This window comes from Rosa chinensis, chromosome 7 (assembly GCF_002994745.2).
Source record: "Rosa chinensis cultivar Old Blush chromosome 7, RchiOBHm-V2, whole genome shotgun sequence".
Taxonomy (NCBI): domain Eukaryota; kingdom Viridiplantae; phylum Streptophyta; class Magnoliopsida; order Rosales; family Rosaceae; genus Rosa; species Rosa chinensis.
In genome coordinates this window covers 13,114,641-13,241,885 of record NC_037094.1, presented here as the reverse complement: position 1 = coordinate 13,241,885, position 127,245 = coordinate 13,114,641, and the positions used below count along the sequence as shown (strand labels likewise).

General features: G+C 39.2%; 15 protein-coding genes, 1 long non-coding RNA gene and 1 other non-coding gene across 18 annotated transcripts; 15 read left to right on the top strand and 2 right to left on the bottom strand.

The window, feature by feature from the left end:
* Positions 1-724: 724 nt before the first annotated feature.
* LOC112179366 (protein trichome birefringence-like 23) lies at positions 725-4,174 on the top strand. Its single transcript, XM_024317766.2, has 3 exons — positions 725-1,293; positions 1,657-1,931; positions 2,874-4,174. Exons 1-3 carry the CDS (start codon positions 1,011-1,013, stop codon positions 3,645-3,647), a joined length of 1,332 nt encoding a protein of 443 aa, XP_024173534.1. The 5' UTR covers positions 725-1,010; the 3' UTR covers positions 3,648-4,174.
* A 7,459-nt stretch (positions 4,175-11,633) lies between these two features.
* On the top strand, positions 11,634-14,212 carry LOC112176352 (high mobility group B protein 6). Its single transcript, XM_024314226.2, has 9 exons — positions 11,634-12,167; positions 12,413-12,520; positions 12,616-12,887; positions 12,962-13,070; positions 13,163-13,228; positions 13,322-13,492; positions 13,586-13,680; positions 13,771-13,855; positions 13,947-14,212. Exons 1-9 carry the CDS (start codon positions 11,694-11,696, stop codon positions 14,061-14,063), a joined length of 1,497 nt encoding a protein of 498 aa, XP_024169994.1. The 5' UTR covers positions 11,634-11,693; the 3' UTR covers positions 14,064-14,212.
* Positions 14,213-14,820: 608 nt separating this feature from the next.
* LOC112176353 (probable GABA transporter 2) lies at positions 14,821-19,482 on the top strand. Its single transcript, XM_024314227.2, has 7 exons — positions 14,821-15,236; positions 15,342-15,572; positions 16,525-16,622; positions 17,565-17,751; positions 18,193-18,323; positions 18,558-18,794; positions 18,875-19,482. The coding sequence occupies exons 1-7, from the start codon at positions 15,134-15,136 to the stop codon at positions 19,262-19,264; spliced, it is 1,377 nt and encodes a 458-aa protein (XP_024169995.1). The 5' UTR covers positions 14,821-15,133; the 3' UTR covers positions 19,265-19,482.
* A 1,352-nt stretch (positions 19,483-20,834) lies between these two features.
* Positions 20,835-22,210, top strand: LOC112176354. The gene has a single exon (XM_024314228.2). The coding sequence runs from the start codon at positions 21,078-21,080 to the stop codon at positions 21,909-21,911; it is 834 nt and encodes a 277-aa protein (XP_024169996.1). The 5' UTR covers positions 20,835-21,077; the 3' UTR covers positions 21,912-22,210.
* A 16,614-nt stretch (positions 22,211-38,824) lies between these two features.
* Positions 38,825-39,978, top strand: LOC121050603. Its single transcript, XM_040511334.1, has 5 exons — positions 38,825-38,880; positions 39,348-39,476; positions 39,624-39,666; positions 39,747-39,825; positions 39,880-39,978. The coding sequence occupies exons 1-5, from the start codon at positions 38,850-38,852 to the stop codon at positions 39,976-39,978; spliced, it is 381 nt and encodes a 126-aa protein (XP_040367268.1). The 5' UTR covers positions 38,825-38,849.
* Positions 39,979-42,039: 2,061 nt separating this feature from the next.
* On the top strand, positions 42,040-61,541 carry LOC112175972 (hydroquinone glucosyltransferase-like). Its single transcript, XM_040512049.1, has 2 exons — positions 42,040-43,475; positions 61,242-61,541. Exons 1-2 carry the CDS (start codon positions 42,210-42,212, stop codon positions 61,383-61,385), a joined length of 1,410 nt encoding a protein of 469 aa, XP_040367983.1. The 5' UTR covers positions 42,040-42,209; the 3' UTR covers positions 61,386-61,541.
* A 1,494-nt stretch (positions 61,542-63,035) lies between these two features.
* On the top strand, positions 63,036-64,839 carry LOC112180592 (hydroquinone glucosyltransferase). Its single transcript, XM_024319147.2, has one exon. The coding sequence runs from the start codon at positions 63,264-63,266 to the stop codon at positions 64,704-64,706; it is 1,443 nt and encodes a 480-aa protein (XP_024174915.1). The 5' UTR covers positions 63,036-63,263; the 3' UTR covers positions 64,707-64,839.
* Positions 64,840-75,227: 10,388 nt separating this feature from the next.
* LOC112177431 lies at positions 75,228-76,091 on the top strand. Its single transcript, XM_024315720.2, has one exon. The coding sequence runs from the start codon at positions 75,546-75,548 to the stop codon at positions 76,089-76,091; it is 546 nt and encodes a 181-aa protein (XP_024171488.1). The 5' UTR covers positions 75,228-75,545.
* Positions 76,092-77,783: 1,692 nt separating this feature from the next.
* On the top strand, positions 77,784-78,246 carry LOC112180931. The gene is made up of 2 exons (XR_002928565.2): positions 77,784-77,869; positions 77,991-78,246. It is a non-coding gene; the product is annotated as an uncharacterized LOC112180931 (long non-coding RNA).
* Positions 78,247-85,067: 6,821 nt separating this feature from the next.
* On the top strand, positions 85,068-86,865 carry LOC112177430 (hydroquinone glucosyltransferase). Its single transcript, XM_024315719.2, has one exon. The coding sequence runs from the start codon at positions 85,153-85,155 to the stop codon at positions 86,587-86,589; it is 1,437 nt and encodes a 478-aa protein (XP_024171487.1). The 5' UTR covers positions 85,068-85,152; the 3' UTR covers positions 86,590-86,865.
* A 346-nt stretch (positions 86,866-87,211) lies between these two features.
* LOC112179646 (protein SEH1) lies at positions 87,212-91,358 on the top strand. The gene is made up of 8 exons (XM_024318100.2): positions 87,212-87,435; positions 87,549-87,663; positions 87,758-87,858; positions 88,070-88,147; positions 89,340-89,495; positions 90,208-90,320; positions 90,476-90,602; positions 90,838-91,358. Exons 1-8 carry the CDS (start codon positions 87,277-87,279, stop codon positions 90,967-90,969), a joined length of 981 nt encoding a protein of 326 aa, XP_024173868.1. The 5' UTR covers positions 87,212-87,276; the 3' UTR covers positions 90,970-91,358.
* A 227-nt stretch (positions 91,359-91,585) lies between these two features.
* On the top strand, positions 91,586-93,724 carry LOC112179645 (anthocyanidin reductase ((2S)-flavan-3-ol-forming)). The gene is made up of 5 exons (XM_024318099.2): positions 91,586-91,760; positions 91,888-92,057; positions 92,653-92,865; positions 92,958-93,337; positions 93,426-93,724. The coding sequence occupies exons 1-5, from the start codon at positions 91,640-91,642 to the stop codon at positions 93,577-93,579; spliced, it is 1,038 nt and encodes a 345-aa protein (XP_024173867.1). The 5' UTR covers positions 91,586-91,639; the 3' UTR covers positions 93,580-93,724.
* A 259-nt stretch (positions 93,725-93,983) lies between these two features.
* On the top strand, positions 93,984-111,198 carry LOC112176455 (putative anthocyanidin reductase). Of its 2 annotated transcripts, none has more exons than XM_040510798.1 (3): positions 93,984-94,221; positions 94,331-94,500; positions 110,876-111,198. In XM_040510798.1, the coding sequence occupies exons 1-3, from the start codon at positions 94,095-94,097 to the stop codon at positions 110,909-110,911; spliced, it is 333 nt and encodes a 110-aa protein (XP_040366732.1). In that variant the 5' UTR covers positions 93,984-94,094; the 3' UTR covers positions 110,912-111,198. The 2 variants fall into 2 exon arrangements, with proteins under 2 accessions (XP_040366732.1, XP_040366733.1); XM_040510799.1 differs by lacking the exon at positions 110,876-111,198 and adding an exon at positions 94,693-94,900 and having other exon boundaries at positions 94,043-94,221.
* An 810-nt stretch (positions 111,199-112,008) lies between these two features.
* On the bottom strand, positions 112,009-114,494 carry LOC112180263 (putative receptor protein kinase ZmPK1). The gene has a single exon (XM_024318788.2). It carries the CDS (start codon positions 114,443-114,445, stop codon positions 112,028-112,030), a length of 2,418 nt encoding a protein of 805 aa, XP_024174556.1. The 5' UTR covers positions 114,446-114,494; the 3' UTR covers positions 112,009-112,027.
* A 1,828-nt stretch (positions 114,495-116,322) lies between these two features.
* On the top strand, positions 116,323-116,404 carry TRNAS-GCU. Its single transcript has one exon. It is a non-coding gene; the product is annotated as a tRNA-Ser (tRNA).
* A 53-nt stretch (positions 116,405-116,457) lies between these two features.
* LOC112176984 lies at positions 116,458-118,066 on the top strand. The gene is made up of 3 exons (XM_024315129.2): positions 116,458-116,921; positions 117,564-117,581; positions 117,674-118,066. The coding sequence occupies exons 1-3, from the start codon at positions 116,531-116,533 to the stop codon at positions 117,859-117,861; spliced, it is 597 nt and encodes a 198-aa protein (XP_024170897.1). The 5' UTR covers positions 116,458-116,530; the 3' UTR covers positions 117,862-118,066.
* A 152-nt stretch (positions 118,067-118,218) lies between these two features.
* Positions 118,219-120,267, bottom strand: LOC112176983 (probable WRKY transcription factor 53). The gene is made up of 3 exons (XM_024315128.2): positions 119,594-120,267; positions 119,372-119,503; positions 118,219-119,033 (listed from the first exon to the last, which is right to left on the bottom strand). The coding sequence occupies exons 1-3, from the start codon at positions 119,923-119,925 to the stop codon at positions 118,418-118,420; spliced, it is 1,080 nt and encodes a 359-aa protein (XP_024170896.1). The 5' UTR covers positions 119,926-120,267; the 3' UTR covers positions 118,219-118,417.
* Positions 120,268-127,245: the final 6,978 nt, after the last annotated feature.

Sequence of the window (127,245 nt, the reverse complement as noted above, 5' to 3'; positions counted from 1 at the left end):
TAAAGTGGGTAATTCTTGCAGAATTTATTTATCCATTTGCCAAAGAAGAAGAGTTTATTTCTCTTTAGACCGAAGTGAATTGTGGTAATGTTGCAATGCATACTTTGGCTCGTGCGACGGTACTGCTACAGGCTACTGCAACCATTTTTTTGGAAGTTGAATTTTGTGGGGTGATGTATCAGTATCAGGTGTGGTATTCTTTTTTCCTTCACTTAATTGGTAAATTGGACAAGGTTGCTCGAGGGTATCTCTTTAGTTTCGGTACAAATAAATTAGATGCTAATCGAACATCTAGTTTTCATATAAGATTTTGCGCCATTTACACAGCAAGATCACCCAAACTCAGATCAAATAAAAGATAAATGTTTTCCTCAAATAAGAAATTTTGTAGTGTTTGTGTTTGCACACCATTTGGCTTTTTAATTATTATTATTATTTTTGTCTTTAAAGAATGTAAAACTTCTCTTTCATTTCAAAAAAAAAAAAAACTTCTCTTTTAATTAAAAAAGAAGAAGAAAAGAATGTAAAACTTGTCATTTTGCCCAAGGAAGAAGGCGAGATCCATGGACTCGAAGCAACATTTCCATAATTACTAGCCTTACCCTACATCACTTTATAACTACATTAAAACAATTAATTACTTATTCTAATCACGTTTACCAGTTCTCTACCAAAGTACCAATTAATATATTCTACACTGATACTAGATTAGTGGAGTATGATTAACCAGTGACCCAAGTAGCTCAAAGGCCTTAAACCACAAACAACACACCTACACAAAAGAACCCTTCTGAGGCTCAAAATCCCAATCTCACATCTCAAATCTCTTTACTTTTAATCCCAACATAAAAAAATTATTGGTCTTTGAGTGATAATCTGGGTTTTGAGTGAGACCCACATTGAGTCATCAGCTAAAGTGATAGCAGCAAATAGCTTCAAAGATCTGAACTTTACTCTTTATCTCTGAGTCTCTCTGTCCGTGTGAGTGAGCTAAGAAAGTGAGGAAGACAATGGTGATGAACTACAAGCACAAGCGGTGGATAGTCAAGTCTGCAATTGCAATCTTGTTAATGGGTCTTGTCTTTTGTCTCTTTCTCTCTGATTCCACAGAGTATGAACCTGGATTACAACAACAACCCCATTTTCCTGAGAAGAGTCTGGATTCAGGGCAACCAATCTCAGTTCCTGAAGATGAAGATCAGGATGAGATTCCTTTACCCAAGAAAGCTGTGTCTTCAGAGCCACCAATTTCTGGGGAAGAAGATCGGGATCGGATTAAGCCTCCCAATAAAGGTAGTTGCTTGGATAATCTGTGCTGGGTTCTTGTTGTTTTTATGTTTCTTTCTGGTTTTGTATTGTATGCATGAGAATTGTGAAAAGCCCAGATGGGAGTATATTGCTGTTGTTGGAAAGTATGGTTGTTTCAATTGACATTTAGGTGGAGTTGAGATCTGAACAGGGGAAATGGTGTTTTGGTTCAATGTGTAGAAAATCTTAATGGGTTTGTTATTGTTGTTTTTGGTGTTATGATTTGACTAAATAGTTGGATTAATCTATTGCTATCTACTTGGGTTTCGGATAGTGTTAGATTCATTTGAAAATGTATTAATTCGTATGTGTTTAAATGAAGTAAACTTTGATTATACTCTTTTGCAGGAAAATGTAATCTTTTCGTTGGGGATTGGATTCCAAATACTTCTGGTCCAATTTACAATGAGAGCTGCCCCTCAATTGAAAGTCCCCAGAATTGTATGAAGAATGGGCGGCCTGATACAGGGTTTCTGTACTGGAAGTGGAGTCCACGAGATTGTTCAATACCAAAGTTTGAGCCAGAGAAGTTTATTGAAATGATGAGGAATAAGCATTGGGCATTGATTGGTGATTCCATTACTCGTAACCATGTTCAGTCGTTGCTATGCATGCTCTCCACGGTATTTGTTAGAATTGTTATGTCTCATATAAATGTTGACTTTAAATAAATGAGCAGAAGCTTGGTGCTAACATGAAATATTCTTTAACATCCAAGCTACTTAAGTCTCCCATTTTCCTGGAAGCATCAAGAGTTTGGGGGTAGATAATGTGCATATAAAACACTTTGAATATGCTTATATAACACTTAGATCCGATCCCTTGCTACCTTCCCATTTTCTATTACAAATTTGCATTCTGCCTTTCCAACTATACTCGTATCAGTTAGCATTTGTGAATTGTAGGAACAAGTTAATCTATCTAGAATAAAGTCATCGACTCTGATGATAATTTTCTTGATTTTAGTTAGTGTAAATGGGATTCCTTGAGAGTTTGAGAACCTTTTTGTCTAGTTCTAAGAGAGTTTCACTAAACTGTGAGACTTTCTTGCAGCATTCTAACTAGTGTTCCCTGATGTTTGTTGTTCTGGAATTTGTTTTTGCACTGCCTATGAATTTTCCTGACCCGCTTCCACTCCATAGCCTGACAATCATCGTGCATTTCATTTTATTGCTTCGAGGCATATAAAGTTACATATAATGCATATTTATGTACGGCATTGTCCAGTTGTTGCTGCCTATAGTTGTTGGCAGATCTCTGTCTGTATATGTCCATGCACAGAAATATGTGTGAATTTGTGATGAACAGTTACCATAATAACTGTGACATGAATAAATGTAGGCTTGGCTTGTGTCCTACAATTTAAATCATATATGCTTAATCCATTTACAACATGGACATGCCATCATTTTGATTTTGAGATTCTAGGTTGATTGATTGATGATTAGGTTGAGAGTTGTTGCCAGCTAATTTTCTGTAGATCAAGATTTATTTACTCTGTTTATGCAACTTCAGAATTTTTTTAAAGAGGTTCTGCTAAATTTGATCGGAAAATATCCCTTCAGGTTGAACGACCCATTCAAGTATACCATGACAAGGAGTATAGGTCCAGAAGATGGCACTTCCCCTCTTACAAGTTTACCACCTCAGTTATTTGGTCCCCTTTCCTTGTAAAAGCCGCTATCTATGAAGACCAGAATGGTGTTTCAACACATGAAGTTGAGCTTCATCTTGACAAGCTTGATGATAAATGGATAGATCAATTCCAAAATTTCGATTACATGATCATTTCAACTGGGAAATGGTTTCTCAAATCTGCAATCTACTATGAGAACAATGAAGCGTTGGGATGCCATTACTGTTCTCAAAGGAATCTGACAGAGTTGGGATTTGATTTTGCTTATCGCAAAACCCTGAGATATGTGATGAACACTTTAGTTGCATCTAATCACAAGGGGATGATCTTTTTCAGAACATCCACACCTGATCACTTTGAGAATGGGGAGTGGAATACTGGGGGAACTTGCAAGAAAACAGTCCCAGTTAAAGAAGGTGAGATGGAATTGAAGGAGGTACAAAAGATTCTGCGTGAGATTGAATTAGAGGAGTTTGAGAAGGCAGCTACAAAAGCTTCTAGAAACGGGGTGAATCTCAAACTCCTTGACATGGTCTCACTTTCTTTGATGAGGCCTGATGGTCATCCTGGCCCATACAGACAGTATCATCCATTCGAACATAGCAAATACGCTAAGGTTCAGACTGATTGTTTGCATTGGTGCTTACCAGGACCTATAGACTCTTGGAATGATATACTAATGGAAATGGTGGTAAATGGCTAAACCCAGGCAAGTTCTATGCCTGCATTCGTTATTTCCCTTTTACATCATGGAAGCCTATGCTGGGATTCTGGTAATGTTTCTTGCAGAAGTTTGTGATAGTCATAAATTCCATACTCCCTTGTGTATACAACAATTATTCACTCTCCACCAGACAAACAGGTAATCTTTCCCGGCTGCATCTTTACCGGTGTGAACTGGCCTGTCATTGAGTTTCATATCTAGGCACAAAGAATAGTATACTGCAAAAAGATTCATGATGTTGTATTAACTGTAATCTCAATTGTGAGAGCTCACAGTTCTAGTGCCGAAGCACTTACCTGAACACCAATGAAGAATTTTTCAACTCTTGTACTCCCTCTTCTCCAGGTTTTATTAGGCCTGTTTTGAAAACCGGAAAAGTGTAATCTCTGTCATTCTTATATATGATGTAGACTTTGAATTGTTGTATTCCTTAATCAGTTCCTCTGCATTTCAGTTACCTATAAAAGTTGAAGGGCGGAGATACCGGCCATCCAATTTTAGCATTCTATCTAGTGAGTGCAGATAAAATTATAAAATGTGGGCCAGAGGCTCAATTTGGAGTGTAATGTGAGCATGTTTTTGCCTGTAAGTAGTCAGTTTCCTTCATTTGCCAAAGAGAGAGAAGAAAAGGAAAAAAAAAACGAGCTAATTTCCTTCCCCTGTAAATTTCTTTATCATTGAGCATTGATTTAAGTTGCCGTTGCTAAACTCTCTTTTTGGTTCCAAACAAATGAGTTCCTGTATGTTTTATAATGTGTAGTTTTATGAGGATTCTATTTCCAGAACTAGATTAAGTTTGCCAGAATCTTGACTGGAGTCGGCGCAAGAAACTCGCTAGTACAAAACATATCAATTTTACTAAATCTACAAATAAGATGAGTTGAAAACAGGAAACAAAACTAGAAAGCAAGAGTTTTCGTGGCGAAGATGGTGGTAGATATTGGTGCTAGCTTCTCTATCTGTATCAGTATCACCACAAGTAACCATGCTTCCCATCAGGATGACCATCGAGGAGAAGACGAATGTTTCCCTCACAAACATGAACACCTGAACCTGGGAGAGTACAGCACCCATCAATCTTTGTCATCTCTCCTGTCTTTAAAGTGAACCACTCAAGCCGTGCACCACCATTACTCAGCTCAACTTTCAAGAGAACCCTCCCCCGATCACCATCAAACAATAGAGGCTGGGCAGAACTGAAGAGCAAAGAGTGAAGCTTAGTCCAAGAATATTCTTCCTTCATAATCCAAACCCAGTTTTCATACCAAATGGATAACAGGCCTCCCAACACCACCAATTCTCCGCGCACAAAATTTTTAAATGGTCAGGGAAGAGGAAAGCCATGAAACTCCTTCCTCACTAGGTCAAAAGTTACAATGGAGTGACGACCTGCCTCATAATCAGATGCTACCTTTTTCATCGCCCAAGCTACACGAGAATTGTTCATCAATACCACAGGTGTTCTAAAAAGTAGCAAATTATGATATGGAAGTTCTAGTTTTATGGTTTCGCATGTGCCAGATGCGAGACTGTAAACTTTTAATTCGGTACTCAAATCGGACAGTTGCTCAAGAGTAAAGACCTTCAAGTCGTCTGCATCAGATTCATACCCTACTCCGAAAACCCTATGGAATCGTTTTTGTTTCTCAAACTCATAGGGGATCCTTCTATGCTTGGCAATCGTCGGATTCCATACAACAAGGCAGTACTTCTTCCGGAGGAGAACTTGAACTTGAAGTAAGATCAGTCCATTGTACTTGGCAACCACACGAGATCTAAGACCAAGTCTATTCCTTTCTTTAGCGGAATATAATGGATGAGGCTTGATTTGCTTTTGTTGGCCGAACGCATAAACTTGAAATATTGAAATATTGACAAAGTAGATGAGCAATCTGAAATTATTTAAATATTTAAACATAATTACAAGCTAAGAATTCAGAGCCTCATTCTTATGTAAACAACTAAAAGTTGTTTAGTTATCCATGAGTATGATTACAGTATTTACTTGAAATGAAAGCACACCACACTAGATCTTACAGGAAGGAAAGAGTGTGCTACTACTATGACTTTCTTCCTTCTTGAGAGAAAATTATTCATACCAAAAGCACATCAAAATTCTAGCGGCATATTAACATTTAAACAACACAATCTCACACTTGGCAACATTTTCATAAACAAATAGCCACATTTCATACATCTAGGGTCAGGACTAGGATTTGAAAAGATAACTTTGAAATTCCTTGAAAAATTATTTAGTTTGTCTCTTTGTGGTGCTTTAAAGTGTTCTTCAAATTTTAATTTGCCAATACCACCATGATGGCAACCGACCACAAATGCTCGAGAGGTAGTAAGTAAGAATATTAGATATGATCTACTCATCGATATGAGCATTTCAATATACAACACTTAATTTTTGGATATCATATGAGCATGTTAGAGTGTTAGTGTTTTCGATTTGATTGATTTTCAATCCGTGAGGATCCGGCCGTTCAATCGACTTGTGGTTTTGATATATTGATCGTGTATATATATAACACCATGATTTCAAGCAATACAAATACTAGTTCAGTTCTATAGATCATAAGAAAGAAGTTCAAATTTGTTGTTGTGAACTTGGGGGTGGTAGCGGAAATGTTGGGCGTTCCATGGATGTGGGAGGGTGATACCATATGCTCCCCTCAAGTAGAATGTAGCGGGTCCAACGACCTCTATGATTTCATACGGCCCTTCCCATGTGGTCTTGAGCCCTGTTGGGGTTGGCATCTTCTCCTTCATCACCCAGTCCCCGATGGAGAGGAGGCGGGGCATGACCCTGACATTGTAGTAGTGAGCGATATGCTGCTTATTGTTGATGTTCCGCAGATGGGCTCGCTCGCGGCTCTTTTCCAAAAGGTCTGAGTCAAGGTTCAACCCCTTCGAGTTTCTCTTATAACTTGATTGGATTTAATTGCTTGAATAGTGACATAGAGTCCACTAGAGAGACATATAAACTTCTCTAAGATGCGCATTTGTTCGCAATCAATAGAGGTATTGCAAAAGAACTCATTTCCGTTCTCTACATGCATTTTCACATGAAATCCGTTGGCTATTCATAGGTGCATCCGAGACTACCCAATGTCTCCAGAATACTTCTATGATCGATATGTCAAAACCACAAGTCGATCGAACGCTCAAATCCTCACGGATAGAATCATTGAACGGTCAGAAACCGTAAAAATCATAACATATTCATACAATCTCCAAAAATTACGTATTATATATCAAAATGCTCGTATCGACGTTCTGAGGGTCTAGAATGATGTTTGGGGATGGTTTAGGTGTTTGGCAGAGAGTTGAGGTTTTCGGGTTTGCTAGATGGACGAATCTGAGTTTTGAGTGTACATGCATTGTGTTCTTGTTTTGGTATTTTTTAGGTTTTCTGGGTATGGTTGTTTTTGATGTTCTTGATTGAAAACTGCCATATGGGAATTTTCTGAAATTAATAAAGTGTTCGTCAGTAGCATTTCGTGGTTCGAGGGTAGAGCGAAAATGTTTCGAATGAATAATTACTCGAAACGTTGTATTTTTGAGGGGTCAAAGGATTGACGTTTTAGTCATTGAGTTTCTCTGAAAACTTCCTTTACAAAAGTCGTAGAGCGCATCGATACGAATTCGTGGACATGTGTAGAACGCGAAAATCGGAGTTCGTATGAAAAAGTTATGGTCATCGGAAAAAGTTTCCATTTTGGATCATGCTTAACCATTTTCAGAACTAGCACGAACTCATAAATTAAGCATAAAAGATTGAAAACTACCTCGCAAGCCATGAATTACTGTTCAATCCGAGTTGAACCAAGTTTCACGTGATATCATCTCATGAATCTACTCTTCAAGGCCCATTAAATATTCTTCTGGTTGTAACATCTCAAGACCAAGCCTTTACTTTTAGTTGATCCATATGCCACCAAGGAATTTCAAATAATTAGACTGTTCTCTCATCGGATATCTTACAAGAAATATATTGTATCAGGACTCATTCACATACTCAGGGAAGAATGAAAAAGACAAAAGAAAATGTTGCTCAAAATATCAAGTTAAATTTACGAGCTTTCACAAGTTTACTGGGTTTGTTGGGTGGCAACCAGGTGCACTATTTAATGGTGTAGGGGTTAATCCTGCAGGTCAGGATAATCGTGGCTGAAGCTGAGGTAGCGTCTTTGTAGCTTCACGGTAGGAAGTCATTTTTGTGACTTTACCGTTGATAAAAACTTCTGTTGTGTAGTAAGCTCTAAGGAGCATTGCTTAAATGCGATCACAATGAAATGGCTAAATGAAATACGATCAAGGCAAAATGCCTCAATGAAAAGTGAGCAACACGAAATGCCTAAATGAAAGCGATAAAGGTGAAATGCCTAATGAAAGGCAATTGAGGCGAAATGACTAAAAGCGATCAAGCCAAAAAGGGCTAAATGCGATCAAGTGCAATGGCTAAATGTGACCAAGCTGAAATGGCTAAGAATTAGAATTACAAATTTGCTCAAACTAAAATTAAAAAACAAATTCCAAAACTTATAAGTTTTGATGGTTTTTAACCTAATAGAATAGTCATAGGAAAATCATCAAAAGATATAAAATGATAAATAATGTATAAAGAGAAAAACTCATTTATATTCATTCTCCTCGCCGTTATTGCCACCAAATATCACAAACCCGACTGAGATTGAGATTTTGGTGCCAGGGCAGAATTCTTCCGCCGTCTCTGCTTCAGCTTGGAGGGGAAAAACCAAGCAACATATTTCTTATTCGATGAGCTCAACACGGCTCCTTTAGACAACGGCATGTCGTCTCCCCCAGTATTTGTCGAACTTCTTCTTCATTGAATTCCCAATGCTCACAAGCAATAGATCATCCCCTTGTAAAAACAAAAATCGTGCATGGAGGTCTTGTGTTTCGGGTAGTTAATGTAAACCTTTTGGTAAGGATTTCCGCTTGACTTCCCAATGGTGGCGATCGTGAAGAAACGCTGCTCAGAGAGCGAGGAGAGCAAAACCCTAGGGTCGGCGGCAGTTTTAGACAGAAAGATTGCTCTCGTCTGGCACCTGGAAAGTTGACTTATGTTCTCTAAGCATAAGCACTTAGATATTAGTGGATATACTAATGCAAACTTGGCTAGAAGTATCATGATTGGAGAGCAACTAGAAAACCACTAAAACCTGTTTCAGAAACTCACTTCTGTTTAAACCAAACTGATTTATTCTTTTATCATGACTTTTAACCCACCAAGATGTGGCTGAATGATCGAGTGACTTCATTCTTGGCCCTAACTTAATCTCAGCCAAAATTCTCTCTCATCCAATAGCGAGAGCTTAGTAGGTTGACGTGCAAAAAATAGGAGCAAACAAATTCATTGCAAGAGATTAGAGGATCTCTGAAACGCTATTTGAAGCAAATTTGGTGATTGCAACATCACTCGAGGCGCCATCACCTTGATGAACGCCATCCATGGCGTTATGGATAGGGACTATGTCAGCCCTAAGCTGGTGGTGGACGACGGCGGTCACACTTAGTCCAGGAATCAACTTTTGATTCATGCTTCATTTCGCTCGAGAGAAAGGATGATGTTAAAGGGAGAGAAAGAAGTAGATTACCAATTCGAGTGTTGCTTCCGGCAGCAGTGAATCAGATTGAATGGAATTCCAGGCCACGGCGGCGACGTGTCATTGGAGAAGGCTGCTGAGTAGAATTCGTCCTTATTAGTTGAATGTATGAGGGTGCAATTATGTATGGAATTCATGGTAGAGTGTTCATGATGCTCTTTGATGAAGCCTGTGCTGCGGACGACGTGGTTCCATACTTTAGAAATGTAGGAGAATCAGATTATATCCTTGATCGGAAGCCATATGATGTTGTTGTAGATTAGCTCCCTAGGGAAGTCTGGCAGGATGGTGGAACACATGGTTGTTTCTCGAATAGACTTGTGGGAGTCTAGGATTTTGTTCTGAGATCTATATATGAGAGCCACCTGGTTTACCATTCTTCTTCATTTTTTTTTTGGTGAAAGAATAAAGAAAAAACTCTTATAGTCTTATAAATATTGCTCCGAGAAACCAGCAAAGAATTCTAGGGTTGGAAATCGCAGCAGAAAGGTCGCAGCTTATCCGGCGGCTCCCCAGCGTCGATTGTGGTTCCTTGCTGCATTGACGAGCGGCGGGTGTTGCCGGATAGGTTATTGGGGTCTCTGGCCTCTATGTCTTGCTTTTTGTTAGACGATCTGGGCTGTGGACAACTATTCTCTCTTCCCAGGTAGCAACGCTGGAGTGGATGATGGGCATAGGGCGAACGATGGCGGCATAGCGGTGGGGCAGGCGGTCAGTGGCCGGATCATGGTAGAGGCACTCCATGGATCGTACGACGCTGGGTGCTTCTCTACTGTGGGATGCTAGGCGAAGATTGCAGCGGTGGTCTCGGGTTCTTAAGCTGAAGGACGCAGACTCTTGGAGTTTTCTCTCTCCGAGGCGGCAGGCCACAGTGTTCTGGCTTGCTGTGTGGTTTGGGTTTCTCCGGCCAGGTGAGCTCGAAAGGGGTAACCTTGTGGTGGTGGTGGTCTTCCGGCGAGGCTCCTGGGGAGAAGGATGAGAATTGTGGCAGCTGTATTTTATTTTTGTTTTTGGTTAGGTTTTCTTGGTCATTAGTATGTCCCTACTCAGTTGAGCTAGGGTTGGGTCAATTTGAGGTGCCATGGATGTGGTGTTATTCCTGGGGATGAATTGGTTTACTTTCGGTGTTATCTTATGGTTAGTGTGTTGACGAGCGATCTTTGCACGTGGTCTGATATCTGTGGGATACGGTGTGAAAGAGGGCGTTGGTTTTTTTGGCGATTGTCCATGAGGTGGTATCAAGATACTCGGGATTCCTTGTAGCCTGAGAGGTTGGGTGATATAGGTGGTTAGAGGTTGTGCCATTTCGGCTCATGGAGGTCATTCATGACGGACCAGTAACTGGTTTAGGTTTTAGGGAGGAGAGTGGGGAGTTCATGTCTACCACCGGTCATTCCTGTATGATGTAATTTGGATTATTATCAATAAAGGTTTCTTATTCTCAAAAAAAAAAAATAAAGAATAAAGAACAATAAGATATGACCTCAACTACCGCTGTAGCGATTGAAGTCTTTTTTGAGGAAAATTATTCTGTGGTCCCGGAAAACCATGTGGTGGTGACACAATCTGGAGGATTTTCAAAACGATGGCTAGATCCAAGATGTCCAAAATCAATCGAACTAGCCTATATACCATATCCAAACCCACCCGTTTAGGCCGAGTAGGCATATAGTTTTATGTTGCAGAGACTTAAGTTCTGATGTATGTTTTGTTACGATATTGGCTCAGTGAAGCCGTATGAATATATAAGTATTCTTTTTTCTAAAAAAAAAAATCCAAACTCAATGAGGAATGAACTGTAAAAGTGGGTTCTAAGCTCGTAATTGACTGTGTCATTGGAAAACTACTACTAGTCCTTCGAGATTGTTGAAGATAGTGTGTGATACAACACATTGCGAAGTCTTTTCAATCTATTTCGTTCAATTAAGTGTGTTTTTAGATAAGTAAACTTTATTGTGCATTTATTAGATTACCATTTGAGACTTCTAGACATTTCTATTCAACGATTAAGGTCGAATTACTCTAAAGGCTTCTGTATTTAATCTCTGCCCCACCCCAGCCCACAGCTAATGATCAACAACGAGAAAGGAAAACAAGTTTATATGGAAGGAAATCATCAAAAATTAAAATTCAAAACCTTTATATAGAAAGGAAAACAAATTCATTTCCTCTCTTCCATAGGATGATGAATGATCCTGTTACCAACGGTCAGTAAAAGTAAAAGCCCGGGGCTCCGGACTTGAACCAACAATCCAATCTCTAAAATTTATTTGAATTTCAAAAATTTTAACCGTTGCCTGGACCTCAATATAAACACCCCTTTTCCACTACAGAAACCACTCAAATTCAAAATCCCCAAATCTCCGAAACCCTAAATTTCCTCTCTGCCATGGCTGACACTGCAGTTTCCGAGATGCCCAACAACACCAGGAAGCCCAGGACCACCCGAAAGGCCCTGAAGGCCAAGACCCCATCGACAAACGAAGCCAACATCCTGGCCGGAACGGTCTCCGAGGCCGCTCCGAGCCCGATCCCGACCGGACCCGGGTCCGACCCGGCGAAGGAGAACCACGAGAGCCTCTCTCAGCCTCGCACGTCGCCCAAGAAAGCAGCCAAGGCTTCGAGGAAACAGTCGAAAGCGGCGAAGGAGACGCAGTCGAGTTTCGAGAAGGACCTGCAGGAAATGGAGGAGAAGCTTCAGGCTCTGAGGCTCGAGAAGGAGAAGACGGAGGAGATGTTGAAGGAGAAGGAAGAGATCTTGAAGCTTAAGGAGGAGGAGCTCGAATTCAAGGGTCGGGAGCAAGATAAGCTTCACATGGAGCTCAAGAAGTTGCAGAAATTGAAGGAGTTCAAGCCCACCATGGTTCGTTTTCTTAAAACCCCGCTTCAATTTCTTTCAGATCTTATAACTGTTTGGTTGCGGAGAAGATTAGTCTGATTCACGGTTTGAAATTTGAAATTTGGCTCAAAATGGGGTTGATATAATGGTTCAATCAAATTGATAATGGGTTTAGTATAACTGTTCGTTATCTTTAGGCACTACCTTTGCTTGGTTATTAGGGTTTAGGGGTTTTATCAAATTGATAATTGTTGTTTATATTTCTTCAGGCATTCCCAATTATACCATCACAGAAAGACAAGAAAAAGAAGGGTGGCCCTGAAATGAAAAGGCCATCGCCTCCTTATGTCCTATGGTGCAAAGATCAGTGGAATCAGGTAAGATATAAGAGAATTTGAATACTGTGGATGGTTATGAGATTTGAATGTGGTGAAACAAATTTCTAAATTCTCTATTGGGGGTTTTGATGTAGGTCAAGCAAGAGAACCCTGAGGCAGAGTTTAAGGACATATCAACCATTTTGGGGGCCAAGTGGAAGAATGTCACCGCAGAAGAGAAAAAGCCGTATGAAGACAAGTACCAGGCGGAGAAGGAAGCCTATTTGCAAGTGATGGCGAAAGAGAAGCGTGAGAGTGAAGCAATGCACCTGTTTGAGGAGGAGCACAAGCAGAAGACAGCTATGGAGTTGCTTGAACAATACATGCAATTCAAACAAGAAGCAGAAAAGGATAACAAGAAGAACAAGTAATGCTCATCTCTCACTGGTTGAATACAGAATTGGTGATATGAAAATCTTACTGATATAAATGTATTTGCAGGAAAGAAAAGGATCCATTGAAACCCAAGCAGCCAATGTCTGCGTTTTTCCTGTTCACAAATGAGAGGCGAGCAGCCTTGAATGCACAGAACATCAAATCTGCTCTAGAGGTAATTGATTACATCTCTATATTAAAAAGCCTATGCATATTTACTGATTTGGTCTCGTTGTTAATATGTGAAATTTGGGGATAATTTGATAGGTTGCAAAAATCACCGGTGAAGAATGGAAGAACATGACAGAGGAGCAAAAGGGTCCATATGAAGAGGTTTGTTGTATAATATTTCGAATTCCATCTTTGTGGTTTGATTTTCCTGGCCCAATTACCATGCTTAAGCTCTATGGTCTTTGAAAATCGCAGATGGCAAAGAAGAACAAGGAGAGGTATATGCAAGAAATGGAGGTCTATAAGCAACAGAAGGAAGAGGAAGCTGCCATCTGCAGAAAGGAAGAGGAAGAGATGATGAAACTTCAAAAGCATGAAGCCTTTCAACTGCTCAAGAAGAAGGAGAAGACAGAGAACATAATCAAGGTTTGCTGTTACTAATCAAGATGTTCATTTACTGTAAACTATGTTTCTATTGCATACTTTTTTGTTGCTAATCATAGTGCATGCAATTGACAGAAAACAAAAGAGATTGAGAAGAAGAAGAAGGAAGAAAAGAAGCTTGCTGATCCCAACAAGCCCAAGAGGCCTGCATCCTCATACATTCTGTTCAGGTAAAACTCGGTGAATGTTACTGTCCTGTTTTAACCATTCATTATAATCAAGTGATGGGTCTGATTTACTGTTTCGTTTGAACAATGTAGCAAGGAAGCAAGAAAGAATCTGTTGGAGGAGAGACCAGGAATCAATAACTCCACTATTACTGCTCTCATTTCAGTTAAATGGAAGGTACACCCTTTGTTTCAGTTGAATTTCTCGGGTTAATGTTTTCGTTCATGGACCGAACTAGAGACTAATATCATTTGGTTGTTGGGTATAGGAATTGAGTGAAGAAGAAAGAAAGGTGTGGAACGACCAGGCTGCTGAAGCAATGGAGGCTTATAAGAAGGAGTTGGAGGAATACAACAAGTCTGTTGCTGCATCCATCCAAGACTGAAGAAAATGTTCTAGTGCTAGTGGACATTTAGTGTAGTGAAAGCCCATCATTTTGATGGCATAATTCTATCGGTAGTGTAATTTTCGTTTTCATTTTGATGTTAACATTCTACCCTATTAATCAGTCTAAACTTTGAACTACATTCATCATTTTGGTGTCTACTATTAATGAGTTTGAACTTTGAACCACTTTCATCATTTTGGTGTCTACCCTACAATATACTTGGATTTTGAGGTAGACAGAGACAGAGTAAAATTTTCCAACTAATTACATTTTACCCTAATCTCCATTAATAACTTCTATCCCTATTGATGACATAAGCTGAATTATATAGTGTAATTTTCGTTTTCAATTTGATGTCAACTTTCTACCCTATGAGTTTGAACTACTTTCACCACATTGGTGTCTACCCTATAAATTTCGTTGATGCCAGCAATTTAGGACATTTGGAAATTGAGATAGAGAGAGTAAAATTCTCCAACATTTTACCCTGAACTCTATTAATACTTCTGTTTTACCCTATTCGTGTCTACCCTACAATTTTCATTCATACCAACAGTTTCATTCATGTTATCATGTATGAATGAGGACAACCTTTTTGCTTGGCCAAAAAAAAACAAATATCCTTTTCATTATTAATGAGAACATTTTTCAATTTTATGCCAACAAAAATGGAGGCAGAAACGGACCACAACCAACAAAATTCAATTTTATGTAAATGAATTTCTCCGTCCGCTCTATCCCCTAGTCGAAAGCACCAAAACACCCTTTCCAGTTTCCAAAACAAAACAATACAGACCAAAGTACCTGCTGAGAAGGATGATTTCGTAATTTAGCTTCTTTTTTTTCCTACTTGTATGGAAAGTCTCCTTCTCACTGTAGCCAACTCATTGTGGGAATCCAACAAACCCAGGCAAAGTTGGTTTTTATCGGGCGGCAAGTGCTCTCCCCGGCGCACTTTAGCATAGTAGTCTCCTCCAAGCAGCAAACTTCCAACTCCCCCCACTAACCTACGCCTCAAAAACTCCCCTTAACCTGTCCACCTCTAGCTCCACACCCTCCCTCCTCTCATGATGCCTGAGCCTCCGAACCCGCAACCGTTCCTCGACGACGAAGGCCCCGAGCCTGCCCGCGACACCGACGCCGGCGCCGTCTTCGTCCTCCAATCCAAAGGTTCCACGTCACCACCACCACCGCTTAAATTTTCCTTTTTTTTTTTTTTTTACTCATCATCATCATCATCAAAATCTGATTTGTACGTGTTGATTAATTAATTAGGGCAGTGGTGGCACGCCGGGTTCCATCTGACGACGGCGATAGTGGGGCCGACGATTCTGACGCTGCCGTACGCGTTTCGAGGGCTGGGATGGCCGGTGGGGTTCCTCTGCTTGACCGCCATGGGAATCGTCACGTTCTACTCCTACTACCTCATGTCCAAGGTCCTCGACTACTGCGAGAAGGCCGGCCGCCGCCACATCAGATTCCGGGAGCTCGCCGCCGACGTGTTAGGTGAGAAGTCGCTCAAACTAAAACCACCGTACATTTTTGCTTCCCTGCTACCTCTGCTCTTAAAAAAAAAAAAAAAAAAACGTTTCTTTCATCTTACCAAAAAAAAACGTTTCGTTTTTGCACGCCCTTTTCATGGCGCGCTGTATTCTGCGACTTTTAGGGAAGCCACCGGAGTCGCACGATCGTTTTTCGTGATTCGGGAATAGTATTCGTTATTGTTGTGGTCAATGCTTGTTGTTGAGCTTTGACTTTCGGACCATGAAGGTCTCGCACGTGTGTGTGTGTGTGGGGGTCGGGTTACTCGGTATCGGTAACTGTGTAATGTACGACGGCCGTGCCAAGTGGTGGGTGGGTAGAGCCGGACGACGGAACGGTGGCAAGGGGGATTGGTTTGGGTGTTTTGAGGACTTGTGCATACAAATATAGGGGTATTTCTGGTAAAAGATTATATCAGTTGGTCAAATTTTTTTTTATTGCGCAAGTGGCACCGGCTGCCCCACCGCAGATTCACCATCATTGTAGAGGCTGGTCGTGAAACTTCATCGTTCAAACTAAGTTAGGCTACTAAAGAAAAACTGGTTGCTAGAAAAGTGGTTGAAAGCTTGAAACCCACTAATGAAAGTGATCATGTATTTGCCCTGCTACTGTTTGTTTACTTCTTTTCTTTTTTTTTAATTTTTTTTTTAATTTTTTTTTTTAGTTTAGTTTAATGGGAAAGCAGCAGGGAATTGATGCAGTTAGTTTTAGTCTAAAATCTGAAAGCTGCAAAGTGGCATTTGATTTGTACAATGCTTTTGAGTCATGTGATGCTTGCTTTTGGGACAAAAAAAAAACGCTTCTTTGTTTATTAGGGGGTCCTCTGTTTCTGACATTCTGTTCTGCTCACTAAGAGTTGTGGAATCTTGATCATAGACAATGTGTTGCCTTTCTTTGGTTTGTACTTTGTTTACAGGGTCAGGATGGATGTTCTACTTTGTGATATTCATTCAGACAGCCATAAACACTGGGGTTGGAATTGGAGCAATTTTGCTTGCTGGAGAATGCATTAAGGTATCGTATCTACAATAATGTGAAAGCTTCAGCTTCTAATACTTTAATAGTATTGTCTATTAATAGTTTTATACAAAAAGGGAGAACTAGTTTTCAATAAATCGCTATGGTGGCTTTTTTGGGTTAGTGGGGAATATTAGCATTCAGCAGCCAGTAGGCACTAGGCACTTCTATATAGTAACAGTGATATATATTTGCCCTTTTGCCATAAATAAATTACTCAACTTAGTTATTTGATTCCGTGTGCTATTGGGTCTAATTGGTGAATAGAAATTCGAATCCCACATGGATTTGCTTCTTGTGGTGTACAAAGGATTATGGTCATTGCTTAAAAACCACGATATTAATTATAAATTTATAAGCAACAAACTAATCTTCTTGAATCAATTACACAAATGAGCAATCAATTGTTGAATCATAAACCTGTAAAGAGCTGGGATGTATTTCAATTACTGAAGTCTCTGATTAATTAGTGCAGATCTGGCACTTGTTTGTTGATGTCTCAATCTAGTCGTCTATAATCCCAAGCAAGTTGATCACTTTGATGGATAGCATAGTTATCACTTGATTGTTGACACCTTAATCCACAAATAAAAGTCACCCAGATTGGTCTATCTGCCTTCATTTTCAACTGATTGCATGTTGAGCTCGTCAATATAAGCAACCTTGTTAAAGGACCTTTTATATTAAACTCTCATGAAAACATTCTTAGCAATCTATTACTAGTTGCATAATTTCACAGCAAGTGCTAGTAGAAGATTTTAACCAAGATTATGTTAGAAATTCATCCTATGCAGGACAGCCTTGAATGACAATGTAGTAAAGTAGTATGGGATCATTGGTCGGTCTTTTTTCTTTGTCATTTTTTGGCATTAGAGTACAGTAGTTAGATCCTATTCATCTTTGATTATCTTGACTGGGGTTTTGTTTATTTTTGGTAAGATTATGTATACAGAACTTTCTCCAAATGGATCCCTGAAATTGTACCACTTCATAGCCATGGTTACCGTGGTAATGATAGTCATCTCTCAACTACCATCTTTCCACTCCCTCAGACATATCAACCTTGGTTCGCTGCTTCTCAGCTTGGGCTACTCCTTCTTGGTGGTTGTTGCGTGTGTTTATGCAGGTATTGATTCCTCATCAAACACGTCTATCTTCTGTGCATTGAGTTATTGACAGCTCTCACTCTTTCTAATATGACTGCTGAATAGGAATATCAAATTGCATCCTGCATTCCTGCATGTTAAATGGGATGTTATTTGTTAAAAAGTAGATCAACAGTTCCTCTGTAAAGCAGTTTGACTTCAAGCTTTCAATTAATTGATCAACTGCATAACAGTTTATTATCAATAAAGGCAACACTGAACCCATCAAGTTATAAGGACTTCTAACCTGGGTAATTTCAATGCTGTTTTAAGATTGTTCTTGTTACTACATTTCAAAATCAAATAACGTCAAAATTGTTTGATTCCTTGTGGTTGGGGGATATAATTCTATTTGTGAACTAGAGTAGTTTAAAACCTTAACCTCTTGAGATTACATTAGCAACTTCTCTTTTTTCCTACAGGAACCTCTAAGAATGCCCCTCAAAGGGACTACTCGCTAGATTCTTCGGCATCAATAAGGGTCTTCAATGCCTTCACTTCCATCTCCATAATAGCTGCTATCTTTGGGAATGGCATACTACCTGAAATACAAGTAATTACTCTTTATATTTGGAACTGTTATAGCTATATATCCCAAACCTTTCTAGTTGGTGCAGCCTTAAGATGATCTCGTTGATTTAATTAGACTGTTTAGAGACGCATGTAGAAAGTACGGTTATTCCCTCATAGTTTTGTGTGAAAATCACGACTGTCAGAGAATAATGTTGAATGATCACTTGCTTAGCATAAGCTTCTTGATTTGATTTTATACATGGGATCAGTGCAGGCAACATTGGCGCCACCAGCTACTGGAAAGATGGTGAAAGGTCTTGTAATGTGTTACACAGTAATTTTCATTACATTCTACGCCACTGCAGTGTCTGGTTACTGGGTGTTTGGGAATAAGTCTAGTTCAAACATTCTAGAGAGCCTAATGCCAGATGAAGGGCCTTCTTTGGCTCCAACATGGGTCCTTGGTCTTGCTGTGGTATTTGTTCTCCTTCAGCTTCTTGCCATTGGCCTGGTAAGTTCTTGTTAATGTAGCTTTAAAAGCATTACTGTTCTAATGTTATAATGATATAATGCTTCTCCAATATGATGCAGGTTTATTCTCAAGTTGCTTATGAGATCATGGAAAAGAATTCAGCTGATGTCAATCAAGGAATGTTTTCAAAAAGGAATCTCATTCCTCGGATAATTCTTCGGTCTGTGTACATGATTCTGTGCGGATTTTTCGCAGCGATGCTCCCATTTTTCGGAGACATAAGCGGTGTGGTTGGAGCTGTTGGGTTTATCCCTTTAGATTTTGTCCTCCCAATGCTTCTCTACAACAAGACCCATAAGCCAACAAAATCGACCTTCACTTACTGGCTCAACATGTCTATAATGGTTGTGTTCACCGGAGTAGGATTGATGGGCACGTTTTCTTCTGTAAGGAAATTGGTTCTTGATGCCAAAGAGTTTAAGCTGTTTAGTGATGATGTGATTGACTAAGCTTGTACATAAAGAGCAGCCTAGCCTTCCCCTTTTGTCATGGAGAAGCTGTGCCATTTGTGGCCCCTTGTAATACCAAAATTTCAAACTTGACAACTACTTAATGTGTTAGTTAGTTAGTTCTTTATCAAAAGTCTTAGCTAGATCGATCTGTATTGTAGACATTATGAGCGTCAAGCACCAAATCTGAGAAATTCTACCAAATCTTAAATTGCAAATTCTATTGTGGTTGCAAAATGAACGTGTTGTATTTGTGGGATATTTTTATGCAACGTACTTAAACAAGTTGCACTGTTCTGATCATCTAGTATGGATGTTCTAATTAAAAATCGAAAATCCTGGTTGGCCAAGAACTGATCCTTTCATATTATACGTGTTTCTTTTGGAAGAGAGTCAAGAGACCATGCGACTATAATTAAGCTGTTATATGTCCCTTAAATCTTAATTTAGGTAGACCCTAAGGCAGATTCCACATTGATAAATTAAGACTTCATTGATCAACTAGATGGAAAATATCTATACTCTGATATACTAAAGGGGACTCGGTAGCGTACATTCATGTATATGTATTTTGTAAGCTTTATTAATTTAGAAACTAAGATGCAATTCAAGGAATTGAAACCCTACAGAACTTATGGCTTTGTCCGGGGTTACCGACTAGCTCTAGATTGTGGATATGTTGATGTGGAAGTTCAATGTCATGCTTTTGGATAGGTGAAGCGAGCTCATGTATGTGGAGGGTGTCTTTGGCCGGCGGAAGTAGTTACGTGGCTCTCGATTCAGTTTCACTCTTTTTCTGTTCATTGTAGACCTCGAAATTGTAATGATGCGGCACATAAGATTTGCGCAACGTGGTTTAAGCACTAATCAAGTACTAGTTGACCGGGATGGGCCAAAATGGCTCAACATGGCTTGTACAAATCCATTCTGCCAGATAAAGGAAAGACAATAATGGAGAAGATCAAGGCATGACGGAGAGAATCAATCGTTGATGGAGAGAATTGGGGCTAATAAATATGATAAGGCATAATGACAATTAAATGTATAGGAGATGGATACATATGTAAATTAATTTTCATTAGAAACTTCAGCAAAATTCGATTTAGAATCAACAATTAAAATGATACAGAATATCTTGTGCTAGCAGCCGGTTCATTTTCAACACCAAATCTACATAATATATGTATATAGTGTGCTCGATCACATGTTACGTATCTACCTGCTTCTTTTCCAACCTCTTTGCTGATTGGTATGAACACACAAAGATGATGGATAAATTAATCACCAGTCGCTTGCATTACCTCTGCATTATGTATTTCCTAACAATTATTTATTAGATGAAAATCATTTTGACGCATTTGTTAGGGTGAGAAGGAAAAATATTAAAATGAAATTAATTGGTAATGCAGAGAAGGTTTTAATAATTATTAAAGACTACTGAAACACGGGAAAGAAAAGTCTAAGCCCCAAACTCATCACTTTCTTTCTCTTTCAAGATTTCAATGTTCCCCTTCCTAAATGGAAAGCTTGGACACGCCACAATGAAAATAAAAAAGGAAATCGAGTAAATGGTCCATATATGCAGGCCGTGAACATTGCAGATACCCAAGAAGCTAAATTAGCTACCTGTACCTTCTTTCAGTTTCATGTCATAACTCCTTGTGATTTTGTGAACCAACGCGTTTGATCCTTCACCAAACGTTTTCAAAGCCAATAGAAATTGCTGCCATCTACATATATAACCCCCATATCCACCACAGCTTCTTCATCAATCCCCTATTTTGATCTCTTTCTCTTTCGAGCCGAGAAACCAATGGAGGTAGCAGCAGCGGTTTCTGGCGATAAAAAGCACTTATCCTCGCACTCACGACAAGAGTTTGATTCTCGTCCTCCCCGTCCTCTCTTGAATCAAAGGAAATCGATGGAGTTAGGAGTTTCCAGGGGTAAAGAGCCCCTACCCTCGCGTTCACGACAAGAGTTTGACTCTCGCTCACCTCGCGCTCTCATGGATCAAAAGAAAGCTGTAGAGGTAAGAGCCTCCGGTGGTGGTAAACAGAATTTACCCTCACACCCGCGACAAGAGTTCGATTCTCGTCTTCGCCCAAAATCAATGGAGTTAAGATCTTCGGACCGTAAAGAGCATTTGCCTGCACAACCACAGAGAGAGCTCGAATCTAGTGAGGCCAAGTCGTCGAGGCGTGTATGGGATTGTGGCAGCTCGCTGTACGACTCGTTCGAGCTCAACTTGTTCAAACGTGAACTCGACTCGGCCATATCATGCAGAACCATGTCAATGCCTCACCTCTCCGATCGCCGAGCTCCGCTGCCCCAGCAGCCGCCACCCGCGGTAGTCGCCAAGAAACCCTCAAAACTCTCTAGATCACTTAATAAGCTCCTCCGCTCAGTTTTCAAGCCAAAGACAAGTTCAGGTCCCGTTTTTAGAGTGCAAGAGCAGTCCAACAAAACTAAGGATGGGTTTTACGTAGTTTACGACAAGTCCGGTGCACTTACGACCATTCCTGAAGTAGTTCCTCATGAATTTAGTGGTTTCTCGCCGGAGATTGGGTCCTTGGTGAGGAGGACAGGGTCGGAAAGGTTCACAAGTACTACTGCTTCCATAAGTTCTATTGGTATTTCCTGTGCCTAATTAGTAGGGATTAGGTGTAATTATAATTAATATTAAACTTTTGCATTTATAAATATGTAATTAAAAAGGTAATCACTATGTCTATAGAGTATTATTTGGTTTATTTGTTCATATCATCATATGTCAAGGAGTAATTAGTATATCGATGCCATTAGTTAATATTTATCATTGTAATATTCTTAGGGTTTCCAGAACTTTGACAATTTCATTCGTGTACTGTGCCTTGTATCATAGAGTGATCTGGTCAATTTCTTGGTCCGGGGATTAAGGACTGAATAGATATTTATCAGTACTTATTTATAGGTTTCGTTTCTGATCATTTTCTCATTTTCTGTGATTTGTTATTTGAACACCAACTATCATATTCAGATTAATGTTTTTTTTTTTTTTTCCTTTCTCGGGTCGAAATATCAAGATTAATTTTAAATTTCAACCTCTTCCTTTAACTAGAAGAAGGTGGCTTTTCAACCCAGTAGTTTAGTCCCAACATGGCTGCAAACTTGCAATGTGAAGCTGATTGTACGTATACCGGCAGGATACATACTGTGGGACCCTATTATTTGGTCAAATAAGTGTCTACATCACTATTATGGTTTAAAATAAGGTTAAATGAGGACGAGGAGACGACTGCAATATGACACCATCCAATGCATGGATTATAACGAAAGAAACAAAATTTCCAACTACATCAGGAAACAAAAAGGTAGATCGAGTCGTTGAATAATGAGCGTAAGATAGAAAAGTGGAATATAACAAACAAGGAAACGGATTCTATGTATCGGCGGTGTACTTACACTGATGAATATTATAATACTAAGAAACAATCTCAGCCATTAAAATGTATGGTAGATGAATCTAAGTCATCCGTGTATGCTAACTTTTTATTAACAGTCAGCGTCTATTTTAAAGAGATTGAACCAAAAAAATAAACTAGTCAAGGAAGTAAAATTTATTTGGGTTAATTACATATAAGTGCATATTTGAATGTTCTTTTAGTCATAAGGCCACAAACTATTTTTTTCCCTCATAAGGCCACTAGAATAAAAAAGGTGTTCAATTTTGGATGTAAAAATTAATATATTTACATAAATGTTACTAGAGTAAAAAGTTAACAATCATCATCTCTCCTCTCCGGTGAGATCTCAGGCCAACTCCTGCGGGTCTCCGACCGACCTCCGGCCAACTTCCGACGACCACAAAAACTACCGTCACTAACACCAAAAGCTACTGTCGCAAGCAACAAACACTACTCTGATGAGATTTCCGGTAACCTCCGGCGAAGTCACAAAAACAACGGTTACCAGCAACAAAAGCTACTGTCATTAGCAACAAAAGCTACTGTCACTAGCAACAAAAGCTACTCTGGTGAGAATTCCGAAAACCTCCGGCGATGTGACAAAAGCTACTATTACTAGCAACAAAAGTTACTCCTAACCAAAAAAACCTATGATCTCCAAAACCAAATGCTACTATCCCTACCAACAAAAGCTACTGTCACCAATACTAAAAGCTACTCTCACCAACACCAAAAGCTACTCTCACCAGCAACAGAAAACTACTTTCACCAACACCAAAAACTGCTCTCACCAACAACAAAAATTACTCGCACCAACACCAGCGAGCTACTCTCACTAACACTAGAGAGCTACTCCAGTATCAAAAGCTACTCTCACCATCAATAAAAGTTACTCTCACCGACGCAAAAAGTTACTATCACCATCGCAAAAAACTATTTTCACCACCAACAAAAGCTACTCTCACCAATGTCAAAAACTACTATCACCACCGCAAAAGGCTAGAATCATCACCACCAAAAGTTACTCTCACCAACAATAAAAGATACTCTCATCAACATCAAAAACTCTTCTCACCAACAACAAAACGCTACTTTCACCAAAACCGATAGCTACTCTCACGAACTTCGAAAGCTAATCTCACCAACATTGAAAACCGCTTCACTTGCTCTGTTTTTGAAATGATGCAAGTGCAAGACAAATATTTCCAGAATTCAACAACAAAAACAAACACAAACCAGAATAAAACACCATCATAAACATAGATATATACCATAACATCAAAATTGCACAATGAGGCGTAAAATTAAGATCCAATTTCATTAACCACATCTATCTATTAAGTGCAAAGGTTAATCAATTCTAACATGTCAAAATGCAATTAGTACTAATTCACATGCCCTCATCACTTTTGTGCTGTTAAACAAAGCTACAGCTATAACCAACATCCCTGCTCAAACGAAAACTAAAACAATTAGGAACAGAACAAGTTGGGCAGTCCAATTTGCCCCACAGTCAATGACCCAAACAAGTTCCCAAGCAATGCAGCATCAGGCATAACCAACCCATTTACAAGCCCAACTACAAACTCACAGAGAAAACTATCTCCGACACCGGTTGGATCAATCTGGCTAGTCGAAAATGACCTAAATTCTACTTCCCCATCTCTCCAACACACTACACCCACACTTCCCATTCATCACCACAACACAATAGTGAGGTAGCTCTGATCCAAATGAGAATCTGCCTGACTCGCACGAAATCTCGCCCCCGAAGTATGAGCACGAGGTCGAGTTCACAGAGAAACCAGAGGCCTCACTGCAAGCATTTGGTTTCTGAGACGAGTAGAGAATCGGAGATATCTAAGTTGGACTCTAGTGAGGTAGCTTCGATCGGAGCTTTGTCGACGTCTTTAGGCGTGGCGACCCCGTTTTGAGGTTTTGCAAGCTTGGATCGATTGGAATCTCACCAGATCAGACGCGGTGGTCGCCGGAATCTGAGGCTGAGACCATAGACATGAAAAACCTGTGGTCGAGGAGAGAGAGAGAGAGAGAGAGAGAGAGAGAGAGAGAAACCTGTGGTCGAGGAGAGGGAGAGAGACTATGATCGGAGATCTGAGAAAGAGAGAGGTATGGGTGTAACTGTGTAAGGCTGATGGAATTAATTGGGTTTCTTAAGTGGGAGGGTAAAATTGTTAGGAATGAATTAATTTGTGGAAGCAGGTGGCCTTATGTGTACAAGAAAAATTAAGTGGCCTCATCACTAATTAAAGTTTCAAAAAATCACTTGTGTGTAATTTTCTAAATTATTAAAAGGGTACCGGTAAACCAGAGTAAGAACAGGAATTAAACTAACATGAGGGATTTAGTCTCAGCTGGAGACCTTGTCTGGATCGTGCCGGATCGAGGAGGAATTCCTGGGCATGATGACTCGATACGAATCCGATGACGAGGGGTTCTGAGGATCTTGTCGTCTACGGTGAACTAGTCAGGTAAGAGAGGCGAGAGGGTCTGAGATCTGAAACCTCCGACTGAATTTTTGTTTTTTTTTTTTAATTACGGTATTTCCATGGTTTTTATATAAGAGTGGGTGATATCTGATTGCCCCAGCTAATCAAGCATGGGACAGTGGCTAAGGCATACTACTGCCATCGTTACTACGTGGGATCGAGCTACCTAGAGTTTCTGAATATTTTTTTTTAATTTAATGTTTTTAAGTTTTTGCTTTGATAAACTACTACTTAAACAAAACTTGTTGGGCTATTTTTTTTATAACCTACATTGCTTATATGAAATTGATAATAAATAAAAGATGCATGTTAATTATTATTTTCAATTTTATACGTTTTAATAAGTTGTTATTTTGATTTTGATTGACCAAGTGGATTAAAATTAAAACTACAACGAAATTGACTGAATGTTTTACAACATGCATAAAATATTATAATTCTCTTATCAAATGGTCGGTTTCCCCTATCTCGTACGTCTCGATGGGATTGCCTTTTGAGGAGTTTGATATATAATTATAGGGTTATGAAAGTAACTATAGTTGACCAAGTAGATCGAAGTTGAAACGAATACAATATTGGCTGAATTTTTACAATAACCATGAAAAATTATAATCTTCCCATCCAACGGTCAGTTTCTCTAAATTCATTTTCCACCTTGTTATCGCTTTGGAAAAGTCTACTTAACTTCATATGCAATATACAAGTTACACAAAATTAGTAAACACGATGTTATTTCTTATTGCCACAAAATCGGAATTGAAAAATTTATTTTCAACCATTCACAAGTATCCATGGAGTAGTTATATACGTCGTGTGAAAAATTTGGCACAGTTCGTAGTCGTTATGTCATCGGTCAATCAAGAGGTTATATATGTCATTTCGGGTTGACTACGTGGATCAAAATTAAAACTATGACAAAATTAGCTAAAATTTTTGTAACATGCATATAATATTCCAATCATTTTATCTAATGGTTGATTTCTCTAATTTCTTATGTATTGATTGATGGGGTTGCTCATTGAAAAATCTAATTAAAAAAAAAATATGGTTATAAAGGTGATTTTAGTTGACCAAATTGAAATGAATTTGAAACAAGAATGTCAAATTTAATGATTTTCAATTTCACATTAATTGAAAAAATAAAATTGAAAATTAAAAAATTTAAAGAAAAGGTAAATACACGGGGTTGTGTCAAATTTATCGATTCAATTTTTTTTTTCTAGATTACGCAAAATCTGAAAAAAATATATATACCTACTTTTTTCTTTGTGATTTCATCCGAAAAATTAATTCATTGCAATTTTGTTTCTCATATGAATATATTATGGAAAAGATGAGTTTTCATGATTTTTTTTTTCTAAAGGATCCATCTCCACTATTGAAATTAATATGCATGCATTTTTTTTAATAAAAAATATTATAATGTTAAGTAATGTGTAGTTTTGATAAAATTAAAAAAAAAAATTCAAATAACATTGGCAAAATTTCAAGCGGCGTTCTCCCCTAGGGTTTTGTCGAGCACAGAGAGGAGTTCCGCCCACATCTCGGCTCTCTGCTAGCCTAGGCCCAGTGCTCTGCACTAGTGGTCGGTCGGTATTTGTGGTATTCAGATCCAGGTAGAGTTTGGGGTGTTTGATGACGGGAGGTCTTCCTGTTTTCGACTAGGCATAGTAGATCGGGGTCTGGGTATCGACGCTGCACAGATTCCACCCCGACGAGGCACGGGAGGGGTAGCAGCTGTCAAGAAGGCAGAGATCTTTTCCAAAAGGGCCTCTGTGGGATTGTGGACTGTTCAAGGAGGCATCGCACGGAGATTGGATTTTCCAGCTGAGGGCCTGACTGATGAGGCAATGAAAGATAGGTTGGCCGCCGGAGGGCTAAACGGCGGCGGAGGAGGCATAGCAGTAGTGGCCTACGGGTTCTGTCCCATCGGCTCTAGTTAGGGGTTGGGCCCTTGGGCCTAGGATCAAGCGTTGTTGGGCTCCAATGTGGGTTCAGTTAGGTGGGCTAGGTTCCACCTTGGGCTGATAAGGAAAGAAAGCCTTGTGGTTGCTGTTGTCTTTGCTCTGGTATGGACTTGGGCTTTTGGGCCTGGGCCTAAATTTGAGTTGATGGGCTCTTCTCCATCTTCTCGAATTTGGGCTTGGTTTCCTGAGGCTGGGTCAAGCTCAAGCTTGGATTGGTTGAGTTTGTTGCAGTTGCTTCAGATAAAAAGAGCAAGACCAACCTGTTGTCGAGGTTGTTGGCTCCTGAAGAGGTTGTAGAGGGTGTTGGCTCTAACCCTAAGGGGAATGAGCTACCATTTTTCTAGGCCTTTGCTATTAGACATCTGGTTGCAAGCCTTCTAAAGTTGGAGTAATCTCTATGAGCTTTTTTCTAGGATGTTTCTAGTTGTATTTGTACCACAATTGCGTGTTGGCAGATTAGACTAGATGAATGATTTTTCCTTAGAATAGCAATGTTGTTCTTGCTTGCTTTCCAACGAGCGTCCCTTCAATTCCAACGAGCGTCCCTTTAAACTTTAATGAGTTTAGTATTGACTTAGATAGGTTTCTCCGGTTTCACCGGATTCTTATGTAAGTGCATGTTAGACTTTGGCCTGTTTTTCATGGCTTTGATATCTAATAACATCAAATCCTTTCAAAAAAAAGAAAAGTAATGTGTAGTTTACTATAATCTTTTTACAAAATCTTTAAAAAAAAAAAAAAAAAAAGCAGTTAAACCAAAATAAGGGCCTGGAAGCTCCTTCGTTGGGAAAATGGTTGTTGGGCCAAGCTCTTGGAGTTGGGCCCTTGCTGGTTGTGTGTTGGTTTTAGTTTTTCACTAGTTGTTTTGGTATTTTGTCATTTCGCAAATAAGTCCCTCTTCCTCCGAGGTAGGGTGGTTAGTGTCATGGATTCTGGCGATTGGTTTAAGTTGGATGACTGGTTTTAGGTTAACAGGACCCAGTCTTTTGCCGGCTTTTGGCCGTGCATTTTATTATTAGCATGTGATGAGGTTTCCGGGAGATCCTGGGATGGCCCGCCCAATAGTTATCTATTGTGGTTTGACCCCATCCCAGTCAATGCTACCTATTTTGGCCTTGCTAACTCGATCAGTCATCCAATTCAACCTTCGTTTTTGGATTCATTGATAGTTTAGTGTAGTGTCTTTAGAGTAAGTATGCATGGTGACAGTCAGTTGTTGCTTTACTCGATTGTAAACCCGAATTTGGGTGCTGTAATTGCGGCTTTGTTGTAATTGCAGTTTTAATGAATGATAATTCACTTGATCAAAAAGAAAAAGAAAAAAAGTATGTGGTTGTAACCAGTTCCATAACAACTGTGTGGCCTCACCACTACGTCAACGCCTAGGGTTGATATAAATTTAATTCATTGAATTATAATTATTGTCATAATCCATCAACTGGTATCATAATTAGAAGTCGGAAAAACCATATCCGATTAAACCAGAAAAACTTCCTAGGACTCCTACATCCTCCACAGCCCTCGTATGTAGCTCTCAAATCTCACAATGGAATCTATACAATGAAGCATGACTTGGAGGTGAAAGTGATGGGTCGAACTGGATCCAGAGGTTAGGTGACCCAAGTCCGGAGTCAGGTTGCAGTTTCTATAATGAACAGGTCGGGTTTGAAGTCGGAGGTCAGTTTGGGTGAAGTGACAGGAGCGAGTTTCAACATGTTGAAATTTGGAGGAGAGACAGTAGTCATTCTTTTGGAAGTAAAAAATCTATTTTGGAGTTTGACTAACGTCTGACTTGGAAACACTAACTGCCACGTCACTCAATCTGTGATAATGACCATGCACTGATGGTAATATGCATGTGTGATTGTGTGAGGGGGGTGAGAGGTTGTGAACAGAGCTGATCTTATTCATATTCGAGGGCGGTGAGCAATGACGGACCTAGAATTTTAATTTTGTAGGGGCAAGGTTTTTGTTTAATGAGAGATGTGAAAACAGTCAAAACGCCAAACTAAAATATATGTATGTGAATAAATATAGAACAAAAGCAGAGTTATCTAATAGTAATTATGTATTGCACCAGACGAGTACAATAAAATTTAAGAAATATATAATTAATATATAATTAATATATAAAAGCTATAATTATGTTCTAAATTTCATTTTAAATGAGGGATGCTCTTCATTTTTATTAAATTTTTTCATAGCATATATTTGTAAGTATATTAATTAACATAAAGTATGCAAAGTTTTAAGTGATGGCCCTAAAATATAAAAAAATAATAATAATAATAATAAAAAGAGGTTTTAAGTGACGGGCCATAGCCTTCATTTGGGCATGAGGTGGGTCCGCCCATGGGGCCTGAGGTCATGGTTAAATTGATTTTTTACTTGGTTTTACTTTTTTTGTCTTATGACTTCTAATCCCTTTAGGACTAATAGAACCTCACTTTTTAACAGCCACGTGACTATCACATGGTGTAGTTGCGCATAGGTGCATGGAATACACTCCCTCACTTGTAAGTTTTGTCTTCTACCCAATCCCAATATGTTGTTCTCTCTCTACCCATTTTTCCTTTCTTCTTTCTTTCTCATTCTTTGCCTATCTATCATGTTGACCTATTTCTAGAGCCCTATGACCCATTTCTTTCTCATTCTTCTCTAGAATCAAGTGCGGTTGTAATAAAGAGATATATAGTAGTTTTTTTGGTAGTGTTATTGGTTTTGGTACTTGGGTTTGCTTTGATTTTGAGAAAGATGAACGATAAGTGGGGGTTCAATCGGTTTAGAGACCCTTTGGGGGTTATGGGTTTGGTGGTTGTGCAGTTTCTATTTCAGAATCTGAGCTTGTATTGATCTTTGAATGATGAAGGTAATGGAATTTGAGTTACTGGGTTTTTAGTGTGTTGGGTTTGTTGCTTTGGTTCTTGGGAAAGTGAAGGAAAATGCTTAAAGTTTATGTCTTTGTTTTGGACCAAATTTGTGCCTTTCTTGATTTTCCTTCCACACCAGTTCTACTTCGGTTCAAAATTATTTGGTCTTTGTTAAGTTCTTGACTCATCCTTCTGAGATATATTGAAAATTTCTAGGTTTAATTTCTTTCTTGGTTTTACTACCATTTTATGAATCTTCCTTTGCGGTTTGTTCTCTACTATTGATTGACAATATTATAGATCGAGATGAACCGGACTGGAAACGGACGGGCGGTAAAAGGAAAACTAAACAAATCATTACCTAGCTATTGCATAAGATGAGAAATCAGAGGTGAAATAAAGCAAGATTAGAACTGATATTAAAGTCTGAGAAATACCCAGCTTGGGTTATGAGAGTGGAGACCGGAAAGAAAAGAACAAAAGATGGAGAGAAGAAAGAACGTGGGGGAAAAGAAGGGAAACAAAAAGAGAAATTGTAAACTGTTAGATGTAATAATTGACACGTGTCATCATCTAATAAAAAGCTCAGGCAGCTCAGGTAAATAAAATGCTCAAGAAAGGATCCTCTCCCAACAAAGAATGCCTAAGGTAACTTTAAAAGGAGATTATTTTGGGATTAGTCTACTACTAACCTCTTTGCATGGTATGATAAAAATGGTCGAAATACTTCTCATCTTGACCATCGTATATACGCTCATTGGCACAAATTGTCGGAATTATGGAGTTAGATCACTTAATCCTTTGGTAAGTAGCTTTTTGAGTTGCTTTAGGCATACTTTATAAACCCCTGAATCCTTGAACCCTAATTTCAGAGAAGAAAAACACAAAAAAGAGAATGAATGTTTGGCCGGGGTGGTTTCTTGTTATCTATTCTATTTAATAGATAAATATTACATGGAGATAACCAAGAGTTTATGATGTAATTAACTGACCCAATTAACGGAATCTAGTTAGTCTAGTAATTTTTTTTTTTTTTTTCACAATAATAAGTAAAATCTCAATTGTTCAACCTCACTTGTGATGATTTACAACTAGGAAAAAACCCTAGAGAGAGAAAAAGTGAGCATTCTCGTCCCTGTCCGGCAGCGAGCCCTGCGCCGTCGTCGAACGGGCTTTGGGCTTTGTTGACTATGTGTGAGTCTGGTGTGTTCAAGGTGGCTATTTGGAAGAGGAAGGCCGAGTTGGGTGTCGGATTTTGATTCTGGACTTGCGGTACTTGTCGACGGCGTGGATCGGCGGGGGATTGTTGGCTTAGTTCAATGGGGATTGGATCGATGAGGAGTGGATTGGACCGAGTTAGATCGGCGCGATATCGGAGATTGACTGGCAGCCTCGAATCCGTGGCGGCGCGGGGTAGTTCGGATCGAATCTGGTTCTTCATGGATCAGAGGCAGTTTCATCCTCCTTCAGTGGTGCCCAATCTGGGGTGGTCGGTGGTGCGATCCGTGTTTGGTCTCTGGATCCAATCTGGGGAGAGATCTGATCTGAGCAGGGTTGGGCGCTTTCTGGATTGGATTTGCTGTGGTCATGGTGGCATGAACGGGTATGGTCGTCATGGGTGGCGGATCTGGCAGGGCAAGGAAGTTGGTGGTCCGTCGGCAATGGAGGGTTTGAGCCAAGCTCGGCCTGCAGGTGGAGCTTCTCCTGCTTGGGCCTCGGCCTACGGTGTTTGGGCAGGAGCTTGTTGCTGGGCTAGAAGGAGTTTGGGCCTGGGTATGTGCTTGGGTTCAGGTCCCAAACTGTGTTAATTTTATGTTATTTGCATGTTAAAGTTAGGATTTGGTTTCTTTTGTTTTGTTTTTCAGCAATAAGTTACTATCAAGGTTTTGTTTTAAGGTTAGATGTTGGGTCGGGTGTACTACAATTTTGGCATAGACAATCTTCTATTCGGTGGTCTAGCGGTCGTTCCTGTTCTGGAGTTAGGTCAGCAGTGGTGGCGAAAATGTCTGGCGGTGGCATACTGGCATAGACAATCATTCTTGGCCTTCTAGTGGGATTGTTCCTGTCTGATCTCGAGTCGGAGGTGATGGCGATTTGGAGCATTTGTGGATTGACGGTGTTGACATTAAGGTGGCCATGGTCCTGGGTTTAATTTAGTCTCAGGTCTGATGGTCCAGCATTTATTTTTTGTTCGATTCGAAGTCACGACTAGTGTAGACTTTGTGAATCAAAGGCAGGTCAGGAGGACTCCGGGTGGGGAGTTAGTGTTGACAAAGTTGTGTATCAAGAATTCACTGCGCCTGTGCATCTTGTCTTTGCCTTTTAATTGTAGTGCAATTTAAGTCTATAGCTGAGTCAGGGCCTTGTTGGCTCCGTTAGTTAGTCATTTTGGAGTTCCAGTATGAAGTCCAGTGGTTATTTCTGTATATGAGATGATGCCAAATAACTCATTGTATCCAGTTCATTATTAATGAAGTTTCTTCTTGATCAAAAAAAAAAAAGTTCAACCTCACTCTCATATGGCAAAGGCATAATTAATAACTGATTATGTGATTACCGGAGGCAAGTCTCTGGAAAAAATTAGAGTGCATGGTAACAGGTTTAGACTTTAGACCCTTATTCACTGGGAATTCCTTGATCAACCGTTATTGTCACGAATCTAAAATCTAAGTATCTAGACCACTATTTCAAGAAGTTAATGATTTGCTCCGTAGCTTGGATCGAGCTGTAGTACTAGTTTATGGGATCCCGACCTGATCCCCATATTTCATGATCGACTGGCTAGTACGTACAATCAATTCTATCAACCCTTGTTTTAAAAGGTCCTTTCATACACAGGGCCGGCCCTGAGGGCTGCTACCTGAGGCAACCGGTCTCCTGCGGGCTTCCGCCAATTTTTTTTTTAATTTTACATATATATGTTGTATAATTATAAATTTTACTTTTGCCCATATCAAGCAATGGGTATGCGCTAGTGCAGCGGTGATAGAGTTTTGCTGCTGTTTGCAGCACGCCAGCACCCAGGTTCGAGTCATAGCAGCCTCTTTTTTTTTTTTTTTTTTTCCTTAATTAATTTCTTTGTAATTAAATGTTTTTTGTTCATTCTTTTTCCAGCTTCTATGAAAAGAATATTTTGAAATTGAATACTAATGTATTTGCCTTTTATTTTTCATTGGTTTCTTTTGTAATATTTAAATATATTTTGTTCTTTTTTATTTTTTCAACTTCTAAGAGAAAAATTATTTTAGAATTGACCACCTTATTATTTTTTTATTTTTATTTTTTGCAATACTATTAATGTAGGGATTCAATTTATATATATATATATATATATATATAAGTTTGTTCGATTATATAATTTTTTTATATGAGGTCACATTTTAATTATTCGCCTCAGACCTCCAAAATGTCAGGACCGGCACTGTTCATACAGATTTAGTGGCTTCAAATTAATTTGAAAGTTTTGCAAACATATAAGGACCTAATATCAGGTTAGTATCACCCATTACTGATTGAAGTTAAAATGCAGATCATACTGAATTAAAGATAATGGAATTGACTACTGAAACTAGATTAGACGTTATTGAACTTACACTTGTATATATGTACGACCAGTGGCGGAACCACGTTGGAGGCTGTTTGGGCTATAGCCCAACCCAAATTTATTCCTATGTTTTATATTTTATATGTGGTTCCCTCTACATGGAGCTGCAGTTGGTTCAGTTGGCTTAGTTACTGTATATTTCACTTTCCTAAGGCAAGTTCAATCCCCCGCTTGCCCAATTTTTTGTATTCTCTGCCTCTTTTCTGGTTTTTTTTTTTCTCACCCATTTTCTTCTCCATTTCTTCTTTGCTTACAATACCTTCTTCTCTTGTTTCTATTGTTCTTTCCCCTTTTTTTTTCTCCCTTCCTTCTTCTTGGTTACTATTTTCTTTCATTCTTTTGTAAATTTTCTATAAGTGTTTCTTTATAGAATTTTTGTAAATTCCTTGTTTAATTCTTAGTGTCTTAAAATTTTTAGAAACATTATTGACTAAAAAAAAGGAAAAATCTTATAAGCAACCTTAGATTAGCCCACCCCACTTTTATATCCTGGTTCCGCCACTGTGTACGACGTCGGTTTACATGTTTGGTAAGATGATGTCGCAGCGTCGCTGGAATGGAAATTAGTCCCCAGTTTCTGTACCAGGCCATTTGTGACATCACCGAGGGAGGGTGCATGAGCATCCTTATGCATAAATATGAATCAAATGCTCTGGACCTGTCAGTTTCCTTCTCATATCTTAGAGGTATCAAATTCATGACAGTGAGTAAATGAACTGCAATAGACAGTGAGTAAATGAACTGCAATTGATTGAGCCAAGTACCTCATTTCAAATTTCAAAGTCTCAAAAATAAAGATTTCTTTTGCTTTCCCAACAAATTTGATGGCGAGAGAGACATTTGAAACATTTCGCATATAATGTTAATTTTTTATCAATTCTTAAAGAATTGAAATAATATATGCATTCTTAAAGCCTAGAATTCATTTGCGTTTCATTTTTTGTTACAGGTTGATTAAAAACAAAGGGAGATTTTTCTTGTAATCGATGAAAGAAAACTGGAAAAGTTCATATCAATGTGTGAAAATCGAACAGCGTGCATGGTAAAGTATTATCACTAATTATCAGAGTTTCACCGCGTCTTTTGGGCCTTTTTATTATGTTTAGAGCAGCCCAATTCTAGTGACTTCAGCTAGAATTGAAGCCCAACAACTATTGCAACTTTGAGCCCCTTGGCTGTAAGTAGTGAAAAAAAAAAAAAAAACCAAGTCGAGAGAGACTAACGTTCTTCCCAACTAGAGGTCCTGTATTCAATCTCTGTTTTCAATATTTGCTCATACTTCTTCGCCAAGACTTTTATAGCGATCAATATATGGGGCTACTGGCTACATTTCTAAAAAGGTCATCGGGGGCAAGTGTGTGGAGGAGAGGCTAATCAAGTACTAGAGCAAGCTTATAGTGGAGGTGTGTCGACAGTGAGAAGAAAACCACGTCCACATGTAGTTACTACATGCATACCACAAAACGAAAGCCACCAATAAATAGCATCACCCACTGATCACAACTCACTTCTCAGCCTCCATAGTTTTCGTTCGTTATATACTAAGATTCATATTACTACCATGGAAGAGTCTGCTTACATTACCATGAAAACTTGAATCTTAGTTTTCATCTGCTTACATTACCATGGAAGAGTCTTAACCCCCACCCCACATCGCCATTGTCCCAACTCCGGGACTAGGCCACGTGATTCCCCTCGTCGAGCTGGCCAAACGACTGGTCGTCCACCAGAACTTCACCGTCACCTTCTGCATCCCTAACCACGGTTCGAATCTGACTCCGCAAAAGAAAGTCCTGGAAGATTTGCCCGAAACCATATGCTCCACATTCCTCCCTCCCCTGAACTTGGACGACCTCCCTCACGATGCCTTCAATCTTCATGGAAACCAAAATCGCTCTCACCTTGACTCGCTCACTCCCGGTTCTGCGTGACTCGGTTAAGGTGCTCACCGAGTCCACTCGGCTAGTGGCTATTGTTGTTGATATCTTTGGCACAGAGGCCTTTGATGTGGCTAAGGAATGCAATGTGCTTCCCTACATTTTCTTCCTTTCTACGGCGATGGGTTTGAGTTGCCAAAGCTAGACGAAGCCACTACTTGTGACTATAGGGATTTGCCTGAACCGGTCCGGCTTCCGGGTTGTGTGCGACTCTATGGGAGAGATTTTGGAGACGTACGTTTTTCAAGATAGGACCAGTGAGGGATATGAATCATTGCTCCGCATTGGCAAGAGGTACAAGTCGGCTGCTGGGATCATGGTGAATAGCTTTGCGGATTTGGAACTGGGTGCTCTCAAGGCTTTCAAGGAACAAGGGCCAGGTCTTGGTCTTCCACCGGTTTACCCTATCGGACCTGTGATTAAGACCGGTTCAACGGACGTGTTTAGTGGAAATGACTGCTTGAGCTGATTAGATGGTCAGCCAGTTGGGTCAGTGTTGTTTGTTTCATTTGGTAGTGGTGGAACTCTTTCAAGTAAGCAGATGAATGAGTTGGCATTAGGGATTGAAATCAGCGGTGTGAGATTTCTTTGGGTTACTAGGAGTCCAAGTGAGACATCAACATATGCAATCTATTTTGGTGCTCAAGGTTCCAAATCGAATAATCCATTACAGTGACCGATCGTTTACTACACTACAACAGAAAGTCTTTTTAGCGACTAAGTTTTTTGCGAGGAATTTATTTTCCTCAATAAATGACACATTTTACGAGGAATATTTCAGTTCCTCACTAAATGCTATTAAGTTTTCTACGAGGAATATATTTTCCTCACTATATATCACTTTCTACGATGAATATTTCAGTTCATCACTAAAGGTGACCATAAGTTGGTCTCCCAAAACGTCATGTTATTAGCGAGGAAATATGAGACTTAGGTGACGAATTGTTTCATCGTGAAAACGGCATTCAGCGAGGAAATAACGATTTGTCGTTATTGTTTTGGCAGAAAACTGTGTAAGACCCGCCAAATTCAAGGGCGACAAAACTAGTTTTCCTCATTAAAAGTTTGTGTTCTACGAGGAATCATTTCCTAGTCAAATGCAGCAATTAGCAAGGAAATAACGCTTTCCTCATTATTAGTTTGGCGGAAAATTGTATAAAACCCGCTAAATTCAATGGCGAAAAAACTATAGTTTCCTCGCAAAAAGTCTATATTCTACGAGGAACCATTTCCTCGTCAAAAGAAACAATTAGTGAGGAAATAATGATTTCGTCGTTATTAATTTGGCGGAAAATTGTGTAAGACCCGCCAAATTTAACAGCGACAAAACTATAGTTTTCTCGCAAAAAGTCTATGTTCTACGAGAAACCATTTCCTTGTCAAAAGAAACAATTAACGAGGAAATAATGATTTCATGGTTATTAGTTTTGGCGGAAAATTTAGTAAGACCCACCAAATTTAATGACTACGAATTTGAGCAGTTTAATGACTACGAATTTGAGCAGTCGTCGCTAACAGTATCATTTAAGCGATGAATGATTTCCTCACCCCTTATACATTTAGCGAGGATCTATTTATTTAGTCATTCTAGGTTTTGCAGGGGAAAAATTTGTGGTATTAAAAACGAAAAGAGTGGGCATATCTTTTTTTAAACTTCCCTTGCACACAATACTCAAATAGAAAATGTAAGTTTCAATTAAAGAAAAAGGATGCAAAAAAAATGAATAAAAAAAACGAAAAAAAGGCTTGGTTAATTCACAAAAGGGACTCGAACCCTAGATAGCCACAGGTCCACAACAATACCCAATTGCTTAACCAACTCCCCTGAAATTTTTATGTTGCATTAGTAAGACCTTTTTTTTATTTTAGATGAGTACTTGACTAATTACAGGAACAGAGACTTGTTGCTACTACGTTACCCGAACCACCTCAAGGACCCTGCTAATAATAAATAGGAAAATTTGAGATGAAGAAATAGATTGACCTGCGATAAATAAATATTTAAATAATATTATACTGCAAGTAAGTTTAATAATGAACCACATGTGCTACGTGTTCGTATTTGTTGTAATAAGTTTTTTTTTCCTTTTTAAGTGTGAAACGTGCTATATGATATATTTGATTTCACACTCATTATTCACATATATGAGCATTATTCATATTTTTGCTTTTAAAAATATGATTCAATATCATGAACTTCTCTAAAATCATAAGGCGTGTCTGTAGGAATGATTTCATAGTTATTAAACAAGTTAATAAACATCGATGGTCCTTCAGGATACTAATTTGGCACGTTAGTTTGCAAACATTAATATGAATGACTTATTTTCACTCTCCAGTTTTCTACAATTGCATGAGCTTCACTCTACTTTGTTTCTCTCCTACATAAGAATCACTACATTCCACATAGACAATAATACGACAATAACTCATTACATGACCTATATTGTATGTATGTGGATAAATTGTTGTTCAATAATGGAATTATGGAAGTCTTCCTTTTTGCAATTTTAGGGACCACACATGGAACTCACTATAAAATAGAATTCTGACGATGTAACCACTAATTTAAGAGATTATACATTGGACATATTATGCAATACATACTTGACGATGCAAATTATGTTTAATTTAAGTATTTAGTTATAAATTATAAAAAGAAACATTTGAATCATTAAGCTATATGTTTGTGAATAGACACTTTATACCCTAAACCCTAAACCCCAAACCCCAAACCTTAATTCTGTCTTTTTTTATTTTTTTATAAACGGCATAATTGAGGATTAGAGAAAATAAAAAGAACTTCTTTAAGCGGGATATTTGGGTTTTAATTGATCAAAGGCGGGGAGAAAAGAAAAGGAACTGATCCAAAGGAAAAATAAACGAAGATAAAAAACCTAATCTTTAGATAGAGTTCTATCTTTTTCACACTATTCCATCTCTGACGGCATTCTCCTGTTGAAGCTCCGTCTCTGGCTCCCTCTCTGAATCTACCATATTTGAAGCTCTCATATTTGTAAGTAGGATTAGATTCATCTGTCTTCCTCCCTGAATCTCATTCTTGTATAGCTTGATTAATCAAGGTCTTTTTATTTTTTGCTAAATCTAAATGTGAGATGTCGTGGTTTATATATTTGGTTTTATTTCAATTAAATGCACCCCAATTGAAGATCAATAGTTTCACAGATTGAAGGGCAACTATTCAAGATCAATAGTTCACAGATAGGTATGCCTTCGCCTCTTAATACAGACTTGCCATGAATGAGAAGAAGACAAGAAGCGTGAGAGGTATAGTTTCTTATTGTTACCGTCCGTGGTTGCATTAAATAGAATGGTCCAAGGTTGTTCCCCTTTAGTTACTGGGCTATCTCATCGTTGTGTGCTACAGAAAAATGTATTAATCTGATCACATCAATTACTTGAGAGTATATTGTGGTGACCTTAATTGTAAGACTGCAAACAGTTATCTTGACCGGAGAATCCAAATCCTTTTCTAGTTCATCAGATGGGCTATGCAATGAATGGTTCTAAATTGTTTGCAGCTAGAAGATTTCTGTTCAATAATACGTTGTGGCACTGTGGATACGTTTTATGAAAGGGCAACGTTTTAGAGGCCTAAAAAAGCTTTCTATCTCCCCCATGTTTCTGTCCAATATTATTATCCATGTTAAAATTGCATAGTGTTTGAGAGAAAACAGTAGTTACATACTAGTGTTAAATTAACAAAGATTGTTTTGGTTTTCTTATGAGTCCAGGTCAAGGAGTTGTTGATTCAAGCTTTTCTCTGGCTGCACCACCAATTGCTCTGTTATTCTGGGTTTCAATTGGGTCTGTGCTACCATATTTTAGTTCCATGATTCAAGTTGGGTCTCAACTTTCACAAGGTCAGTTCGTATTCTCACTCTCTAATCTGGTGCCTGCATTTTTGGATTTCTGATTTTGGTGTCGTTTGGGTGATTTGGTATTTTGGTGGGTTAATTCTCAGTGACTAATGATAATTGGGCTATGGTATTCTTCTTCATGAATGACAAAGATTGTGCAAAGGGAAATGCAGGACAATTTTCCTCAGATATGGTAAGTCCAATGCTTATTCTCATATTGACTATTTTGTTATCTTTCTTTAGCATCATATCGTGTCCTTTTTAACATGTCAGGAGGTCTCTTTTCTCCTTTTCAATACCTAAGCAGTGGAAACTCTGTTGCCTACCTTCAAATCTGCTAAATATGGATAGTGTATGAAGTGAGTTATATTTGAACCCTGAACCTCCTTATTTATCAAATTTACAGATAAAGTATTTGTTAAGAGTCTATGAGACAAGGATGGAACTTTTGAGAGCTGTAATTGTTGGAGCTGGGTACTATTTTGTCATCGCTAGCTGTTGCTAGTGTTTTTTGCTTTTTGTTTTTTACTTCTTGTTTTCAGAAGTTTAAGTTGCCTCTTTGTATAATGAAGTTGCTTAAAGTATATTTTGTTGCATTCTCCTTAACATTAAATCATATTTCTTTATCTTTTTCATTTGCAGAGTGGTGCTGGGTGGTAAAAATTCAGAAGTGCAGCACTGTAGCATCTCTCAAATAGTTAGGGTTCTTCACATATGGTTTCTTTTAGTGCTATCTCTGTTAGCTAGGTGTTCTTTTGAAGATTATTCATTACAAATGTTCAAGTGTAATGGAGACCAAAATTAAAAGGCTTGGAAAGCCTATTTGTTTTTTTTATTCGCAGATTTATATTTTCTTTTCGATGTTCAATGTGTTAGCTGTCTGTCAACATTTTCACTAATATATGCATGTCAATGAGGTATAGTGACCAAAAACCTGAGAGCTATTTATAACGACGAAAATATTTTTGTCCCAAAAACTGTAGTCCATACACCGACGAAAAACACATTCCTCATTGTTGAGTATCTTTATCGAGAAAACCTTTTCTCATAGAAAAGATACATTTTACGAAGAAACAAAATTTCCTCGCTAAAAACAATTTATAGCGACGAAAAACTTGGTCGCCCAAAGCTATTTATAACGACGAAAATATTTTCGTCCCAAAAACTGTAGTTCCAATGTCGATGGAAAACATATTCCTCGTTGTTAAGTATCTTTAACGAGAAAACTTTTTCTCGCTGAAAGAATACATGGTACAATGAAACAAAATATCCTCGCTAAAAAACGTTTACAGCGAGAAAAAGCTTCCTCACCCAAAGCTTATAACGACGAAAATTCGTCGCGGAAAAAGTAGTTTAAATATTTTATTTATTTACATTTTTTAATTTTAGTTATCATTGGCGAGGAAATAATTAATTTCGCGATGAAATCTAGTATGTCGGAAAATATATTTAACGACTATTTTCTAATCGTTGAACTTTTTTAACAAGAAAAAAGTATGGGTTTGAGTGAGGAAAGAAATTGTCGCTATAGAATAACAGCGAGACAAATAGATTTCATCACGGAAAGGGTTTGACGAGGACATTGTTTTTTCGTCGCTAAACCTTTTCTTGACGAGCATTCTCCGACGAATTGAAGACGAAAAGAATTTCCTCGCGGAAGTACTTCCGCGACGAAATGTCTGTTTTTGGCGAGGAATTTGTTTCTCGCAAATGAGGTTTTTTGTTGTAGTGCTATGTCTCCATTAGCTACAAGCCTACAAGTTGAAGTTTGTTGAGAATGAGATAGACGCCTAGTTGGGGGTGATGGGTCTACATTTCAGAAAAAGAATCACATTTTTTCATTACTTTTCAGTTTTCATGTGCCTCTTATCACTTTCTTCCTTTCAGTGACTAAAAAGTTTCACACACTTCACAGAAAATTATTAACAATCACTCTTGTGATGACTCTTTCAGCTGAGCAAAACACTATCCATCCGCTGTAGTCTTTTTTTTTTTTCGGTCTGATCCATTCGAACCTTATTTTATTTTTTATGGAATGATCCATTCGATCCTTGTAATCTTTATAAATCGATCTTTTCTTTCCTAACAGATAATGCTATTAAGCACGAAGATAGACAATTACTAACAGATATTTTATAAAAATAATGACATTAACAATACAGAATCACAATTGGGAGTAAGGAGTCTACGTTATAATATATTCTGTATAATTCTAATTGTTGATTCGAAATCGAATTTTGCTGAAGTTTTGATATACAGATTGTTAATGTCTTTGTATGAGAAGAATAAGTTTTTTTTTTTTTTTTAATGGAGTACGAGAAGAATAAGTTTCTGAGTGAGAATTTTATGTTCTGAAATATTAAAGTTTTGAAGTCGTGAACTGTTAAGTCGCTGAGAGCAGCCGACTAGGATTCCCTGCATATGCATGATTAGGTCATTGGGTGGTGCTTGCTTACCTGCATGTGAGGTCAGTGGTGGCGTCATGTCACCAGCGAAAAGAAAACTACAACCACACACTCGTCAAATACATGAATGGCAGGATAAGAAGAAAGGGCTAAAAGCCTAAAAACCACGGCAACCTTTCCAAATCAAAAGAAAATAATAGGAAAAACAGAAGCACTAGTAGCTAGACGTCTCTGTCTTAAAAATTAAGTTCGTTTAATACGAATCGATTGCCATTAATTCTTCACTGAACTAGTGAACTCTAGCTAGCTTCATTACACCGCACTAGCTACCATGGAACCAGCCGGCCACGTCGCCATTATCCCAACTCCAGGTTTAGGCCACCTGATACCCCTGCTCGAGCTGGCCAAACGACTTGTCGTCCAGCACAACTTCACCATCACCGTCCTCATCCCCAACGACGGCACGAACCTGACACCGCAAAAGAAAGTCCTGGAAGCTTTGTCGGAGACCATATCCTCCACCTTCCTCCCTCCCGTCAACTTCGACGACCTCCCACCAGAATCGGCGATGGAAACCAAGATCGCTCTCACCTTGGCTCGGTCACTCTCCGCTATCCGCGACTCAGTTAAGGCCCTAGCGGAGTCGACTCGGCTGGTGGCGCTTGTTGTTGATCTCTTTGGTCTTGAAGCCTTTGACGTGGCCAATGAGTTTAATGTGCTGCCCTACCTTTTCTTTCCTACTACTGCAATGCTTTTGTGGTTTGTGTTTGAGTTGCCAAAGCTTGACGAGACAACTACATGTGAGTACAGGGATTTGCCTGAACCGGTCCAGCTTCCGGGTTGTGTGCCGCTCCATGGTAGAGACTTCACAGAGCCGGTTCAAGATCGCAGCAATGAGGCTTATAAGGCGATAGTCCGCATCTGCAAGATGTATAAGTCGGCTGGTGGGATCATGGTGAATAGCTTTGCGGATTTGGAACCGGGTGCTTTCAAGGCTTTCAAGGAGCAAGGACCAAGTCTTGGTCTTCCACCGGTTTACCCGGTCGGACCGAAAATAAAGACCGGTTCGGCGAATGAGATGGGTGAGAATGAGTGCCTGAGCTGGTTGGATGGTCAGCCAAAAGGGTCAGTGTTGTTTGTTTCATTTGGAAGTGGTGGAACCCTCACCGCTGAGCAAATGAATGAGTTGGCTTTAGGGCTTGAAATGAGTAGGGTCAGGTTTCTTTGGGTTGCTAGGAGTCCAAATGAGAAACAAAATGCTACATATTTTGGTGCTCAAGGTTCTAACGATCCTTCAACTTTTCTACCCGAAGGGTTTTTAGAGAGAACCAAAGATGTTGGTCTAGTGGTAACTTCTTGGGTTCCTCAGGTCCAAATTTTGAGTCACACATCGACGGGCGGTTTTTTGACCCATTGCGGGTGGAACTCAACCCTAGAGAGCATTGTACATGGCGTGCCTTTAATTGCTTGGCCGCTCTATGCCGAGCAAAAAATGAACGTTGTTTTGCTTGCTGAAGATCTAAAGGTAGCATGGAGGGTTGAGGTGAATGAAAAGGGCATAGTGCAGTGTGAGGAGATTTCCAAGTATGCAAAGGGACGAAGGAAGAGTGCTAAAAAAGAAGATGATGGAATTGAAAGAGGCATCTCAACTGGCTTTGAGCCAAGATGGGTCATCTACAAAATCACTCTCAGAGGTAGCCAATATATGGAAGGAACACAAGAACTAGTCAATATATTGTGTCAACGAATGTTTGTTTTGATTACAAATTGAATAAGGTATGAGGTTTCTTTATCTTGTGTTGATAGTTATCTTGTTTGTCTCAGGATTGGAATGTTTATCATCAAGAATTTTTCTATTGGAACCTCTAAATTGACTCACTTGACCTCCTATCAAATTTTCAAATACTAAATTTACTCATTAAACCTCATTTAAGCTTCTGAAATAACCTCACTTATATATCATGGACTGAGTCAAAACGAAAAGACTCCCTAAAGAAAACTCTCTCTCAGAACCCTAGACAGGTCGGCGGCGGCCTCAACCGAGAAGAGTGTTCTCGTCCGGCGGCAGCTATGGTATTAGGGAGGGCACTTTGCCTCACCAATGACGCGTGATCTGCTGCCGGAGGGGACTCGATGCTAGCGTGCTGGAGGCTCTAGTATGGGTGTTTGCTCGAAAGTTTTGCAGGTGATTTTTCGGCTCTGGATCGACGGATTTCTCTGGGGCGTGGTGGTGCAGTCTGGTGGGTCTCGTAGGCAGATCGACGGGGTTGCAGATTGAGGGCGCTGGGTTGGGGCAGTTTCGATTTCGGGGCAGCTTGGATCGTGGAGCGTCGTGTTGTGGAGTCGAGGCGGTTTCGACTTGGGTGGCGGAATCATGGAGCGCTAGGTCGTGGTAGGGTCTGTGGCAGTGTCGCGTCGTGCCGGTGGGTACCTTGCCGGAGCGGGCATGGGTATGGTGGCGGCTGAGGTCTGCTGGGCTTGCTGCACGGATTTGGAGATGGCAGTTGGTCTGGGCCAATCTTGGCCTGTTGGGCTTGGGGTGGGCAAGTTTTTGGAGCCTCTTGGGACAGTTTTTTGATGGGCTAGGGATTCGTTCTCAGCCCATCTCTATGGTTTTTTAGTTTGTCTTTTTGTTTCAATAATCCCCTTATTGGGTGCTATAGGCCTTGGCCTTGTATACCTTATTTCTCTAGGACGTTATAATGTGCCCAAGGATCAGTACTGATGTACACCATTAGGGTCTTAGGCGGATGTACTGATTTTTGGTGTTGTAGCTTCTTGGTGTTCAAGGCGCAGTAGTCTCGGCTAGTAGTCATTTCTTTGTGCATTCAGTGCACTACTTGAGCAATGATTGTAATATGAGGGGTGTTTGTACCCTTCATGATTGACCGAGTGAGGTCGTATGATTTTATATCAATGGATCAGTCTTCCGTTCCCCTCAAAAAAAAAAAAATAATAACCTCACTTATATAATTTGCAAACAAACTATGAATTACATATTTATTCCTAAACCAGATTACATAAATCTTTTATCCAATAAAAAAAGAAACTCAACCACAAGGTATTGGGCTTTAAAAATTAATTTCTAATAAAAAAGAATGGTTTTTTTTTTAACTTTTTTTTTCTCTTGTAGATGTGCACAAAAAAAAATGAAGAGTAATTTTTCTTAATGTTTAATTATTTTCTCTATTTCCTGTACCTCATGATTAATTATCTAATAGTTTTTTTTACTGCTAGTTTTTTTTTTTTTTTTGCAAATATAATGGATAGACTGTGATTTAGGTCATAATATGATGATAGGAATTTTTAACATTATATAATTTTAGAAGTTCAGGGACTGAATTGATTTTGGACCCAAACCACAGGGTAGTATTCAATATTTAGCCCAAAAATTAATATGTACAAGGATCCCTAGGAATGTGTTAATAGCTATGCATTTATGTTATACCATTCCTTTTTCCATCCATAGCCTACATGGATCCCTCCTACTCTCACAATCCGTGACTAGGTCACTCATTCAAAAATGTCGCACACTTTAGTTCTAGTTATACTAGTTTTAGAAATCCTGAAACATTTAGCCTTCCATCTTATCTGTTTATCATTTTAAGAAATGTGATAATATGCAAAACTTGAGTAGATTTTCCTAAAATTGTAAATGACATTTGAAATAAGATTGTCAAATTACTGTGTTAACAGTCTATGAATACCTCCACACGTACTTTCTCAGCAGCATGGTCAACTTAGAAAATTCACCAAACATTCATTGCAAATCGAAATGACAAGGAATCAGTTTTGAAACAAGCATTGGGATGTCTAGTTCAATATACAGAAAAACCAGAACTTAAATGATTCAAGTAGAAGTTCAAATCTCAACAGAAAATCAGAGGAACATTTAAAATTCTGGAACTTTCTCTATTACAGACCAAACTTGGAAAATTCACAGAACATTCAGTTTATGTCGAAATGCGATGAAACTTTCCAGATCCTTTGCTAACTAACAGAAGTAAAATATATCAAAAATTTAGGTCAATAAGTCAGGAAAAAGAAATATCAAAGAAGGTTGTACTGCAGGACAGTTTCTGCAGATTTCTTTCAAAATACCATAGTTCTTGGTATCGTAATCCTTAAACTGATGGAAGGAAAATGATTATAATTTCACAATGAGACCTATAGCATATCAAAGCAAAACAAAAATTTCATGATTGCAATCAGGCGACAATGTGTAGCCAGCAATAGAATATTAACTCTTTCTACACATCTAATACATTAGAATTGCAATTAAGCTAACTGCTAAACATGCTCACTGTAATTGCCAATCTGCTATTGAAATTAGCTCTCAATTAAAAAACTTTAGAGAGCATACAAAGAGACTAACCTTGTTTCCGAAGTAGCCTCTCCCTAGTAAGCACAACAACACCAGGCAGCCTCTCATTCCCACTCACTCTCGGTCCAACCTGATTACCCGTACCTGATTGCTCCGTGCCAATTCCAGCTCCACGTTCCTGAAACCAACAACCAAAAATTCAACACCACGAAAAAACCCAAAACAAGACAACCCATGTCTAAGCAGCAGGAATATAGGATACTACCAAAGAGAATATAATATTAAGACTTCTATGTTTGAGCACATGAAGATGGAATAGGTCACTAGATGATGTACGACACACAACTAGTAGAGAAGCAAACGAAGAGATAGAATACAAACACAAAGCCAATTCGTTCTCATTGGACTTCCACAGAGCCTTGACTGAATTGAATTTCTAAGATCTGGAAATCGAATAAATCCACAGGTTCCAAATTTTCTCCAAGATGATCTCGATTTCTCAAATAGAAAACCCTAAAAATATCACAATTGAAGATAACCAAGATTAAACAATAGAAGCTCAAATTAAACCTGAACCTCAGATCTCACCATGTGGCATGATTTACCTAAGTGAATGAGGCTGAATGAATTAACAAAGGAGGAAGAGAGCGCTAAACTGTTAGGTCGACAAATGTATAAGAACCAACGAGCTCGGTGATTGCGACGACGGCAATGGTGGTGGTTTTTGATTGTTCGTCTTCTTCCTCATCTTCATCCATGTACTTGGATTGGAGGTTGGCCATTACTTCCCATTCCTCCGCTCCCGAAGGAAGTGTACCCGCTGCTACATAGAAAATTGAGAGAGATATAAAGATTCAAATTTTAGGGTTTGAGAATCTCGATTTGGGGATGTTGGGGCTTCTTTGATTGGATTTATCCGAATTGAATCAAATAGGAAACTAATGAAAGCCAAGCTAGCTGGGGGAGATGAATCGATGGAGCTGATAGCTAGCTCTTGCTACGCCAGGTTGGGAGAGACCGATGGAAAGAAAGGTAAGCTTTTGAAAATTTTAGCTTAGTGTGGGAAAAACACAGGGTCTTAGGGCAAAAGGGGTGAACAGATTTTGTGGTGTCAAAAACCTATTTTTGGCCAAATTTGGGTATATTTTTTCTCCATTTGCTCAGACAACATATAAATGTCGTCCCAATTTTCAACATTTTAATGAGAAATCCTCAGTATTTTAAGACGACAGTTATCTGTTATCCTAATTTTCTAACTTACAAAAAAGATGAAAAAACCAAAATAGTATGAATTCTCATGTTATTCAGACAATATAATTAATTTATATGTTGTCTGAAGAAGTTTAAAAACTTCAGACAACAGAAAACAAAACTTTTGTAGTCTGAAGGCATTATTGGCATAGTATAAGATCATGCCACTTGTTGTTCATGACCAAGGACGCCAAATGAAGACCTTCCAATCTGTTATTGTCCGGATACTCCTATGTACTTATACGAGTGCCTCCATTTTACAATAATATATTCTTTCAATACAAAGTTAAATGGGGCATGCATGGGTTTCTTTGGCCTTATATCTTAATCTTTATCTTTGTTTCTATCTCATTGTTTGAACAAATAACAGCAACTAATCTATCATCAGGTCAAGACTACTCCTATTCGATGTAACAAAAAGCTTGTCGCTGGTGATCTATTATTCTTTATCTTTTCTTTTGACATTTCTAATTTAAAAGGAAAAATAATTAAACTACGTTCTACTGTTTTCTCAAAAAAAAAAAAAAAAAAAACTACGTTCTATTGTTGTCTATTGTAATTGAACTCATAAACCAAAATGACAAAATCTTTTGTTTTTAAGACAACTATAAGCAAACTTTTTTGTTTCTTATTCTTAAGAGTATCTTTAATAATATTAGCTATCTTTTAGTTAAATTTTAGCTAAAGTAGTTAAAAAATCAATCTAACTAGCCACTAAAAGTTACGTCTATATCATTTATCTTTATTTTAACTAGTTTTGAATTTATATTATTTATTGAATGAAGAAAATAATAATTTGAAAGTATTTATAAATTACATAAATGACTTAAAATGAATGTTTCAAATTTACAAAAATAATAGAGAGTCATCTCGTTCCCTATATTTAGGAGTGAGATAGTTAAAAGTTAAAATGCAGAATCACTTAAAAGTCTGGTACAACTGCTGTTAAGTCACAATTTACTTATGTAATTGTGCCCCAAAACTATGAAAATTGACTTGTCTTACATACTACTTTGTCATCTTTAATCCATTTTCTTTTGTTTGTAGGAGAGGAAAACACCCAATTTATGGCTTGAGATTGTAAAAAATCAAAGTTAGGAGGAGAAGGCATGGGATTGAAGCGAAAAAAATACTAAGCAAATTCCGGCTAACTTTTCTGGTGAGCCGCAACTCATGAAAGACCTCTAATCCAGCCAAGGAGGACCATGGTGGTGAAAATTTTTTACCATGTGAAATGCAAATATCTTCCCACACCTTGTCATTTTGGAGCTTAATTTGCATGCATTTTGGGACCATGGTGTAAGAGCATCTCTTCCATCTTTTTTTTTTTCCTAATATAACTGATTTTTAATACCAAAGACACCTTATCTTCATCATCTCTTGAACCATTTATCCATTCCCACTTCACTTTAACTCCATCTTTTCTCTACAACTCCACCTCCCTTAAATCCAAACACCAAACTCCATCTCCACTACTTCCACCACCCATCAATTCCACAACCACCTTAACACTACAAACCATCACTAGCTACTCAAGGATTCATCATCTCTACACCATTAAGGAGCTTGAGGAGCAATGAGGAGCACTACTACAAATTTCCCCATTAGCACCCTTTTTTTAGCCACCAAAAAATCTTCAGTCCCAAAATGAATAGTATTACAGTGATATAAAAGATTGGTGGGTTTTTTTTCCCTCTCACTGATCATTAGTGTGTATTATGAACAGTATACAGAACATATTAATTGTTTAATCTCAATGACACTGTTAACAGTGTCAACAGAAATGGAATAGTTTTGTTTTGTGATTTTGGGAGCAACCAATCAAAAGATCAGTGTGAATTTGTTTCATCACACTGATGATCAGTGCCCAGGGATAATTGAGGTTGGGCCAATAGAGTGTATCAGTGGGCAGGGTTAACTAGTGTCCATCAACTTGGGGGTTTCTCTATTTTTGATATTCAGTGGTAACCGTTGGATCAGTGGAGGTCTTAACCAACGGGAGATACAAAAATCCCACTCTTTCCCGATCAGATCTCTTTCAAAAGTTCTTCTAGATCTAGATCTGTCTCTCGTACTTTCAGTTTAACCTTATATCTCTCACTCTCTCATGTTCGTCTAGATCCAGCTCTCACACTTCTTACTAACTCTCTCTCTCTCTCTCTCTCTCTCTCCCCAACACGGAGAACCCACACATAGACAGTGCGGTCTTAACATTGTCGATCACTTTACCAAAATTTATAATTACTTTGCTCTCTCAAAACGAGATTGAAGGCTGAATCTTCTCAGAGACGTCGTGCATGTTTGGCCTTTGTAACCTCGCTCACCATGGATTGCTTCATCTTCTCCTCTATATCTATATGCAGCCTTCAAGGAGGAGATCAAGGAATTCGAGATCCGATACGGTGTGTTTCTTCGGTTTGCACGAAGAGATAGAGGGATCGAAGGGAAATTGTGGTCAGTTGGTGTAATCGCGTAATCAACTGCACCCGTCTCTTACTTTCTGAAATTTCACCCTCACCTTTGTTTGGTTTTAATTTGATTCAGTGCGGTTTGTTTTTATATCGGTTTTGCAGGAATAATTTGAGGATCTTAGAGTCAAGGGTTGGGAACTTCTAGCCCGTGTGTTAATTTGTGAAATTTCGCTCCCGCCTTCGTTTGGTTTCTGATTCAGTTGTTTTTTCTTATATCGCTTTTGCAGGAAGCATTTGCGGATCTTCCAGCCCAGGGTTGCGAGCTTTTGGGTATGGTTTTCTGAATTTGATTGATGTTTTTGTTGTTTCTTCTTTTTGCACTGATATTCATATGAAGGTTTCTGATTTCTAGGACAAAGTTAGAAATTTATGGTTGTTATAAAGTAGAGAGAATATGAAGAGAGAATAGTAGGGAGGAAGTAGAAGTGTTCTCATTCAGTCTCATTATCCTCCTTTAAATAGAGGTAGGGTTTACATCAAAGTACACAACTAATGAGTATTTTTACGTGGACAGCCATATAGATAATAATATTTACAACACTCCCCCTTTGATGCCCACTAATGAATGATAGTATTGGACGCACTTATTGTTGCCTCGTTAAAAATCTTGCCAGGTAACAAAAACCCAATGGGACAAAAATAACCCTGGTCGAATGACAAAAAGAGCACAACGTGCATATTTCCTAGGTAGCATACTTCCGGATGCTCCCCCTGATGAAAATCTCCCCTTAATTGTTGCAAGACTTAATTATGTATGCGATAAGCTACATGTATCATATATAGTGGTTTGATGTGTCTATCACTGAAGTGAGACCATGTGTGCTTTGCATATAGGGGCTCATCATAAATTTTCATACCTGCAAAGTTAAAGCAATACTAACAAAGCTAGACAATATAAAGAAATTGATACATTAATTATCTTTGTATAGTTTAAAACATTGAAAAATCATCATGGCATACCTAGCCATACACATCAATATCTTTGTGTATTGATATGTCTCATAAGCTCTTCAAGAGCTCAAAATAATTCATAACTTTGCGAAAATTAGAATATGTTGCAACATTATAATCATAATTCGAATTCGATAGTAGTCTCGTCATAGTACTCATTAAGGAAATTTAGATCTCGTTGACTAGAACGAAATGAGTACATATGAGCTAGTTTTAGACTCTTTGATTCCATGAGTGAGCTTCATGCTCTTCCAACCTTTCATGGATTTGCATTTGAATCATTCATGTATTTGAATCCCTTGAGGATTTGATAAGAAATACACTTATTATGACACTTTGCTTTTGAGATTTTGCTTTTAGCAATGTGTCTTCATAATATACAATGACAAAGTGCCATAAATCTCTCGTCAATATAACAGCTATATGTTAACACTGTACTTATAGAAAATTGTCATTCATATAAGGGAAGATATTCATAATCTCATGTCTCTATAAATAGACATTGTGTCATAGTGATTTATCTTCACTTTTGATAAATACCCTTTTGTACCATGTAGGGTTAAAGGTCCAAGTATTTCATCACGTTTCAAATATTCAATTTCATTGGAATTGCATCTTTCCAATTTGGCCAATAATATACTTTGTCGACATTCATGGTGAAACGTGGTATAGCATTCATACAGCCCTTAAACATTTTTGGTAGCTACCAAATGTAAATTATCATCGATGATTAACAATCATAGATCCCACACATTCTTATATGCATGCATTAACTATAATAAGCTTATTGATATTTGGTACCCATGCCACTTCTGGGGCATACATTGTCGCTTCTAGGACAATCATCTCTCATAGATGAATTATTTAGCGAATGTGGATCTTTTTACTTATAATCTCATATAGAGCACTATAGGGCTTGTATAATCTTCCCTGTTTTGGGAGTTTGAAACTTTAGACCTGGTGGATACAATCCACACAAATTCAAGCCGTTATTCAAATGACAGTAGTCTTTCCTCCCCCTAACGGCGGGAAGACTGTCTCATTATGACCATGCTCAAAAGATGCATTCAAAAATCTCTCACTTTTTTTGGAGTGAAGGTGTTCATTGGCTGGTGGCGAACCCAAACCAAGTTTTAGGTCAAAAACATTTTGTCCATTAGCATCAACCATATTGATTTATTATTGTATCACTAAGACATCATTTCATAATGGCGTACTTACACCCTTTATATGTGTAGCCATATTAGGAGTTGTGATATTGTTAATGACATTTTCTTCATGAGAACCATGTCAATTGGATACACTTGCATACCACAAATCAAATGGAGTCTACATTGTTTGTATTAATACGGTCGGTCTCAAGGACTTTAACCCAAGCAGATGCCTTTGCATTTAGCATATAATTTTGTCACTTTCTTTTATCAATTCACTAGTTTTGATATTTCTCAAAGTCAAAATGAGACGGTGGATAAATATCTCACACCAATTCATATCGTTCTTCAGGAACAATATTTCTCCCCCTCATTGCAGGAGGATTGTCTCATTAAAGTGACAACTCGCAAATATGTAAATAAACAATTTGCTTGTGAGTAAGATTAGCAATCATTAAACTTGTAAGTGATTCCATGCAACATGGTAGACAAAAGATTATGTAACCGGTCATGCCAAAATAGTGTATTTGGTTCCAGGAACTTCAGGTTCATGACATCATATGTCTGAATTTACTGCAGAAAATTCGATACAGTATATATCCAATGGCATAAAGTCTTCTCCAACCATATATTAAGCAATTAATGCAACAGTATTTCAAAAATTCGGTAACATGATAGTAGCTCATTTGGAGCCATAGATCAAGATCTACAACTCTTGATATGGTTGCTACCTTAGTTTCAGTAAACATTAATTGTGGAATACTGACAATTGGAATGGACCAACTTCATTTTGAACTGCTGGCCAAAATGATATACTCGAAAATTTCTAGTTAAAGACTACAATCCATAAGAACAAGTAACTTTATCATGTGAAGAACCTCAAGTTCTGTGTCACATATAAATGAGTAGTCATAAAGAGGAGGGACTTCAGGCCCTCATATAATTGGAGATCCAAGAAACTTGAGGTTTCATTTTTTTTCAATTTATAACAACCTCTTAAGGAACATCAGGTTGATGTTCCTAGATAATTGGATTAAGAAACATTTAGTTTCAATGGGAACTCAAGAGGATACAATAAATCTATGGAGTAGCACAATAGTGCTTTCAAGTTGCTTATTGTAAGTAATAGACATCAGGGATGTGTGATGATCTCAATGTTGTTACTAGTCAATGCAATTTAATTTGACCAGTGCCCTTTCGAAAGTGGCTTGATAATCATCCACCATATAGTGTACCATAGGCGATACACACCCAATTTACAATTTCCTCACATATGTGGATGTTAGGACAGTAATTTACATTAACTCCTTATTTTTCTCTTGCCATGATCCACTTCTGGTGGCATTTCATGGTATAGCCATGTCAATCGGCTTTCTTACTATATAATGAGATCTATGAGACGGGGAGATTATACATCTCTAGTAATATTGGAAGCACAGAATGCAAAGGGACAATAATGTGTGCTCTTCTGGAGCCATCAATCAGATATGTAAGATCTGAGATGATTGTTATATTAGCCTCATAAGCATAAGCTTTAATAATATTTTCTGGACACCATGCATAAAATTGCATTGCCTGAAAATCACTCAAAACATAAGTTTGAAGATGATACAAATCAAATTTGTAAGAATTGATCGGTAGATCTCATACGATATACACGAAGCTTCTGGTCCATGTTATACAGTTAAAACATGACGTTCAATTATTGTATTGTTGTTTGATGTAGATTAACATCAAATGCATTTTGAACTTCTGGCCAAAATAATATACTCGAAATATCGAGTTTAAACTTTATAACCATAACTTATGAGTGAAGGACTTTAGATGATCATCTAGTTAGTTTGATCATTGAGGAACTTCAAGTCCTCATGTAATTAAGGATCAAGAAACTACAGGTTCTAATCTCTTTTAATTACAAAATCTACGATCACAAATTTTGGGTATACTCATACTCATTCGTCATAGACCAACGGTTAAATATCTGCTTACTTTTAAATTGGTGTCAAAATAATCCCCTCAAAGCTTCAGGTTTGAGGTTGACCCAGATTAAAACTTTTTGATAAATTGTCCATATATCCACTCGAAACTTAAAGCTCGAGTCTGCACAATTAGAACTCCTTGTTCTAAGGTGGAATGCTTTAAGCAGACATAAAGAAGAATGTATCAATCGACATATCAAAATTACTCGAAACTTCTAGTTCGAGTTGACATAAAGTCAAATAAACTGTGAATGAATTATATGTGTAATCAAAGCTTCAGGTTCGAATATTTTTTCTATGAACTGCAAGTTCTAAGATTTCGTAATTTGAATCTTCGGGTTCAAATAAATGTGGTGCTCGAAATTTCAGGCTCAAGGTGGCTAAAGTGAATCTTCAAGTTCACTTTTATATTTTATACTCAAAGCTTCGGGTTTAAGTTTTACTGTTAGAACTTCAAGTTCTGCTATGAAATTTTGAACTTCTGGTTCAAAAATATTACATTCGAAATTCATATGTTCGAGGTATAGGACTGCTGGTCTGTATGAGTAACAAAAAAAAATTAATAGACAAGTACTGTAACGAAAGTACATAACAAAATAGGAAAATTTCAGGGAAGAAAAATAAATAGATAAACCATGCAATAAAATTAACCGTGGAAACTTCTGGTTCCATTAATGAAGAAATTACACAGAACTTCTAGTCTGCTTAACTTCACAAAATGATCATCTTTTTTCTCTCCTCTAATCACACAAGTACATTATTTTATCTTGTGGAGAACGTACGTAGCTTCTAGCTTTAACCAAGTGTTCAAATTGAACTTCAAATTCACATTGTCGTACGGAACAGAGAACCCCAATACTAAAATAATTTGAGGAACTTCCGGCCCTCTTATAATTATTGGGGATTAAAAATATGTGAGTTCATATACCCAATTATATAACTCTAAGGATCTTCTGGCCCTCGTAATTGTATAAATTTATGAGACTTCATATCGCAATTTTTCCACTACACAATCTTTGAGGAATAAGTTCAAACCCTCATGTAATCATATAAAGAAAATATTTTGATCGCATTGAATTTACAATGGTCATTGAAATCCGTCTATGAGCAATAAAATCATATCATACGTCCTTACCTTTTGAGCATACTTATGCACATAATCGTAGGATTGTATAACCTGGATATCAAAAAAATATTGATCCAGCTTTGGGAGTTACGGATCCTGCCATAAATTGAATCAACATAGATAGTGGTCATCACTCTCATCACATCAAGATTGCTTCTCATATTAACAATTCATAAATACATGTGCAAATGACAACATAAGGCATATATTAATACTTGTAATCATGAAATATATAACGAATTAGGATTGATGCCTAACGACAATTGAGGGAAACACAAAAAAAAAATCTTATGAGTGTATACTGACAAAAAAAAACCCAGAAAATGCTATTAAATAGACAAGTAAAAACTAATGCCTCCATTGCACCTTATGGGATAATACGTTGGGTTTTGGTTGCAAAACCAAAAATAAAGGAGAGAGGCATGATTATTGACAAAAAAAAAAATTGAGATTGTCAGAAAGGAAAACGGGTATGATTCTATTTGCGTGATCAACCAAAACTTTCAGCAATTATACTCATATATGAGAAAAAGAACATATGTATATCAGTATATAAAGCAGGAATCGATGGCACCGTAATGATTATATATAAGATTAAAGCATAGATCATAGATCATGAAATAAACTCATGAAATAAAGCAGGAATCGATGGCACCTTAAGAAATAAACTGATATGCATAAATGACATAGATCATGAATAAACTCATAGATCATAAGTTATAGTTAATAGCAACAACGTTGCACCATAAACTCGTAGATCATTATAGAGTTATCAAAAAATAATAGCAGAGCGTGCTGATAACGTGTTATAAAGTAGAGAGAATATGAAGAGAGAATAGTAGTGAGGAAGTAGAAGTGTTCTCATTCAGTCTCATTAGCCTCCTTTAAATAGAGGTAGGGTTTACATCAAAGTACACAACTAATGAGTATTTTTACGTGGACAACCATATAGATAATAATATTTACAACAATGGTTAGTTTTTTCTCTATTTGTGGTTTTTTTCCCCTGTTTTTATGGTTAGTTAGCTATCAATCACTATCTTTTACTCTCTTTTTCTTCAGTCAAATTGCATATCCAATCCATTGTCAATCCCTTATTTCAATTGAATTCAACTGAGTACCGCTTTAACTCGAAGAACTCATGTTTTGAATGACAAAGAAGAGTTTCAATTTGGTTTATCAATTGAAATTTTCTATAATGATATTGTTTGCTTTCGAAACCAATGATTTATATTCATGAAAAAGATCTTCAATTTCTTACTCAACTACATCATGTTTTCGAACCCACTGTTTCTTGCTTTCATACTTTGAACTTCCTTCTTGCTCAAGTACATCATTATCATATTCATGTGTTCTGCTATTCCCTTGTCAATTTGATCATCAAAGAATTCTGATATTTACATTTGTTGACACTGTATAGAAAACTAATGCTATTATCAAAATTTCTACTCACATAATGCAGCTAATTTCATTTTCAAAATTACTTTGTGCAGCATCAGCTTTGTTTCACAACTAGAAATCACTGAGCAAGAGGAAAAAATCAAACAATAGCTTCATCTGTTCATTGTCAAAGATAAATGAAGCTACAGGTAAAGACTTTTATTCATGAATTTATAACATTTCTATTTGTTTGTACTCTACAACATATTAATCGTATCAATAGTGTTAATCAATGATAGTTTGAGGTTTAGGCAATAGATTTCATCCTCAGCAATGAATGTTGACATGAATTAGTCACTTGATTTTTGACCTTCTGTGACATTTGAATCGTAAAGGACTCATGAGTTGCCTTAACAAGAAATTCTGACCAACCTTTAGCTCAGAATGTTTTAGCTTTCATTTCAGTAATGTTTTTTGTTTAAATGTTTTTTGTTTTAATATGTATAGTTACTTATGTAGACATTTTCAGTACAATCAGTTACATTAATTTAGTAATCTTGGTTTCTACATCATTTTTTTTTCTTTTTCTTTTTGTGGTTCCTATTTCATTTTATACTTTGAATGCAGAAATATATATATATATATATATATATATGTATTTACAAGGAAGTTCAAGCTGACTTATGACCCTATGTTAAAATTTGAGAGTGAAATTTCTTTACTTTACAAATTGAATGAAAAGTTTCATAATTTTACCATTGTAACATTTTTTTTTTACAACAAATGTTGGTTGGATTAGAGTTACCGCAGCAAATAAACAAACCTGTGGCATTGTGCGGGATGCTCTACTAGTGTCTTATTAAACTGCCCTTCTGTTTCAATGTGCATAGGCATGCAGCTGGGGTCAAGTTACATCGTATGATGCTTGAAGATTTGCCGAATGGTATTATGGATGAGGTATTTTTCTACACATTATTTTTTAAATGTCATGTTTGGATTTCTTACAGAATTGAATGCATAGGTTGCTACTTGCTAGATAATACTTCACAGTGCAAAATTTAATTCTTCTTTTCAAGAACTTCAGGTACTGTGAGCACGTTGCCATTTGCTTTGAAAGAGTTTGTCCATATCAAAGAAGGATTGCAGTTGTGGTTTTGTTGTCTCTGGATGTAATGAATTATTTTAGTTCGCGAATTTGTTGTATGATGCATTTTTTAATATAGTATATGGTACATGAAATGTAGAGGTACCAAATACTAGTATTTGCTAGTATTTGGCACCTATTTTTTTATTCCAGTTTAATGATTTTGCCACTGATATCAGTGGAATTCCGAAGCCACTGATATTTGGATCAGTTGCTTTGGCACTGATTTGGATGCAATTTTGCTTTGGTTAAAGGCATCACACTGATAATTTAACAGTGTGATTAGTCCCATTAGCACCTGCAATAGAGGGGACTGATTTCCCATTAGTGGCTAATGCCATCAGCCACCCTTATCAGTATGCTTTGTCCCAATAAGGACTAATTCAAATCAATGGGGTTTGGGGAAATTTGTAGTAGTGGATGAGACAAGCACCACAACACCACACGATGATATGAGAGAACCATCTCCACAACCATCAATAGTCACTTCTCATTCTGTCTCTCTTTAGTTACTTGATGTATTATATTATATTTACGAGTAAATAGTGAACTTGTCGGGGCTATGGTTGAAATCGCTAGCCAACCTTGCTTGTAATTGATGTTTTATTTATGATTTGATGAATTCATGTTGTCACTTTCACATGTTAAATCAAAAGTTGAATGAATTTACTTAGACTTACTCAATTTGAGTCAAGTGTTTGCTATGACATGAAGTTTTTGCCAAGAGATTGATTACCATGTGAGGCTAGTGAGCTAAAATCACCTAGAACTAGGATTCGTTTGCTTGCTTGGTTATTTAAACTCTAATCTTTATGCAATTAGAAGCAATGAATTAAGACTTAACCGGTAATATAATTTGTTCTTAACTAGATAATTCTAGACTTAACCGGTTAGAATTGACAAAATAAAAAGAGTTTAGACCTTAGTAGTCTTAACCGGATGCTAAGAGGGTAATTGGACAATATGTTTAACATCATTCATATTCAATTTCATTGTTGCATCAAGGGAGGTTAGTGGTAGATAATTCAAACCCTAACTCCCATCCATTTTATAAAAACTTCAACTTAGTCTAGTCTTGTTTATTTTCATTGCGATCAGTGTAATATTTCAACCAAAAATTCACTATCCCTTTGTGCATATCATCTTTCACATGCCATATCTTGTAATGAGTTTTAGCTTAATGAATTTGTAACTCGATCTACAATGTGCTCTATATGAAAGATTATTGAGTTTTCGCTTCTAATAATGTACTCTGTCCGAAAGTTTTATAGCAGGTGATTCAAAAACGTCGAATATTTTTTATTATATATTAGTCCCATTTCTAGTTCATCAGTGCCTTATCTTGCAGAGTCAACTCAACGAGTGACACTTGTTGTGGATCTTTTTGGTACATTTTTGTCCACAAACTCTTTAAGTAGTGTTCATTTTGTTGTTTTTATTTTTTATTTTTTTATTTATCAACTAATGCAAGTTCATTCTTTTTTATTTTGTGTAAAAAAAAAAAGGTAAAATGAATTTTGTTGATAATAATAATAATTAACAATTAAAATAAATAATTTAGGCCTTAAGATGAAACTGACTATCAAGATGAACTTCACAACTGACATCCAACAGGTACGAAAACATTCAGAATTTCCTAACTCCTAAACCCAAAAAAGTGATTGATTTTTCACTTGAAGAAGTTTAGAGGAAGCTACTGGCCTAGTTGGGTTACCACCCACATTCACATGATCTTATTGGTATGTCAATTATGAGACGAAAGAAAAACATCAAAACATAGATCTCAACGTTCTACACATTAAAAAAAAAAAACGTTCTACACGTTTTGATTCTTACATAATTGATAATTATTGCTCAAACATCTTTCATTCTTTCTTTGGCGATGGGGCTACATTTCATGAAAATCCACTACTTTTACATGTGCGCTTGTCTCACACTCTCACTTTCTCCCACTTGATAACTTAAAAGGGATCTCTCAAACTTGACAGTACTATATTTTTACAACTAAGCAAAATAGTATCCGGCCAGGCGGCCAGACGTATGTTGAAGAATCTATCCGTGTTACAGATATTTCTTTGAAATTACATTAACAATAATGGAGAATCACAAATGGTGAAATAGGAGTGAGGAGAGTGCGAGCATTCAAGCTTTCACTGCATGATTGGGAGTGACGACAGTGACATCATGCATGCATATGACGTAGTGGTGATGTCGTGTCAAGTAATATAGGTGCATGTCAGGAGAGGAAACACAGAAGCCAACTTTCTAACTCCAACCTTGGTTATCGCCGTTCTTCACTACACCCGCCACACTAGCTACCATGGCAGCCGGCCACGTCGCCATTGTCCCAAGTCCAGGTTTAGGCCACCTCATTCCGCTCACCGAGCTGGCCAAACGACTCTTCGTCCACCACAACTTCACCGTCACCTTCTTCATCCCCAACGACGGCACGAACCTGACTCTGCAAAAGAAACTCCTGGAAGCTTTGCCGGAGACCATATCCTCCACCTTCCTCCCTCCCATCAACTTAGACGACGTCCCACCAGAATCGATGATGGAAACCAAGATCGCTCTCACCTTGACTCGGTCACTCTCCGCTATCCGCGACTCAGTTAAGGCCTTAGCGGAGTCGACTCGGCTGGTGGCGCTTGTTGTTGATGTCTTTGGTCTTGAGGCCTTTGATGTGGCGAATGAGCTCAATTTGCTGCCCTATCTTTTCTTTCCTTCTACGGCGATGGGTTTGTGGCTTGTGTTTGAGTTGCCAAAGCTTGACGAGACTACTACTTGTGAATACAGGGATCTGCCTGAACCTGTCCGGCTTCCGGGTTGTGTGCCGCTACATGGCAAAGATTTTGTAGAAATTCTGAAAGATAGGAGCAATGTGGCGTATAAAGCTTTTCTTCGCATCGGCAAGAGGTACAAGTCCGCAGCTGGGATCATGATCAATAGCTTTGCGGATGTGGAACCGGGCGCTTTCAAGGCTTTCAAGGAACACAGACAAAGTCATGGTCTTCCACCGGTTTACCCCATCGGACCGGTGATAAAAACCGGTTCGGCTTCCGGATTGGGTGAGAATGAGTGCTTGAGCTGGTTGGATGATCAGCCAATTGGGTCGGTGTTGTTTGTTTCATTTGGAACCGGGGGAACCCTCACAAGCGAGCAGATGAATGAGTTGGCTTTAGGGCTTGAAATGAGTGGTGTGAGATTTCTTTGGGTTACTAGGAGTCCAAATGAGACATCAAAAGATGCAGCTTTCTTTGGTGTTCAAAGTTCGACCGATCCTTTAAGGTTTCTACCCCAAGGTTTTTGGGAGAGAACCAAAGAGGTAGGTTTAGTTGTTACTTCTTGGGCTCCACAGGTCCAAATTCTAAGCCATGGGTCGACGGGCGGGTTTTTGACCCATTGCGGGTGGAACTCAACCGTAGAGAGCATTGTGCATGGTGTGCCTTTGATTGCTTGGCCACTCTATGCCGAACAGAAGATGAATTCTGTGTTACTTGCTGAAGATTTGAAGGTCGCATGGAGGGTCAAGGTGAACGATAAGGGTATAGTGGAGCGTGAAGAAATTGCTAAGTACGCAAAGGGTCTAATTGAAGGAGACGAAGGGAAATTGCTCAAGAAGAAGATGATAGAGCTGAAAGAGGCATCCCAAGTGGCTTTGAGCCAAGATGGTTCGTCTACAAAATCACTTGCAGAGGTTGCTCAGATATGGAAAGGCCACAAGAACTAACATATGTGGGCTTTTTGGTTATTTTATAAATAAAAAAAATTTTTGTTGCTTAGTACCATTTGGTTAAGTGATATAACTATTTACATGTGAAAAGTCCCCAGTCCGACTCACGTATTAGTGATTATATAAATTACTTTTTTTATAATGTTTTTACTCAATAATATAGTTGTAATATTATCAGTTGTTTATTAAAAAAAAATATATATATATATATATATATACTAGAAAATGTCCACACACCCGATGGGTGTGAGAGTATATAGTGGGGAGTTATAATTCTGAGAGTGGAGAGTTTGAAATAGTTATTTTCTTTTATTTTGTTTTTTTATTGTTTTATTTTGCTTTTTACATTTTTATCCCTGATGTTAAAATGTAATCCATGATATTTTAATATTTGAGGGTTATAAAGGTAAAAAAAATCAGTTTTGGCTAACAACACCGTTTCTCTTAATAATAGTATAGATATATATATTCTTACTTTCCTACTTACGGTTCCCGGATATGATGCTAGTAGTGATATCATGAAATGAGACTTGCAAAAAGCTTCATGGTATAGAGTTGTTAAACGTAGGGGTGGACGTTTTAAAATCGAAAATCAATATTTCGCACCAAATCAAATTTAACCTTAAAAAATTAACCGACACCCAACCGAACGGACACTAGTGGTGCAGTTTTCAGTTGGTGTTTATAATAAACTGATAAAAACCGAATTGAACCGATTCATTTATATTTGTACTATATGAGGTTAATTCCTATCAAAGAGTGCTTTCTATTGTCGCCTCTCAAGCACTAAATCATTGTTACTCTAACTATACTTTAATTCATACTTGTGTTTAATTTCTTATTGCTACTTTTAATTTCTTTGAGTTGTAGCTCAATTTTAATTGTAGTTAATTTCATTTGCTTATTTATTTTTAGATTTCTTATATGTTTAACTTATAGAGTAACCTATAATATGTTTAATTCTATTGTCTTGTTGTCTTTTGATGTGTACTATTCAGTTCATACTATATATTGTGGATATTGATGTTGTTTAGATAATTACTAATTATTTACAATTACAATTGAAAAAAAAATCATTAAAATTAAGTATGGATCAAACTATTAAATTCAACGCGGTTAAAATTAACCAAAACCGATTAACCGAAATAATTGATTAACTTAATTTTTGATGCGGGGTTAGTATACTTTTGAAAGGGTAAATTCGAATAACCCCACCATATCCATATTGTCTTGCTAGCAAATGAGAATTGATTTGTAACCACTTAGAACTCTCATATCATAAACAAAACTACAATTTGACTATCATCTCAATGACTCTTTAGACACATCACTTATGAAGTTATATAATATTCTTTTATACTTCCACCTATATAAAAGTATGATATATCTAAAATAAATGATTATGGTCGTTTTCGGCGACATATTCGATCGAATATCAGCTCTATATTTGTATATAATTAAAATAAATAATAAGCTTTTACCGATAAGTTATACGTGGGAAAAGGATAATATTCAATGACCAAGGCTTTTGCGAAAGAAAAAGTTCGTCCCTATCACCGATGCATGTTACATTATACAGTGATATCAACCATAGAATATTTTGAGGAAAATCATTGGTGGAGAGCTCAAGCAAAGCGAATTTGTAAATGCAAACATTACTCCGAGAATATTAAGCTAGTACTGATGTCACCAAAGGCAAGCAAAGCTCCGAAATTAAGAGGTAAAAACAATACAGAAATACACAGACAGGCAAAGCCTATGACTTCTAAGTTCTAACTCCAGACTCGGTCTCCTTAATATACGTTAAATACTCCATTATCCAATCTTCATCTCTTACTCTAAACCAAAGTTCAATTACTACCACAGTACCACACCATGGAAGCCAAGTCCTCCACCCACCAAAAACTGAAACCACCACACGTCGTCATTGTGCCAACTCCGGGACTAGGCCACCTGATCCCCCTCGTCGAGCTGGCCCAACGACTCGTCATCCACCACAACTTTACCGTCACCTTCTTCATCCCCAACGACGGGTCGCAGCTGCTACCCCAAAAGAAAGTCCTGGAAACCTTGCCTCAAGCCATATCCTACGCCTTCCTCCCTCAAGTAAACTTGGACGACCTCCCTCATGACGTCGCGTCCGAGACGAAGATCGTACTCACCTTGACTCGTTCACTGTCTGCTCTACGTGACTCGGTTAAGCTCCTCGCCGAGTCAACTCGGGTCGTGGCTCTAGTGGTGGATATTTTCGGCTGGGAAGCCTTTGATGTGGCCAACGAGTTTAACGTACTCTTTTACTATTTCTTCAGTACGAACGCTATGGGGTTGTGGTTTTTGTTCGAGTTGCCAAAGCTCGATGAGACCACTTCATGCGAGTATAGGGATCTGCCTGAACCGGTCCACCTTCCGGGTTGTGTGCCACTCCACGGTTCAGATTTTGTACAGCATGTTCAAGAAAGGTCTAATGAGGCCTATAGAGCGACGGTGAAAATGAGCAAGTGGTATAGATCGGCAGCTGGGATCATAGTGAATAGCTTTGCGGATTTGGAACCCGGTGCTTTGGAGGCTTACAAGGAGCAGCGACAAGTTCTTGGTCTTCCACCGCTTTACCCGGTTGGACCGGTGGTTGTAAAGACAGGAATGGCAGATGTGTTAGGTGAGAACGAGTGCTTGAGCTGGTTAAACAGTCAACCAGAAGGGTCAGTGCTGTTTGTTTCATTCGGGAGCGGTGGGACCCTCTCAAGCGAGCAGATGAATGAGTTGGCAATGGGGCTTGAAATGAGTGGGGTGAGATTTCTATGGGTGGTTAGGAGTCCGAATGAGACATCTACAAGCGCCGCTTACTTTGGTGATCAAGGTTCCAACGACCCTTCGAGTTTTCTTCCTCGAGGATTTTTGGAGAGGACCAAAGAGTTGGGGTTAGTAGTACCCTCTTGGGCTCCTCAGGTCCAAATTTTGAGTCACCGGTCGACAGGTGGGTTTCTGACCCATTGCGGGTGGAACTCGATCCTCGAAAGCGTTGTGCATGGCGTGCCTTTGATTGCTTGGCCGCTCTACGCAGAGCAGAAGATGAATGCAGTTTTGCTTTCTGAAGATATAAAAGTTGCATGGAGGGTCAAGATGAATGATAGGGGCATAGTGGAGAGTCGTGATATTGAGAAATATGCAAGGGATCTGATTGAAGGAGATGACGGGAAATTGCTCAAGAAAAAGATGATGGAGCTAAAAAAGGCCGCCAAAGTTGCTCTGAGCCAAGATGGGTCGTCTACAAAATCACTTGCAGACGTAGCCGAGCTATGGAATGGCTACAAGAATTAGGACTAATCCGATTTATCAATAATGTATTCCTTGCAAATTGGTATCATTCATATTGGTGCCATTGTTTCATCTTACCTTTTTTTTTTGTTTTTTATGACATTTGTTTCTTAATTGATATCCTCTTTCTAGATAATCTTTTTGGTCGGTCAATAGTTATAACTGCATCATTATGTAGCTGCATGTACCCGTGGTCCACTTTGTATAGATTTCGTTAATATAGAGCTCCATTGAATATTCTGTGTTAAGATACTATATAATCATCCCTCTGTTGAGATAATATTAGATTATTAGGGGAATCTTGTTGGGTCATGCCCAATCATTAGGCCTAATATGGGCCCATTTAGGCAAACAAAGGAATGTCACCAAGTTTGGCATATTATGATAAAAATAATAATAATCAGGCGAATTAAAATGCAAATCAAAATGAAATATAATATGACTGTTGAAGGAAAACATAATTTGTGTTTAGCCCAAACTCTAGGTTACTTGACTTACTGGTAATAGGATTTAATTAGAAGGATCTAGAATCCTAATCAATGTAGAATTACTATCCTTATATGATTGAGATTCTATGCATTGTAATCCTCTATATAAAGAGGCCCCTATTATCAATGAGAATACACAGAAAATTCCTCTCAAATTCAGTTTCTCTACAACACGTTATCAGCACGAAGCCCTAACCCTGAAATCCTAAATTCGTAGCCTTCAAATCCCAGAAACCACCGCCGCCCACCTTGAAACTCTCACCTCCAGGAGTCCGGAACCGGCGGCGCTGCCCCCAGAACCGGCCGGAATCAACTTGAACCGGCCGCCGAAAGTGACCAAACCGGCCTCCAAGAAGAATCCGAAGATCTCATGCCCGGTTTGCTATCTTTCCGTCCACCTTCTACTGCCATCTTTTGATAGCATCTGTACCTCGTCCCCAGATTCCGGGAACCGGAAAAAACCTCACCGGAACCGGCCAGGAAACATCCTAACTGACCGCCTGAAAACGCTGCACCACCGAACCGCCTCTCGCTTCAGTCAACTCTGCCTCAGTCAACCCAGCCCAGCAGAAGCAGCCCATCTTCAGCTTCCGCCCAAAACAAAGGATAAATCCTAGGCCCAGAAGCAGAAGAACCAGCCACGGCCCAGAAACCCAGAAGCAACCCACGTGCAGCTGGCCCAAGCGGAGCCCACGTCAATCAACCGAGCCGCCGAGCCACCAAGCCGTGAAGCCGCCAAGCCGCATAAAACCGCCACGTCAGCATACACGCAGGCGCCTAGCAATCTGCCACGTCATCAACCGGATCAGCCACGTCAGCACCGAACTACCACGTCAGCATCCCGGTCAACGCCGGTCAACAGCCGCTGGCGACTTTTCCGGCCGACTTCCAGCTTTCCGGCCACTTTACGACCAACTTCCAGCGACTTTTCCGGTCAGCTACAGTACTTTCCGCCTGCTACAGTAACTTTCCGTCGACGCTTTTTCCGACCATCCTTTAAGGTAAATTTTTCTAAAAGTTCCCGTTTTTGTGAAGTTTTTCAATTTCTTCTTCTTTTCTCGAGGACTTCCAAAATCCCTTCTTCTACCCCCCTTTCTTCTTCATAGAGGAGACCAAAAGCCGAACTGTGGGGGTTCGTGCTCACTCCAAGCTTGGAGCTTGTAGAGTCCTCCAAACTTAGAGTTTGTTGAGAAGAAAACGATCGACCACATACATCCTTGTTTCGATCTAATCCAAAACCCTTCTTGGAATCGGATTTTCTTAGAAGCGACTACGCTCAGAAAATTCCTAATTTCTTGGAAGCGACTACGCTCAGAAATTTAATAGTTTTTCGTGGTAGCCTTTTCGCTCCGAAACTAACCCTAATCTTGTGTTGTTTTTCAGGATGAGTTACCTGAACAAGTTGAGCTTTGTCCCACTCGAGACAACTGGCGCAGGATACCATAGGTGGGTCCGAGATGTGCGCCAACATCTTAAGGCTGATGGAATTCTGGAAACCATCCAAGAGCCTGGTCAGAACGTGCTCTCAATCGAGCAAGCTACTGCTTTTGAAGCAAAACAAGCTAAGGCCATAATTCTCATGACAAGGCACATGAATGACGCGCTCCAAAATGAATACCTCAATGAGGAAGACCCAAGAAAGCTATGGGTCGAACTTGAGCAGCGATTTGGCAACATTCGTGACTCCCTGCTTCCTGATTTAGAAGTGCGATGGCATAACCTCCGCTTTTGTGATTTCAAGTCTGTGCTTGATTATAACTCGGAAGCTCTTCGTATCAAGTCTCTGATGGAGTATTGTGGCCAAGCCATAACTGATACGATGTTGATCGAGAAGACTCTCTCTACCTTCCCCGTCTCTGCACTGATGATTTCAAAGAATTATCGGATTGATGTAAATGCAGGACGTATCACAAGGTTTCATGAGCTCATTGGCGCCATGAACGTAGCTGAAAAGCACGATAATATCCTTGTGAAGAACTATAATGCTAGACCCGTGGGAACTAAGCCTATTCCGGAGTCTAACTATAGTCGCGCCCCAAATGGAGGACGCAAGGAGCGAAACCCTAAGGATAGGGACTATTCTGGACATTCTGGTCCATATATTCGCCCTAAAGAGGAAGGAAATCACCAAGAGATGCGTGCACGGAACCGTAGAGGTCAACGTGTGAAGAGAGAGAGAGAGGCGGAGCCTCCGACCATGGTGGTAACGCCACCAAAAGGATAGGTCGTTCAAATCGCGCCCCAATGGCCCCTCGATCAAGGGAGCCTGACCATAATGATGTTTGTTTTCGATGTGGATCAACTGAACATTGGGCCAAAACATGTACCGCACCCCAGAATGTTGCAAACGCATACAAGACGTATCGTGAAGCAAGGGAAGCAAATTACATGGCACAAGAAGATCAAGATGGTGATCTAGATCTAAGGGTGGAAGACTACAAGGATCAAGACCCAGAAACTGGCGATTTTGATTAAGTCTTTTTATTTTCCAAGAGATGTAGGCGATTGCCATATTCCTTTTTATTGGATTAGATTTTCTTTGATCATAGAAACAATGATGTATTTCGTTGGCTTATGAATAAAATTTCGAGTTCTTTTCATTATGACTCAATTTTGATTCTGAGCATATGACTTTGTGACTACGATGGCTAGACCATCCGTATTAATTTAAGGACATGGAATAGCCCAAGTTCCACTTGCCAAATGGCACCTTGATTACAGTTGTCACAGAAACTCTCTACGCTCTTAGGGCAAATAGTACCCTATGAATAGCCAACGAATTCCATGCGAAAATGCATGTAGAGAACGGAAATGAGTTCCTTTGCATTACCTCTAATGATTGCGAACAAAGACGCATCTTAGAGAAGTTTATGTGTCTCTCTAGTGGACTTTATGTCACCATTCGAGTTATTAAATCCAATAAACTTATGAGAAAAGATCTCTTGGATTTAGACACATATTGGCTTTGTCACGACATGATAGATCATCCTAGTCATGATATGATGATCCGTCTACAAAAGACTTCACATGGACATCATTTCTTTTGAGCAAAATGAAGCAAGATGCCGCCATAAAAGGCGCCAACCATGGGCATAACGCCATGGTTGTTCCTCCTTGTGGCCATGACGCCATACATGCTAATTTCCATGGCTCCCACGCCACGATGGGAGCTGTAGTCACACATTTTGCTCCTAATAGCGCTACAGACGCTTAGGCCTAACCAAAATACTCATTGGTTACTTCTAAGGCCTCTCGCTCGTTTTACAAAGCCCAATCCTTATGGAAATTAGGACTGAGACCGTCCTATGCAAAGGATATGACAATACTCATTCTGTTCTTATGAAGAATCCGTAGGGATTTTACGGATTGATTCAACCAACTTGCGGACGCTTAAATATTTCATGATGTTGGTTGACACGCAAATACGCCGGTCACGTGTTGTGTCATTGTCCACCTATAAATGCTACTCATGCTACCCTCCTAGCACATATCATGTGACAACGGGCTCACTCCCCGAATCATCCTATTCAGTCAATTGGATTTGACTATGCTAGAGAGTTTACATCGAAAGACTTTCGATGGATATTGCAATGGGTTTGATGTTGGACATCACATTCCCATGTACACACCCAATTGGTCTCGCGGAAATGACTACGATGGTAGTCCGAACATTGGTAATGCGCACCAATCTTCTTACATCCGCTTGGGGTGATGCGATATCGCATGCAGCCATGCTAATTCGTCTACGACCTACCGCCACTCAATGTACGTATGTGTTACAGCTAGTGACTGGGTACACGTATTTTGTACTTACGCACATTTGAGTGAGCCATTTATGTGCCAATTGCGCCGCCACAGCGCTCTATGATGGGTCCTTACAGACGAATGGGCAACTACGTTGGATTTGCGCTTCCAACAATCGTCCGCCACTTAAATGCCCTTGCTAGGCGATCTCCTTACCGCTAGATTTGCGGATGTCACTTTGATGAGACAGTCTTCCCGTCGTTAGGGGGAGATAAGAACACGAATGTTCAACAGGAACGACAGGAATTGTCGTGGTCTGTCCCCACTATGTCTCATCTTGATCCCTGTTAAAGTGACAAGATCACACAAATATGCTGCAAACATGCCTGCAAGGAAGGACGTCCCTACGAGAGGACGTAGCGCCACCCTACACGGAGGTAGGCATGGCGCCAATGCCAAAGAGAGTGGCACTCTGGCATTACAGGCCATGGCCCCAGCTAGGATGCGTGGGAGGCCCGTGGGTTCGAAGGATACTTTGGCACATTCCAATCCTTTAATCATCAAGACTCAAAATCCGTCTCATGAGTATCTTCCAGGTTATGGTTATCGTTAGGGGACGCCTCAATGTCAAACCCTATTCCTGAGAATATAGAGCTCTATGAAACTTACACTAGTGTACATGAGACGTGGGATAGAAACTCCATCATAATTGATGATGTAGTTACGCATTTTGTTGCGCATGAGTTTGCTGAGTCCGATGATATCGAACCACGCTCCGTTGATGAATGAATGCCAACGTAGAGAGTTTTTGGCCTAAATGGAAAGATGCGATCCAGGTTAAGATGGATTCTCTAACGAAGAGGAAGGTTTTCGAGCTAGAGATGCCAACACCTCCTAACATAAAACCTGTTGACTAATGGGTCTTTGTTAGAAAGCGTAGTGAGAAAAAGAGATGGTAATCTCGCCTTATGGCGCAAGGCTTCTCCCAAAACGCCCTGAAATCGACTACGATGAGACATATTCTCTCGTAATGGATGTCATTGCACTCCACTACCCTGTCAGTTTGGTAGTTTCCTAATAACTGAACATGCAGCCTACAAATGTGGTCACTATATATCTCTATAGGGATCTAGATACGGAATATACATGAAGGTTCATGGCGATCTTCATTTACCCAAGTCAAGTAGCTCTAGACCATGGAGCGCGTTTACAATAAGGTTGAAACGCTCACTAAAGTGACTACTTAATTGGGAAGGGATATGCCCACGCGTTTCTATAACAAGTTTCAGATTCTATCTCGGTTCATGTTGGACATGATCTTCATTAGAAGCCCTTAAAGAGTTAACGGAAACCTCTGAACACTTGAAATCCGAGTTTGAGATGAAGGATTTTGGGAGAACACGATTATGTCTCAGTTTGGAACTTGAGCATCGTGTCGATTGATGCTTAGGCATTTTGACAAGGTCAAGCCTTCAAGCACCCCCATGATCGTCCGTAGTCTTGATCCTGAAAAGGATCCTCTTCGTCGAAAGGATGATGATGAAGATGTGCTAGAGGCAAAAGTGCCTTACTTAGTACAATAGGCGCATTATTGTACTTATCTCAATGCGCAAGACCGGACATCTCATATGTTATGAACTTGTTAGCTAAGATATAGTTCTGCGCCAACGCGACGCCATTGGATTGGTGTAAAAGATATCTTTTGAGATGTTCGATTGATATGGGCTTGTTTTATCCCTACTAAGAGATGATGGATTCGGACCCATCACACACAAGAAACGCCGCCAACGCTGGCCTGCGTTCTCTATCCCCATTCCAAAACGACATGTGTTTTGGAAGGTTTTGCTGATGTTGGGTATCTGTCTGACCCACACAATGGTCATTTCCAATCCGGTTACGTGTTCACCATGGGAAAAGACCGTGACATCTTGGAGGTCTACATATTAGACCCTAGTCGCTATATCTTCGAACAATGCAGAGATCATTGCTCTTCACGAAGTGGTTCGTGAATGTATATGGATTGGATCCATAATTACGCATGTTCGAGCAGTTGTGGTTTGAAGTCTACCACAGATGAGCCTATGAGCATTTAGGTTAATGCTACTTGTTTTGAACAAATGAGGCAAGACTACATCAAAAGCGACAACACCAAGCATAATCAGCAACAATAGATACTCCTCGAGATCAAAAGTGAACTAGGTTCGATCTGAGGACAGTGAGGCAGACTTGTTTACTAAGTCATTGCCCAATACCACGTTCGAGAAACATGTGGCAAGAATTGGCTTGCGGAAATTATCTGAACTCCCATGATCGTAGTCATCAGGGGGAGGTGCAGACATCAGGGGGAGATGTCTACATGTTCGTCTCGAATCGTGAAGGGTGTGTTGTGCTCTTTTTCCCCTTCGACCGAGGTTATTTTTGTCCCACTGGATTTTTGTTACTCGGCAAGGTTTTTAATGAGGCAACGAGAGAAGCACCGCGTTTGGGCAACACAAGGGGGAGTGTTGAAGGAAAACCGAATTTGTGTTTAGCCCAAACTCTAGGTTACTTGACCTAGTGGTAATAGGATTTAATTAGAAGGATCTAGAATCCTAATCAATGTAGAATTACTTTCCTTGTATGATTGAGATTCTATACATTGTAATCCTCTAGATAAATAGGCCCCTATTATCAATGAGAATACACTGAAAATTCCTCTCAAATTCAGTTTCTCTACAACAATGACAAAGTTTGTAATTTTTGCATTTCTTTCGTCAAATAAATCTGCTCGATCATAAATGTTAATGTTAATACATGCAGGACATTCTTAAAACCTTGCACATGGCGGTTTAACATTTCCTTAATTAATGTAAGATATCATAGTTAAGATTGTTTTCTCTCAAAGGAAAAAAAGGAAGAAGAAGAAGAAGAAAATGTTAAGTTCTTATTTGATTATCTGGTCTATGTACGAGTCACGGGGTCGTTTTTGGTAATTTATTTTCTAATACAAAGTATAAAGAGTTGCATAACCTCTATCACAATTAAGTTTCATTCAATTTTGGTATCAATTACTGAATATGGTAAGGTAAATCCTTACTGAATATGTCTTTCCAAAAAGGAAATATACCAGAAATATTCTAATTTGCCATTTCATAGTTTCCCACCGTAAGCTATATTTCATATGCCATTTTCTAAACCCAGCTTGTTTTTGGCCACTAAAACAACTACAAGATTTCTATATCTTTTGCACACTAATAGCTAAAAAAAAGACTCATATAAATTGAGTTATATAAAAGTTACTTTTCAAATCTCCTACAAAATTTTCATAATTATATACTAAATTAAATTTATTGTAAAAGTAAAAATGGATTGGAATTGGTCTACTCATTTCATTCATAACCCCTTTATATAGGGATAGGATTACAACGGAAATATCAATTACATTGATGATACTAAATGCTGATTGAGCTGTGATTTGTAATTGCTTGATTCCCTCTTCGTCTGTTTCTTTGACGAAGGCACATAATGTGCTTTTCCTTTAACACTCCCCCTTGTGCCAAGTCAAAGACGAAATGGTGCATGAGTTGTTGCCTCACTAAAAACCTTACCAAGTAACAATAAAAACCCTGTGGGACAAAAATAAAACTTGGTTGAAGGAAAAGAGCACAACGCATCTTCTACATTTGAGAATGACATGTGTGTGTTAGACTCCCCCTGACGTCTAAACCTCCCCCTGATCATTACATTAATCAAGTAAGCTTAGAAAGTCTTCGCATTCCTATGCTTTTCACATGTTTCTCAAATGTGGCCTTAGGCAGTGATTTGGTGAACAAATCTGCCACATTCTCCTCAGACCTTACTTGATTCACTTGAATCTTGAGAAGGGTCTATTGTTGCTGATTGTAGAACAACTTTGGCGATATGTGTTTTGTGTTATCACTCTTAATACAACCTAGCTTCATCTGTTCGATGCAAGCTGCATTGTGTTAATAAATGCAAGTAGGCTCTTCAGTGGTAGAACTCAAACCACTAATCCCTCAAATATGTGCAATGATAGTTCTTAACCATACACACTCACGAACCGCCTCATGTACAACAATGATCTCTAAGTGTTTCGAGGAGGTAGCCACAAGGGTTTGCTTGGTTGATCTCCAAGATATCGCCGTGTTCCCATTGGTAAATACATAACCAGTTTGGGAACGACCTTTATGTGGGTCAGAGAGATACCCAGCATCAGCAAAAACAACCAAAACATCATTTGGCGTTTCGGTGTAGTGAGTGACACTTTCGCCATCAATATTTTCTTCAGGGATTGCAGTTCCATCTGCGGTCCCTCTTGTCTCTCTATAGGGAAAGAACAGTCTCAAGTCAATGGTTCCTTTTACGTATCGAAGATGTTCTTGATACCATTCCAGTGACGCTGCGTTCGCGCTGAGCTAAATCTAGCCAACAAGTTCACTGAGAATGCAATGTCTCGTCGAGTAAATTGGGCTAAGTACAATAATGCGCCTATTGCACTTAGATAGGGAATTTTAGCTCCCAACACTCGTTCGTCATCTTCCTTTGGACGAAATGGATCTTTCCTTGAATCCAAACTTCGACCGATCATGGGAGTGCTAGCAGGATGTGCTTTGTCCATGTTATATCGCCTGACTTTTGGACATATGCAGACTGGTGGATTAATATTCCACAAACTCGGTGTTCTAGTTCAAGGCCTAGATAGAATCGAGTTTTCCCAAAATCCTTCATCTCAAATTCAGATTTCAAGTAGCTCGCAGTTTCTCTTATTTCATCAAGAGTACCAGTTATGTTCATATCATTGACATATACTACTACAATTACAAATCCGGAACTTGTTTTCTTTATGAATATGCAGGGGCATAATTCATCGTTCTTATATCCCTTCCCAATCAAGTAGTCACTTAGACGGGTATACCACATCCGCCTGGATTGTTTTAATCAGTAAAGTGAGCGTTTCAACCTAGTTGCAAACGCACGCCGTGGTTTAGAGTCACTTGGCATGGGTAATGTAAGGCCATCAGGCACTTTCTTATATCTCTGAATCTAGATCCCCATGGAGATATGCAGTAACCACATCTATGAGCTGCATTTCCAGTCCTTTGGAAACTACTAAGCTAACTAAGTAACAGAACGTTATAACGTCCATTTTTGGGAGAGAATGTCTCCTCGTAGTCAATTCCATGGCGTTGTGAGAAACCTTGTGCCACAAGGCGAGCCTTGTACCATAGGACTTCATTCTTCTCATTACGCTTTCTGACAAATGTCCATTTATGTCCTACAGGCTTTACACTTGGTGGGGTTAGCACTACCGGACCAAATACATGTCTCTTTGTCAGAGAACACTACTAGAATAATGCTAATAGACATCATGTCATAGACATCGGTTAGGATTTGAGGAGATGTAAAAAAAATTTCTAACATCGGTTATTAAAAATCTGATTTCTATCTGTACATTAACATCGTTTCTAATAGTTAACCGATGTCTACATTTTTTTTTCAAAATTTTGAAAAACGCGGAAAATGACTAAGTTACAAAATTTTCAACGCGGGGGAACAAAATTTCAATTCCCCAACACTTAGTCATATTGACTGCCTCGACATTTTTTCATTCTCAAACCCTACCCACCACGACACAGCACCCGACCTCCTCTTCCTCATCCTCCGCCTCCAACCAGCACCCAACTACTCTCCGCCTCGGCCTCCGTCTCCACTCTCCTCCTTCTCTGCCTCTGTCTCCGTTCTCCTCCTTCTCCTCCTCCGACACACCTCTTCTCTCATCTTTCTTCTCAAATCCACCAATGATGCAGTCCATGCCGGAGCTCCGCCTTGTTCCCTCGTCGAGCCCACCATGGAAGATAAGACCTAACATTCAAGACAAGGCTCGCCGTCGATTCAGGTATTGGATTATTGGGTCTCACTCGATTTTGTGTTAAATTGTTTTCAATTACTTCTGGGTATCTTTTGGTTAATTTCTCGATTAATTTTTGTCTAATCCTATGTATCAATCTATATCTATGTGTGTACCTATTTTGGGGGTTACTTCAGGTTTGTTGAGTGGATGGATTGTTGTTGTTCCGGGACTGAAATTACTCTCAAGATGTTGGATATGAAGACCATCTTCTTTTTCCTTGTAGGAATACCTTGTTACAACATCCAAGAACCAGATCTTGTATGTCTTCTTCAGTTCCCCTAGACTTCGGGTATGTTTACTTATTTTTGTTTATCTTAGTTCCCCTCAATCCTAGTCTTTTGAGATAGTGTGGCATGTTATGCTATCAGTGTTGATCTAGACTAATGATGTATACACATGTGAATTGGATTGACAATTTAGCAATATATGTCATGGATCAATCTGGGATGGATCTTTGAAATTTATGAGTGAGTTCTTGAATGTGGGAGTGGGTGATGAGTGTTTGGGAGATTTGAATGGGTTTTGTGAGAGATTTCGAGAACGTGGATGAGGCATTTGGTAGTAGAGACATTCAATTGAGTTGGGTTGATGTGAGGTATGAATTGGAGTGTGGTAAGAATGAGGCTGGATTGAAATGTGGTTTTTTCGAAAGGGGGATTAGCTCATCTGATTCAATTGAGTCTTGGAATATCAGATGTTATGGGGATGCCTTTGGAGTGCAAGTTTTGTGATCTTGAGTTGGCTGAGTTGAAAATGTTGCCTAGAAGTAGAGCTGATGATGGCTTGTTTTCCGTGGAAAGCATGAAGTCGCAAACAAGAGGCCATAAGGTGAAGAGGTTGTTCTGGGGAAGTGTTGGCAATGGAGTGTCGAAGATTCAGGTTAAGGCTTTGCAAAAGGACAGTGAGTTTGTGAAATTCAAGGGGCGGTTATCAGATCCAATTCTTGTCTATGAAGTTTCAGGTAGAGATGGAAAAGAAGTTTGTGGTGGTTTTTTTGTAGATAAGGTTCTGGAAATGCTATCAGTGGAATTGGGCGAGTTTGTTCCAAGGAAATTGGCTCCTGTTTGGCAGATTCTCTTGAGTTTTTTATACAGGGATGGTTGCTGGGCATTAGTGTCTATTTCTAATGATAGTGGTGTATTACATACTGGAATCCTTAAGCCTTTTACAGTTTCTTCAGCTCTTCTGTTTATTTTGGATGAAGGATTTCACCCTTACAAAAAGGGCATGGCATTGGTGCGGTGAATGTGGGTCAATCTCGTCCAAAGATGAACAATGAGGTATGCAAACCCAATGAAGATTACTGAGACTATGGAAGCCGTTCTGTTACTAAATCATTGTTTCAAGATGACTAGTAAATGGAGCAGTAGCCTCTCCTTAGATTCAATGGCATGGAGCTTTTCTCAGGTATATGCCAAATAATCTCTGGAAGCTATTAGGATGCTTAACCAAAGGTGGATAATCATAATCATTACTAGTGTCTGATAAAGAAAAACTACAAAACATGAAAAGTCTAATTCTCTGTCATCTGCAAGCATCTCCTTATTATCAGTTATTGGCCTCGAGCCAAGAGTTTCAGGACCATTTCAATGCACACAAAGAAACTGCTGGTTCTGAAAGGCTTGCACATGTCCCTTCTGTCCAAAATTCTGGAACATCATCCGGAGAGATTAAGAAGGCTTATGTAGAGAAGAAATTGAAAGGAAATAAAGGTGACCAGTTGATTAAGATAGAAGAGAGGGAAATAGGAGACGCTGGTTCGAGGCCATACAGATAGTATCTGAAACCGAACAAAGGGGTCTTGCACTTCTCAGCAGCTGTTCTTTTACACCTGACGTTTGTTATTACTTATTAGTCAGATAACACAGAACTCTTGGATGGCTGCTAATGTTGGTAATCCCAATGTTAGCTCATCACAATTGATCTTGGTCTACCTATCGATTGGATTTTCTGCAACATTTATTTTACTGTTCAGATCTCTGTTAACAGTTGGTTTGGGTCTTGAGGCATCAAGGGCTTTATTTTCTCAGCTACTAAACTCTCTATTTCATACACCCATGTCTTTCTATGACTCAACGCCTCTGGGAAGGATACTAAGTCGAGTATGCATTTTAACTAGAAACTTTAATTATAGACTGAGGACTTAAAAATGACCTAATTGTTTTATGTACTGCATTTTGATTGTTTAGCTTTCATCTGATCCAAGTATCGTAAATCTTGATATTCCATTCAGCCTTGTCTTTGCTTATGGAGCTACCATAAATGCTTACTCCAATCTTGGAATACTAGCTGCTGTTACATGGTAAGTCCTGTTTGTTTCCATACCAATGGTCTTTCTGGAAATTCAACTATAGGTATGCTATTTGAGCTTCTTTTATATCTTGTTAGAATTTGAAATTGAACGAGCAAAGCATGTTCTTTTGCGTGGAAACTTCTTTATATGACACAGTATGTATTCCTTTCAGAAATATTACTTTTCCACTACAAAGGAGTTGATGAGGATCAATGGAACAACCAAGTCTTTTGTAGCAAATCATCTAGCAGAGTCTGTATTAGGCGCCATTACAATAAGAGCTTTCAATGAAGAAGAGCGCTTCTTGGCAAAGAATTTTCACCTCATTGACACAAATGCTAGCCCATTTTTTCATAGTTTTGCAGCAAATGAGTGGTTGATTCAACGGTTAGAAATAATTTGCGTAGCAGTTCTCACCTCTGCAGCACTCTGTATGGTTTTGCTTCCAACTAGAACTTTTAGCTCTGGTTAGTTTTCCTAAATTTTTCTGGAAGCCAGTGACTGGACTTATAGTTATGATTCTTATATAAATTGCTACGTAACTGCAGGGTTTATTGGAATGGCGCTTTCTTATGGTCTTTCATTAAACATGTCATTAATCTATTCAATTCAAAACCAGTGTACTATAAGGAGACTCAAAACATGGATCAATTAAAGGCAGACTCAAAACATGGATGAATATTTTCTGGGATGACGGGGTTGGATGCCAAACTGAAAATTCTTACTGCAGGTATGCTCTTAATGATAAATTTAAACCCAGTTTGTCTTTCTGCCTAAGTTTATGTAGAGTATGGTTTCCTGTTTCTTTTAAGTTTTGTTTTGGATTCTGATTTTGGGTCTTTTTGATGCAGCAAATCTGATATAAAGAGCATAAAGGTGAGGCTAGGGGCGATTAAGAAGAAGAGGAACGCTGTGCTGAAGTATCTGAAGAATAATGTTGCTGTTCTTCTCAAGATTGGCCTTGATATTAATGTATATGGAGGGTTAAGTTTCATGGCTCATTAGTTTTAATGTATATGATGTGTCAATTTCATCATTGTTTTGCTTGGCCTTAATAGAAATTAATACAATTCCCTAATATTTAAAGTACATTTGAATTTCATGTTATTTGTGGATCAGCTTTCTAGTACCAAATACAGCAGGAAAGGGATATGAAAAAAACATCAGTTACTGATGAAGAACTGATGTCAGAAAACACAAATTACATCAGTTTGAAAACAAAAACTGATGTCAGAAAAGAGAAAATACATCAGTTTGGAAACCAAAACCGATGTCAAGAATGAGAAAATACATCAGTTACCAAACAAAAACCGATGTCTAGCATTACTATGGACATCGATATATAAACAAAAATGATGTCTACTATAAATATAGACATCAAGATATAAACAAAAACCGATGTCTAGCATTACTATGGACATTGATATATAAACAAAACCGATGTCTAGATTACTATGGACATCGATATATAAACAAAAACCGATGTCTGCTATAACTATGGACATCGATATATAAAAAAAAACCTATGTGTAGAATAAGTATGGACATCGATATATAAAGAAAAACCGATGTCTAGAATAACTATGGACATCGATATATAAACAAAACCGATGTCTAGCATAAATATGGACATCAGTTCAAACTATACTATAGAATGTAGATTGAATGTCTAGTGAAATATTATGTACCAAACACACGAAAAGCTTATGAACCACAAGCAAAAATTTATGAGAACCGGTGTGTAAAATATTATCAGACATCGTTTCTAAATCAGAAACGATGTTAAAATGGATAATTGTGTTGTTAGACCTATATTTCATTAAGCATCTAATGCCAAAATATGAAGGTTTGACAATAGCTAAACACACCAAAATGGTGATTACAATAATGTTTTTACATCGGTTCTAGACCTTAAACCAATTTCTCGTTGTAAAATAGACATCAGTTGTGAACCGATGACTTAGTTTTGGCGATCTTTAACATCGCCCACTAAGACATCGGATTTTTTTTTTTTTAACATCAGTTGTGAACTGATGTCTATGAACTTTATCCTAGTAGTGGAATCTAATTCTACCTGGATTGATTCATTCCATTTAGGCCAATCTGCTCTTTGTTGACATTTTTCAACAGAGCGTGGTTCGATATCATCGTGCTCTATGATTCCTTGAGCAACAGTATATATCATCAATGTGTATGGAAGATCTTTCTATCAACTCATACACACTCTCGTAATCCTTTGAGATTTCTTTGTTCTCTGGAATCATTTCAAACATCAGAGCGTCCTCCAGTATTGATTCATAGACATAACTATAATCAGAGATAATCTCATGAGAGGGATTCTATACATTGATGATTGGTTTGTGCCTTACTCACCCTCTTCTTCCTTGGGTGAGTGTCAATCGAACCAAGTGACCACCCCCTCTTCCTTGGGGAGCCACGACCTCAACCACACCTCCACTAAGTGAGGTTGCAGTGCCTCTATCTGAGGCACCGTGCCCCTTGTTGGGGACTTCTAACCTTGCAGAGACATTTGCAGCTGGTATATGTGATCTCGTCACTTTTGCGATATCAGTAAACGCATCAGGCATCAAATCTGCTACGTTATGAAGATCGATTATTCTTTTCACTTCACTTTCACTTTGTGAAGTGCGGGGATCAAAATGAGACAGAGTGGGGACAAACAACGACAATTCCTGTCGTTCCCTTGGAAAATCCTTTTTCCTATCTCTCCCTAACGACGGGAAGACTGTCTCATCAAAGTGACAATCCGCAAATCTAGCGGTAGAGAGATCGTCTGTCAAGGGTTCCAAATAGCGGATAATTGTTGGGGATTCGTATCCAACATAAATACTTAATCGTCTCTGAGGACCTAGTGTAGTGCGCTGTGGGGGGCGCAATAGGCACATATACTGCGCAACCAGATATGCATAAGTGTGAAATGTCAGACCCATATCCAGTTACCAACTGGTACGCAGAAAATGGTTGGCTAGCAGTGGGTCTAAAACAAATAAGTAAAGATGCGTGTAATATTGCATAACCCCATGCAGATATAGGCAAGTTGGTGCGCATAACCAATGCCCTAGACACCATCTGTAGCCTTTTGATGGTGGCTTCTGCGAGACCATTTTGTGTATGCACATGGGGTATAGGATGCTCTACATCGATCCAAATAGATATGCAATAATCATCAAATGCTTTTGATGTAAACTCTCCAGCATTATCAAGCCTTATAGACTTGATAGGGTGATCAGGGTGGTGAGCCCTTAAACGTATAATCTGTGCTAGGAGTATTGCAGCATTTCTTGTGGACAATAAAACGACATGTGACCAGATTGTCGAAGTATCCACCAGAACCATAAAGTACTTGAATGGTTCGCATTCTGGATGGATAGGTCCACAGACATCTCTTTGTATCTTTTGTAAGAATGGAATGTTTTGTTTTGTATCTTTAGCATAGGAAGGTCTCGATCCTGTTTTTACTAAAGAGCAGGCTTTGCAAAACGAGTGATGTGCCTTTGAAATAGTCAATGAGGCATAATGGGAGGGAGGTAGTGCTTCTGGTACTTCAGAAAGCAATGACTGCATTTGAGCAATCCTAGAACCGACACCTTGCAGTGTGACGGATTTTTCTCCCATTTTTCACTCGAAAGAAGGGATGTCCGTGTGAGTTCTTGAAAAATACCGATCATCATGTCACGACCTCGGTGCCATAAGCGGTCATGCAAAAGGCTGTATGAGTCAGTGTCCCACATTTCATTGTTGGTGACAGTATAGGATTCAATTATCCGAATCGTAGTGAGGTACAGTCCACTAAATTGACTCATAAGTTTCTCTAAGATGTGTTTCCTTCCACAGTCATTAGATGTAATATCAAGGTATTCAGTTCCATTCTCACGGTGTGTTTTTACATGATAACCGTTGACACAAATTTCTTTGAAACATTAACAAGGTTCGATTAGCTCTTGGTGCATACAGAGCGTTTTTGACTTTAAATATATCTCAGATTCTTTAGAGTAATTTTATTTTAGTAGAATGATAATCTTTTCATTCTAATAATAATTTTTTTCTCTAGATGTATTGCTTTACATCTTTATATTGCAATTTCGAACCATGTAAATATGTGTATAGAAAATAAATTTGAATAAATTCAGTGCTTCTAAATAAAATTTGAAATTTATTAATAAGTCAACGATAAGCAAATCAAGGTCTTTGTTCAGAAATCTAATTCATCAAACCATTCTTTAAGACCAAATAATAGTCTAATTAAAAATGAGGCATTATGCCTTCACAACTATCTTTGGAAAATAAAATGAATAAAGCAGATCAGTCAAGATTGAGAGCATCCATTTACTTAGCTCGAATGTCTGCCATTGAAGTCTGTAATTGTAAGGTTGACGTTTAGGTCATGACCTTCTTCTTCCATGTAGTGAGCCTCTTGTTCTTTAGACTCTCTATATCTCTTGTAATTGGCTGCTACTTTATTGTTTGCTTGGCAGTTCTTGTACCAATGCCTAATGAATCCACACGTATAGCATGGTTCATTGTCAACTCTTTCCTTTTGCATCTTGTTTCCATGATCCCCATGTCCCTTTCCACATGGTGCATGATTGCCACGTGAGTAGGGATCAGCACGTCTAAACCCCCTTGCATTGGAGTTATTTCCACCTTTCATTTTTCCATAATTAGCCTCGGGAATTTTCTTTGTCCCAGTGGGCCTGGCATTGTTATTCAAGATAATCTTATTTTGTCTCTCAGCCACTTGCAGTAGGCTTATCAACTTATTGAAGGTTGTGATTCTTTTGTTGTCATAATCCAACTGATACTGGTTCGCTAGTATAAAAGCTGAATTAGGAAAGGTGGTAAGAGTCTTGTAGATCATATCATCTTCTGTGATTTCCCTTCCACAAAAATTGAGACGTGCTTTTAAGCGCAACATGTCCTTGTTGAAGTCATTGACCTTTTTATAGTCAAGCAAGCGTATTCCATTCCACTGAATAGCTAGTTCTGGCAGTAAAGTGTCATGAATGTTCCCAGAACGTCCTTTAAGGGCATCCCACAATTCTTTGGGTGTCTTCACCTGAAGGTACTCCCAGCGTAGGCTAGGATCAACATGTCGCCTCAGAAACATTAAGGCATCTGCTTTCACCTTATTAGATAGTTCATCATCTTTGGGGTCAATAATGGTGGCAGTGTAGTCTTTTGCCACTAAGGCAGTTTCCATATCGGAAACCCAACGATGGTACTCAAGTCCTTCTGAGTCCAAAATGTCAAACTCAAGTCGAGTTGGATTAGCCATCTACACAAAACAAGAGGGAAGATATAAATTACGCAGTCATAAAGACATCCACGTGAATTATTTTCCAAAAATATGAATTATATTTCAAGACTAAGATTCGTAATGGTCATATTTTTTTCGATGCATGTGAAAATACTTTATCACAGTAAGTGTGTGTGTATAATGCGCATGAATTTTCATTATCATGGCAAAGCGCAATTTTTGTCTATTGCATTCTAAAAATAAGCATAGCACATTTAATCATAGCATATATAAGAAATAAAGTACATGGCATGCTCAAATTTCATAAATATACAACAAATTATATACTACGCATAATCATAGCAAATTATATAATAATAGCAAGAATATATCATGCATAAAATAAAATGTAAATAATAGCATAATACAAAGCAGGCGTAGACATAATTTATATAAGTGTAAATAAAATAAAAACATGCTCAAAATTTCATAAATAATATATAACAATATATATAGATATATATGGCATGCTCAAAAAATGAAATATATAATCATGCTTAAAGATAATTATATAAAGCATAAATGACAAAGCATACTTAAAATGATTAATATAATCTAACTAAACATGCTTAATAATAAAATATAAGCATAAACAATAAAGTATAAAGCATGCTTAAAAATAGAAAACAAAAATTCACATGCTTGGTTAAAATAGTAAAATAAAAATAAAGAAAACATACTTGATTTCGAGAAAATAAAACAATAATAGCGGACGCGCGTGTTGATGCAGGCGTGCGTAGTGATGTTTTTGTGCTTGAGAAAAAAAACTAGGCTTCTTGTTTTCGGCAGTGGGCCACGAGGCAGTATTTTTTCTTTCTTTGCTTTTCTCCTTTTTTTTTTTTCGCTCTGGGTTGCAGGCCTTTTTTTTTGTTAATTTGGGCCGGGTATTCTTTGGGCCGGGACTTTACTTTGGCCCGGTCACCCTTTTTATTTATTTATTTTATTTATTTATTTATTTATTTTTCACGTCTTCTTCCTCGCTTTTTTTGTTTTTTTTTTCTTCTTCTTCCTCTTCCGTCTGTTTTGTAGATTGGGGCTGGACAAGGCCGTTGCTACTGCAGACGCGCGGGGGCAAGAGACTGGTGGCTGTTGTGTGAGGCCTGGTGGGCTGGGATCGATTGGGAAAGCCGCCGGATCGAGATGGAGGCCGGTGAGGTGGGCACGGGGATGCCGCTATTGGTGTGCGGTGTAGGCACTGTGGTGTGTAGGTGAGAGGCCGGTTGTGGGGCTGCAGGAATCGGTGCTGCAGGGATCAGTAATGTAGGCGAGGCTGATGAACAACGACGAATCTGATCTGGGTCTGGGAAGGACGGCGCCGCTTGGAAAAACAGGCAGGCAGATGCGCGCAAGCGGAGCTACAAGGCAGATGAGCGCAGACTGGGCTGCGAGGCCAGACGAAGACGCGCACTTAGGGAGGAGGCTTGGTTAGGTGGGCTGTGCGCGCGGAGGAAGAGCCGACGGTGGAGGCTGCTGGCATGGATTTTTTTTTTTTTTTGGGAATAGGTGGTTGCGGCAGAAAAGAAGAAAAAGCTTTTTATCTTCTAGGGTTTTGTTTTGTTTTGTTTTTCGACGGAAAGAAACTAGAAAACTAGGTTTTTTTTCTTTGGCTATTTGCTCTGAGCGTGCTGATAACGTGTAAAAGTAAAAATGGATTGGAATTGGTCTACTCATTTCATTCATAACCCCTTTATATAGGGATAAGATTGCAACGGAAATATCAATTACATTGATGATACTAAATGCTGATTGAGCTGTGATTTGTAATTGCTTGATTCCCTCTTCGTCTGTTTCTTTGACGAAGGCACATAATGTGCTTTTCCTTTAACATTTATCTAAATATATTTAATATTAGGCTCAAATAAAAGATCTCATTGAGATCTTTCTAATGTTATAATATTTATCCTCAAAAAAAATATATAAGTACAAATTAAAGAAGAATAAAGATTAGGAGCTAAAAATAATAAATGACATAAACGGAATTAAAACTCAATGTGTTTGAAATTGTTTGGGCAAAATAGGAACAATAAGAAAAAATAATAAAGAAATAGAAAGATATGGCATATGAATATGTAAGCCATATATGGGGTGCATCTGGGTGGTAAGGCACATTTTTTTTTTTTTTGATTTCCGTGTATATGGCTTACGATGGGAGCGAATTATACCCCATATTTGACTTTTTGGCTTACCGTGGTCCGTGGCGGATGGTCTTAGGGCGAAGAGTCTTATGTGGACAAGGTCCACCTGCACCAATCCCAAATTCAGCATGTGACTGACACGGGCGGTTTTTAATTTAACCATGTTCCATAGTAAAATTTTTCCAATTAGGGTCCTTATGATTATGTAGTACTGTAATTAATCCAATAGAAACCTCCACGCAGTGGAAAATAAAAATACGTACGGACTCTGGGAATTCTCTCAGTCTGCTCAAAATAACTCATATAATGTCAACCAACACGTGTTTGGTTAATTAAATTGTTTACTGAAAATGTCAGTTAGTTGAATTATTAGAATTTAGTTAATCAGATTGTATGGCTTGCTAGTCTAAAACTCTATATAGCCGCATTCTCAGCTCCTATATATATAATAGATCCGATTAGTAACAATGCACAGATTTTAGATATTCAAGAACATAATTCTACTCTTAGCCGTCATCTTCTTCCTCTTTTGAAACCCTAATTATAAAGACACTCGTAAAAATGAAACCTCCCCATGTGGCCATTGTCCCAAGTCCAGGTATGGGTCATCTCATTCCCCTCGTTGAGCTAGCCAAACGACTTGTCGTCCACCACCACTTCAGCGTCACCTTTTTCATCCCCAGCGATGATGGATCAAACTTGACACCCCAAAGAAAAGTTCTGGATACCTTGCCCCAAACCATATCATCCACCTTTCTCCCTCCCGTAAACTTTGACGACCTCCCTAAGGACATTAAGCACTTAACCAGAATCGCTCTCACCATGACTCGGTCCCTCCCTGCTCTTCGTGACTCGATCAAGGCCCTAGCCGAGTCGACTCGGCTGGTTGCCCTAGTGGTTGATCTTTTTGGTTGCGATGCTTTTGATATGGCTAAGGAATTTGATGTGCTTCCCTACATTTTTTACCCTACAAATGCTATGGTATTGTGGTTTCAGTTTGAATTGCCAAAGCTCGATCAGACCATTTCTTGTGAGTACAGAGATTTGCTTGAACCGGTCAAACTCCCGGGATGTGTGCCGATGCACGGTAAAAATTTGTTAGATTCGGTTCAAGATAGGACCAACCAAGCCTACAAAGTGCTTATTGACGTTTCTAAGAGGTACAAGTCGGCTGTTGGGATCATGATCAATAGCTTTGTGGATTTGCAACCGAGTGCTTTCAAGGCTTTCAAAGAACAAGGACAAGGTCTTGGCCTTCCACCAATTTACCCAGTCGGCCCGATAACAGAGATCGGCTCGACCAATGGGAATGATTGTTTGAGCTGGTTAGATAGGCAGCCTAATGGATCAGTGTTGTTTATTTCATTTGGGAGTGGTGGCACCATCTCAAGTGCACAAATGAATGAGTTGGCACTAGGTCTTGAAAAGAGTAGGGTGAGATTTCTTTGGAATTTCAAGTGTCCAAATGAGACATCAAAGAATGCAGCATATTTTGGTGTTCAAAGTTCGAATGATCTTTTATTTTTTCTACCCCGAGGGTTTTTGGAGAGAACCAAAGACGTAGGGTTAGTAGTGCCCTCATGGGCTCCTCAGGTCCCAATTTTAAGTCATGGCTCGACCGGCGGGTTTTTGACCCATTGTGGGTGGAACTCAACGCTAGAAAGCATTGTACATGGTGTGCCTTTAATTGCTTGGCCACTCTATGCAGATCAACGAATGAATGCAGTGTTGCTAGCTCAAGATTTGAAGGTGGCGTGGAGGGTTAAAATGAATGATAAGGGCATTGTGGAGAGTGAAGACATCGCCAAATATGCAAAGGGCCTAATTGAAGGAGAAGAAGGGAAAGTGCTCAAAAAGAGGATGATAGAGCTAAAAGAGGCATCCCAAGTGGCTTTGAGCCAAGATGGGTCTTCTACGAAATCACTTGCGGAGGTAGCTCAGATATGGAAGGATCACAAGAACCAGTTAATTAATCCAACCTGTTTGATGATTGCTTAATTGGATTTAGAGATTGAATATGGTTGATATCTTCAATGTGATTTCATTGTCCTGATAGGCATGCACGTTGTTTGGTATCAGATTGCAACGATTAATTAATACATCATTCAAAGAGAAATCTGAAGTTTGATCCTCATCAGTACGTAACACGAAAAAATTGCGCCTACTAGTACAATTCATAATTATTGTGTTGATACAACAACAAACGAGTGTCGATTACGATGTCTTCCTTTATTAGGCTCAATCTAATTTTGATAAACTCAAATCAGTTGGTGGATAACAAATTGAAATCCAATTTTGTGCTTTAAGGTGCAATACCATTTTATATATTTTTATGAGTAAAAACATTAAGTGGTATTGTTATATGCTAGTTGCTATTTGATCTAATGATATTAGTCCTACTCAGTTACTCTATATTCGAAATGTCCTGAATTTAACACAGATATTGTCGGATTGATATTGAAGTATTGAACCCAATAATAATTTCCGGAAAAGGAAATGAACGCGGTTTTTTACCATTCCAACAACCGGTAGAAAGTAATAACTTGAAGTAATTCCTCCAGGAATCAATAATTTCAATATTAACTAAGCGGGCGGGTCAGCGCCGACTTGACCCGTTTCATACCAAAACCCTTGTTGACGAAGAGGTTTTAGTCCCTCCCCTCCTCCACGCACTTTACGACGGAGATGGAGAAATCTCTGGTGACGCTCGATAAAGGCACCACCTGCTCCTCTTGGAACTACTCCGGCCAGAGATTAGCCACCGGCTCCCTCGACGGAACTCTCACCATCTTCGACTCGCGCCACCCGTCTTCTTCCTCTTTCTCCTCCACCTCAAAATCCAAGGTCCCCAACTCATTCCATCACTTCAATAACTCATTTTTGTCTCTTTTTAACTTTTCAATTCTACCCAAAAGCTAGATTTTTGTTTTCTTCAATAATTGTTGTTGGGTTTTTAGGTGCACCACGCTTCTGCCATTGTCAAAGTTGTCTGGGTTCCTCCGGAGTTCGGTCACGCAGTGGCGTGTGTTTGCGGAGATGGAACGCTGTCGTTGTGGGAAGAGATTGTTGAAGGTATTGGACTATGTTCTGCTTGTGTTTTGTGATGCATGTTATATCGCCTATGTGGACTGATTGAGTGTAAGAATGTGGGTTTATTGTTCTCTAGATGCACAACCTCTTCAATGGAAGCTGTGCAAAAGCTTTAGAAGTGATTCAGCTCAGCTGCTAGATGTTCAATTTGGGGGTTCATCGTCAAGTTTGAAAATGGTTAGTTCAGCTTTGTGGTTATTGTTCCTTAGAAAGTCTGGCAGTGGCAAACGGTGGATTGTTTACTGTTTTCTTTCATTCATTTGTTCTTATTTGATTTAGGGTTCCTGTCGATCTAATTGGCGCTTTTTAGAAACTGTGTGCAGCATGTTCAATGAAATTATAACTTGAGAGAATGAAATTCACGAATGTTAGTTTGTTTGTTTCATAGGTTGCTGCATATTCAGATGGCAATGTCAAGCTCTATGAGCTACTTGATCCATTGGAATTGAAGAACTGGCAGCTTCAGGTGATTATTTTATCTAATTCAGTTTGATAATCATATTATGCAGTTTAACTTGATTTTGAATTTGCTGATTGTGCTTGTACTAATTCCATCCCCGTCGATCAAAACAACTGGAAATGTTTCAAAAAACGTCGGCATACGACGTACAAAAAGTTCATGCCCCTCTTTATCTCTAAAGATAGGATGTCCTAAAAAACAAACAAACAAAGTATTTCTGAATTGATCTCACCCCTTCTTTAATAATTTCAATTCTTCTTTGTTGAGTAATAACTTAATTCTTCAATAAAATACTTCTTGAATCTCTCTTTGATTGATCAATGTGTAATATTTTGAATCCTTATTACTAATGGAATCGAAATGATCTCTGGATTGATCAGAGGATCCTTTCAATTGGCTAGAATCCGTTACTTGAACAAAACTAGATCTTGTGGAATCATATTGAATATTTGACGATACATTCTGTACCTTGCTAAAAAACTGATCCTTGTTTACCAACCACACATCGTCTAACCAATTCTCTCTCGATATGTTCCTCAAAAAATAAGATTCGTGCGGATTCTTCCCCCAACTAAAGAAGAGATCTTGGCGGAATTGCCACATATGAAATTGAGCACAATTTTGCATAGCCCGCTTGTTTCTCGAGAAGAGATGGGAAACATGCTCAATTTCATTTGATTGAATAGTGGACCCAGCTCCTTGTTGTTTGAAGAAAACCTCCACTTCAATTGGTATTTTTTCATGAAAAGCAAAACATGAGATAACAAATCCAGTCTTTCACTAAGATTTCGAATAGCTGTCCCGAATTCAAGTTGAGCATGTTTCACCTCTTCCTCGGACAAAATTAAACCTTGTAACAGACATGTATATTCTTGTTTACGGTTTTTATCTAGTTTCCCTCTTTATGTTTCTGTTGCTCTGCTTTCTTCTTTTTGGGGTCTTGTCATGCTTCCTCTTGACATGGTTCCGCCCTTCTATTTATGGTCTTGTCATAAATCATCTCTTGTGCTGGTCACTCCATATTATACATCTTCCAAGTCAAATAGGCTGCATCATGCAGAAAGATTTGTCAAGAATTTTTAGGCGATTACACCTCGCCATAGGTGTATGTTCGGAAAAGAATTCTGTCTATGTTGAATGAGTATTGACAGCTTTGAACTGCTCTTGACATTTTTTCTTTTCACAACCTTTGGCCTAGGCGGAAATTCAGAATGTTATTGATTCAGTATCTACACTTGGGAAAGCTGTGTGCTTATCCGCATCTATATCATGGAATCCAACAGGAGGAGAAAGCCAGGAATCAAGTTTTGTTTTGGGTTTCAATTCAGACACTCTACAACTTAATTCATCTAAGGTAAACTCGTACTTTCCTATCTTAAATATTGCAGGTTTATCTTCTTCACGTCAATTACATGAGCGTGCTCTTCTTTTTTTTTTTTTTTGTCTCCCTCCCAATTTTTTTTTTCTTTACACACTAGTTAAGCATCTCTCATATTCACAGTATGTTTTAGAAATTGTAGTATCATATGGAGGTCTATAGGTTCACTTGCTGATATAACTTCTAAAAGTTGCTACTGTGCTAAATCAGTAAAATGCTATTTGAGTGTGATCATTTTACACAGAAAGGTAGCATTTGCCTATCTTCATCAGTTCCTGATACAAACTTAAGTCCTCCAGTGCTCGCAGTAGATGTAAGAAATCATTACACCAAATGGATTCATCTAGTTTGAGACTCTTCTTTGTCTGGTTGACTTTTTGTTTTTTTCATGTTTTCTTACTTTTGTTTCTGAAGTTGCATATAGAAAGAGTAATGCTTTAAAGGGCAACCAAAATCATTTTGTAGTATACACCTTCTTATCACCGAAGTGATGTCTGTGCACTGTTTTGAAGTCCTTAAAAAGCATGTCTGCAGCATTCAGTTTTGGTCATGAGAAAGCAATTTTCTGTCGATAAAAAATGTGCGCCATATTAACCAAATTACATATCATACGAAATACAAGTTATGCCCTAAAATTTCTAAATGATGCAAGTGATGGGCTATGGGCTTGTAATTATTAATTTTACAGATATGGGAATTTGATCAAGCTCATCAAAGATGGCTCCCAGTTGCGGAATTGGCTTCTCCTAATGACAAGGGTGATCAGGTCTATGCGGTTGCCTGGGCACCAAACATTGGCAGGTAGGGATAGAATTGTCAAATTGCTGTGTATGAAACTGAACTTTTATGTATTTTTTCATCATATAGAATGCACGATTTTGGCTCTTACGATTTGAGGGGAAAATGCAATGAAGCTATTTTTATCAAGATAGTGAACTTGTGTAAATTTTATTTAGGCCCTATGAGGTAATTGCTGTTGCCACTCAGAAGGGAATATCAATATGGCATCTTGGATTAAACCCTGACTCAGATGGAAGGCTCTCTTCAGAGAAGGTTGCACAACTTTCTGGTCACAAAGGCGAGGTATCAATACTAACTATTGATTGTATTTTCAATCATTTCAGTGTTCGAGGAACAAATTGTTACTTTAATAGCAGCAAGAAAGACTTTAACTATATGTATGTATATTGTTTTATTATATGAACAAGTATGTGTATTTTGTGGTTCTACAATTGCAGAGCCTTAACAAGAAAAAATGTGAATTATCTGGAAAAGCAAGGTTATGAAGCTTCCTAATCGATTAATGTCTTGTGATCAGGTCTGGCAACTGGAGTGGGACATGAGTGGAATGACATTGGCATCCACTGGGAACGATGGGGTAGTACGGTTGTGGCAGTCTAATTTGAATGGCACTTGGCATGAAGAAGCTACATTGGAACCCACTTCTTAGTCATTTCCTTCCTCCGCTGCTACATGTTAAAAGAATGGCAACTTTCTATTTTCCTTGGAGGAGCAACCTAAATTTCTAAGATCGAAGATTAGTGATTCTCATTGAAATGCGGTCTATACTCTTGGTGTCATCTGATGAATCCCCTGAAATTGTGGCATGTGGTTTGTATAAAAACCGTACGGGAGAAAGTTGGATACTAGAACATTAATGCCCGTAAAGTTACCAATTACTTGCCGAGGACGTATGCAATTAATATCAGCTACTTTTGCACGTGTAATACTTATGTGAGAATGAAAATGATCAATCATTTTCATATTCGTTGTCAAAAAAAAAAAAAATTCATATTAATGTTGAGTGGACAAAATGAGTTGCTTGCTGCGTGCGTGCAACACTACAGACCAGAAAAGGAACAGAAAAGACACATTCCCACTTGCGAAGAATTTTAGCATACATGGCTATGCAAGTTCGCATATACCAACTATGTAATCTCAACCGTTTATATATAAGGTCCGTTATTTATCAATCAAAACTGTTAAACCCCAACGGTGCGTGTATCCTTGTATCGGAGACTCTGCTGTTTTTGACCACACAAATATATTATTTGACAATTGATTGGTTCCTAAACTAAATTGTTTCTGAACAATAAGGGAGAACACAATAAGGGAGAACAATGGAGAAGAACAAAGTCTCAAGAGTTTGTGTTACAGGTGGTTCCGGATATATTGGCTGTTGGCTAGTAAAAACGCTCCTAGAGAAGGGCCACACAGTCCATGCCACTCTCAGAAACTTGGGTCTCTCTCTGTTCTCTCTCTGTTTGTGAATATGCCTATTCTATCCAGCATTATATATGCGCGCTTGTATATATTTGTGTATATGTGCAACCCCCTTATTTGTGGTTTATTTTGCTAAATATTTCAGAGGATGCATCAAAAGTAGGCCTTCTGAAGTCTCTCCCCAATGCAGACACCAATTTGTTGCTGTTCAAAGCTGATATATACGATCCTAATGAATTCGAGCCTGCAATTGAAGGGTGTGAGTTTGTTTTTCATGTTGCAACTCCCATGCAACATGATCCCCAAAACTCCCAGGTCAGTTTCTTAATTACAAAGTTAGCTAATTAGTTATTTTCCTTTGTAAAGTGACATTGGTATATTAGATTACACCTGCACAGTGGTCAGTGGCGGATCTATTTACAGGGCTGGTTGGGCTACAGAATTTTATTATAAAAATTTTAGTATATGTTAGAGAATCACTACTTTGGTCAAGCGCTGTTGGTTAAGGCGCATAATTTTTTGCTGGAGACCCATGTTCGAAACTTTGTAGTTTCCATTTGATTGGGTTCCTCCGTTCTCTCCGGTTGTACTTCCCTTTGGGTTCCTCTGTTCTCTCCAGTTTTACTTCTTCTTATTTTCCTTTTAACTGTTGGGCTTTATATATATATATATATATTTTTTTTTTTTCTTCCCAAAATCAGTTTTATTATCTATTACACTTTAATCAAAGAGAAGAAATTTCAGTCCACCCCAATTTTCTATACTGGATCCGCCAATGCTGCATAGCTGATCTGTTTTCTTCTTCGTCTAACATGTTTTGGGATGAATGCTATATACATTGTCATTTTGTTCCCTAATGTAGTGAAATCTTGCTAGTGATTGACAATCTGAAGATTTGAGTATGCTGCAGTACAAAGACACAGCTGAAGCTGCTGTTGCCGGGGTGAGAAGCATTGCTGATTCTTGCATTCGATCGCAGACAGTTAAGCGACTCATCTACACTGCAAGCATACTTTCTATGTCCCCAAGAAAGGATGATGGAGTTGGATTCAGACCCTTACTTGATGAGTCGTGTTGGACACCACTTGATGCCTCATCTACTTATGGCAATGCTATCACGATGGTACGTTTTCTTCCTCTTGAATCTTTATTCATTTATTGACGCCATTAATCGACTATGCTCTAATTTTTAACTGGAAATTTTTATTGTTGAAGGGGTACATTAAATCAAAGACCTTAGCTGAGAAAGCAGTGCTGAGCCACAATGACTTTGATGATGGTAAATTAGAAGTGGTAACTCTTCCTTGTGGCTTAGTGGGAGGAGAAAGTCTTCTTTCATATTTGCCTACAAGTGTGGGAGTGATTCTGGCACAACTTACTGGGGACTTGTTTTCTTGCAATGCCTTAAAATTAATGCAAGAATTTATGGGATCAGTTCCTCTGGTGCACATTGATGATGTTTGCCAAGCACATATCTTCTGCATGGAACAGCCATCAATGAAAGGCAGATTCTGTTGTGCAGTTGCCTGTCACTCTATCAAAGAAATTGCAATATACTTCCAAGAAACTTACCCAGAATACAAGATACAAAAAAAGTAAGGGATCCAACATAGTTTCAGCACTCATAATTTCTGTGCGTGAATATATCCAATTTTCTTCATGGTTTTGTTGAATTCATTTCAGATTGACCGAAGGGCCTGAAGAAGGAAGCCAAAGTGATTTCAGTAAGCTGAAGAAGATGGGCTTTGAGTATAAGTATGGCATGAAGGACATACTAGATGACAGTGTAACATGGGCAAAGAAGTTAAATGGGAGCTCTCTTTCTCAAGTAGTTTAATTTGTGTTTGTTGCTATATTATGCGGGGAATCCCGGGGATATGTACAAGCTTGTAGCCTTGTAGCAAAGTATTTAATAAACCTATTTAGCATGTATCATCACTAACAATCGAGTGACGAGGATGAATGTAGTTTAATTTCATCAACTTCTCTCATACGTATATAACCGACACTCAAGTAGCATTGTTGTTGGGTGAATGGGTGGTGCCTGCAACACTTCAACTTATGTTGTTGAACAAGCATAAGTATACACGGTAGAACTGTTGTATTACTTTTGTGATGTAAGATTAAGGAAGTGCGAGTACTCAATGTCATCAATATCATTCTCATTATCTCATACTTACGTGGAATGGGCCATACGCATACCTAACAGTTCTTGATCATATCTTCTTGATAACTCCTTGCTACTTGTCATTCCTTGTCACTGCTGCTTTGACCACAGAAAGATATTTGTTTATGACATCTGGTTGATTTTGAAATCAACCTAATTCTGAAGAATAAGAAGCACATTAAAAAATGCCAATGGAGAAGAACAAAGTTTCTAGAGTTTGTGTTACAGGTGGTTCTGGATATAACGGCTGTTGGCTTGTCAAAAAGCTCCTGGAGAATGGCCATACAGTCCATCCCACTGTCAGAAACTTAGGTCTCTCTCTGTTTGTGAATGCTTTTTCTATATATACATATATGCTTGTTTGTATTTGTGTATATGTGCAAACCGCTCATCTTGTGGTCTGTTTTACTCAATCGTTCAGAGGATGCATCAAAAGTAGGCCTTCTGAAGTCTCTCCCTGATGCAGACTCCAAGTTATTGCTGTTCCAAGCTGATTTATATGATCCTAATGAGTTTGAGCATGCTATTCAAGGGAGTCAGTTTGTTTTTCATGTTGCCACTCCTACTGAACATAACCCTGAAATCTCCAAGGTCAGTCTCTTAATTAGTACCAAGTCCCTAATTAGTTGTTGTCTTGTTGATCTGTCTTATTATTAGAGCTTAGGCATTTTGGGATGCAATTGCTAGATTCTATACATATTGTCTATTCATTCCATGACACGTAAGGTGAAATGTTGCGAGTGATTTGACAATTTGAAGGTTTGAATATGATAATTAATGCAGTACAAGGACATAGGTGAAGTGCTGGGATGAGAAGCATTGCTGATTCTTGCATTCGATCGCAGACAGTTAAGTGACTTATCTACAGTTCTGTTTGGATCCAAAATGAGCATTTTGGCCTGACAAGGCACGTCTTGGAGAAATTGAGCAAATGTCAGTGGCTCAAGCTATATATTGTCGACAAGTTCGAAATATATATTTAGAGGCTAAATAAAGCCTACTATGGAAGCATGAAAAGTCAACTTTAGCACATTTTCCTACTTTGGGTAGGAGAAACCGAGCTAAACAAGGAAGGAGGGGCGGCAGACTAACCAAATGAAATCTAAATGAGCTAAAACTTTCCAGATTAAATCTAGAAAGTCCAATGGTCATTTCTTATGAAGAGTGCCAGAGCTAGATTTGAGTGGAAGGCCTTCAAACAATCAGTCCAATCTTTTACAGAAGCAAAACTGGAAAACTGGACCTGTAAGAGGTCCAGCAGCGTTTTTGGCCCAACCACTATACTGAAAGCTCTGAAATTTTATCAGGATGATCTACACTCATAGTGGAACATTTCTTATGAAGAAGTAAAGGTCAAAATCTGAATTCTTGATGGAGATATAATTGAAGGAATAAAGGAGCTGAAAGTACAGCCGAAAGTGCTTCCTTATCTCCAAAATTCATCATTCCTTGTCTCCAATTATGCTTCTTTATATCCAAAATTCATCATTTCTTATCTCCAATTAATGCTCCACTATCATTTGTTTAATGCCAACTACTTTGGCAAGGTAGCCTATAAATAGAGGTTACAAATTCATCACAAAACACACCTTCACAACATCAAAACATTTCTAAGATGATCTAAGTTCTCTCTAAGAGCAACTCCTCTCCTTCTCTTTCTCTTACCGGTGATCACACTCCTAGTCCTAGTCTTCTCAGAAGCCGACTTTCAGTGCCACCAAACCCTCTGCCAACGTACTTCAGTCCTAGTTTCCTCGGGAGCCGAAGGTAGTGCCGCAACCACAACGGTTACAGAACCAGCCAAGCAAGGGTAACGCCCTAGCAACCCAGCCAAGCTAAAGTCACGCTTTAGCAAGTTCTCCTCACTTCCTAGTGGTTCTCGCTCTGCTCGATCTACAACATCGAGTATCGATTGTGATTTTGAAGAAGCTCAGCAAAAGTCCTCACCACGAGGCACAAAGAATCCCACGACTAGGTTGGTGCTCTCCTCGTCCACAATCGCTTGAAAGAAGTCAGGTCAAGGGACACCCCCGACGACCGCACCCGAACGGTGCTGGCATGCCTGCGCAGAAAAGAGACTGTTGACCAGCTACAACAAAATTGGAGCCAAACATTTTGGCACACTCAGTGGGACCTACTGTGAGCTGTAAATCACACCACTATTAAGAAATTGAGGTTAGTAAGGGGTTGTGAATCATAACTGAATAGGTGAAGTCTCTTTTGTTAATATTGACATAAACTCCTTATTGGTGCCTAGTTAAGGTCCCTTAAGGTTAAAGGCGGTTTTTATTAACACTTGTTGAACTGTCTTCACACTTATGATCTTTCTCATCTTAGTAAGTATAGCCTATGTGAAATGGTGTCTAGAAATGGGACAACGTTCATAACAGGTTATTGAATCCAGAAGTGCGTGCAAATGGGCCTAAACCACTATGTGGGAGTAGTTCATGCCAAAATGGATTCTGCCTCTTTTGTTCGCCCTCCCCACCTGGCCATTTCAGTAAGGTTGCCCAAACGATTTGAAAGAAAGTTTGTGTCTAGGCGACTATACTTGGACCGCAAGTCTAAACCTTGATCACAAAGTCTTATTGAATTCAGCTACTTATACAATAAAGCATACTGCCAGATATTCGCCATTGGGAAGTCAGACGATAACCCTTACCAAAAGGTTTACGTCAACTGCCTGAAACATAAGACCCCCAGTTACAGACCGCACACGCTTGCAGACTATCACGGTTTTTCGGAAGAATTAGTATGTCAGGACCCACCCCGGAAATACCCTCCTAAATCCTAGGTGGACCTGCGGGACCCACTTTTCGAGAAAATTCGACAGAACCTCCCCTAAAAATGGGCAACCCTAAACCTGCTGAAAACACTTCTCAATAGGAATTTAAATTCTATGCTTGAAGCCACCCTGCTTCCTAGCATCATTCTATAATTTTCCAAATAAAAACATCAAACTTCACAACCAAAATATCTTACACAAATACAACCCAGCAACTCAATCGTTCAACAATCTCCCAAAATAAACCACTCTCTTACACACATACTTATACAAAAGTATAAATCCACTCTCAACAAGTATTCAGAGCAATCTAAGGAATAGACTCGAAATATAATACAATGAGTAGGTTAATCAATAACCTACTGAGAATGGATGATAGAGGTGGTACTAGCCTCCGCTCCTATGCCGGTCCGCAACACTGTGATCTGGGCAATTTAAACCAAAGGGCCCAGGGGGAAAGTACATAAAAACGTTAGAGTGAGTGGACAAAATAAATAAGTATAAATGAAGATAAATTTATACTTTCCCACAAGTTTACAATATAAAGTCTCGATGCATGCAACGTTTAAAAAACGTATTTCTTTAAACCCAAAACTCGTACAAACCATTCCAGCCTTGCTGGATAAAATAAATCGGACTAGCCCCGCTAGTCAAATCATAATAAAATATGGGGAAGGACGTTCACCATACGAAAGAAGGGAGCCTTATTGGCTCGGGTCGGAGTGTCCCACACTCTTGAGCATCCCATGCTCTCCTCTACTCACCTACGAACACATAGTAAGTAGGGAGGAGTAATAATAGGCTAGCCAGTAATATAATATATATAGAACGACCCTGGGTATGGTGGTTAAAAACCGTTAAATCCTTAAAGCTTCCCCAAGTCCCATGTATAAGGAACAATACGGGTACGATTCCCAACCGTACAATGATTTTCGTAAAAAGCCGTATAAATTAACGAGGCATTCCCAATGCCTAAACCGAAAGTCGGTAAATAAATATGGAGACTTACTCCATCGAAATCCCATTTCAAAAATCCTTCAAAAATCTCAAATATAAATTCGAATCCGAGCATAAATACTTTATATCCAAAACTCACAACCGTTACCAATCATAAATACTTTATGAGAAACAATATTTAAAAGTAATTCCATAAGAGAACTCACAATTATCTTTATATGCTCGGTAAAAAATACGTTAATAAAATAAATCAAGCTTTAATAAATAAATGCATGCATCACTTGTTTGAAAACAAAAGTCCACTCACAAAGTACGGCTAAGCTTGCCGTCGATCCAAACCCTCCTCGAGGAAATCCTCCTCACGTCCTGTACAATAGAACGTTCGTAACTTTAATTTCGGGTTGGAAAATTAAATTGAATTAATTAAAATCAACCCCCAAAATCCACTTTAATTGTCCAATTTCTTCCAATCTTCCTCAAAAATATTATCTCCCTAATATATAGGCTCAAAGGCCAAACCGAGGAAATCCGATGGATGGATTCCTCATAATTCGTTTAATAATTTCACCAATTTTCTTGATCAACCATCAAAATTATATTCAAATCACTTCCAACTCGATTTCCAAGCTTCGATTAATTAACTAGATGTAAAATGGATCGAATACATGTTCAACAGTCACAAATTTCCGGCCAAAACCCTGTTTCACGCGCCACCTACAGTGGCAGTGCGTGGGTTTCACGCGCCGGTGGCCAACCTCCACCTCCGGCCACCAAATTCCAGCTACAACACCTACTCAACACACTGATTCCACTTCATAACTACAACAATTCCAAATAACAACTAGAAACAGTCGAAATCAAACCAAGAACACAAACCCAGAAAATTCAAGAACCCTAATTCGATCCGGCCTCTACACTTCAAATCGTGTTACAAGACCATAGGGAAAATAATCAGTGATGAAAACCAAACCTTCGACAGAAAGATGGGGACCGGAGGTGGCCGGAATCGCCGGAAATCGTCAACTGCAGCCGGAGGAGTCTTTCGTTCGATCCGTGGTTTTCCGGCCAAATCGTGGAAAACCAAGGATGTAGGCGTGCTCGGAGGGAGGAGGCGAACCTGGGATGACCGGTGGCACGTCCTGGGGTGGCCGGAATCGCCGGCAATCGGAGGAGGTGCGGTGGAGGCCGAACCGGAGAGGAGAGAGCTCGGGGGGGAGGAGAGAGAAAAGGGGAAGGGTGGGTTTCCGGAAATGGAAACCTACCCTAGGTAACTTTCTATTTTAATCAAAAATTACCGTGAACAGTAACTTTACTATTTCGGCCATAACTCTTGCATACGAAATCCGATTTTTACGAACCACATATGCACGCGCTCGGTTTAACGTCCCCTACGACTTTCGTGAAGAACATTTTCTCAAATTTTGACCCGAACAAAAAGTCAACTTTTAGGGCCACTAAAACATCCAAAACGTTCAAAATTGAAAATATTTAACAATTTACCGTCCAACACGAAAGTAAATCGTAAATTCTAGGTTCGGGACGTAACAATCTTCCCCCCTTAAAAGAATTTCGACCTCGAAATTACATACCTGCTAGCCAAAAAGGTGAGGATACTGCTTCCTCATTTGCTCCTCTGGTTCCCAAGTAGCTTCCTCCACCATGTGATTACTCCAAAGCACCTTAACCAAGGGTATTGTTTTGTTTCTGAGTATCTGCTCCCTCCTATCAAGTATCTGAACCGGTTGTTCTTCATATGTCAAATTTTCTCTCAACCGGATAGGTTGTTCTTGAAGAACATGAGAGGAATCAGCAATATACTTGCGAAGCATAGAGACATGGAAGACATCATGTACTCTAGATAGTCTCGGAGGTAGTGCCAAACGATAAGCAACAGCACCAATCCGCTCCGTGATCTCATATGGTCCGATATATCGAGGGCTAAGTTTCCCTCGTTTCCCAAATCTTATAATGCCCTTCCAAGGAGACAGCTTCAAGAACACCCAGTCACCCACTTGAAACTCCAAATCTTTTCTTCTGTTATCAGCATAACTCTTCTGTCTACTCTGAGCCGTTTTGAGTTTCTCCTTGATTAGGTTGACCTTTTCGGTCGTAACTCGTACCAATTCTGGACCAATGAGTTTCCTCTCTCCTGCCTCATTCCAACATAAAGGGGTACGACACTGTTTGCCATAAAGGGCTTCATAAGGAGCCATGTCAATGCTGGAGTGATAACTGTTATTATAAGCAAACTCTATCAATGCGACATGATCATCCCAATTCCCCTTGAATTGTAAAACACAAGCTCTCAACATGTCTTCCAGTGTCTGAATGGTCCTTTCCGTCTGTCCATCTGTTTGAGGATGAAATGCAGTACTAAATTGAGACTGAGTGCCCAAAGCCTCCATCAGCTCACTCCAAAACTTTGAAGTGAAGCGAGGATCACGATCAGAAGTAATAGAAACGGGTGTGCCATGAAGTCTCACTATCTCATTCAAGTATAGCTCTGCATATTTATCCATTTTATAAGTCTTGCTGACAGGTAGGAAATGTGCGGACTTAGTAAGTCGGTCCACAATTACCCAAATGCTATCATGACCATTACGACTACGTGGTAGTCCTGATACAAAGTCCATAGTAATGTGTTCCCACTTCCACTCTGGTATAGGTAAGGGCTGTAATAAACCTGAGGGCTTTTGTCTTTCTGCCTTCACTTGTTGACACACTAGACATCTTCTTACATAATCTGCAATTTCCCTCTTCATGTTAGACCACCAGTAGTATTCCTTGAGAGTTCGGTACATTTTGGTTCCACCAGGATGCATGGCATAAGGAGAACTATGAGCCTCCTCTAGTATCTCCTGTTTAAGATCATCCTGTTTGGGTACACAAATTCTATTCCCAAACATCAAAGCTCCATCCCCTCTAACAATAAAGTCTTCTCTAGCTCCATTCTCTACTGCCTCTCTTACTTCTTGTAGAGCTTCATCATGTAGCTGTGCCTCTCGTACTTTGTCAATAAGGATTGGCCTCACATGGAAGCTGGCTATTAAGGCTGCAAATTCATCAGTCCCTTCCAAACTAACTCCTGTAGCTCGCAATTCATAAAGGAGTGGAACCCGAACTGTTCTCATATGCGACAAGGAAGGGGAGGGCAACAGGGAAGGATATGTCTTCCTACTAAGAGCGTCAGCTACTACATTAGCCCTTCCTGGATGATACTCAATCGTGCAATCATAATCCTTAATCAACTCCAACCATCTTCTTTGCCTCAAATTAATCTCTTTTTGTGTGAGCAAATATTGAAGACTCTTATGATCCGTAAAAATTTGACACCGAGCTCCATATAAATAATGCCTCCAAAGTTTAAGTGCAAGTACTACCGCAGCTAATTCAAGGTCATGTGTCGGGTAATTCAACTCATGCGGCTTCAATTGTCTAGAGGCGTAGGCAATCACATTTCCATGTTGCATCAGAACACAACCCAAGCCTTGCCTCGAGGCATCACTATATACCACATACTCCCCACTATCATCAGGTAAAGTTAGGACTGGAGCACTAGTTAAACGCCCCTTGAGTTCTTGAAAACTTTGCTCACACTCTTCTGACCAAACAAACTTTACACCCTTTCTAGTCAACTTAGTAAGAGGAGTTGCAATCTTTGAGAAATCTTGCACAAATCTCCGATAATAACCTGCCAATCCCAAGAAACTACGTATCTCTGTCACTGTGGTAGGTCTTTCCCAATTTAGCACCGCTACTACCTTCTGAGGGTCCACACTGATACCTTCTGCGGATACAACATGACCCAAAAATCCAATACTATTCAGCCAAAATTCACATTTATCGAACTTTGCAAATAACTGGGCCTCCCTCAAAGTTCGCAATACAATCCTTAGATGCTTGGCATGTTGACTATTGTCCTTGGAATACACCAAGATATCATCAATGAACACAATCACAAATCGATCAAGGTAAGGACGGAACACTCTATTCATGAGGTCCATAAAAGCTGCAGGGGCATTAGTCAACCCAAACGGCATCACTCTGAATTCGTAGTGCCCATAACGTGATCGAAATGCAGTCTTGGGTACATCAGACTCCCTTATCCTCAACTGATGGTAACCAGACCTCAAATCGATTTTGGAAAAGACCTTGGCTCCCCTCAACTGATCAAAGAGGTCATCAATACGAGGCAAAGGGTATTTATTCTTCACAGTAACCCTATTCAACTTTCGATAATCAATGCACAACCGTAAAGAACCATCCTTCTTCTTAACAAATAAAACCGGGGCACCCCAAGGAGACACACTAGATTGGATGAACCCCTTATCCACTAGTTCTTGCAACTGAATCTTCAACTCTTTTAATTCAGCTGGGGCCATTCTGTATGGTGCCAAAGATATGGGTGTGGTGCCAGGGAGTAAATCAATAGTGAAATCTATCTCCCTAGCAGGAGGTAAACCAGGTAATTCGTCAGGAAATACATCCTGAAATTTCCTAACCACTGGTATCTCTCTAATACTCAGCTCTTCCCTATTAGTGTCCACCACATGTGCCAAATAAGCCTGACTTCCCTTATTCAACAGCTTCTCAGCGGTCAAAGCGGAAATCATACAGGAAGCTAGAACATTACGTTCTCCCTGAAAGGTAATCATTGGCTTTCCTGGACTTCGAAAGACCACAATCTTACGAAAGCAATCAATATTAGCCCGATGAGTCGCCAAAAACTCCATCCCCAAAATCACATCAAATTCAACAAGGTCTAATGGAATTAAATCAACCTCCAAACTAACACCCTCAATCAAAACATCACAACCTCTAAAAACCCATTCTATCTTAAGTGATGCTCCAGCAGGTAATAACACATTCCATTCACCAATAAGAAGTGATGATGGCACATTCGCAAAACATGCAAATCTACTCGACATAAAAGAATGCGATGCACCAGGATCAATTAAAGTATAAGCAGGCTGACCAAAAACAGACAACGTACCAATGATAACATCTGGTGAGTCGTGGCCCTCCTGCTGCGTCATGGCATGCAACCTAGCCTGAGTGGTAGGACGTCCTCTCTGACCCCTACCCCGCTGCGGGCTGCCACGGGCTGCTGAACTATGATGGGTACCGCTAGTAGAAGCCACGGTACCACTAATAGACGTACCGGCAGAAGACTGGCCCGCGGTCTGATAAGGAGTAAATGCAGCTCTCTGAGTCAATAGAGGGCAATCCCTCCTAAAGTGGCCCTGCTGTCCACACTCAAAGCATCCGACTGACTGGTACTGCCCAAACGGGGCTGGCTGCCTAGCTGGAGCCCTATGCTGACCACCAAAACCAACTCTGCTCTGCCCAAACGGGCGTCCACTAAACTGCCCCCGAGGGAATCTCCTGTCACGCCCCCCGCGTCTATAACGAGATCCAGCACCAGACCCACTACTCTGTCCGCTGCCTGCTGAAGATCCTGACCCAGAAGTGGAAGCAGCCTTCTTGGGTGGGCCCTGACTGGGGCCACCCAAATCCCGAGGTCGGATACCAGACATATACCTAGTCTCAAGTCGTAAAGCAGCATTAACGACCTCAGCATAATCAGTAAATGGTACTCCGGTCAGCTGATCAGAATACTTACCCCCCAAAGCATCCACAAACCTATAAATCCGCTCCCTCTCAGTGCTAACCATATCAGGCACAAACTGGGCCAGCTGGGTGAACCGCTGCTCAAATTCTGTTACGGTCATGTCCCCTTTTTGTAGATGCATGAACTCATATTTCATCCTATCCCGAATGGCTGTGCCAAAATATCTCTCAGTAAAGTGCTCCTTGAACTGTTCCCAAGTAATTGGGCCATCAATCTCTAAGTCCCTGCTCATATAAGACCACCAATCAAAAGCTACACCATCCAGAAAATCCACCGCTAAGCCCACTTTTCGATCCTCAGGGCAATGGATTTGAGTGAAGACTCTCTCCATTTTGTTCAACCAATTCTGGGCATCCATAGCCTCAGGAGCATGAGAGAAGCTATAAGCTCCATGCCTCTTCGCTCGCTCCATGGTAAAGTCAGTTCTGGAGCCCGGAAGCGCTGCAGTCAACTGCTGCACAATACGTCCTAACGCTTCCGCTATTCCTCCAGGAGTATGCTCATCTCCTGGAATGGGAGGGGTTTCCCCACGAGTCCGGCGTCTAGGACGCATAGTACCTGAGATTAAGGGAGAATTAGATGACTCACAACGAAGACACTAGGACAACTACCTTATACACTTGAAAAACACACTAGCATCGAAGAGCATACGATGGGGATCCGCCGCGGTCGGGCCATCACTCGGAAGATACTAGATGTCCTCAATTGTACAAAGTAGTATAAATGACAGGAAACGGGAAACCTAATGCTCTGATACCAACTGTCAGGACCCACCCCGGAAATACCCTCCTAAATCCTAGGTGGACCTGCGGGACCCACTTTTCGAGAAAATTCGACAGAACCTCCCCTAAAAATGGGCAACCCTAAACCTGCTGAAAACACTTCTCAATAGGAATTTAAATTCTATGCTTGAAGCCACCCTGCTTCCTAGCATCATTCTATAATTTTCCAAATAAAAACATCAAACTTCACAACCAAAATATCTTACACAAATACAACCCAGCAACTCAATCGTTCAACAATCTCCCAAAATAAACCACTCTCTTACACACATACTTATACAAAAGTATAAATCCACTCTCAACAAGTATTCAGAGCAGTCTAAGGAATAGACTCGAAATATAATACAATGAGTAGGTTAATCAATAACCTACTGAGAATGGATGATAGAGGTGGTACTAGCCTCCGCTCCTATGCCGGTCCGCAACACTGTGATCTGGGCAATTTAAACCAAAGGGCCCAGGGGGAAAGTACATAAAAACGTTAGAGTGAGTGGACAAAATAAATAAGTATAAATGAAGATAAATTTATACTTTCCCACAAGTTTACAATATAAAGTCTCGATGCATGCAACGTTTAAAAAACGTATTTCTTTAAACCCAAAACTCGTACAAACCATTCCAGCCTTGCTGGATAAAATAAATCGGACTAGCCCCGCTAGTCAAATCATAATAAAATATGGGGAAGGACGTTCACCATACGAAAGAAGGGAGCCTTATTGGCTCGGGTCGGAGTGTCCCACACTCTTGAGCATCCCATGCTCTCCTCTACTCACCTACGAACACATAGTAAGTAGGGAGGAGTAATAATAGGCTAGCCAGTAATATAATATATATAGAACGACCCTGGGTATGGTGGTTAAAAACCGTTAAATCCTTAAAGCTTCCCCAAGTCCCATGTATAAGGAACAATACGGGTACGATTCCCAACCGTACAATGATTTTCGTAAAAAGCCGTATAAATTAACGAGGCATTCCCAATGCCTAAACCGAAAGTCGGTAAATAAATATGGAGACTTACTCCATCGAAATCCCATTTCAAAAATCCTTCAAAAATCTCAAATATAAATTCGAATCCGAGCATAAATACTTTATATCCAAAACTCACAACCGTTACCAATCATAAATACTTCATGAGAAACAATATTTAAAAGTAATTCCATAAGAGAACTCACAATTATCTTTATATGCTCGGTAAAAAATACGTTAATAAAATAAATCAAGCTTTAATAAATAAATGCATGCATCACTTGTTTGAAAACAAAAGTCCACTCACAAAGTACGGCTAAGCTTGCCGTCGATCCAAACCCTCCTCGAGGAAATCCTCCTCACGTCCTGTACAATAGAACGTTCGTAACTTTAATTTCGGGTTGGAAAATTAAATTGAATTAATTAAAATCAACCCCCAAAATCCACTTTAATTGTCCAATTTCTTCCAATCTTCCTCAAAAATATTATCTCCCTAATATATAGGCTCAAAGGCCAAACCGAGGAAATCCGATGGATGGATTCCTCATAATTCGTTTAATAATTTCACCAATTTTCTTGATCAACCATCAAAATTATATTCAAATCACTTCCAACTCGATTTCCAAGCTTCGATTAATTAACTAGATGTAAAATGGATCGAATACATGTTCAACAGTCACAAATTTCCGGCCAAAACCCTGTTTCACGCGCCACCTACAGTGGCAGTGCGTGGGTTTCACGCGCCGGTGACCAACCTCCACCTCCGGCCACCAAATTCCAGCTACAACACCTACTCAACACACTGATTCCACTTCATAACTACAACAATTCCAAATAACAACTAGAAACAGTCGAAATCAAACCAAGAACACAAACCCAGAAAATTCAAGAACCCTAATTCGATCCGGCCTCTACACTTCAAATCGTGTTACAAGACCATAGGGAAAATAATCAGTGATGAAAACCAAACCTTCGACAGAAAGATGGGGACCGGAGGTGGCCGGAATCGCCGGAAATCGTCAACTGCAGCCGGAGGAGTCTTTCGTTCGATCCGTGGTTTTCCGGCCAAATCGTGGAAAACCAAGGATGTAGGCGTGCTCGGAGGGAGGAGGCGAACCTGGGATGACCGGTGGCACGTCCTGGGGTGGCCGGAATCGCCGGCAATCGGAGGAGGTGCGGTGGAGGCCGAACCGGAGAGGAGAGAGCTCGGGGGGGAGGAGAGAGAAAAGGGGAAGGGTGGGTTTCCGGAAATGGAAACCTACCCTAGGTAACTTTCTATTTTAATCAAAAATTACCGTGAACAGTAACTTTACTATTTCGGCCATAACTCTTGCATACGAAATCCGATTTTTACGAACCACATATGCACGCGCTCGGTTTAACGTCCCCTACGACTTTCGTGAAGAACATTTTCTCAAATTTTGACCCGAACAAAAAGTCAACTTTTAGGGCCACTAAAACATCCAAAACGTTCAAAATTGAAAATATTTAACAATTTACCGTCCAACACGAAAGTAAATCGTAAATTCTAGGTTCGGGACGTAACATAGTAATTCAAAGATTTTCTCTCCACACGCCATCAACAGAGATGACGACCGAACGAGGAGAAGGTCAACAGCCCGAGGGTGAGGCAGTTCTCACCGTCCAGCCTAATGAGGCCGGAAGAGCGTTTGATGCCACTAGGGTGGCTGAGGACGAGGTGAGAGCGGATATTTTTGTACCCATCCCTATCCCAGAAAACACCAGCCTGGAAGCGCAACTTAACATCATGCGAAAAAACAATAGTACATTCTGGGCAAAGACGACTAAAAGATTTGAGGAACAGCGACGGATGTCCAACAATCTGATAACGAAAGTCAGGCTGGAGATGAAGCGCAATACGGAGCTGTTGCAAGGGCATATAGACCACACATCACGACAAGCCCAGGAGCAACATGAACAGCTCGTGACCTTGATAAATGCCCAAGCTGCACAGACTAAGGTCGTTCTCACAGAAGTCGCGGCTATGCGTAAAGATGGGTCCAATCTCGGGCGTTTATTTTAGACGCCCCTGATGCTGTCCTTTCTAAAGTTCTGATGCATGATGTGTGGTGGGAAAGGCCCTTCATAAACCCCATCGAGGTGGGCCCTAGGGTTAGCCAACCTAATCATTTCCTCCACCTCCTCACGTCGCACATAACCTGGGCCAGGAAGAGGAGGTGCAGCCACCGTCTGATGGGCCGTTTGCAAAGGAGGCATCGCATGGCTGGTAGTCGTTGTTCCTCCCATGTGAACGACCCGGGGAATATTGGGCTGTTGAAGTGTAATTCCTGGTGCGGACATATCCTTGGCCAAAGCAGTGATCTTGATTGGAATGCCCGTCTGATCAATCCCGTAGTAATTCCCTGGGAGCTCTTGGTAAACATTTTCTGCCCCATCACTATCATAGTGAGCAAGCACAACGGGATCAGCCAGGCTGTCGTTGCCGAATTTCAAACTTTTGCTCTTTTGTCCAGTCGGTGGTGTGGCCTTGTCTTTGTCGCCAATCACCAATGCTTTTTCTTTGGCTTTGGTAGACGTGGCTGTAGCAGTAGCATATGGTGTAGTAGTGCTACTGCTGACCTTGTCTCGAGCATTCGGCGGTACATACTTGCCTGTTCCAGCAGTTTGACCAAGATAACCCAGGATGGCATTGGAATCTCCCAATGCTTTATTCAGAACCTCCTTGGCCTGTCCCAGTTCGGCCTGCTACATGGCCACTTGGGTCGCGAGATTGGACCCATCTTTACGCATAGCCGCGACTTCTATGAGAACGACCTTAGTCTGTGCAGCTTGGGCATTTATCAAGGTCACGAGCTGTTCATATTGCTCCTGGGCTTGTCGTGACATGTGGTCTATATGCCCTTGCAACAGCTCCGTATTGCACTCCATCTCCAGCCTGACTTTCGTTATCAGATTGTTGGACATCCGTCGCTGTTCCTCAAATCTTTTAGTCGTCTTTGCCCAGAATGTACTATTGTTTTTTTGCATGATGTTAAGTTGCGCTTCCAGGCTGGTGTTTTCTGGGATAGGGATGGGTACAAAAATATCCGCTCTCACCTCGTCCTCAGCCACCCTGGTGGCATCAAACGCTCTTCCGGCCTCATTAGGCTGGACGGTGAGAACTGCCTCACCCTCGGGCTGTTGACCTTCTCCTCGTTCGGTCGTCATCTCTATTGATGGCGTGTGGAGAGAAAATCTTTGAATAACTAATTCTTCCGAAAGACCGCGATAGTCTGCACGCGTGTGCTGTCTGTAACTGAGGGTCTTATGTTTCAGGCAGTTGACGTAAACCTTTTGGTAAGGGTTATCGTCTGACTTCCCAATGGTGAATATCTGGCAGTATGCTTTATTGTATAAGTAGCTGAATTCAATAAGACTTTGTGATCAAGGTTTAGACTTGCGGTCCAAGTATAGTCGCCTAGACACAAACTTTCTTTCAAATCGTTTGGGCAACCTTACTGAAATGGCCAGGTGGGGAGGGCGAACAAAAGAGGCAGAATCCATTTTGGCATGAACTACTCCCACATAGTGGTTTAGGCCCATTTGCACGCACTTCTGGATTCAATAACCTGTTATGAACGTTGTCCCATTTCTAGACACCATTTCACATAGGCTATACTTACTAAGATGAGAAAGATCATAAGTGTGAAGACAGTTCAACAAGTGTTAATAAAAACCGCCTTTAACCTTAAGGGACCTTAACTAGGCACCAATAAGGAGTTTATGTCAATATTAACAAAAGAGACTTCACCTATTCAGTTATGATTCACAACCCCTTACTAACCTCAATTTCTTAATAGTTGTGTGATTTATAGCTCACAGTAGGTCCCACTGGGCGTGCCAAAATGTTTGTCTCCAATTTTGTTGTAGCTGGTCAACAGTCTCTTTTCTGCGCAGGCGTGCCAGCACCGTTTGGGTGCGGTCGTCGGGGGTGTCCCTTGACCTGACTTCTTTCAAGCGATTGTGGACGAGAAGAGCACCAACCTCGTCGTGGGATTCTTTGTGCCTCGTGGTGAGGACTTTTGCTGAGCTTCTTCAAAATCACAATCGATACTCGATGTTGTAGATCGAGCAGAGCGAGAACCACTAGGAAGTGAGGAGAACTTGCTAAAGCGTGACTTTAGCTTGGCTGGGTTGCTAGGGCGTTACCCTTGCTTGGCTGGTTCTGTAACCGTTGTGGTTGCGGCACTACCGTCGGCTCCCGAGGAAACTAGGACCGAAGTACGTTGGCAGAGGGTTTGGTGGCACTGAAAGTCGGCTTCTGAGAAGACTAGGACTAGGAGTGTGATCACCGATAAGAGAAAGAGAAGGAGAGGAGTTGCTCTTAGAGAGGTTGCTCTAGAGAGAACTTAGATCATCTTAGAGATGTTTTGATGTTGTGAATGTGTGTTTTGTGATGAATTTGTAACCTCTATTTATAGGCTACCATGCCAAAGCAGTTGACATTAAACAAATAATAGTGGGGCATTAATTGGAGATAAGAAATGATGAATTTTGGAGATAAAGAAGCATAATTGGAGACAAGGAATGATGAATTTTGGAGATAAGGAAGCACTTTCGGCTGTACTTTCGGCTCCTTTATTCCTTCAATTATATCTCCATCAAGAATTCAGATTTTGACCGTTACTTCTTCATAAGAAATGTTCCACTATGAGTGTAGATCATCCTGGTAAAATTTCAGAGCTTTCAGTATAGTGGTTGGGCCAAAAACGCTGCTGGACCTCTTACATGTCCAGTTTTCCAGTTTTGCTTCTGTAAAAGATTGGACTGATTGTTTGAAGGCCTTCCACTCAAATCTAGCTCTGGCACTCTTCATAAGAAATGATCATTGGGCTTTCTATATTTAATCTGGAAAGTTTTAGCTCATTTCGATTTCATTTGGTTAGTCTGCCGCCCCTCCTTCCTTGTTTAGCTCGGTTTCTCCTACCCGAAGTAGGAAAATGTGCTAAAGTTGACTTTTTATGCTTCCATAGTAGGCTTTATTTAGTCTCTAAATATATATTTCGAACTTGTCGACAATATATAGCTTGAGCCACTGACATTGGCTCAATTTCTCCAAGACGTGCCTTGTCAGGCCAAAATGCTCATTTTGGGTCCAAACAAGTTCTACAATGCAAGCATACTTTCTATGTCCCCAAGAAGAGAAGATGGAGTTGGATTTAAAGCCTGCCTTGACGAATCATGTTTGACACCACTTGATGCCTCGTATACTTATGGCAATGCTTTCACAGTGGTACCTTTTCTTGTTCTTGAATCTGGATGCAGTAAAACACAATGTCTGAATTGTTGATTGATACTTCGAAACCAGAATGTTTGATTGTAATTGGAACTTCATATGTTCCAGGGATATCTTAAATCGAAGATCTTCGCTGAGAAAGCAGTGCTGAGCTATAACGGCTTTGATCATGGGATTTTAGAAGTGGTAACTCTTCCTTGTGGCTTAGTGGGAGGAGAAACTCTTCTTTCATATTTGCCTATAAGCGTGGGAGCGATTCTGTTGCAACTTACTGGGGACTTATTTTCTGGCAATTCATTAAACCTTCTGCAAGAATGTATCGGATTGGTTCCTATAGCGCACGTTAATGATATTTGCCAAGCCCATATTTTCTGCATGGAACAACTATCAATGAGAGGTAGATTCTGTTGTGCAGTTTCCGGTCTCTCTATCAAAGAAATGGCAATGTTCTTCCAAAAGACTTACCCTGAATAGAACATAGCTAAAGAGTAAGGGATCCAGACTAATTTTTTGTCCTCATAAATTTTATGCATGATAGATCTCCCATTTTTCTTGGAGCTAGTATAAGTTTGTTGATGTCATTTCAGATTGACTCAAGGGCCACAAGTAGGAAGCAAAGGTGACTTCAGTAAGCTGATGAAGATGGGTTTTGAGTACGAGTATGGCATAAAGGATATACTAGATGACAGTGTGGCATGGGCAAAGAAGTTAAATGGGAGCTCTCTTTCTCAAGTAGTATAGTAGTTTGTGTTTGCTGCTGTATTATGGGGGGGATAGATATACTGATGAACAATAAGCTAGCGCAAGTGTTTGTTATGAATCATCTGCATATATATATATATATATATATATATATATTATCACTCAATAGCAATTATTACACCATGCAGTTCAAGTAAACTTCTACAAAAGCAGCAGGAGCTGTAAGCACATTCATTTCATCAAGTTACCATGTCACAGAAAACAGCAAATAGCTAATATCAAACAGACAATGGATAAATTCTGAATAGCAATAATTCATCAGGGGATTTTTTTTTTTTGGTCAAAGATTCCTCATTCCTGACTTAGCCAAGCCCATCTTTTGGTTAATTATGAGGCCTAATTCAATTCAGTCGCACTAAAAACTGAAGATTGAAACTAGGAAAATGGAGAGAATTCTTTATCCCTAATTCTTTGTGAAAAATGAGTTCCAACTACTCCAACCTCATTTTCCTGGTAATCGAACAAGGCGATGGTCCAGTTTCAGAAATGAAGGAATATGACCGTTTGATTCAAAATGTAACTTGATTGTTCTAAACATACAATGTTTAATAGCTAAGCATTATTCATTGAATGAAGTTTTACCTGCAATCTAATGGCTTGTTGGTCATAAGTAAGTATAACACAATTGAATCCCATACTACTTGTGAGTTAACAACAAGCTCTTATAGTTGTAAGTTCTGGTCTGAACACTGGAAAATTAAAACAGGAGGCTTTTAACTTCAATCTCAGCTCTCATACTTGAGATGAGTGATAATAGCTAAATAAAATTCTATTATAAATATTACAAAAAGAAGTTCATGACTTCATGTGAACTAAAGCAATAATCGCTAAATAAAACCATGAACTTCTACAAAAGCAACTGTACCTAGTACTTCTAGAGTTCTAGTAGTAATAATCAAACCAAGAAAAGACATCTACAGACTACGAACAGTTTAATTGCTCCTTTATTTTCGGAGAATGAATATAAAGATTCACCTTTAACATTCTAGCAACATTTGTACTATTGCATCCATTGTCGGTCTTTTAGACCGATCTTCCTCCACGCAGGAAATACCAATCTTAATCATCTTTGCTGCTTGGTTCCTGTTGTATTCACCATCCAATCTTGGATCCAACATATCCTCTATCCATGACTCTTCTCCACTTTGAATTCTATGCTTCGCTACTCTGATAAACCTTGTCATCTCTGTTTCTATCTCCTCATCATCTTCCGTCACCCAATTTGAAAGCCGAATGCCCTTCACTATCTCTAGAATCACCACTCCATAACTGTACACATCAACTTTTGCAGTGATTGGAAGGTTAGAAGCCCACTCTGGAGCCATGTACCCCTTTGTTCCTCTCATTTGAGAGAACTCTGAACCGCGGCCACCTCTTTGAGATAACTTTGCAAGCCCAAAATCCGCAATCTTTGGCTCAAAATCACTGTCTAGGAGTACATTTTCAGGCTTCACATCACAATGTATAACCCACTCTAGACACTCATGGTGAAGATAGGCTAAACCTTTAGCTATCCCCATTGCAACTTTCAACCTTTCTTTCCATGCAAGAAAACCTGGAGAGAACAAATGCTTGTCCAACGATCCATTTTCGATGTACTCAGTGATCAGGAGCCTATGTTTATTTTCTGAACAGAATCCCCATGTTCTCACTAGATTCATGTGATGGATTTTTTCGATTGTGGTTACTTCTGCCCAAAACACATCTTCTGCATGATAAATATCTCCCAATTTCTTGACAGCTACAACTCTTTGGTCTTCTAGAACACCCTTATACACAACCCCAGAAGACCCTCTTCCCAACTCTTCCTTGAAGTTTTGAGTTGCCTTCTTGAGCTCGGAAGAGAGATACATTCTGAAATGACTTGAAATCCGACGAAAGTCATCTTGCAAGGTGGGAGCTACAGCGCCACGTCTTCGGAAAAGTAAGCACCAACCTGATACTATGAAAAAAAATTCAACTACACCAACTGCAGAAGCAAAAGAATACAGATACACCCATCTCATCCTTTTAGTTTTCTTGTCATACATTGAAGCAGAACCTACTACCACAGCCATGGTCTCATTGTCCATGCATGAACCAGTCACACTGAGCTTGGCAGGTAGTGATGTATCCACATGAAGAGGTAGTTTGAAGTATAAGCTGCCCGGGTAAAACGGAGACTTGTGCCCATTGAAAAGAGCATTTTTTGTGTAACACAGAGTCGTCGTAGATTTTTCTGCTAGCTTGTAACGAAATGCTTGACACCGGCAATCATCTACGCAGAGTTTTCTGCAAGCGCTAAAGGTAATGGACTCCATGAATTTGAGATCAAATCCAAAAAAGTCCACATTTGGAATCTTAAGGAATTTCACTGGCTCTGAGCATGTAAGGTTGAACTTAGGGATGCAACCTTTGTTCCAGTTAGTTTTATCCAACACCTCATAGCCAGGAGGACATGAACATTTGGGCTCTGGTGTATAAACACAAATCCCATTTCTCCCACAAATCCCATGAACCCTACACCTCTGAATGAGAGCTTCCCAAGTCACCGCCCAAAACCCTGTTGAATTGAGACTATAAAGTCTCAAATTCCCATCATAATCTATAGTCAACCGCCTTTTCGGCCCCAAACCCATGTCACTAGCACGAAACCGCCATAGATCACTGGACAAAAAACGACCCAAATCATCAAAAACAGCAATTCTGCTACTGTTATAATTTGTTCTACCATTGTCAAACACACTATAACCAGGATTTGGCCAATAAAGACTTGAAATGTCAGGACCATCATACATGAGCCTCAACACATTGTCATTATCAAAATAGAAACTATAATATCCACTACCAAAGTTACCTCTCCCTAACAAATTAGAGACCAACTTCATGCCCTTGGTAAATAGTTGGTTAGGGAGAAGAGTATTGGTAGGAAAATCAAAGCTTTGCCATAGAATTTCACCTTGTGGGCCCCTCAAAACAAGGTTGCCAGAATTCAATAGCTCAGCCCTTTCAGCAAGGTTGGCAGAAGTAGAGTTGAGGTCGGGAGACCAGACTTGTATGCCATCCACATCTGTCAAGACCATTGAGCCATCTCGGGTCAGTGAGGTTCTGGAGCCCAAGCCATTAACGGGTCGGTTTCTGTTGGCCATCCAAATTACGGTTCTGTCCCTGGAGTGGGTGAACCAGATGGAGAACCAGTAGGCATTGGTGCCTACACCATAGAACCCACATGTGAAAGAGTTGTCCGGGGAAGTCAGGAAGTCTGATACATCATTTTTCACTGAGAGAGAAGAGCCTCTTTGTAATGTGTTGAGGGTTTTTGCAGTTGCAGAAGAGTAGAAAAACACAGTGATGAAACAGAAAATAAGAAAAGAAGGGAAATTTGGGGATGAAATAGCTTGGTGATCATACCCCATTTTTGAAGTTTTTAGTACTTTTTGTTTGTGATTCTTGAAGAACACAGAGGGACTATATATAGAAGCCATCGCCAATGTTGGCGAAGATACACTTGAATAAACCTTTTTAAAGCTAAGAAGCTAGGAAATTTATTTTAGTAAGGGCGTGAACGCGCAACTGTTTGCAGTTTGCAGCCCCATGTCACCATATTTAGTTGGTCAATCTATGTAAGCATATGCCGGGCAATTCTTTCTCAAACAAAGAAAAAGAAAAAAAATGCCGGGCAATTCAGATTACTTCTATTACTTTTATAAGGTTGATAAGCATTTTTGAACGACTAAAGAATATCTAATGATTCTAATAACTAATTGTGAGTTGATCATTCCGTTCTTTCAATTTATATATATATAGATTTCAGGCGTCTAGATCTATGAACGTGATATTCTTCAAACTCATTAAAAAAAAATTACGGTGCGATGATTTACTTCATAGCGCGAGGTCTCTAGTTCAAGTCCAGGATGGCCCAACTGCGCCAAGGAAAAGAATAGAAGAAACATTTGACTCCTTCATGCATGCTCCCCTTGGCTCGGGGGGATATAGCTCAGTACATAGAATTTGTAAATAAAAATGTATCTTGATTGAGTTTTAAAAACATTTAAAATTTTTGCTTTTATTACATCAACAACTGAGAAATACAATAACGAATAAGAGACCTATGTCACCACACCAAATAATACTGAACACATAAAAATAATTTTGAGAAGCACTATAAGCTCTTGGTTATACGCAAGGTTTTAAATTTCTCCGAAACTGCCGAAATTTCCGTCGAAATTTCCGTAATTTTGAAGTACCGAAACGAAATTCATATGCTATATCATTTCCGTCAGAAGTTTCCTGAAATTTTCCGTACATTTCCGCGAAATTCTTAATTTCCAAAATATCTACACACACAATATATATTTAAAAATTCACACCGAAATTTTGTCCGAAATTTCTTTAAAATTTCTATTAAATTTTTATGTCACCTACAATGAATTTTTACTTCATACTTTTATAGAGAAAATATGAATTTTTTTTTTTTTTGCAATCATGTTGAATACAACAAAAAACCTTTTTGTTTTTATCTGCTGCAAAGTTGAATGCTCCAACCATAACATGATTTCCTTTTTGCTTCGTCTCAAATATTGTATGCTTCATACACTGTAATATCATATTAGGTAATTCCACAATATCCGATATATGGATTGCATGTGGAAAGGGGACAACACGTACACATACAATAACCATGTGATGAAGTACGAAAATCATTTCCAAAATTCATGTACTTGGGAGCAGCATTGTATGATACTAAATGAAAGCAGTTCAACCAGCTAGATCGAACCACATCATAGTAGTTTTTATATTCCTTTTGTTGTACTTGTTCATTTTCATTCAAAGGAGTTTTGGTTTTACGTGCCCCGCCCCACCCCCTTGTAATTTTCTAATTATTAAAAAAAGTAAATCATATTTACATTATCAATACACATAGATAAAACACATTAGTTTAGCAACTTACTACAGTACTAGTTAATTACTCGTCCATATAAAAACTATCACAATTCTATTATAAATGTATAATTTTAGAGATGTTACATTGTAAATAGGTTTATTATAGGTTAGTTTAGTTTATGTAAAAGTTTCATTCAAAAGTATTATTTTATAAATGCAATTAATTTGATTTCTTTATTTTTAACCAAAATTTCCTTAAATTTGAAGTACCGAAATCGAAACTGAAACCGAAATTTGAAATCTTGGTTATACGATATAGTTACATCGGCAAATTTGAGGGCAGAGGTCCAAATTCTCATTACAGTATAAGATATGATATAGGCTTCATTTTGAAAAATCAGTATCAACCGTCGCTTTGGCCGAGTGGTTAAGGCGTGTGCCTGCTAAGTACATGGGGTTTCCCCGCGAGAGTTCGAATCTCTCAGGCGACGTTTAAACCTTTTTTGCTCAAAATTGATTTCTAATCAAAACCGACGGCCGTGGTCAGTTACTCATTTTGACTTTGATGATAGCAAATTCTCCTTCAACCACACGCACTCCAACACAACACTCACTCTATGCAACTCTCTCAGTTTATCTCAATGACTAGTACTTGTATTCAATTTCATTGCAAAGCTTCCAACTTTCTTGTTCCTTCACATTTTCTGGGTTCCTCTTCTTTCTTGCAGAGTCCCCAACCAAACCCACCACTAAGAAACAGAAACCCCAAGAGTTATACGCACAGAAGGATTAGCAATAGAAACAGAAGAGGTGGGGTTGTCTGTGGTGTGCTATTTCCAGTTGATCCATGGGCACCCAACATTGATTCACAGAGCATAGCTTCACAACTCTTTGCAGCTTCTTTGTTTCCCTACCTTGGTTTCTTGTACTTTATCACCAAGTCCAAGACTGCCCCAAAGCTCACTCTTTTTGGGTTTTACTTCTTGCTAGCTTTTGTTGGGGCAACCAGTGAGTTCTTCATCTTCTTCATCGCCTCTCAATTTACCTTTTTTACTTTTTTCCTGAAATTTTGACTGTTGTCTTAAGCTCCTAAGTGGGTTGTATATTTCCTATCTTTGAGAACATAATAGCCAATTAGCAAATGCTTGGATCTCATAATTGATATTGAAACCATTGGACTCTTTCTACATGGTGCATAAGAGAAAAGTTAAATTGGACTGGGTCAGTCTTTACACAATTGTCTAGTTGCTTTTGCACCATTGTTCTTGGACACTGCTGGTTATTATTATATTTTCTACTTGGGTGTTTTTAGAGTTGCTTATATATAAACTTCAAAGACAGGTTCTTGGTCTAAGTTTGAAATCCAAAAGAACAATGCTTGTGTTTTTGTCTAGCAAATTGTGATATAGCTATAATCATACAGGAGAATGGTCCTTTGATCATTTCTTCTCCATGAGAAGGGGATAGTAATCTTTCCTTGTACTAGATTTTGTTTCAATATGCTTCATTTCTGACTGAAACTCTCAGTGTCTGAAAATATAGTTCTTCTTGAATTTGCCTTGCTATTATCAATTTTTTACTGTCAATTGCTGCCTTTCAACTCTGACTTACTTCATTTTTGTTCTTTGCTTTCCTGTCGATGCTGATCAGTCCCTGCAGGAATTTATGGTAAGTTTTCGCTGTTTGAAAATGTTGTACACTTCATATTGAGTAATTCTATCAATGCCTGACTGTCTTACTCTCTTTATGTGGCTCAACAGCAAAGGTGAACTACGGCACTTCCTTGGCGAATGTTGATTGGTTACATGGTGGGGCTGAGTCACTTCTCACTCTAACCAACATTTTCATTGTGTTGGGGTTGAGAGAAGCTCTGAGGAAAGCTAAAGCAAACGAAGGAATGTCAGATCCTGTTCCAGGGTTGAAAGAGGAGAACAAAACTTCTGTTTAGGTGCACAAGACATATTTTGCTTTGTGTTCATTCCTATCGTGTTTTACTTCTCTATTAGCTTTTGGTCTTTTACTCTTTCTCTCTGCTTTACAACAACGCAATAAATGTCTATGCCTAATATCTCTGCAGTCTGTTTTGTGATGTTCTCCTGGGAGACCATAATCTCTCATTCAATAGATATAAAGTTACAACCTTTTTGTTATTATCTCTGCTGAGTATTGAAATGTTTGCTTGTTGTCCAATCTAGAATCAAATTATTGTTTTTGTTACTCCAATATCCCTGCTTTCTGTATTTGGGTATATGATGTGTTTGTGTTGAACTGCTGCTATATTATGAACCAATTAGGAGGACTTCAATTGGAATAAAAGAGAAAAATACTTGGAAAACTTGTATAATAATCAATCCTATCTCTTGATCAACATCAGAAAAAAACTCTTACTTTTACAAGTCTTCTTCCTCTCATATATTACATTGTTGATCCAAGACGTCTAACAATCTAGCAGCAAGGAAAATGCTACTTATTATTATTATTATCCTCAAACCCAAGTAGAATTATCAGAAAAGTTCTGGAGTGTCAAATTGGAAATTGGGGTCGAATTCCACTAGATCCAGTGGGAAATCCATGTCTGGAATTGGAGAATTGGTTGAGGAATTGGTGGCTGAGATTATCTCAGTGTGATCAGATTCTGAAAGTTGCCCGTTCGCTGCAATGTTTCTCATTTGGCTTGGTGGTGCCAAGTGGTAATTTGATTCGCCAGTGGCTGGAGATAGCAAATGTTGAGAGAAATTGCTAAAGAAATTCTCATTATCAAACATCGGAGATAGGAAGTCATCTCCATTCATCATGCATCCAAATGAAGTTGAAGTAAAAGCGAACGGAGATGCCATCATCTCTCTGTCTTCCAAATTCTCAGTATCAACCCTCAGATTAGTTGGAAAGCTCATTTGGTTCACTTGAGACTGCTGTGGTTCAGAAATGTTCTCGCGCTTATGTCTTTTTTGTTCTTGCTGTTCTGGTGATGGTGGTGGTGGAACTGATGTGCTGCCATGAGAGCAGGTATGCTTTCCTTTATATGTGATTTCAAATATGGTAGGGTCTTCATCTGATCTCTGCACTTGCTTTGTAGCCCAGCAGTTTTGTGTGTTCCTGAAGGTGCATCTATAGTAGCTTCTGCAAATATAAGCAAAAAGGTTGATCATCAGATTTCTTCATAACAAAGTGAAAATTATGCCTTTGAAGACATGTGTGTTTCTCCTTTTGTGGGCCAGTTCAAGATTTACCTAATAGGTGTGTGAGATACTTTTTTTTTTTTTTTTAGTACTTCTTTTCTCATTGATGATTCTAATTTCCACTAAAATGTTCAGCTTTGTGTGCGTGTAATAGATAAGGTATTATATATTGCTTTTCTATACGTGGCATCAGTGAATATTGCTGCAAATGATTGGATGGGTGAAATGGATTTTGTAGAAGGATAAGATAAATATTTAAGAAAGAGACCGTTTTATTACCTGGGATATTTGGCTCCTAGAATATCTTTCTGCCCATATTTTCTCCAGCTATGGCCATCTTCATGAGGTCCTTCAATCCCATTCTCAGAGCTAACCCTTATGACATGGTCAGTCCATTTGGCCATGATCTTTCTGCAAATGATATAAGCAGGAAGCATATTAGTTATCAAATAGCATTGTTTTCTTGTTCATATTCTATGACTTACAATCTTCTAAACTCACCTCTTTTTGGAGATTTCGTGCAGGTCCTGATGATCCTTGAAACTCCTGTGGTTATAGTCATCACCACAAGGACTTGTGTTGGCAGACATTCGAGATTCCTGAAGCACAATGGATTTTGCATCCACATGAGATGTTTGAGGCGTGCCACTCAATTGCAGTAGCAAAAGGGCCTTCTCGTACGAGGTCAATATCCTTTGCACTAAAAACTCCCGAGTTTCTGATGAAGTTGATGCTGCACTCAGACTTAGCCTCAACTGTTGTGCTAGCTCCATCCCTTGAATGATCTCCCCAACTAATGACTTCTGCTCCCAGCTCTTACTAGCAGTATCCATTTCTGCAATTATATATCTCAACAGGGACTTTGCCGCAAAATATATCACAGAGCTTATCTGGGTACTTGTCTGAAACAGCAGGATACAGTTACAATATCAGCAAATCTTCATCACACCGGGTACCTCAGATTTTTGAAAAGCAAAAGCTTCAAACTTTGCTGCAAGAGTTGAAGAAGCCAACGAGATTTCGAAGATTGACCCAGATTGTTGTTTAGAGCAAGAAGCTATGCACATGGAAGTAGAGTGATTCCGTAGAGCAAGGGCCTGATCGGTTGGGCAGAAAAATGAAGAAGGGTATTATGTGAAGCTGGAGAAGCAAATAGAGAGTGTGAGAGAATTGTATTTGAAATGTGAGAGTGAGGGTCTTGTATATATAGGTGCCTCTTTGGATTTGGAAGATAGAAAGTTGAAGGTTTGACTAAGAAACCGAGTTTTTCAGCTCTGACTAGTCTTTGGTCATATATGCTGACCAGTTCTATATAATAATTCCTTCAACTTGTACAAAGGGTCTCTCACCCAGCACTTTCTCTCTCGCTCTTTACGATTCGTCGTTTGTGGGAAATGCACATGATTGGGAAAAGCTACATAGTCAGAGTTTGTATGAGACTATGAGCCTAGTGTTTTGGTATGAATTTTCAAACCATATTCCGCGTTATTGTTTGGTAACACTCACTTCTTCCCAGTAGTGAGCAAAGTGCAATGGTGAACCTTATAACTTATAAGTGACGACAGGAATTGTTGAATTATATATATATATATATATATATATATATATATATATTTAAGGTTTATATTGCACAGTGTGATGTAAACTTTGACAGGGCCGGATTTAAACTCCCCATTAAAAAGACATTCCTCTCGATCTTATTGTTGTTTCTTTCCTCTGCGGCCGCGCTTTGGTGGGGAATACAAGAATTGGTGGGGAATACAAGAATTGCAAAAGTCTCAAGAACTTTGTACTGTTGAAACTTCTCCGAGTAGATGTAGAATATCAAGTATACCCTTTTCACACATCAAAACACTTAATAGTTAACAAATTCAGACTGATATAGATCATACTTTACAGTTTACACCTCACTCTCTCTCTTTTACATCTCTAAACATGTGTGGTCTTAATTACTGTTTTAGTATATTGCCAATCATAGCCACGGCAAGTGGTTCAGTGGATGCAGTGGGCCCCCACCACGGGTAATTTAGGATATGGAATCAACCACGTCCTGGGTTCGAACGCTGAGGGGGGGACATTGTAATTGCTGAATTATCAAACGTGGCCAGGCACCATGCTGCGATGCATGGTTGGAGCCTTTCACAGGCGCCGAGGGGGATTAGTCTTTGGGCATAGGAAGCCTTTGGGACACCCTCTTTAGGGGTCGCTCCGATCGTAAGGACGAATGACTCAAAAAAAAAAAAAAGTATATTGCCAATCGGCATAGTTTACAAACATCAAAATAGTTTAAAAATAGAATTAATAAATTCCGATTAATATAGATCATAGTTTACACATCACTTTCTCTTTTCTACATCCCTTGAACATGTGTTAGTTTTTTAGCATGTCACCAATACGCATAGTAAAATGCCTCTATTACTTGTAATGTCATGATCTACAAGTAATTGTTACCTGATTGTTTTTGTCACATATTCAAATCTACGTAATGTAATGAAATCGCAATAAAGAAATATAATGTGTGTTTTGTTAAAGGAAAAACACATTATGTGCCTTCGTCAAAGTGATTGACGGAGATGGAATCAATCAATTACCAATTAACATCAATCAACATGAATTACGGACTAATCAGTAGTTATTGTCATCATTATAATTGTTCTTTCCATTGTGATTCTCTCCCTATATAAAGGGGTTATGAAATGAAATGAGCAGACCAATTCCAATTGGCATTTTACTTTTACACGTTATCAGCACGCTCAGAGCAAATAGCCAAGAAAAAATTCTAATTTTCTAATTTCTTTCTGTCAAAAAAAAAAAAAAAAAAAAAAAAACCCCGAGTTTCAAATGGAAAAAGTTTTTTTTTCTCTCTTTCCACCGGCAAACCCCACCGGCCTCTTCTGCTTGCAGGTTCTCACCCCGTGCCCACCACAAAGCAGCTCATTGCCGGCAAACCCCATCAGCCTGAGCTAACTGCCCGCCTGCTCATCCTCCCTCTGCACCCACATCCCACTGCCCCAACGCAGCCCCTAGAAAAAAAACAGATCGGCCTCCACAGACCGGCCTCATCTTTGCAATCCTCCAGCGCCGACCCGATCTGGAACCCGACCTCACAACCCGCCTGCGTAGCCCAAGCCACCTGCAGCGACGGGCCCGTGTGTGAGATCCCAGCAGCATCGTGGCCAACCTAGCATTCACGCCTAGCCTCTATCCTCTGGCCCAGAAGAAGAACAGAGAACCCAACGAAGACGAAGACGCGGAGAAGAGAGAGAGAGAAAGAAAAAAAAAATTAAAAAAAAAAAACTGGGACCCGGCCCAAAGTAAAGAGCCGGCCTGAGGTCCAAAAGAAAAGAAACAGGCCCTGCGGCCCAGAAAAGAAAGAAAAAAGAGCAGGCTAATAAAAAGAAAAAAAAAACAAAGCCCACTACTGAAAAGGGAGAGGAAGCGGCCTAGTTTCATAAGCCCAAAAATATCGCTACGCACGCCTGCATCAACATGCGCGTGCGCTAGGATTGTTTTATTTTTCGAAACCAAGTATGTTCTCTTTAATTTGTTTAATTTCATACTATAGTAAATTCTCATTATTTATTTTCTTGAGTATGCTATATATTTTATTCTTTATGCTTTTATTATAAATTTTTCGAGCATGCTTAGTTAGATTATATTAATTATTTTACGCATGCTTTGTCATTTATACTTTATATAATTATCTTTAAGCCGTGATTATATATTTGATTTGTGAGCATGCCATATATATCTATATATATTGTTATATATTATTTATGAAATTTTGAGCATGTTTTTATTTTATTCACGCTTATATAAATTATGTCTACGCATGCTTTGTATTTTACTATTGTTTACATTTTATTTTACGCATGCTATATTATTGCTATTATTATGTGTAGTATATAATTTGTTGTATATTTGTGAAATTTGAGCATGCCATGTAGTTTATTTTTATATGCTATATTTAAATGTGCTATGATTATTTTTAATGCAACATATCAATACCGTTTGACCATGATAATGAAAATTCATGCGCATTATACACACACTTACTGTGATAAAATATTTTCACATAGCATCGGAAAAAAAATGTGTGACCATTACAAATCTTGGTCTTGAAATCTAATTCATACGTTTGGAAAATAATTTACGTGGATGTCTTTATGACTGCGTAATTTATATCTTCTCTCTTGTTTTATGTAGATGGCTGATCCAACTCGACCTGAGTTTGACATCTTGGACTCAGTAGGACTTGAGTACCATCGTTGGGTTTCCGATATGGAAACTGCCTTTGTGGCAAAAGACTACACTGCCACCATTACTGATCCCAAAGATGATGAACTATCTAATAAGGTGAAAGCAGATGCCTTAATTTTTCTGAGGCGACATATTGATCCTAGCCTATGCTGGGAGTACCTTCAGTTGAAGACACCCAAAGCACTGTGGGATGCCCTTAAAAGACGTTTTGGGAACATTCACGATACTTTGCTCCCAGAACTAGCTGTTCAGTGGAATGGAATCCGCTTGCTTGACTATAAAAAGGTCAGTGACTTCAACAAGGACATGTTGAGCTTAAAGGCACGTCTCAATTTCTGTGGAAGGGAAATCACAGAAGATGATATGATATACAAGACTCTTACCACCTTTCCTAATTCAGCTTTTATACTAGCGAACCAGTATCAATTGGATTATGACAACAAAAGAATCACAACCTTCAATAAGTTGATAAGCCTACTGCAAGTGGCGGAGAGACAAAATAAGATTCTCTTGAATAACAATGCCAGGCCCACTGGGACAAAGAAAATTCCCGAGGCTAATTATGGAAAAATGAAAAGTGGAAATAACTCCAATGCAAGGGGGTTTAGACGTGCTAATCCCTACCCACGTGGCAACAATGCACCACGTGGAAAGGGACATGGGGATCATGGAAACAAGATGCCAAAGGAAAGAGTTGACAATGAACCATGCTATAGGTGTGGATTCATTGGGCATTGGTACAAGAACTGCCAAACAAATAACAGAGTAACAGCCAATTACAAGAGGTATAGAGAGTCTAAAGAACAAGAGGCTCACTATATGGAAGAAGGAGGTCATGACCTAGACGTCAACCTTACAGTTGCAGACTCCAATGGCAAAGAGGAACTTGCTAAGTCAATGGATGCTCTCAATCTTGACTGATCTGCTTTATTCATTTTATTTTCCAAAGAGAGTTATGAAGGCATAATACCCCATTTTTAATTAGACTATTGTTTGGTCTTAAAGTTTATTTTCAATCATGGATTGATGAATAAGATTGCTGAACAAGACCTTGATTTGATTATCGTTGGCTTATTAATAAATTTTGAATTTTATTCTGAAGCACTGAATTTATTCAAATTTATTTACTACACATATTTACATGGTTCGACATAGCACTATAAAGATGTAAAGCAATACATCTAGAGAAAAATTATTAGAATGAAAAGAATACCATTCTACGCAAATAGAAATACTCTAAAGAATATGAGTTATATTTTCTAAATACCTCCCATTTATTTGTAGGAATGAATCAAGGAGAACTTGAGTGCTTAGATGATAGTGGGACTACCAACACAATATTAAGAAATAGGCAATTATTCATTGAACCAATAGCCTATAATTCCTCTGTGACTACGATGATTGGATTATCAAAACTAATAAAATGGCGAGGGACTGCCAAATTTTTGTTGCCTAATGGCGCAACATTTCAAGTCACAGACGCTCTATATGCACCAAGAGCTAATCGAACCTTGTTAATGTTTCAAAGCTATTTGTGCCAACGATTATCCAGTAAAAACACACCGTGAGAATGGAACTGAATACCTTGATATTACATCTAATGACTGTGGAAGGAAACACATCTTAGAGAAACTTATGAGTCAATCTAGTGGACTGTACCTCACTACGATTTGGATCATTGAATCCTATATTGTCACCAACAATGAAATGTGGGACACTGACTCATACAGGATTTTGCATGACCACCTATGGCACCGAGGTCGTGACATGATTATCCTTATTTTTCAAGAACTCACACGGACATCCATTCTTTCGAGTGAAAAATGGGAGAAAAATCCGCCACACTGCAAGGTGTCGGTTCTAGTATTGTCCAAATGCAGTCATTGCCTTCTGAAGTACCAGATGCACTACCTCCCTCCCATTATGCCTCATTGACTATTTCAAAGGCACATCACTCGTTTTGCAAAGCCTGCTTTTTAGCAAAAACAGGATCGAGACCTTCATATGCTAAAAATACAAAACAAAACATTCCATTCTTACAAAAGATACAAAGAGATGTCTGTGCCCTATCCATCCAGAATGCGGACCATTCAAGTACTTCATGGTTCTGGTGGATACTTCGACAATCTGGTCACATGTCGTTTTATTGTTCACAAGAAATGCTGCAATACTCTTAGCACAGATTATACATTTAAGGGCTCACCACCCTGATCACCCTATCAAGTCTATACGGCTTGATAATGCTGGAGAGTTTACATCAAAAGCATTTGATGATTATTGCATATATATTTGGATCGATGTAGAGCATCCTGTACCCCATGTGTATACACAAAATGGTCTCGCAGAAGCCACCATCAAAAGGCTACAGATGGTGGCTAGGGCATTGGTTATGCACAACAACCTGCCTATATCTGCATGGGGTTATGCACTAGTGCACGCAGCTTTACTTATTCGTTTCAGACCCATTGCCAGCCAACCATTATCTGTGTACCAGTTGGTAACTGGATATGAGCCTGACATTTCACACTTATGCATATCTGGTTGCGCAGTATATGTGCCTATTGCGCCCCCACAGCGCACTACACTGGGTCCTCAGAGACGATTAAGTACTTATGTTGGATACGAATCCCCAACAATTATCCGCTATTTGGAACCCTTGACAGACGATCTCTCTACCGCTAGATTTGCGGATTGTCACTTTGATGAGACAGTCTTCCCGTCGTTAGGGGGAGATAGGAAAAAGGATTTTCCAAGGGAACGACATGAATTGTCGTGGTTTGTCCCCACTCTGTCTCATCTTGATCCCCGCACTTCATAAAGTGAAAGTGAAGTGAAAAGAATAATCGATCTTCAGAACGTAGCAGATTCGATGCCTGATACGTTTACTGATATCGCAAAAGTGACGAGATCACATATACCAGCTGCAAATGTGTCTGCAAGGTTAGAAGTCCCCAACAAGGGGCACGGTGCCGCAGATAGAGGCACTGCAACCGCACTTAGTGGAGGTGTGGTTGAGGCCGTGGCTCCCCAAGGAAGAGGGGGAGGTCACTTGGTTTGATTGACACTCACCCCAAGGAAGAAGAGGGTGAGTAAGGCACAAACCAATCATCAATGTATAGAATCTCTCTCATGAGATTATCTCTGATTATAGTTATGTCCATGAATCAATACTAGAGGACGCTCCGATGTTTGAAATGATTCCAGAGAACAAAGAAATCTCAAAGGATTACGAGAGTACGTATGAGTTGATAGAAAGATCTTCTATACACATTGATGATATATACTGTTGCTCAAGGAATCATAGAGCACGATGATATCGAACCACGCTCTGTTGAAAAATGTCAACAAAAAGCAGATTGGCCTAAATGGAAAGAATCAATCCAGGTAGAATTAGATTCTCTGACAAAGAGACAGGTATTTGGTCCGGTAGTGCTAACCCCACCAAGTGTAAAGCCTGTAGGAAATAAATGGACTTTTGTCAGAAAGCGTAATGAGAAGAATGAAGTCCTAAGGTACAAGGCTCGCCTTGTGGCGCAAGGTTTCTCACAACTCCCTAGAATTGACTACGAGGAGACATTCTCTCCCAAAATGGACGTTATAACCTTCCGCTACTTAGTTAGCTTAGTAGTTTCCAAAGGACTGGAAATGCAGCTCATAGATGTGGTTACTGCATATCTCCATGGGGATATAGATTCAGAGATATATAAGAAAGTGTCTGATGGCCTTACATTACCCAAGCCAAGTTACTCTAAACCACGGAGTGCGTTTGCAACCAGGTTGAAACGCTCACTTTACGGATTAAAACAATCCATGCGGATGTGGTATACCCGTCTAAGTGACTACTTGATTGGGAAGGGATATAAGAACGATGAATTATGCCCCTGCGTATTCAT

Bases quoted from the DNA above. Each gene is read 5' to 3' on its own strand.
- LOC112180263 (XM_024318788.2), bottom strand. From the start codon at position 114,445: ATGGGGTATGATCACCAAGCTATTTCATCCCCAAATTTCCCTTCTTTT.
- LOC112176354 (XM_024314228.2), top strand. From the start codon at position 21,078: ATGGAGGTAGCAGCAGCGGTTTCTGGCGATAAAAAGCACTTATCCTCG.
- LOC112176352 (XM_024314226.2), top strand. From the start codon at position 11,694: ATGGCTGACACTGCAGTTTCCGAGATGCCCAACAACACCAGGAAGCCC. The intron at 12,168-12,412 runs GTTCGTTTTCTT...ATATTTCTTCAG, and splicing joins AGGAGTTCAAGCCCACCATG to GCATTCCCAATTATACCATC. The intron at 13,229-13,321 runs GTTTGTTGTATA...TGAAAATCGCAG, and splicing joins AAAAGGGTCCATATGAAGAG to ATGGCAAAGAAGAACAAGGA.
- LOC112177430 (XM_024315719.2), top strand. From the start codon at position 85,153: ATGAAACCTCCCCATGTGGCCATTGTCCCAAGTCCAGGTATGGGTCAT.
- LOC112175972 (XM_040512049.1), top strand. From the start codon at position 42,210: ATGGAACCAGCCGGCCACGTCGCCATTATCCCAACTCCAGGTTTAGGC. The intron at 43,476-61,241 runs CGAAGGAAGAGT...TACGCAAAGGGT, and splicing joins TTTCCAAGTATGCAAAGGGA to CTAATTGAAGGAGACGAAGG.
- LOC112177431 (XM_024315720.2), top strand. From the start codon at position 75,546: ATGGGGATGCCTTTGGAGTGCAAGTTTTGTGATCTTGAGTTGGCTGAG.
- LOC112176455 (XM_040510798.1), top strand. From the start codon at position 94,095: ATGCCAATGGAGAAGAACAAAGTTTCTAGAGTTTGTGTTACAGGTGGT. The intron at 94,222-94,330 runs GTCTCTCTCTGT...TCAATCGTTCAG, and splicing joins TCCCACTGTCAGAAACTTAG to AGGATGCATCAAAAGTAGGC. The intron at 94,501-110,875 runs GTCAGTCTCTTA...ATGTCATTTCAG, and splicing joins ATAACCCTGAAATCTCCAAG to ATTGACTCAAGGGCCACAAG.
- LOC112176984 (XM_024315129.2), top strand. From the start codon at position 116,531: ATGCAACTCTCTCAGTTTATCTCAATGACTAGTACTTGTATTCAATTT.
- LOC112176353 (XM_024314227.2), top strand. From the start codon at position 15,134: ATGATGCCTGAGCCTCCGAACCCGCAACCGTTCCTCGACGACGAAGGC. The intron at 15,237-15,341 runs GTTCCACGTCAC...TTAATTAATTAG, and splicing joins CTTCGTCCTCCAATCCAAAG to GGCAGTGGTGGCACGCCGGG. The intron at 16,623-17,564 runs GTATCGTATCTA...ATTTTTGGTAAG, and splicing joins TTGCTGGAGAATGCATTAAG to ATTATGTATACAGAACTTTC.
- LOC121050603 (XM_040511334.1), top strand. From the start codon at position 38,850: ATGAATGAGAAGAAGACAAGAAGCGTGAGAG. The intron at 39,477-39,623 runs GTCAGTTCGTAT...CATGAATGACAA, and splicing joins TGGGTCTCAACTTTCACAAG to AGATTGTGCAAAGGGAAATG. The intron at 39,667-39,746 runs GTAAGTCCAATG...TTAACATGTCAG, and splicing joins GACAATTTTCCTCAGATATG to GAGGTCTCTTTTCTCCTTTT.
- LOC112176983 (XM_024315128.2), bottom strand. From the start codon at position 119,925: ATGGATACTGCTAGTAAGAGCTGGGAGCAGAAGTCATTAGTTGGGGAG. The intron at 119,504-119,593 runs GTGAGTTTAGAA...TATCATTTGCAG, and splicing joins CACGAAATCTCCAAAAAGAG to AAAGATCATGGCCAAATGGA. The intron at 119,034-119,371 runs GTAATAAAACGG...TTATATTTGCAG, and splicing joins CTAGGAGCCAAATATCCCAG to AAGCTACTATAGATGCACCT.
- LOC112179366 (XM_024317766.2), top strand. From the start codon at position 1,011: ATGGTGATGAACTACAAGCACAAGCGGTGGATAGTCAAGTCTGCAATT. The intron at 1,294-1,656 runs GTAGTTGCTTGG...ACTCTTTTGCAG, and splicing joins GATTAAGCCTCCCAATAAAG to GAAAATGTAATCTTTTCGTT. The intron at 1,932-2,873 runs GTATTTGTTAGA...ATATCCCTTCAG, and splicing joins TGCTATGCATGCTCTCCACG to GTTGAACGACCCATTCAAGT.
- LOC112180592 (XM_024319147.2), top strand. From the start codon at position 63,264: ATGGAAGCCAAGTCCTCCACCCACCAAAAACTGAAACCACCACACGTC.
- LOC112179646 (XM_024318100.2), top strand. From the start codon at position 87,277: ATGGAGAAATCTCTGGTGACGCTCGATAAAGGCACCACCTGCTCCTCT. The intron at 87,664-87,757 runs GTATTGGACTAT...ATTGTTCTCTAG, and splicing joins GTGGGAAGAGATTGTTGAAG to ATGCACAACCTCTTCAATGG. The intron at 87,859-88,069 runs GTTAGTTCAGCT...TTTGTTTCATAG, and splicing joins CATCGTCAAGTTTGAAAATG to GTTGCTGCATATTCAGATGG.
- LOC112179645 (XM_024318099.2), top strand. From the start codon at position 91,640: ATGGAGAAGAACAAAGTCTCAAGAGTTTGTGTTACAGGTGGTTCCGGA. The intron at 91,761-91,887 runs GTCTCTCTCTGT...TAAATATTTCAG, and splicing joins TGCCACTCTCAGAAACTTGG to AGGATGCATCAAAAGTAGGC. The intron at 92,866-92,957 runs GTACGTTTTCTT...TTATTGTTGAAG, and splicing joins ATGGCAATGCTATCACGATG to GGGTACATTAAATCAAAGAC.